The sequence below is a fragment of the Diabrotica undecimpunctata genome, chromosome 3 (assembly GCF_040954645.1).
Source record: "Diabrotica undecimpunctata isolate CICGRU chromosome 3, icDiaUnde3, whole genome shotgun sequence".
Taxonomy (NCBI): Eukaryota; Metazoa; Arthropoda; class Insecta; order Coleoptera; family Chrysomelidae; genus Diabrotica; species Diabrotica undecimpunctata.
Genome location: NC_092805.1, coordinates 37,192,109 through 37,336,287, shown reverse-complemented (window position 1 = coordinate 37,336,287; position 144,179 = coordinate 37,192,109). Strand labels below are relative to the sequence as shown.

The following is a 144,179-nucleotide window of genomic DNA, read 5'->3' as shown; positions in this document are numbered from 1 at the left end:
CAAATATCATCCGCGTACTGTATAACTTTTATAGTGTCATTCATCAAACTATGCAGCTCTGCTGTGTATACATTAAATAAAAGTGGACTCAATATTGATCCCTGCGGCAAACCGTTATATACTGTTCTTGGCCCGTGGAGTACATTTCTGTGGTCACGAATATAAATTTTTCTGTTTAGAAACAAATTTATTAAGTTATTTGATACCTGTTTGCTGATACCCATTCCACACAATTTTGTTTTTAAAATACTCAAATCAACCACATCATATGCACCTTTTAGGTCCACAAATAGGCATAACATGTATTTGTTATCAGATAAGCATATTTGTGCATCTGTAACCATATGGGTCAATGCATCTATCGTACTACGGCCTCTCCGAAATCCATACTGTGTAGTGGGTAGGAGAGAATTGCTTTCAATAAAATGTTCTAGGCGAAACTTAATCATGCGTTCAAAAGTCTTGGTCAGACAAGACATTAACGATATAGGTCGATATGATGAGGGTAATTTTGGATCTTTAAATGTTTTTTTAATTAAACATCTAACAATATTTTTTAACTCCTCAGCATAATCTTGTTTTACCCACCAGTTGTTAAAAATTTTTAAAATTATTTGTTTAGCTGAATCTGGAAGATTGTGTAAAATTTTATATGTGAAACCATCCAAACCGGGAGCCGTGCTTCTGGTTTGGTTTAATGCCAAAATTAACTCTGAATAGGTAAAAGTTTTAGACATAGTATCTGAAGTAGAACAAAAATGAAAATTTTTTTGATTGTCTACATTGACATTAGAGACCGAAGGCGGGGCCAGTTGATTTAGAACATCCTCAATTAAATCTTCGTGCAATGGAGGTTTCTTTTGTTTATGATATTTGTTTCTTATAGCTTTTACACAATTCCAAATGTTTGAAAGGGGTGTAGATCTATTGAGTTGATTAAGAAAGGTTATCCAACTATTTTTTTGTTTTAACTTGAAAATGAGTTTAGCCTTTGCTGCAATATTTTGGTAATTCAGATAATTTGTAATATTTCCTTGTCTTCTGAACAATTTAAGTGCGTGGGAGCGACTTTCAGCTATATCAGAACATTCTTTGTCCCACCAATAGGGCCTTGGGACAGAAGGAATGAAAGGTTTTTTAACGGGCATGGATGCAGATGCTGCTGAAGATATAACTTCAAATAATTTTTTTTGTTATTCGACAGTTATCTGAATCCTTTAGAGATAAATTTGAACTGATTTCATTTTCAATAAGTGCTTGGAAGGCTGACCAATTGGCACGACCGTCATTCCACTTGGTTGCCGGATTGATTTCGATAGATATGGGAGCAATTTGAAGCTGAATCTGAATAGGGTAGTGATCAGAGCCTAGAGTATCTTGATTGCCAATTTACCAAATCTGCCAAAAAAGGGAAGATAAGAGTTAAATCAACTGCAGAGTGATTACCATTGGGATTAACTCTAGTGGGCGATCCATCATTTAAAGTAATTAGTTCCAAAAAATCTAAAGCTTCTGTTAAATCCTTTCCCCCGCGATCTTCCGGAATAGGGCCCCACCTGTAATTGTGTACATTAAAATCGCCGCAAAAAATTGTACGAGAGATATCAAACTGTACCAATAAGTTTAACCAATCTTTTTTTGTGGCTGCTATGTCTGAAGGTTTGTATACTGAAACGAAAGAAATATTTATATCTGGAATAAATACTGCACATACTTCAATGCCCCTTGTAAAGTTTTGAATTATTTCACTTTCTTGATAGTTAATTGTTTGTAAGATAAATATACCAACTCCGCCATATCCGTCATCACGACACCTTTTAATGAAGTTATATCCCTTAATATTAAAATTACTATTAGACCTAAGCCAAGTTTCGGAAAGTATGATAATATCAACATGGTTTTTATTAAGGTAATTTAACAAATTATTTTTATTAGATGTTATTGATCTACTATTCCACTGCAAAATTACTAATTGGTTTTTAATTGTTTGTTTATTAGCCATTTTTAAAGTTTAATCAGTAAAATAGTTTTTCACTTGAATCTGATTCACTATATGTATCCATGGCATCATTTGGATCACTTGGAACAAACGCACTTTCTACAAAGTCCCGGATATTAGATTCCATGAGAGTATTTGGTGGTAATTGAAAATTTTTTTGAAATTTATTTATGAAGGAGGTAATTAACATTATAGTTTTCTCTTTATAGTCCATAAATTCTTCTCTGTAGGGGTTAGGTATAATGGGTTTAGGTTTTTTACTAGGTTTAAAAGATTTTTTTACAGGCATCGTATCTGGTGTAGGAGAGGTTGGGTGTGTTCGTTTAATTGATTTAAAAGTATTCACTTTAGAAGCTGGTTTTGGTTTTTTAAAAGTACTATTAGATGATGGACTGTCGCCAGAAGTATTCGGTAAAGTTGGAAAATTGTTATCGTTGTTTAAAATAGAGAAACGGTTATTCGTAGCCACCTTCGCATATGATGGATTATTGTATATATTTTCGGCTTCTTTAAAAGAAATGTTTTCAACTGACATAATTTGTTTTATCCCCTTTTGCTTTGCATATACAGGACAAATACGTGAAATTGAGGGGTGATCGTTATTATTACAATAAATACACAAATTATTTTCTTTACAATCCTCTTTTGTATGACTTGTATCTGTACACTTTTGGCATCTCTCATTTTTTGATTTACATTGTCTAGCTGAGTGGCCATATCTCAGACATTTGAAACACTGTACAACGGGTTGTATGTAAGGTTCAACATGAAAATTGCATAAATTTATTTGTATACATTTTGGAATTTCATTTCCTAAAAATTCTACTATTATCATTTGTCTGTTTACCAAAACTACGTTTCCATCAGAGTCTATAATTTTCCTTTTCATACGATTGACACTTAATACCTGTTTGTTTGATTTGATAGCCGTTAATAAATATTCTTCAGAAAAGAAAGTATCTACCATCCTGACAACTCCTTTTTTGTGAGTGTAGAATTTAGGTATAAATGCTATTAACTCATTTTTTAATATAACTTCGTGGTTAACTAAACTATTGGCTATTTCTAAGGTATTAAAAATAACCTTTACCCTATTAACTCCTACAGGTTTAATGTCTATTACATCTTTTTTTAAAATTTCATCTTTAAGTAGAAAGTGCCCTATTTTAATTGGAAAAAGTCTCCCTAAATTTTTATTTTTATGTTCCACAAACACATAAAATGGGCCATTATCTCCTGGTCTATAACTGTTATTCATATCTATTTGCTGAACATACCTGCTATTATCACTATCAGTGTTTTTTTCATCGGGCGGCTTATCGCCGCCTGTTTTTTCTGACATCACTTACGCTTTAAAAAACTCTAATATGCTCTGCGTAAATATCAATACCAAAAACTAACAACTAATTACACTTCTTATATTTTACAAGAAACAATCACCAGCTAATTCACAAAACTCGAATACGTCCACCCACCTTGACTAACGAATTCGAACTCTGGTTTTTAGAATTGTCACGTGTATTGTTCTTGACCATGTTTAAATCTTTTAAAAAATTGCCAGGCAGTTTTTTGCACAAGCAGTGTTAAAATTTAAGACTATACATCGACTTAAGTTCAATAATATCACATCTTTTACATACGGATTAAGTATGTATTTTGTACTATAAAGTTTTTTGGAAAAAATTTTAGCTATTAATTCACTATGTGATATTTTGATTTTCACTACATTTTTTTTTAAACTGGGTTGCTTTTTTACCAATGGAATGTATTACTTCACATGTAGGTTGTCTTTTACATATTTTTTATATTTTTATTTTCACTACCTTTTTTTTATAAAACTGCGTTGCTTTTTTACCAACGGAATGTATTACTTCACATGTAAGTTGTGTTTTACATAATGTTTTTCTTTTTAATTTGCTTGAAAATGACATGTTCTTATTCACATTCTCCTTTTAATTTAAAGAACTGTTTTTCCTTTTAAGAGCAGCTTGGTTCTTCACAGGTAGGGACTGATGCTGTTTTGTAAACACAAAACGAAACGTTTCCGCAATATATGGAATAGTTAACACTCTTAGTTTTTTTTATTTTTCTCCTCTTATCTGACTAGTATCTTTAATAGTTACAGTATAAAAGGGATTTTCTTTTATTGCAAATTACATGAAAAATTCAAAATAACTGCTGGTACTATCACTACTAGTTGTACAGCCTCTTATTTTAGTTTCTAGACCCATTTTACATGTTCTTTATTATATATTTTGATTTCTTTTTATTCTCGCACTTCAAGAGATGCAGAGGCGTAAGTATGGAATTAAAAAATGAAAAACTTTATTGCAATTAAAGAAGAGTTTCTACTTAATAAAGTAAAATTTGTTTTGAACAAACAATGGTAGTTATTCAAAATTTATTAACTATTGCTATATTAGTAATATATAGAAAATTTCATATGTCAACAGAATTATAGTAAATCTATTTCTGTTAACCTTGCTGATTCTGTCTTACATACAATTAAGTAAACTATCTATTTTTATTAAGGACAACTGAACTAATTTAAATGTTTTACTTGACATTAATCATAAGTTGTGTACCTATAACAAAATTATGACTATTTTTAGAAGTAAAAATCATATCAAAAAGGTTTTATTTACCTGTACATCTTGGAACAATCCGAGCATAGTAAAAACAAAGCAAAGAGTTGACGCTGTAGTATCAGTGCCCTAAAAATGTCAGAAATGCAATAAAATAAAATCAATAGTGTATTGTATATATACCAAATATGAGAACTTTGAGTAGTAAATTGAATGTCACCATCTTATGGGTATTGAAATGAAATATCTTGTTTTACTGTAGTTTCAAATGGATTTAAATTTAAACAGTTTTAAAAATATTTTACTTTAAAATGTGTGTATGTTTTTGAAATAAAAAAACCAAATAGTGTCATTTGTTACTGATGAGAAAAAAATGATAATTACAATGATAAATTTAATAACCCTCACTCGCTAATACTAGCGGCGAATCCCCAAAAAGAAGAACATGACGCAGTGCCGACCCACACATTAATAATAGATATTAGAGATTTTTTTTTATTATTGAATTTAATCAGTATTTCAATAATTAATTATCGCAGGTAATAAGTACATGTCATTTGTTTCTGTGAAATAAAAAAAAACTATCTAAGATAATACAGACTAAATTTTATTCATGCTTTTTAAAATATTTCGACCAATCCAAACGTTAAGTGATCCCTGCCAATAAAGATACTTTTCAAATTAATGATCCGAGATCCGAGCCAATCCGAAGCTTGACGATTTAGATGTAAAAATCAATGGGGCATTAGTCGATAAGCAACCAAACATACATGTCTCTCCGTACGCACTTAAATGTTAAGTACGGCAAATTTGAATCTACCGATACCTTATTTGGATTAGCCGCAAAGTTTTACGTACGTTGCGAGTGCGGGATGAACTGTTATTTCGGGATGGATAAGTACTTAATGAGTGAAGTGATAGTGAGTGGACTGACTAGCTTTTCCGGTTTTTTTTTTCAAAATTAAAGTGTAAACAATTTCAAATAAATAAACCTAAAAAATGCAAGCTATGGAAGAAACTAAAATGTCAAAGCTTGTAAATATTAGTGGGGGGGGGAGTACGGGAAGTAATAGATTATATTCGGATAAAGTACAGCTTACCGATAGTGAAATAAAAAACAAACTTTTCTGTTGGCGTTGCATCTTATTTTTGACAAATAGGGGCAAACATCAAAATCCGTGGTGTGAATTTGGTAACCATAGTTTAAAGGAATTATTTGGGGCTTTATAGAAACATGATATTTCGAAAGATCATACATATAGCCAGATTTATTTGACAAACAAAATATCTATGTTTCACTAGATCACGTTCAACGTGAAAATGCTATTAGACATAACGAAATTGTAAAAAATAATCACGCAGTTTTACGTCAATTAATTGATATTGTTGTCTTTTTAAGTTGTCAGGAATTATCACTTAGGGGAACACGATAAATAGAAGCATTCGTTAAATCAATTTAATTATAGAGAACTAATAAAAATTTTTAAGAAATACAATTTGAAATTTTCTAATTAACTTTCTGATTCGAAGACATTTAGCGGCGTATCTAAAATAATCCAAGATGAATTTTTGGAATCAATTAGTTACATTTTAAATAACGATATTAAATCTGAGATTCAGAAAACCATTTGCTTTTCGCTGAAAGTAGATGAAACTACTAATATATCATGTCATTCACAATTATCAATTGTTGTTCGATATGCGTTACGTGGTAATATTTATGAGAGGTTTTTAGGTTTAACAAACGTGAGTAAAAGCAATAAGGCAGAATATATTGTTAGTGTTGATATCAAAAATAAATTGGTAGGTCAAAAGTTAAAACTATTGCACCGCAAGCTTTATTTACTTCCTGTCGAGCGCATAGAATGAATTTAGTTTTGCAGGATACGTGTAAAAAAATCAAAGAATGTCTTTTTTTTTGCCAGTTTAAGCGAATTTGCCTCATTTTGGTTAAGCTCACCCAAATGGACTTATTTTTTAGAACAGAAAAAAATGTCACCAGTTTGTCAGACGCGATGAAATTTAAAATCTCTGTTAGTTTTTACTGAAGCAGATTTTCGTTAACAGCTTTAGAAAGTTTTTAATTTTATTATAGAAGGCGACGATTTTGAAAATGATGACATCTCGATCCGTGAAGCAATCGGTTTGAAAACTTAATTAAATGTTTCTCTTTTAATATCTTTTTAAATATTTTTACTCAAACCCATTTGATATTCAATCTTGTTTAAAATAAGTCAACTGACATTATTTATTCCAAAAATAGAATAACAAAACTGGTGCAACATCTCAAAATCAAAAACTAGTGGAATAGGTTACAATATATGTATAATTTTATATACTGCAATTCATTATAATAAACTGTTACCGAAATTATAGGTAATCTAATTTGACAAGAGCTATGACCTTGTAAAAAATTACCTTAAACAGGTAAACTTGTATATGGCATCAGCATGACTCACAGCTCTTGTAAAAATCCATTACCGCTTATAAATTATTGTCATTAATTCTCTCATTACCACCAACTTCTGCCTCAAATAAACATATTGTCGAAACACCATAAAACAAGAGAGAATGTCAAGCTTGTTCCAAATGTCAATAGGAAAAAAAATTTAAAATCTCTACAAAACTCTAATAAATTTTACGATGATGTTAGTCAAGTAGCAGCTAAACCCATTTTGCTACATACAGACATCGTAGAATTGAGTTAATTTATAAACATGTTTAGGTTCTAAATTTATAGGAAAAAAACAAAAAAAAAACAAAAAAAAAATTTCCTATGATGATTGAAGCGTTTTTATTAGACGGTATACCTATCTGAGGAGACAAAAAAGACCTTGCCGACCTTGTCTCTAAAGCCAGGAGCCTCCACTGGTATAAGTAGTTATTTTTAAAAATGGATAATGTCCGGAAGTTGACTGTATACCATATTAGTTAAAAACTCGAACATCCTTCGAAAAACTTCTGTTTTAAGTGGTAAATTTCATTAAAAAGTTAAATTAAAAAACTCAAATAAATTATAATAAAGTTTAGAACGTTTTTGGACTAATCAGTCCATTTTCAAGAACTTTTGGATTACTTGCTAAACCAACTGCTAAACCAAACAGTGGTTGGGTCCACATTGAAGAAAACATACTTGAAAGTATTAAATTAAACGGCAAAATGCCAATGTAATTGGATTACTAACCGAAAACACAAGAGCCTACTCCAAATAAAATATTTCTACCTCCGAACGTTAGCGCGGGAGTTTAATATGAATGGAGGACCATATGAATTACCCAGATCATTAAATGGTCAGGACTACTATAATTTTTTACAAAATGTTTTTCCGGTATTTCTTGAAGACGTGCCTTTGCAAATACGCCGTGAAATGTGGTTTCTTCAAGACACAGCTCCAGCACATGTTACCAGAATTGTTAAAAATCTCCTTGCTTATCCTTGTCGTTGAATTGGTATGAATTGACCCATTTTATTGCCACCACGAAGTTCATATGCAATGTACTGGATTTTTATTTTTGGTGACATCTGAAATCGTTAGTTTATGATAAACTAGATGAAATAGAAACAGAAGCTGAATTACGGGAACGAATTTTTGATAGTGCAGACATAATTTAATTAACTATGACATTACTAATAATTGGATTCGTTGTATCAATGCATGTGTTCGTGCAGGTGAAGGTCACTTTGAACATTAATTATAATAATTATTGTCAAGTAAGTAAAAGTACCTAATTAAATTTTAGTTTACAAGTAAACAAATTACTGATAGTCCGAACATAGCATAAAAAAATAAAATAGAATTGTTAAACCTTGTGTTTTGTAGTTAATTTCTACTGTAAACTACGTAATTTAGTTAAAATCCTCGGCATTCAGCACCTTAAAGCTGTATTAAAATACATAATACCAGTTCAGTTAAAAGATTAAATGTTTTTTTTTTTTTTATTGAAAATTATTGATTTTTTAAAAATTGTGCTATATTTCAGTACATTTTAGAAAAACATTACAAATAATTTTTCTCAATTAAATTAATTACTTTTTGGAAAATAAAAAAAGATAGTACTTACTTAAGTAAAAATAGGAATTTATTTAAAAATTTAAGCTTCAATACAAAATCTTTAGATAATAGCAAATGGCGCATTATTTGGATGTAGATATAGAACAGGGAACCAACTGCCAAATTTTGAAATATTAGTTTCTGTCGTTAAATAGATTTACACAATACCCCTGCACCCAGCTCCAGAATATAAATCTTAAATAATACCCCTAGCGTCATCTATTGACGAAAGGTCTATGTTCTCGTACAGATTCGCGAAATAGTAATTTTAGAACAAAAAACCACAGTTTTTAGACCACGCTTTAGTGATTTCAAAATAATCTGAAAGTTTATAAGAATATCGCATGAAAAACAAATATTAAATCTTTAAAAAGCCTCTGAAGTATTGTCAGAACCATCCAATGCACATAATAAACAGCAGGTAAGTTTACAAATTATTACATTTTTATAATGTATTTTATAACCTCAAATCTGTTACTTGGTTCCTTTTTCAATAATGAAGTTAAGTGAAATGTGGGGGTTTGGTGCTTTTTATTGTTGTTTGGTTCCATGATCTAAAACGTCTAATAGAAATAATATGGATTCTTTTCTTATTGGTTCTTCGTTCAGAAATATGATATTTATGGAATCCGAAGTGATGTGCACATAGGTAAATGACCACTCCTGACCATGGAGCTGCGCGAAGCCGGAGTCAAATTCACGTAAAGGCTAAATGGTTCTATTGTAAGTGGAATTATACAGTGCACAGTACAATGCGTTTCGGATGGAAGTGGGGACTAAACCAAAACCTAGATGTTTTCATATTTTTCTAGGATGTTTTTTGAAGTAGGATTTGCATGATAATAGTCCTAATCATCTTATTCGATGAACACAAATTAAGTGGTCAGACATAATTACTTTGGTGTTTTGTAATAAATCCAAATATATTTAGATACACTTTTTTATAGTCAGTTTGAAAAAATACTGGTTACCGTATAAATACGACTCTTACCTATTATAAATTTGTTTTAGGATAATCATAGCTTAGGTAACAACAAAGATAGTTATTCAAATGGTAAGCAAAAAGGTGCAAGTGAGGACAATAGTACAGCTAAGGCTCATAATACAACTATGGAAGGCCGGAACACCGAGTTCTCTGAGGAGAGTGACTTTGACAACAATATTGCAGATCCTGATTTTCAAAATGATGAAGCCTTATATCCAGAAAGTACCGATGATTCATCGGACAGCAGTGCAAATACGGGACACGATTCTAACAACAAACTATCCTCAACAAGTAAACCAGAAAGAGCATTGGAAAGGAAGACCAAGAAAAGGAAGAAAACGGTACATTGGACAAACAGAAGAAATTCGGAGAGACACCAATAAAGCATATATTTCTAAAAGAGGGTTACATTGAGATTCTAAACAGTTTATTGACTATCGATGTAACTGAAAAAAAAAATTGTTACACAAAAATTAATAGTGACATCCGCAGAGAAATTTTTTAGAAATACTGGAATGTTGGTAGTTATGATCGTCAAACATCACTTATTATCGTCTTGGTTCAAAAAAATGCAGTTAAAAAACGAAGAAACCATATTCAAGGTAGTCGTCTAAGATTGCATTCAAGAACATATACGATGAATAAGTTTACGGTGTGCCGCGATATGTTCGTAAAAACCCTAGGAATATCCACTAAACGCGTAAATACAGCACTTAAAAAATCAAGAGTATTAGACTTAAAAGATAACCGCGATAAGCATCAACATCATAAAAGGTTATCTGAAATGAAAAAGGAAGAGGTTATGTCACATATTAACAAAATTCCAAGGTATTAATCTCATTACCGACGAACTCAAACAGAGAGAAAATATTTACCTACTGACATGACACTTGAAAAAATGTATAACCTTTATAAATCAGAAAACAATAGTCCTGTAAGCTTCTCATATTATATACGTATTTTCTACACCGAGTTTAACATTACACGTAAAAAAGGATACATATAATAAATGTGATGCTTTTTCTGCAAAATCCGCGGCTTCAAATATCGTTAGTGGTATAAAAAATTTTAACCAACAATATTATGAACACTTAGAAGCAGCCGAATAAGCTAGAAAGCAAATTAAAAAGATTTTAATCAAAAAAAAATCTAATCAACTTGTAGAAACGATAACATTTGATCTTGAGAAAACGTTATCACTGTTTTATTTGGCCAGAAGTTGTCACCGGACGAGGATCGCAGGAGGTTGGATATTGTTTAAAAATGTTTATAGATCTCCATCTAGACCCTGAGATCAAAGAAATTCGTTTTTGGTGCGATTCATGTGGCGGCCAAAACCGCAACATTAAAATAATGTTTCTTGCTGAAGCATGCCTTACATAATCACCCTACATTAAACAAGATAATAAATTTTTTGGAATCGGGCTACAGTTTTCTGCACAAAGACGCTTATTTTAGCGATATAGAAAACGCCATAAAATTTCAGCAAAGATTGTATGAACCAGAAGATTATGCAAATATTATGAGAAGCTGCAGGAAAAAAAGGCAATAACAGTAAACACCCTGACGACTACCAGTGACTTCTGAAGTTCAAGTACTCTAGAAAAAATGATTGTCAACAGAAAAACTGATATTATAGGACAAAAAGTAAACTGGTTGTTGGTTTGAAAAATTAAAATCGAGAAGGAACGTCCATTTAGTTTATTTTTTAAATTCTCACATAATGATAATGAACAGTTTATGGAAGTTGATTTAAAACCAAAAGTTAAAGGTAAACCACAGCTGTCATTAACAACTGACTTGGAGCTTTCATGGCCGACTGGAAAACCAATTTCTGCGCCCAAGTTAAATGATATTAAACCTATAATGCATTTGATTCTTGAAAACGAGCAAAACTTTTTTACATCATTGCTTGCTAATGACTAGACTTGGGCAAATATGCAAATAAAAAAGTATGAAATATGCGCATAAATATGCAGTATTTTATGCAAAAATATGCAGTATTTTATGCAAAAATATGCAGTATTTTATGCAAAATATGCATATTTATCCAGAAAATATGCATCTGATAAAAAATATTTACAATATTTTTTTATTTACAAAAATCCTTACAATATTATAAATACATAACATATACAATTATTTTGACATATAAATATTATTTTGAATTGTGGTAACAAGAGATTATCAAATGATGTTCAAAATTTTCTAATAAAAACTTATGTCTTCTATCTGAATACATATATTTGTAAATAGAAAAACTACTTTCGACTGGGGCATTTTTCAAAATTACTATAATAGATGGTTCTAAATTAAGTGGTTCGGAAAATGTCCCAGCTAGTACTTGAACCACTTCAGAAAGAACCTGTTAACCACTATTTTTTCCATGGTTACTTTAAATTTTTGAAAAACCTTTCCAATAGTACCTATTAACGTTTTGACACAATAACTCAAATTCTTTTATTAAAACTGTACTCTCTAACAATGATAATTTGGAGGATTCTAATTGAGTTATAGTTTTCTGGACAAAACTATAATTTGATTTTATGAATAACAGTTGCTGTTCGAGGATGTTATTTTGGAAGGCTTGCTTACTTTCCAATAAAGATTGGCAACAAACATCCGTTAAAAGGTTAATTTATTTTTTAAAATCACCAAAATGATCAGCATAGAAATTAGTTGCTTCCAACCATGTTCCCCAACGTGTTAAAATTTGTTGCGGTGGCAGTGGCAGAAAGCATATCTCTGTAACATTGTATTCTTACAGGTGATTTCAGAAATACCTTTTTGAGGCTCGCTATTAAACTGTTAACTAGTGGAAATTTTTTTCTTACTTCCTCTTCAACTTTGTTTATTCCATGCGCTAAACAAGTGACATGTATTAAGGTTGGATAAAATATTTTTAGAGGGTAGAAAAGCCATATCCATGATGAACGGAATTCTGTGGGACCAAACAATATCAAAAGCGAACAAACAACTCATATACAATACCATACTTAAAAGTGTAATCACATATGGCAGCGAAGTTTGGCAAATGAAACAAAGAACAGAGAAACTGTTACTAGCAACAGAAATGGACTTCTGGAGAAGAGCAGCAGGAAAATCAAGAAGAGATCGGATACCAAATGAGAGAATACGTGAAATGATGGGAGTCAAGCATACAATAGTTGATGACATAGAAACAAAACAGTTAATATGGTACGGCCATGTACAGAGAATGCCAGATGACAGGATTCCAAAACAGATTTTGACGTGGACACCACAAGGGAGAAGGAAAAGAGGAAGGCCGAGAAAAGGCTGGAGAGAGGGAATTGAAAAAGAACTAGAGGAAAGAGAAATCCCTCCAGGCCTATGGCTGAATAGAGAAGAATGGCGGTTAGGAGTCGGAAGGCGTCGGAGAACGCTGTAAACCGATAGAAGTAGTAGTAAAATATTTTTAAATTTTGTCCTGCTTTCACCATATATGGTGCGGCATCAGATAAAATAAGCAATAATTTATCATTAGACACAGCAGCAGCAAGAAAAAAGTTTGCTAATGCTTCTTGTAGAAACCGTGATATTGTTAGAGCGTTGGTTTTTTCCACTTGCTTACAGTAAATTAAATACGATTTTGGAAAGGTTTCATCGCTAAGTACACCAATCAATAAGTGCACAATGTATCTTTCTGACGAGTCAGTGGTCTCGTCCACACATATGTAAAAGTAATTATTACCTATTTCTGCTTTTATGTTGTGGATAACTGAGGTGTACAACAAATTGACATTATTTCTCTTTAGAGTTCGTTCACTGGGAATGTTTTGTTTGCAATATTTTTTTAAAAAAGAACTAAAGTTTTCATTAGATAATTTTGAAAGCGGTGTATTAGAAGATACTAATGCACGACACAAGTCTTCGTTAAAAGTTTCTTGTTCGGTTTGTTTTTTGGAACTTGACTAAAAGCACTTGGACACTGAAGGTTGATATTTTCACCGGATGTGGTTTTCACTTTTTTATCTAAATGTTTCGTGGTTCTGACATGCTGATCTATTTGAAATTATTTTTCAGATGAAATCTAAAAAAGAATATAAATATTCTATAGTTGTACCCATTTTTAAAATCTAAGATTGTAGAGATAAACTAAAAATGAACCGTTTTTGGATAAAAATTAAAATATTTAAATTAAATCAAATAAAAATCGGTGTAGTAATCTTGAAAATGTCAAGAAATGACTGTGCAAGAAGGAAGAACCCCCAAATATTTACAAGAGGCTCTTGGTCTTTTCTGTTTACATTTACAGAAAAAATACTGTGAGCATAAATTAAAAGCACTTAATTAATTAAGTCCAATATATGATATGTTTTTGTTTTTAGCAAAATTAAAGCAAACTATGCTATTATTAGAAAAAAAAATGTTAGCGTCCTTTCAGTAGACTATTGAATGATTTTAATTTTAAATAGGTATCCTATTTTTTATCGCAAGGAGTTTAAAAAATGCTTGAAAAAAGAAAAAATACATCAATTTATTGCGAACTAGCCTTGTGTCAGCACTTTTCTTAAACATAATCTCCAATTTTAAAATCTTTGTTTGTACCACCGTGTAAATTTTTAAAATAAAATAAAAAATAATACGTATGTACTTACGGTTTTGCCACAACATGAGCAATAAACTTTATCCATATCCATAGATAGCTCTTTGTAAGGTTTTATCCAAGTTGAAACATTGCTTGTTTTCTGCATTTTCAAAGCACAATAATTATTCACAATTAGAAATACACGTTGTTTACGCCTCCAATTTAACAACAAAAGTGATACCATGTGAAACTGACCGTCAAAATAAAAAATTTTACCTAGTGACGAAACGTGACAAAACTATAAGCCGCTGTCTTTTATTAGTTACTATGCCAAGAATTTGAATACCAAGTGATTATAAAACAAAATTTAATATTGGCATTTTCATGCTATCTGTAAGTTTGAAAATAAAAATATATAGTTTACACCAAATTTTCAAATTATATGCACTTTATGATCACTTTTATAAAAATATGCAAAATTTGACAATTTTGCATTTTTTATGCATTATATGCAAAATATGCCATTTGCATATTTGCCTAAGTCTACTAATGACGTTATTATAGATGATGTAGATAGTTATGAGGGTGACGTTGATTTTGAGTTTGAAACTAAAACTGAATAATGAGGCAGATTTTGTTAACAAGTTCTATCAAAAAGAATAATTTTACCATTTTTTTATTTTCTTTTACCTTTATTGATACTTGTTTGTAACATTAAATATTGTTTTTACATTTTTGTATAAGGAACCACATTACTTTGTTAGAAAATAAACCTGTTTTATTTGGTGACTTGACATTGTCTTGTGATCCCTGAAACCCAATCGTTGCAACTTTATCAATAGAAATACTGTATGTTTCTTTAGAAAAAAAATATTCCTATTAATACATATGGAATTAAGTGACTGGGTCTTTTTAAAATTGTATAAAAAATATTGAAATTTAATTTTTTAAAAAGGAACCAAGTAGCATATTTATTTTACTCGTATAAATAATATTTTTTAAACTACTTTCAGACAACAAAAGTATAAATTACCTATACTAATATTGGACGTAACCTACAATATCTTAAAATAACCGTTGTTCAAAATAATCGATTCTAACTCATGACAAGCAATTTTGTTGATTTTCTCAGTTGTTACTTGATGATGCTTGCTTCCCTGTTCTATACCTACATCCATTTAAGCGAGAAATAGGTATCTTGCAGGTATTAGGTACATTTCCTAAGATGTCAACGACCTTGAAATAATAGTAAATAAATAAGTTAAAAGGTTGTATTATGTTAAATACCGTAAGTCACAAACGAGTTCTTTTTCTGAAGTACTTTCACTGCGTACGATTCATTATTTAATTTTCTGAAAATAAAAATTCGCATATATGGAAAACAACATTTTTTTTTAAATCTTTTGAATACCATATTTTGTATTAAACAAAGGATGATTTGAACAATATCTTAACCCAAATAATACCGATACAGAAAGCGAAGCGAAAACGATGGAGTCTATAAAGAAAACTTGGATTGGCCGATGTTCAGGGGCTGCTGTATGATCCCACAGTGTTCGTTAAGGGTTAAGGTGTGTATCACACTTATGTTACATATAAATTGTCAGTACTATAAATAAATATTACTTACTGCAGCCAAAAATGTTTTGACTTCATCTAGCAGTTCTTGCTCAGAGAATTTAGTATTTTCCAAAATAAGATCTAAAAATGCAAAAGCTTCGCCAGGTGAACCTAAAATTAAAATTTTAATTTTAATGTGGCAACATATTTTATTTGGTATAAGGAAAAATCAATGGTAAAACTATTTTTTGTGCTTATTCATGTTGCATAATATTGTACTAAGCCACAGTTTTGGATGGTTTTTACAAAGATAATATTGGTTAACATTTTCATAGATTTTTTCTGCTTGTTTTTTAAGCATAATCAGAAAGAAAAGGTTACTGTACTTCTTTATATTACAAAATTTTGTATATTTGATTAAAACCCCTGTTGTAAGTTACTGTAAGTCTGTAAGAGTTTTAGTGTCCCTGAGACCTCTCCCCAGCTATCTTATCTCCTAAAGAGCAGTAATCATGAGCTTATATCTTTTTAGTTCTTGCAGAAGTGCGGTTTGAGCTCCTGGTTTATTTAGTGTCCTCACATTCCAGTTTTCAAATATATAGTCCATGTTTTATAGCTTGAGTCGTTTCCGAAAGTTTCGTCCTGTATTTCGAGGCAAATGTTCAGGTTTGGTAACAGTGTGTGTTTTCCGAGAGTGGGTTGTCAGTCCACTGCCCAACCTTCCTCTTTTACCCGGGCCATAGGCGGAGTTCAGAGTCGTATTGGTATGGCAAAAAATGCAATGAGTCGCCTAACTAAAGTTTGGAAAGATAGATATATCTCTCAAAATATCAATATGAGACTGGTAAATGCCTGGTAAAAGCAAAAATAATGATCAACATTAGACGAGAGAGGACAGCAATAATAACAGAGAGGCATTCTAATAAATGGAAATCGATAGAAGATAGAGTAGCTTATCAGAATCTCATAACTTCAGAACTGAAAGAAGTAGAACATCTAAATGAAAATGCATTAGATATAGAGGTGACAAACATGCGAATAAATAGTGGGATTTGAAACGCTCATAGAAAATATAAGGAAAAAGGAAAAAAACAAGATGGATAAACTCACTCAAGCTACTAAAGATCTTATAAACAAAAGAAGAGAATTGAAAGACAAATACACAGATAATTCTATAACACTTAGACAGTTAAACAAAGACATCACAAAATCCATTCGAAAAGATGTCATAAATTACAACACTGAATACATAACTCAAGCCTTTGATAAAAATAAAAGTTTAAAGGTTTTGCGCCGACAAATGACTGAAGGATCGAAAAATATTTGTAAACTTGTAAATACAAATAGAGAAACTACAACAAATAAGGAAGATATTTTAAAAATTGCTTATTAAAAAAGATTTTTACTCAGAATTGTATAAGCAAGAAGAACTTCCAGACCCAGATCAAAATCAAATTACAAAAGTTCAAAATGTAGGCTCAGAATCCCAGATATCACAACAGAGGAAATAAAATCAGCTCACTCGGAGATGAAAAACAATAAATCACCTGGAGAAGATGGGATAGTCATTGAATAAATCAAAGAAGGAAAGAAAACGTTAGTAAATGTGTTGAAAAAGAGGTTCAATACTTGTTTGATAAGAGGGGTAACCCCCTCCCAGTGGCATAATACAATAATAACCATAATGCACAAAAAGGTGACATTTCAGACCTAAAGAACTACAGACCTATTAGTTTGCTCTCCCATACATACAAACTATTCATTAAGATAATAACAAAACGGCTTGTCACCAAACTGGATAGTTACCAACCTTGTAAACAGGCTGGGCTCCGCTCCAGATACGGAACAAATGATCATCTATAAGTTATAAAAACGCTAATAGAAAAGTGTACAACAAGCCTATCTTTCTTATATTCGTAGATTATGAAAAGGCTACAGATTATCATAAAATGCTTCGAGCATTGGCTGATTGCCGCATTGACTACCGATATATCGCCTTGATTAAAAGTATTTACGAATCTGATACAGCTTGTGTCCGCCTTCATGAAGATACCAAGAAGTTTCGAATAGAACGTGGAATTAGACAGGGTAATACTATCTCCCCTTAATTGTTTACAGCTGTTCTTGAATATCTGTTCTAGCAAACGGAATGAGAGGATAACATCGGAATTAATATAAATGGGGAAGATCGGAACCACCTAAGATTTGCCGATGACATCGTTTTAATATCTGATAGAGTTGATAAAGCTACAAAAATTCTACACATGCTCTATAAAGTGTCAAAAACAATTGGTCTTAAAATTAACACCTCAAAGACAAAATTTATGACCACCCTTGTAGTCAGCGGTAAGATTCTGATTGAGAGCCATAGCATCGACCAAGTAATAGCTTACAAATATCTAAGGCATGAGATCCGCTTAGGCCGAGATAAATCAGACAACTGAAATACAAAGAAGGATAGGTCTCACATGGGCTGCCTTTGGTAGATTGAATAACATTTTTAAGTCTGTTATCCCAGTTTGTTTAAAAAGGAAGGTATTTAACCAGTGCGTTTTACCGGTTCTTACATATGGTGCAGAAACACTGACTCTGACAAAAAGAACAATACATAAAATAAGAGTTATACAACGCGCTATGGAAAGAACAATATTAGGTATTACCATCAGAGATAAAGTACCAAACCTAGAAATAAGAAGAGCAGGAGTCACAGATGCAGTTGAAAAAATAGCCATGGCTAAATGGACTTGGGCCGGACATATTTTCAGATTAACGGGTAATAGATGGACCAGAAAGATTCTGAAATGGCGACCAAGGCAAGAGGCATATCGAAGCAGAGGACGACCACCGACTAGATGGACGGATGATATCAAGCGCATCACCACAAACTGGATGCAAGAAGCTCAAGATAGATATAGGTGGAAAATTTTACGGGCGGTCTACGTTCAGCAGTGAACGTAGGCTATAGTGAATATAGGATAATTGATGAAATGCCTTGTATCTTCAATATTTCTATACGGGGTAGAGACTTGGACTCTTCGCGGATGCAAGCGCCAAAAAATTAATGCTTTTGAGAAGTGGTTCCAGCACCACTTCTCAAATCCTGCGCATACCTTGGACATAGGACAAACGTTTTCATTCTATACCAACTCGAGATTAAAAAAAGGCTGTCCACAAAATGTCTGCAATGTATTCTGCAATTTTTGGGTCACGTGGTTTGCAGAGGTGACGATAGTTTGGAGAGATTAATTGTTTCTGGAAACGTTCCGGGGAGAAGATTAAGAAGACGATCACCAACTAGATGGTCCGACCAAATTAAGAATTCAGCTGGGAACTTATTCTGCGAAGCCCTCAGAGCAGCTGAAGATAGACGCGAAAGGAGAAAAATTGTTCGGAATATTGGAAAAAAATGGAGAACGACAAGAGGGAGAAGAAACGACAGTTGCATTTGTTGTTGTAATCCGTATTGTATATGTAGGTTTGGATCGTTCAAATTTTGAATCACGTTACCAGGATATATTTAAAACTGCAGGGTATACCTACTTTGAGAGTAGGGTTGATTGTGGTTTGTAGTATCATTTGGAATCATATAATTAGCTTGGTAACCGCTACCACTAGTTTTGTCTATTTTTAGCACTTGGCGTTCTGAATGTGAGTATAATAGTGTGAATAGTTCACTAAGACTTCTGTAGTTTAAGTTGACAATGTTTAAATGTATTGAGCTCTATCAAAATTTCGATGTATCATCTTTAGCCTGACAAAATCTGCAATTAGCACTTTCTATCAGTCCGATTATATTTATATGACCCTTGAGGCGATAGTGCCCTGTTGAGAGACCTACGATAAATTCAGAGCAAAACCATTATATATTTAGTAAAAAAGGTTGGATTAAAAGAACAACTAACTTAGTGATGGGCCACAACAGACCTCTTAACAACAAACAACAGACTCTTAAGGCAAATAAAAGAGTAGTAAAGCGCCCACTTATATTAAACCTAGCCTGTACAATAGTATTCTATTACCCTATTACCTTTGACAATCGGGGCGACAGCATCTTCAAAGCACGAATTTCTTCTGATAGATTTACTCGAATAGTCTCTTAGCTTATTTGATATTACCTACAAGATTATGTGTTATTATAATTAGTGCCGTTTTAGATTAAAAATACTTACAGTAGATACGAAATCGTCAAATATTTTTAAAGATTTGTCAAACTCTCTGCTTATCGGATATAATTTCCAAGTAAATTGCAATTGATGCCAGAAATGAAGAGTCCTTACACTCGTAATTTCCATTAATCTAAAATTCAAAATATATTAGTCTATTTAAACTTTTGATTCAGATACAAACATCGCCCTTAAATAAATAACTGACTGTATTACTTTAACGGCTGACAAGTATTGTCCCTTGGTGGAATTAGGCATGCGAAGAAGCTCTATCCGAAAATTTAGATCCGCTCTTAACAAAATGCGCCCCAACAATACTCCTGCCAATCTTATAATTCACAAAAAACTTAAAGACAAAGCCAGATATATTATTAAACAAAGTCAAAAACCTCTTGGCAAAATTATGTCTTATTCTTAACAATTCACACATGCGCAAGTCAGTTCTGGAACAAAATAAAACATTTACAGGGTCGCAAATCTAGTAATAAGGTTTCTAAACTTATCATAGATGACAGAGTTATCTGTGATAGCCAATGGATTTCTAACCCTTTCGCACTTCTCTTTGAACAAAAATTTAAAAATAAGTATCACTATTTTGAGTCCAACTCTTCTCTTGTTTCTTATATCATAACTAAATCTACTGATCCTCTTGACAGTACACACGTCAATAAACCTTTTACCCCCTACGAACGAAAATTAGTCTTTTCCTCCTGTAGAAGCAATGCAGCAGGCTCTTATAACATCCCGTACATTTTCTTAAAAAATGCTATCCAATGTCCCTCTTTGCAAACTACTGGATTTTTATTATCTTGTATAAAACTCACAACAATTTTTAGTAAGATGGTGTGATTCTACTATTATTCCAATAATGAAAAAGGATTAACTCTCCTCATTACCAAAGTGTTATTTATTTCTCTAGCCTCTATTTCTTTTACTAACACTACCTATAAACTTCTTATAAAATGACTAATAAAATACTTCTATGGTTTTTTGACTTTTGCAAAAGTACAATCAAATTCCAAAATTTTTATCCGGGTTTCGACGTAATCGATCCACTCGGGACAACCTTGCTCTTCTACAAACCCACATTTCAACAGCACTGAACGACTAACAAGAAATAGTCACAGCTATTTTTGACATTGAAAATGCCTATGACACAATTTCTATAAAATTCATATTTAATAAATTACGTCCTTGCAACTTAAATGGAAATATTTTTCGCTTTATAGAAAAGTTCTTGCAACCCAGAACCTTTAAAGTATCTGTAAATGAAAAGTTTTTTAGAATCTGTATTCAGACTCACGGAGTTCCTCAAAGTCTTATCTCATGGCACATTCGTAAATAAACTATTTATGTCAAAACTTACCAAAGTATTATTTGAATTAAATTGAATATTGGATAATTTATTTAAAAAATCTTGTGTCCTTTTTTTAAAAGTGTCATTTTTATTTGCAAACGGTTGTATAATATTTATTAAAAATTTTGATAGAGTACTACAAGGAGAATTCATGGTATTACAAATGGGTCTAACTGATATATTCGTTTTATGAACTTTCGGTACTCCATAAAAATGAGGTGATTTTATATATTCTGTTTTCCAAAGGCTTTGTTGGAGCCTTTGTTTATTTTGTATGTGGTCCGTTTATTATTAGATCTTTAATTTTGTTTTCATACAATTTTAGCAAACAATATTTTGGTCTAGCAGTGGGTTCTAGTTTATCTCCAATATTAGCCGATATATTTAGGGAAGATTTTGAAACAATTATTATTTCTAAACAAAATTTAAAATCCACAGTATGGTGTAGATATATAGATGATGTATTCTCAATATGGCCTCATGGATCACACATGGATTGTTGGACACATTCCTAAATGATATAAACGATAAAGAAGAGACAATAACATTTACCATGGAAAATAAATATAATAACACACTACCTTTCCTGTATGTTTTAATCTCTAAGAACGATACTGGATATGAGACTCAGGTTTATAGAAAACCAACACACACCAACAGATATTTAAATTTAAAATCAAATTACAATATAAATATTAAAAAGGGGATCATTAAATCCTTATATGATAAAGCCAAAGTTACTTGTTCCAACGAAAATTCGTTTTTGGAGGAAAAACATTTGTTAACATCTGTTTTATTAAAAAATAATTATCCTTTATCGTTTATAAATAAGAAATTTTCAACAATCGACCGAATAGAACAGAACAACTTAGAACGAGATCCTACAGCATACACAAGTAATAATACGAGGAAAATAACAATACAATACATAAAAGGATTATCAGAAAAACTTAAAAGGATAGGAAATAAATTCAACATTCCAATAACATTCAAAATAACAAACACATTGAGATCTATTTTGTCTAAAACCAAACCTAACAATGAATAAGAAAGGACAAATAATTGCAATTATAAAATACCTCGTGAATGCGATCAGTTTTATTTGGGTGAAACATTAAGGCCATTAAATATTAGAATGAGTGGACATCAATCTTATATTAAAAATAGAGAATTTATTGATAGATCTCAAATATTCAAATGGGATAATGAACATAGGACTCAATGGAATGATTCAAGTATAGTCCTAAAAGAAACGGATGGTAAAAAGAGAAAAGAAGAGCTTTTTCGAGCTTCATTTCCTGAACTAGTAATCGAATGAACTATTTTACAAGTAAAGTCGTCCTAGGAACGCAACTCGGCAATATTGGCAAATACCATTTTAAAGTCATCTACTTTAAAATGTATAATATGTGTCTGAATTGTCAATGTAAATGAGCCAGATAAAATTAAATTATTTGACAAATTTTTCACCAAGTAACAAAAAAACAAAATTGTTTAATTTACTAATGTTTGTGTTTTGAGAACGATTTCCGAAGTAGAAATTGAAACGTCAATAAACTTACTTTAACATTTAATTGTGACTTATTCCCATTTAAATAGTAAGTACTTTAACATGCCACAAGAAAATAGCTTCAGAACAATAACAATTTTTTACAATCATAACAAAGATTTTAGAACGCAACTTAAAACAGAACTTACTTATCTAAAGCTCTGGCAAATTCCGTTTCGTTTGTCGTTTGAGTATTCATATTTATTCCAAGAGCTGTTTCTAAAATATAAATAAAAAAAATATTATAATACCTAATGTGAACACAAATCAGCTATACTTACCACATATTATATCCAAAGTGCAGCAAGATAGAAAATGAAATAGCTCTATATTTTTAGTTCCAACTTCTCTTTCAAGCACATTCACAAGTATTTCGGCTTTATTCCAGAATACATCCTGATAAGCATCGAGTATTTTTTGATTAAAAGCTGGCATTATAGCTTTGCGATGTTTTTTCCATATTCTAGCTAAAAACGAATGTTTTCAAAAAGTGTATAGCCCGAGGGAACATAATAACATACCTCTACCAGACAGCAGACCTTCTCCGATAACATTACTCAGGAACTTATAGAGATGGTCTTTATTCAAAGCTGACTGATTCATTAATACTTTTTCCACGTATTCCGGTTTTGATACTAAGAAATAAAGTTTAGGTCCAAACCAAACAGCGGCTACTTTTGGGTAAGCGATTTGTACGTCTACTAAACGTTGTAACATTACTAAAAATAACATGATGTTCAGTAGTATCTATTCTAAAGGTATTTTATTGTGACATTTTTTAATTAAAATATAAAGGGTGTTGATAACAACTTAATCCGTAACCGGTAACCTGAAGTCACGCAGACGACCCATAATCTAGCGGTGACAAATGAGCGGAATCCAATTTAACCTACGTAATATTTTTTCACCCATTTTTACTAATTTATTACCATCCTAATAATTTTTCACCACCAAACCACCCTTAATGGGAGCGTTTTTGTTGGTTTAAGATTCAAGCTAGCAGAATTCAGAAAAAAAACTTTTTGCCTAAGGCATATTTTTTCACCCATTTTTCACTAATTTATTACCACCCTAATAATTTTTCACCACCAAACCACCCTTAAGGGGAGCGATTTTATTTTGCTGTCTTACGGTTAAAACTATTGAATTCCAAAAAAAATATTTGTGATATACCACAGTGCTCTGCTAGGTTTTTATGAATTTATTACCACCTTAGTAATTTTTTACCCGTTAACTACTCCTTATGAGAAGTCAATAATTCTGTTGGGTTTATACTTAAGGTGATAAAAAATCTATTTTGACAAATACTGAACTCTTCTTGTAACTTAAAGTATAAATTGCTTGCCAGGTTTTTACTGAATTTTATCCACCCTCACAATTTTTGACCCACTAAGCCACACTTAATGGGAAACATTCAACAAGATACGCATTCACGCTAGCTAAATGTGAAATCTTTTTGGAAATACAAAAGTGCTCTGCTAGATTTTTACTATATTTTTAACAGCCTAGTCATTGTTTTCTTAACTACCCTAATTAATAAAGCTCGGATTTATAGGCAACAAAAAATGAAGGAAAAGGCGCCTATATAGGCAAAGATTTTTATTAAAAAAGGCAGGAGTATTAACATTTAGGCAAAATATAGGCAATAAAGGAATTAAAGGAATATAACTTATTATTTATTGTACAAAGTGAATTAACGTAATATTAACTTAAGGCAAGTATATTTACACATCATAATCATAACATTAGTATAAATAAACTAGTAACTAAATAACTGTAAATTAATAATTAAACATTGTAACCACTTAAAATTTTATCATTAATAGAAACAACTAAATGTTTTTCGATATTTTCGGTCTTAAAACTATGTCTTCGATCACTTAAAATTTGTACATTGAAAACAAACGTTCGACATCGACAGATGTAATTGGAGCATATTTCAGAGCGGATAAGAAATCTGGCATAATTTGAAATTCCTCGGAAAATGTCCCATTCAAAACTTTAGCAACATTAGATAAAAACGAAAAACCTTTATTCTTGTCGAAAACATATTTCATTTTTTTTAAATTAATTGATCGTTACTTCCAGGTGCCGATTTAATTTTCGTCTTTAAATTATCTATTAATTTTACAGACTTACATAAATTTATCTCTTGTTTTTCTAATAATGTAATTGTGGTAACTATTAATTTATAATTGTCATTGATATAAGCGAGTTCCTGTTTTAATTTGCGATTGTTTAATATTTTTTTTGTTTCTCGAATGGCTTCGGAAATATCATCATCAAATTCTGACATAACTAATTCTATTTCATTGCAGTGTTCAAAGTAAAAAAAAACTGTTTCAAGCCAGGTTCCCTACCTTGTAATTACTGTTTTAGGTGGCAAAGGGACACCGGGAAGTTTCTTTATATATTTGCACCCTCAATGGAGCCTTTAAAAAAACTTTTTTCATAAAATTTATAAAATTATTTACCAACGGAAACAGATTTCTTATTTCTTCAGCAATTCTATTTACCCCGTGGGCTACACAAGGGCAATAAATTAGGATAAAAAATTTTTAAATTAACAGCAGCTTTTAACATATATATGCCGCAGCATCTGAAAGCATTAAAACTATTTTATTCACTAGTATAGCGTTGGGTAAAATGAGGTTTGTTAAACTATCTTGTATAAACCGACTTATTGTAAAATTGTTTGTTTTTTCCAATTCTTTAACGGCAACTAAATAAGGTTTTCTCGCAAAGTTTTCGTTCAAAATTCCAATCATTAAATTAGCTATATACCTGCCGCATACATCTGTCGTTTCATCCACGATACGATAATTTACAAAAAATTGCCCTCTAACTCCCGCTTAATTTTTGAAATACATTCCACATAACATTTTTCCACAGTATGTTTTCTCAATGTACTCTCTTCCGGTAAGGATTTATTAAGATATTTTTCGAATAAGCATTTAAAACTAAGGTTATTAACTTTATATAGAGGAATATTGGATGCAATCATCATCTGGCATAAATCAAATTTAAATGCGTCTTTCTCCTTTTTTTTTGAACTGCTTAAACTATCCCGCAGAGATATTTGGGCTAATTTAGAGCAATTTAATTTTTCCAAATTACGTTTATGAAGTGGGGTTCCACAATGCTGGTCAATAAAGTACTTTTTTCTACTTGAAATATGAGAATTTAAAAAAAAATAATTAGAATTCTAAAACCGCTTTAGAATTTAGTTATGTTGTGGGACGAGAAAAAAAGAGAAAAAATAAAAAAAATTTGCCGCATGGTTTACAAAATGCTCCATGTCCTGCTAGAGAAAGTTCCGAATAAGGTGCGATCCATAGCCTTAATTTAGATGTCATCTTTTCACACAAATGTCTAAAACGTTTTAAAACGTGTTCTTTGCTTTTCGCTATACGCAACAAAACTAAACTAGGATATAGCAATTTGTGACTAAACTCTGATACAGTAACCGACTGTACAACTGATAATAAACTAATAAAGCTTAGGGATTTCCAAATAGTTAACCCTCAAGTCTCGATCAGGTACATTTTCCTAGAAATCTATTATATAAACAAACCATTGGTATTTCATTATTGACCCAAAATTTTATTATATGTATAATGGTTTAGTAATAGAATAATATGGGTAGTACCATGAAATTTTAAAAAAGGCACGAATAATGCAAAAAGTGCAAAAAACAATTATAATAGGCAAAATAGGCAAAATATGCAAAAGAATGCATTTTGCCTATAATCCGAGCTTTACTAATTAAAAACATTCTGAAATGTTACTCTGTTCTAACTAATATTTATTTTTTAAATGTTTAAATATTGAAAATATGAAAAAACTTTATTTCAAAAATTATAAATTTTAACTGTTTTAAAAAATTGACTGTGATTATAGTTGTGAGTTCATGGCTAAGAGAAATCGAATCGTGAGTCCCTTTTATGAATATAAAATAATTGAAATCAAGTTGAGTTTTAGTAAATACAATGGAATAATTACCAGGTAAGAACTATTCAAATTGAAATAAATTTATTATGTCTATTACATTAATTACCTCATTGTAAAGGAGAGTCGGGACACCTTGCGCACCTATTGTTAAAAGATTAAAATTACATCTATAGACCTGAGCGAAGTGTACCGCCAATCAAGGAGTGGGGGCTGCAGTCATAATCGGATTTCTTATTGATGCCGCTCTCTTCACTATTATTTAACTTTGGCAATAATATATTGCAAATATAGCGCCTTTGTACTGTCCTTGAGTGTGTTTTATGCTGAGTACAATAGTTTTTGAGTGATTTTTAATAGTAAACACCACTCCAGATCTATCTACTCACGATCACGTCTATAGTTGATTTTTTACTCTTGAAATGCGAAAACGTGCATTTATTTTATATCGGACGAAAAAGTACGACTTTACGCCCCCAAAATTAGAACGTAAAGTACGTAATTATTAAAAATACCTTTTATAATTTTGTTTTGTCAGTTTATAATTCAACCTAACAGAATTATTAGCTATATAGAGGGGTAAACAATTGTGAAGGTGGTAAATGAATTGGAAAAGCTTTGTAGCACACAGTGGTATTTAAAAATTACTTTTTTTTATTTTAACCCAAGTTACCACGGGTTAGTTGAAAGGCGTAAAAATCGAGCATGATTATGTGGTAGGTATTTCAAAATTTTTATTTGAATTAGCTAGCTTAATTTTCGAGCGTCAGCTTAATAGCTTAGAATTGACGTCCCACAAGGAGTAGTTAAGAAGTGAAAAATTAATAGGGTGGTTATAAATTTGTAAAAACTATCAAAACACTTTGGTACTTGAAAAATATATATTTTTTTTAATTCTGCTGGCTCAAATATTTAGCTAGCGGGAACGTTTCCAAATAAAATTGCTTTAGTGGTGGAAAATTATCAGGGTGATGAAAGTGTAGCAAAAACTCATCAGAATACTTTTTTATTTTCATTGTAAGTAGAGTACAGTGGAATATAAAAAAAAATCGCCATAAATTGTAGCCTAACAAAATAATTGATTGATAGAGTACAGTAAAATTGTAAAAATAGATTTTTTATCACCTTAAATTTTAACCTAAGAATTGTTGACTTTCCACATGAGTTAGTTGAGGGTGAAAAATTACTAGGGTGGTAATAAATTCACTGAACACTGTTCGCAGAACACTGTGGTATTTTAAAAATAATTTTTATGTACGTTTCCAAATAAGATTGGTTTAGGGGTGCAATATTATCAGGGTGGCTAAAATTTGTTAAATATTTAAAAAACACTTTTTTATTATAGTTATAAGTAGTGGAGAGTGAATTTGAAAAAAAAAATTTTTTCCCTTAAATTTTAATCTAACAGAAATATTGAATTTCCATAAGGGGTAATTACATAGAGCAAAAAGACAAAATAGGGAATCTAATCGTTATAAAAAGGAGACCAAAAAAGTGGCCTCTGATGGCGGACATATCACGAAATGCGAATGCGCCAAATTTAAATTTCATGACCCTTCACAATAATCATACAGTGGTGTAGGAGTTCTAATTTATCTATTTATTTGTTATATTACATAATATTAATACATAATACACTTAAAATACTTTTTTTAACACTGGAACACAATAAAGATTTAATTAAATAATAACAATATAAAATATACACAATAGTCTAAACTGTGAAACAATTGTTAAAAAACTTCAATAGAAAATACAAATAATCTTTCATGTGACAGTTGGGACAAACAATAACATCAGCAATAACATAGCCCAATTAAATTTAATTTCTTAAACAAGGAAAGAGTCTCTCTTTCCTTGTTTAATGTGGCCTCTCAAGATGGCACTTCCTGTCTAACAATATTTTTGCCCCCACTAACTTTACATTTCCTCTCTTTTTGCTCGATGGGTAATTACCGGGTGAAAAATTTATATGGTGGTAATAAATTCATAAAAACCTAGCAGAGTACTGTGGCATATCATAAATATTTTTTTTTTTTGAATTCTACTAGTTTTAATAGTAAGCCAGCAAAATCGCTCCCCTTAAGGGTGGGTTGGTTGTGAAAATTGGCAAAAAATATGCCATCGGCAAAAAGGTTTTTTTTTCGACTTCTGCTTGCTTGAACCTTAAGCCAACAGAATCGCTCCCATTAAGCTTAATTTATCGTCAAAAATTATTAGGGTGGTAATAAATTAGTAAAAAATGGGTGAAAAAATATTACGTAGGTTAAATTGGATTCCGCTCATTTGTCCCCGCTAGCTTAAGGGTCCCGCAGACTTTAGTTGTTACTTTTTTCCGATAGCCTTAAATTTTGCGCGCGCTCATGTACTTCCAAGTCACTATTGGTAATTATTATTATTCAGTGGGTATTTAGCTAGAGTACTGTGAATATTCAAATTAGAAATCAGAGTCTCAGTGACTCCGTCTCACCGTTAAGGTAAGTTTTGTAATTGTTATAAAATTAAAGATTTTTGTGTAAAACCTGTTATTTTAAAAGGATTTGGTCCCTAGTACATCAAATATAGTTAATTCAATAGACAATAATTTTAAAAGTATGGTCTTAAGAAGGTATAATGAGGAAGAATCTGACTTGTCGGATATAGAAGATGGATATGAAATCGAAGAAGAACATGAATATCGACCTTCAAGTGAAAGTGATGATAATAAACAATCTTTTTTAAATGGAAAAAATGTTGATGAACAATTAGACAAAGGGAATATGGATGAAATTGGAATTAAGTACTATTATGGGAAAGATCGACAAAAGTGGTCGATAAATGAACCTGTAAAGAATGTGCGAACTTCACAATATAATAGTCATAACCCTACCAGGATTAAAATATCCTACTCGTACTCTAGGAGATGAGGCCACACTAGAAGATACATGGAATCTTCTGATCTCTGGTCGAAATTTAAAAGCGACTACGCCATGTAGTTTCTCATTCATTTCGATTGTAGTTAAAACTGGGGATATTTACTTTATCATTTTGACATTGCTGAAAATTTGGGTTGGCCCTCTTGTTTATTGGCTGCACGCTGCACAACGCTTGTTGAATGTTTGTTTTGTTTACGTTACGTGAACGTCTTTTTTTTTTTTCTTGTTTGAGTTGTTAAATCATATAGTGGCCATTCTCAATTATATTTTGAATTAAAAGAAAATGGATGGAGAGGCTGTCGGTGATCGTGGCACTAAATTGTCTGTGGAGCAAAAGGAACTCATGGTGGCTTTTTTGGAGGACCATGCTGATTTTGCTAAGGGCAAACTCCTTGGCCATGATGGCAAGGAAAAAAAAAAGGCGATGTGGGAGATCCTTAAGTTATAACCACTAAGGTTAATATAACCACTAAGATTTGACTTAGTGGTTATATTCTAATATATTTTTAAATTTGCTGCAGCTTAGTAATACTTACCCTAAACATTTTGGGTATCCTAGAGGCATAAACACCCTCCTCCAAATATGGTTCTAATACCCTTATCAAATAATTTGCAGCTTGTTTATTAAGCCGGAATTGCTGCCTAAATTGAGCATCACTTAGTGAAAAAGGATTTTGAGTATTCCGTAACATTCTTCTTATCCTCCGTTGTGAGCGTCGGATATCTATCCTCTCTAATTCCTCCAAAACCAGCAAATTTCCGTAAAACGCAGCCATATTAATACTTTTGCCTCAGTTTTCCTTGCAAGAATCAAAACATAACACCACCTAAACTGAACCTAAGTTCACTTCTCCCAGTCCAGCCACTCATGTCAGATTAATTTAGACTCTAAATAAAATTTCAACCACTTTCTTGAAGTTGAAATTAATTTAGATAAATCGAAAATTAGTGACGTCGTTTGGTTAGTTCAGCTGAAATCCACAAGGCTCGCAAAGTCGCATTTCGACGTCGCCATATTAATTTCGACATGTTTGAGTCGAAATCTCAATTAGAATCAGGGCCATGAAGCTATGATAAATACTATAGTGCAGTATACAAATTTAAATATTGCAGAAATTCGAATAAGGTTTGCTGTAGAGACACGCACAGATTTGACAGCATTTTTGAAATGTTTTTTGAAAATTGTCAAGATGTATTTACCATCGGAAAAAAATGCATACATTGATGAGATGTTAATCGAGTTTAGGGCCGGTGCATATTTCGGATGTACATACCAAATAAGCCACGAAAATATGGCATAAAACTAATGTTAATAACTAACGCTAAGACTCAATATATATATATATATATATATATATATATATATATATATATATATATATATATATATATATATATATATATATATATATCTTAGTAAGTTTTGATCAACCCCACTTTTTCTGAATTAATAAAATTGATGTTTGACACCAATTATTTAATTTTCAGTGACAAATATCATCGTCAAGTTTTTGGAACTCCTATGGGGTCCACGATTTCTCCTATTCGAGTCAACTTTGTACTAGACGATCTTATTAACGAGAGTATCAAGAAGTTAGATTTTCAGGTTCCCTTTGTACAACGGTATGTCGACGATCTGATTTTAGCAATCCCGCCAGACAAGACGGTGGACACCTTATTTGTTTAAGGAGTCCGTGGGACTCCACACCACGCTCAATTTAACTGAAATTGCACCTCACCGGTTACGGGTTGAGATTAAAACTACTGTAAGTCGGAGGCCGTTCTAAACATAAAAATTTTGAAAGTTTAAACTATTTTATTTTCCTACACTTTAAAGTCAGATTAAGATTATAAAACGGTGTTATCTTATGAGTTATACCACAATACGACAAATTTTATAATATCCTTTAAGGCAGTAAAATTATCTTGTGAAATTCCACGATACACCACCAGTAAAAACCAATAAAGCACTAATCTTACTATGCCAATATAATATATATTCAATTAAACATTAAATAACTCTTAACATCAACATCAATTTTTACGTTAATTGAAGGGGTCAGTGCAAAAAGCAGCTAAGTCCATATTTTTCTATAATTGAGTGGCAACATCTGTATAAAATTATGTGTACTAAAAGTTGTCGAAGTTGTAACGTTATAAACGTCACATCTTTATTAATTTGTTTTTAAATAATTATTTTATTTAATTTTCTTTACTAATTTATTAATTCCTTTATCTCCAGTTTAGTTTTTATCATTTTTTATTCAAAAAGTAGTTGGCGCCCTCTGTCTTTCTTTTCTCTCTCTTTCTGTCCGGTAGATTAAATATTCTGTTCTGTGTTGACCATCGAGTTGGAATCTATGGAGAAGCTATGAGCATATTAACGTGTGTATTAAAAACGGCGTAGGTAGGCGCGGCTAACGATGATACCAATATGGCGGTGGGATCATGGCCGGACTCAATAATATTAAAACTACTATACAAATATGACTAGTTATTCAGAAGATTTAATCATAATTTAAAAAAGTGCAGTACATTTTTAATAAACTATGATTTATTTATCCCGCGGTAAACACTAAAAACACGATATATTATACATAAAGATAAATGAATACAGTCAAATACTATTAATTTATTCTCTGAAGTACGGGCCATTACTTTGTTTACATATTTGTATACTAACCTGTAGAACGTTATTCCTAAAGATTTTTTATTAACATTGCTTCTGGTACTGCAACTACGTTGAGAACAAGAAACCATTATTATGCCACTATCACAATATATTATTACAGTTTCTATAAAAGTATTATAAAACTAAAAATATTCGAAAAACAACAAACGTAAACAAACATATACGATCTGTCAAAAGTGTCAAAACAATCTTAACAATATGGCCTAAGTGAGGTCGTTTTTAGTCAGGTGATGCCCTCTACATAGATTCTAACTCGATGGTGTTGACACAAGAGCTAATTCCCTCATAGGCATACGTGCTATGACATCTGTGCTAACTTCAGGCAGTCCCTTCCTACTTTATGTCAATCACCTTTAATAGTGGGATTATTTTTTGTGTATAATTGAAATTTATAAAAGAAGGTAGGAATTATAATAAGCTTCTTTTATGGTCTGCAGAATTCTCTTGGGTTTTATTGGCTGTATTTATCAACCATATTCACGGTTTATTGGCTGTATTAATTGGCCGTTTCATTTTACTGGCCGTATTATGAACATTTATCGAATCTATTGGAGGACCTAACCACTTAATTGGGAGGCCACACACACACATGGAATAGGACACACAAGCAGCCCATTGATGCCATCGTTGCCTTAAGTATCACCCTCACTATATTCATTGTTAAGCATTGGCAGGGTTAATTGTTTCCTGTTTTTAACTAATATGATTAGTTAAAAATTGTTTTATTTGCTATCAGCTAAGGGTTCAGGTTTGATTCCTAGTTTAAGACAAGACGAACTCACACTTGAGATACTGAGCTAGGCGAAGCATAGACGATAAGCTCCCATAGTTTATTGAGATATTATTTTTATAATAGTATTTCAATTCTCTTTGGTAGTCTTATCGTTACAAAGTCATATTTGCAGCAATAAGCATCCTACTGGGTAAAATCCTATGTTGAAATTTTAATCATTCATTATTTCGGTACAAGAAGTCGCTAAGTGTCAAAATATTTTGTAAAAGTCGTTATAGTATACCTGCAAAAGACGGTTCTTTATGTAGCGGCGAATACAAGCTATAGAATTACCACTTCGAGAATAGCACTATACAAGACCTGATAGCCACAGTAGAAAATAACTGGGCACTAATCTGTCAACCACTAAACTACATAAAAATTTTAAGACACATTCTAATAGTAAAGTCTCATATAAAATTTTTGCGAAAGTATTTAATAAAAACGTCTTCTTTGGATATGCTAGAAACGATATTTAAAACTTCTGTAAACCAATACAAAATTCATAGTTAGTGTATAGGGCACATTGAACTAGAATCGTCTTATAAATATAACACTTAGAAGAGATTGAAAAGAGTGACAAAACTTATCGAACTGGTTATCTCAGGCAATATTTATTTCTATAGGAGGACTTTTTTTAAATTAAAAATGTGACTAACTGCTACTGCAACTGCAACTGTTGCGCTAACCGTCATGGCACTGGGTACAGGAAGCTTAAAAGCATGAAAAGTGAGGCTGATATATTATGAGTAAAATTTGATGTGTACTTAAAATTTCTAAAAATATTTTTTTGGCGTATTTCCAGTTTTTAATTTTTTATCTGTATTTTTTGCAAAAAGTATTCAAGTCAAATTTTCAAACACCTATATCTCAGAAACATAAAATGTGACAACCACTTTTTGCGCTGACCTCTTTAATTGTAATATTTTATAGAAATAACCACAATTATTAAATATATATGTATATATATATATATATATGTTCGGAAAGATTTCCGCGGTTAGTAGAATTAAACCTAGAGCTAAGATTAATACTAATATAAAAATTAATATTAAACTCACCAGTCTTCCATGTTGAACCGCGTCGATATCCATTGCGCCGAGCTTTTGACATCCTCCCTGATGTCTTCTTCGGGGCTTCCCAGGTCTCAGTCTCCCGAGACCCCAGTCACTACTACAATTGTATGTGTGCAGTAGTGCAGTGACTAGTGAGTGTAGTAGTGTCTGGGGGCTCGAGAGACTGAGACCTCGGAAGCCCTGAAGAAGACATCAGAGAGGATGTCGAAAGGTCGACCCAATGGATATCGACGTGGTTTAACCCGGAAGACTGGTGAGTTTAATATTAATTTTAATAATAGTATTAATCTTAGCTCTAGGTTTAAATATATATATATATATATATATATATATATATATATATATATATATTTAAATATTAATGTGTCATTTTTGCGATTAATCAATCGCGCGATTACAAATCTCAGACAGCGCTAGGACGGAACAATAAAATTAAATCCTCCTACAAACAAGTTGCCCCAGAAACGTAGCTCAAAATCTTCTGCTTCAAAATGTGTGTAATATGTCCAAATATTAATTAATATTTAAATGGGAATAAGCCACAATTAATTACTTGTTCTAACGAAAATTCGTTCTTGGAGGAGAAACATTTGTTAACAACTGTTTTATTAAAAAATGATTATCCTTTATCGTTTATAAATAAGGAATTTTCAACAATCGATCGAATAGAACAAAACAACTTAGAACGAGATCCTACAGCATTTACAAGGAATAATACGAGGAAAATAACAATACCATACATAAAAGGATTATCGGAAAAGCTTAAAAGGATAGGAAATAAATTCAACATTTCAACAACATTCAAAACAACAAACACGTTGAGATCTATTTTGTCCAAAACCAAACCTAACAATGAACAAGAAAGGACAAAGAATTGCATTTATAAAATACCTTGTGAATACGATCAGTTTTATTTAGGTGAAACATCAAGGCCATTAAATGTTAGAATAAGTGAACATCAATCCTATATTAAAAATAGAGAATTTGATAGATCTCAAATATGTAAACATGCATGGGATAATGAACATAGGGTTCAATGGAATGATTCAAATATAGTCCTAAAAGAAACTGATGCTAAAAAGAGAAAAATCAAAGAAGCGGCTCTAATTATGCTAAATGAGACCAATTGCGTCGCGAATTCCTCGGCAGAATGTAGTAGGATCTGGTTACCCATATTGAAAGAGGAAGTTATTAAAAGGAAAATACCAGTATTGGTAAGTCAGTAACATATAGAGAGTACATCATTTATATTTTTTAAATAACAAACATATAAAATCGGAATTTGGTATTTATTGAAGGTAAACTAAATGCAAGATCAAATACTTACCATGTCGGGATAGTATTATGAGGTTTTTTCCTGGTTTTTCCCTCATAATTTACTATGGAATCACTAACGGGAGAATTTTACTGTCATCATGGCATGTATTTGTCTTTTTAAAGACGAATTACATGTTATGATTTTTTCTGACGGATATTCTCACGTTAAAGTTGATTTCATGTAATCGAATGAACTATCTTATAAGTAAAGTCGTCCCAGGAACGCAACTCAACAATATTGGCAATATCATTTTAAAGTCGTCTACTTTAAAATGTATAATGTATGTCTGAATTGTCAATATAGATGAGTCAGATAAAATTAAATTATTAGAAGAATTTTTCACTAAGTAACAAAAACAAAATTTGTTTAATTTACTAATGTTTGTATTTTGAGAACGATTTCCGAAGTGGAAATTGAAACGTCAATAAATGTATTTTAACCTTTAATTGTGGCTTATTCCCATTTAAATATTAATTAATTTAAAATGCCACAAGAAAATAGCTTCAGAACAATATGTCCAAATATTCATTATAAATAAGGCATATAGAATTAAATTATTAGAAAAATTTTCTTTCAAAGTTAACAACAAAATAAGTTGTTTAATTTTTTAAAACTTCTTTGAAAACTGTTTCCGACCTAAAAACTCAGGCATCGAACGTTGTTTCACTATTACAATTATTGTAAATATAAAAGTTTGTTATTAAAAAATACTATCTTACCACCTAAATCTCGTGTCAGAAATTTGTAGCCTATACCGATAAATGGAAGATTTAAGGGACCTGGTGTTTTGTAATAGTAATAGTATAAACGCCTCATTCTCCATAACATTTGTAAATAGCATGTTAAAACAATAACTCCACATAATATAAGTAAGTATCTGCTGCCGATATTTTGTGAGTTTTTTCTCGCCAATTTGGTTGAAATTTTTGGTACATTTTTAAAAGTAGCATTCAATATGATGGGAAACTCTAAAAAAAATAAAGAAAATGATTACTGTTTAAAAATTTACTTACTTAAGCAATATATTATATTACGAAAAATAACGATAACATTGAGATTTAAACCATATGGGCTCTCGATTCCTCTAAGGGGAAAATCATTCATCAGATATCTTCAGTACCAAAAGGATTTTGCTCTGGGTGAGGTGGTGTTCCCAAGCCCATAATATTTATTATTATTATATTACATATTGTGGAAGAGTCAAATGAAATAAATTCGATAATTAACAAATAGGGGAACATTTGAAAATGACGCTTGGACACGTCGATTGGTATTTTTAGTTGCAAATTTTTTGCTATAAAAACTTTTTTCTATAAAGAAAACGGAATTGTGTATACTTGGGAGAAAAAAGCAGAAGTCATAAAGGATACGCTGGAATTGGGATGCAAAAACAACTACCATCGCAACGAAGACTTAGATTCCACAAAAGAGGTAGAAAAGCAGAACCAGAAATATAAGAAGAAGAAAGGGTAAATAGATCAAACATACACCTTCCAAAAAAAAATCAAACAGCTGATAAAAATGACAAATGCAAGGATCAGACAACATCACCAACAGTGCGCTCAAGAATCTGCCGACAAAAGCAATAGTCTATATAACAAGCATAATAAACAGCATGCTGCGCTTAAGATACTTTTCAAACAGATAAAGGAGGCTCATATAATTATGATTAGAAAATCGGGGGGAAATGGGACTTTTTCACAGAACTACCAGCCGATGAGCCTATTATCATCAATAAGTAAGATCGCCGAAAGAGTCATACTAACCAGACTCAAACTTTTGGATTTAGATCAGAACATTCGTGCGAGCTACAGGTACTGCAGCTAACCGAATATATAACGAAAGGGTTTAACGAAGAAATATACATAGCCGCCGCCTTGCTCGATGTGAGTAAGGCTTTTGACAAAGTTTAGCACAAAGGCCTGCTGTACAAAATGAATAAAGATGGTAATACATGTATTCTTGCGTCATACATAGCCAACAAAATGTTCAGAGTTTGTATGGCCCAACCCTATCCAAAATCTAAACTCTGGAGGCAGGAGTTCCGCAGAAAGCAGTACGGTCGCCTTATTTGAACACCATATACACAGCGGATACATCTACTGATCCCAGATCGTTATTAAGCCTGTACGCCGACGACACTGCGATAGCAGCAAATATCAGAAACCCGGACAAAGTCACAAACCACCTACAAAATGCATTAAATCGACTGCAAAGATGGTGACGTCCATTCGGCTCGCAGAGATAAGAATACGGCCGAGGCAAGACCCTGCCTGTCGTAAGAGGCGAATAATGGGTAGGAATCGAGAGGTGCGGAGCCGTCGCTTAAGGTGTTGGATTTGTAGAAACGCACTCGAGACTTTTATTCGTTACGGTCACCGGTCTACATTCCTAGTATCCGAGACGAGACTCTCGGGGACCACTCTACTCTCATTACAAGAGGACCAGGCGAGGTTGAACGAGCTGGGCCCGTACACACCTCTTTTGGTAGAGGAGAGATCCTCGGCGGCGACCTGTCTACGTGCGAGGTGGAAATTCCTCTGCCTGCTTCACCTGTCCGCCCGTGGGAGGGGATAACATTGCGCCACCTTCATTTTGGTGTCGGACTCGTAGGGGCAGTGGAGGAGCTAAAGGTCGTATGCCGAAAGGCCAGGTAGGCCAGGTAGACCAGGGTCCTGCCAAATTTTATTTGGAGGGCACAAAGCTTAGCAATGCAAAGATGGTGAATAAAGTAGAAAATAGCATTAAACCTAGAAAAAACACAAACCGTCATATACTAACAAAGGAAAGGTATACTGGACATAAAAATAAGCCAATAGATCATAGCTAACAACCCGATTAAGTGAAGTAATCAAGCTAAATACCTTGGAATCACACTTGAAGGGAAACTAATGTTCACAGAACATGTGAACCAAACGGTCTACTAAAGCACTTAGGAGTTAATTTTCTTCGCTAATAGGCCAAAAAAGTAAACTGAGATTCCAAACCAAAATTAGAACGGCAAATAGCATTATCCTGCTAACACTGACTTATGATTTTGCAGTATAGGGACATACCTGCAAAACTAATAGGAAACTGTCCAAAACTCCAGAATTAAAGAGGCCCTGGGGATCCCTAAGTACGTACCGTTAAGGTACGTATTAATACCTAGGTAAGGTACAACAAAGAAGGATTCTGCGAATAATGGATAAGAAAGCATATGAGATATTGACCTCAGAAACCATTCCAACAGGGCACTAAGAGAGTTAACAGACTATCATGAAAATGTAAGGACTGTACACAGACGGCCAAAGCAATAAAATGCCGGATATAGGGAGGATCAGTAAGACTTATGAAGACTGGAATAGGTACAAAATAGCCAAACGAAAGCAGTAGTGGAAGTTGAAAACAAAGAGCATTTCCTTTATTCCGCTTAGTGTCAGTAAAAGACGGGAGATGGCAAGCAGAGTGGAAGTGTGGTGCCGAGTTATATGCTAGTTCGACGAATCGGATCTTATCAGACCGCAAATGGGTAGTACAGTGGATTATGGAGTCGAGTAACCATAACTAAGCGAAATACAAATAAAAGGCGAGCAGAGCGGACGTGTAGTGTTGAGTTATAGACTTATTTAAAGAAATTAGTCTTATCAGATCTCCAGTAAGTAAGACACTGGAATATAGTATCGAATACAAAAGGAACATAGCGGTTCACGTGATTCTGACTGGGAGAAAAAGTATTGCTCACCAAAAATACCGGAAAAAATACTAAATAAAACAGCTTCCACTATGACAGTCATGTTCCCAATATATAAATCGAGTGAATTCGGATCCTTTTTCACATAGTCAAATACACATAATGGGTATAAAGGCTGTCTATTCGAAAACACACACTTTTTCAAAGAATTGTAGTCCCGTAGTCATGTTATTTTTATAACACGACTAGTTAAAAGTAACTTCAGTAAAGTAACTGGGGAGAAAAGCTGTTTTTTGTACGTTCCCTATAATTAGTTGGCTTAACCACATTCAAGAAAAACAAAGGGTATTCCATTACCCAGGACGCCGAAAGTAACGATCAGTTCATTAGCCTCTCCATCGTAAGTCACACGTTGGCAAGGAATGGAGAAAAAGCTTGGGGCTCAGATCGGTACCACTTCACAATGAAGTGAGATAAAAAATTAATTAAAATCCTTTGTAAAAGGTATATATTTAAAAACCCAAACGGGCTATGTTAGACAAAACGTTTTCGGAATCCATCATTCCATCATCAGTGTCTAAGAGTACATGAATGTAGCCACTAAATATATGGGTAAAAACCCGTTGCAGTTCCTTCCATAAAGTCCTCGTAGACACACCGTCTCAGGACTAGCAACTTCAACGTGGAGTCATATGTCGCCATGTTACCTAATCCAACGGTAACTTTAAAATCTTAATTATTTTATAAGAAATACTGTCAACCAAATGTAACTTATTATTTGTTAACGGGTTTTTACCTAACATATTTTGTCTAACATAGCCCGTTTGGGTTTTTAAATATATACCTTACAAAGGATTTTAATTTATTTTTAATATATGGTATACAGCCAACTACAGGAACGTAGATTCCTTGTGAAAGTGAGATAAGTTTGATTTTCGGACATCTTCATCTTTATAGTCAGGGGCAGGTTTGAACGTATGTGTGTGTGTATGTGTGTGTGTCTCATGTAACAGTGGCCAATACCAACTTTATTACTTTAAATAGAAAACCCTGTATATTATTTAATTTTTGGATTTCTCAGAATATTCTAAACATGTCTCATGTACAATATCCTATACCTATCTTTCTCAGTTTCTTATCTAAAGTGTTTTCAGATCTATTGCAAAATTTACTACAACAGACTCAATGCTTATTACCAATCTAGGTCCTGATAATGAAAGAGTACTCGGTATTATTTTTTATTGACACGAAATAAAAAGGATATTTTTATATTTTTGTTTATTTTACTCTAAAACTCCTGACCTTAGCAAATTGTTTTCTGTCTACATGACAGTAGTTGTTAGTTTTATAAGCATTTAAATTTCATTAACTGCATATCAGGACAATGATTCGTTTAACATAAATGCAGAAAATAACAATTTTACTGACGATTGGTTATGGAGACCAAACACGAACACACATAGATGTTCCTCACTTATTTCATGAAATATTTCTACATTTGGCGCCTATATCCCAAGAGACGATAGAGACAAATAAAAGCAGCTGGCAATTCAATAAGTGAGTTTGAGGAAAACCTACATACTTCTAGTCGAACAAGAACCCCGAGGTTTAATTTTAGCCATTCATCGATTATTCAAACAATAAAACAAAATAAAATGCATTACTATAAAATGATACTAATAATGCTAACTCAGGAACTCATGGAAGACGAGTTTGATAAAACGTATTTTTGTGAACAAATGATGGCAATGTTAGATAACAATGTGATCTAATTAGAATATATTTTGCTTTCTGATGAATGAAAAAGTTACCTATGTTATGATCTCCAACAATTACTACACGTACATTAATCTTTTCAGGTTATTGTGTAAGTTCTTCTTTCATCCAATGAGGATTTTAATTAGACCAATAGCGGCAATTATAATGATTAGTATTCTTGTGAAGTGTAAAGGTACATTTACCTTTGTTTTATCTTTAATTCAAAACATTTTTTTTATACTCCATAGTCAGGCATAATCAAAGAAAACCAGATATTGTGTGATATAACGATACAAATTACTTATAGAGTAAGATCCCAGAGCGATCAGAGATAACTTATTTTCACACAGATGAAACCTTAGAGTCTCAGTAGCGTCTCGCGTGCTTTAAATACCTGCGTATTTATGAAACTTGCTGAGTGACACCTGGGCAGGTACTAGGAGAGAAAGGTAACTAAAAATAAGAGCTATTTAACTTAAATTTATATAACTGATTCTTATACATATTTTGTAGAATATTATTTTGAAAATACTGTAATAAGTGTCAGACAGTTGTCATGGACCAGAACTTTTGTCAGACGCTTTAAAGCTTCACTAAAATTAAATGAACTTTACTTACTTTTACATGTTTGATTTTTAAATATGTTATTAATGGAACTATAATAAATTTATATTTAATCAGTCAGACAAATTAGAATGACCAAATATCCCTTAAACACAAAAATTAGTTAACCAGAAGTATAAGCGCGAGAGTGCTGTGCTTGCATTTCAGAGTGAGTGAGACGTCTATAAGTCGGTTTTTCTTCTTTAACTCACAATCTCTTTTACTCTACGTTACTTTTTTGATCAATATTTTTCTCCTTCGATCAAAGGCTACGAAAGAGGCCTTTGTCATGAGTCTACTCAATTAGATTTCCACATTTCTGGTTCCGATCAAGTTAGACCGTCAGATTTTTAGCAAGAACTCAAAAATATCAATTTCAAACAGGCCCTCGTTGATTTTTTTATTCAACACTGGGCATCTGATGAAATGGTGCCATTTATTGAGAATAAACGGATATTAATTAATTCTAAACAATGTCATTTTTACAACTTTGATAATAATAAAGTTTTATCGAATGTTGATGACAATTTATCGTGTCCTGAACATGAAGAAGCTGACACTAAAATTGTTTTTCATATTTGTAATGTAGACGTTAAAGCAAATTTTGTTATTAGATGTTCTGATACTGACATTGCGATAATTATGTTACGATATATGCATAATTTAAAAAATGATGATTCGAATGTATGGTTAAATGCAGGTACCGGAAATAACCAGAGATACATTAATTTGACAAAGGTTTAGTCTCATAGATAGTCTTAAGTACTTGGGACCATCTTTATGTAGAAGTTTGCCAGGATTTTACGCTCTAACTAGATGTGACTTTAATCCTGCCTTTTACTTACTTTCATATAATATATCAGCGAGCTTTCATGCAGTTTGGAGAATCAGAGTTGTTTACCGATGAGCGCACCCAAAAAGATATTTTCAAAATAATCCAAAAATGTATCTGCGAAATTTATAGTTTTCCTGATACGTTCATCATTAATGCCGCCCGGCTTCAATTGTTTTTAAATAATTACAGCGTATCTAATATTAACGAAGGATTCGATCTCAAAAATTTAAAAAAATTTGATGCTAGCAGTTTACCACCATGCCAAAGTGAGTTATTCCAACAATTCCGCCGTGCTAATTACATTTTTAGCATATGGAATAATGCAAATGCAAAACAAACAACCATTTTAACTTCTGAACACAATGGTTAGAGATTAGAAGAAAACCAATATCACTTTCATTGGTTTGATGATGACCAATTACCAGCAAACGTTAGTGAATTCCTTCAAACTTCAGGTATTATACTTTGATTTCAGGTTTAGAATTTATTATGTTTGTGATTTTCTCCTTTTTAATTCTTTGAACTATTTTTTGCAGAAGAACCAGCCAGCAACAACATAACTGATAATGATGAAGATGGTGACTCGGATGAGCAGCATCATGATTGGTTGAATGATGAAAATTGTAATAATTGCGACAATGAATATGATGATTAAAATATAGAAAAATGTTTGTTTTAATCAATCCCAGTTGAAGATTTTTTACAAAAATTATTTTTTTTAATTATCCTAACTAGTGTCTTTTTTACAATAAAGTAAATATAATTTCTTATGAAACCAAATTGCTCCGAATTAATTAATTATCCCAAATATATTCAATACATTAATTTACTTTAATATTTATCTTAATGCTAGAGTTCATCATATTAAAATAGAGATGCAAAAATATTTAATCGGATCAAAAACAGTAAGTTTTTTTAATGTATTTGAATTTTTTACTCTGAGGCTCATGCGCACAGCACTCTCGCGCTCATACTTCTGGTTAACTAATTTTTGTGTTTGAGGGATGTTTGGTCATTCTAATTTGTCTGACTGATTAAATATAACTTTATTATAATTCCATTAATAACATATGTAAAAATCAGACATGTAAAAGTAAGTAAAGTTTATTTAATTTTAGTGGAGCTTTAAAGCGTCTGACAAAAGTTCTGGTCCATGACAAGTGTCTGACACTTATTACAGTATTTTCAAAATAATATTCTACAAAATATGTATAAGAATCAGTTATATAAATTTAAGTTAAATAGCTCTTATTTTTAGTTACCTTTCTCACCTGGTACCTGCCCAGGTGTCACTCAGCAAGTTTCATAAATATGCAGGTATTCAAAGCACGCGAGACGCTACTGAGACTCTAAGGTTTCATCTGTGTGAAAATAAGTTATGTCTGATCGCTCTGGGATCTTGGACTATTATATTACATTATTGTATTATGGAGTCGAAAAAAAGTAAAAAAAAAGAAAAAATGTCCCCAATCTTACTTACCTGACGTAATGTTCTTAACACATACATTAAAATCACTCATTTTAAAACTGCACTAGATCAAATCTATTTGATCGACCAACAAAAAGTAAATCGTAAACCTTGATTTTTGCAGTTTTATTGATTTTTTATATTTAAATCAGAAACATTGCTATGTTAAACATTGTCTGTACTATCTATTTATCGATAATTTGTGTTTGACAACATTTTTAAGGTTTGACCTTTCAAATTAAAGTATACGGGGATGCAAAAAAAGTTTTTTTTGGTGAGTTGAAAGAATTAAAGTATAAATATAGGCTGAATACGTGAAGATATAATACTCGTATACGCAATTCTCCTTACAAATACGATTTGGCTAACTTTAATACAGTGTGGTGGATGGCCAAACAAACTACAATTTTAAACTGTTGTTTTCATGCCTCCCTAAATAGTGTACATCAAAAGTCAGTAGAAAGTGCAAAATACCTAAATCTGTATCAAAGATTATTTTAAAAATTACATTTTTTTCTGCAGAGATACACTTCTCTTAATTGTTTCAATATTACAATATTACCAAATAATTGATATTTTATATTAACACTAATTATTTGGAGAAAAACTAATAAAACCTGTGCGCCTATAATGAAGTACGTATGAAGTATTACATACTTCGACCACAAGCCACAACATATAGCTTTTTAACACAAAAATAATGTGACGTCACGATTTATACAAGTTGTCGTCACATGTATTTAAACTTTTAATAACACCAACCTTAAGGCACTGGTCCACTAGCAAGTTAACTTGCGACATTTCTTGCGAGAAAGACTCTCAGATTTGTGTAGACACGTCTTGAGAGTTCATCCTCAAGCGTAAGTTACTTACGTAGTCGCTCTCATCAAGTAGCTGGCCAGTTATATGTAAACACCTGTATGATAGTATCTGGATATTTATTTTAACTTTGGGTACGCATGTTGGTTTGTTGAATGTTACGTCTGGTCGCAACTATTGTACGGGGTAGAAACATGGACACTAAAAGCGCAAATAGTTAAAAAGATTGAAGCCTTTGAACTTTGGATATACCGGAGAATGTTGAGAATCCCATGGACTGCAAGGGTCACCAATGAGGAAGTGCTGAGAAGAATGGGTCGAGACAAAAAATTGTTGAGAATGATAAAAGTACGCAAGACTGCATATCTTGGACACATACTAAGAAATAATAAATATAGTCTTCTGCAGGTCATCATGCAGGGTAGAGTCGATGACAAAAAGGGAATAGGTAGAAAGAGGAAGTCATGGCTGCAAAATATTCGAGACTGGACAAACATGACTGTAGACGAATTATTCCACGTTGCAAAAGACAGAGAAGCTTTTAAAAATGTGGTCGCCAACCTCCGTTAATGGGGACGGCATAGGAAGAAGAAGAAGAAGGTACGCATCCGAAATAATTTGCGAGGGTTTTATAAAATTAAGATGGCGGATAATAAGTGTTGGTTGAAACAGGAAACCGTAGACTTAATATCGCAATGGGAATTATTTCCGGAGCTCTGGGACATAAAAAGTAAAGATTACTGCAATAGAATACAAAACAAAATGCTTTAAAAAGTTTATCAGTGACATTCAAAAGCAATGAAAGTGAAATTTCTTGTACACAACTACACAATTTACGGACACCATTTCATGAAGAACTGCGAAAATCTGAACTGAATCCTAGTGGTTCTGGAACTAAAGATTTATATAGCAGTAATTGGGAATTTTTCCGTGCATTGATGTTTATTTTTCGAAGTAGTCACACCGAACAAAGAGCTGGTAATAACCTGGTAAGTGAAAATCAAATACATGTGTTTATAATACTTTTTATTTATTTGTTTAATTATTATTGTTAAATATGTTGATATTGCCAAGGTATTTCTCCTTTTGGGGAAACAAAATATTCTTTAAATTCATCATATCTTTGGCAGATTCAGTGTAATTATGAGCTTGTCCCCATGGTAAGTTCAATAGATTAGAATTTGGCATTCCATTATGCCTCCATTCTCCAGGTTGTTCATCAGTATCAAAAGTACCTGGTCGTGCATAAGATCCAGCGCGACGTGTCATAAGAAAATTGTGTAATACACATTGCGAATACTATGATTGTTTTTTTTTCTGGAGATAGTTGCACTGGTTTTCTTAAAATGCGAAATCTATTAGCTATAATACCGAATGCATTTTCAACAATGCGTCCAGCTCGTGACAAACGATAATTAAATATGCGATTGGGTGCTGGTTGGCCATGAAACGGATAAGGCTTAAATTAATACGTTTTTAACGCAAAGGCGTCATCAGATACAAGAACATAAGGTACATTTTTAATAAGTCCTGATAAAGGTTGAGCAGGTGGTAGATTTATAGAGTTGGTTGATAGAGCATGCGATAGTGAGCAATTATTAAATACGCATCCATCTGAAATTCTTCCATTACAATCAATATCAACCTATATAAACTTATATGATGCATCAACCAATGCCATTAACACCATGCTATTAAATCCTTTGTAATTATAATTTTATGTGTTTTTCATATAACGCACCTACGCAGTGTGGAAAGTTCCAATACTTTTCAAATAACTTTGAGTGCCTGTCCCATTATTTATGTGTTTGTGGAACCTGAAAAAATATAATGAATAATAATTTCAAATAACATATTATTATTATATTTCTTTATGTATTTCAGCAAGCAGAAACAGAAAAGTCAGAATCTGAAAATAGAGATGAATGTAGTCAATTTTCAAGAGAAACCGATAAAAAAATAGAATTGGATGACTCTAAAGGAAAAAACAATAAAAGGAAGAACACCATATCTAGACAAACACAGCATGCTTCTATGTTAGAGAAAGCAATGAAAATTATCGATAAACCACCTGACGAATTTTAAATTTTTGGTGACGTAGCATGTGAGTTAAGGAATCTGTGGTCCCCATCATACCAATAAAAACTAAAAAGAATTATTCAGAGAACAATTCTAGAAATATCAGAAATTAAATTTTGTTAATACTGCAAGCCCTGTTATTATCAGATTACAAGAAGGTAATTTATTGTATACTTTGTATGTTAAACATATGTCATGCTTACTTTAAGGTATTTATTTTTCAGAACTTCATACAGAACCTTACAACATTCTGGAATTAGGCGGCCAATCCTACACACAGGAATCCTGAACAAATACTTCAGAGAGTAGTACGAGTCCCCTGAAATTATAAAATAACAATAATTATGTACCTTATAGAAAGTAAAACTTTCTATAAGTATACGTTGGACTGATATTTTATTATTATTTTCACCTACCTGTTGCCAAAAATCTCAGGGTTACACATAAACGTTCTCTTGCTGAAACATACGCATTTTTGTATCAGTTTTTGATATAATTGGGCTAACAAGTTTGAAGATATTTTTGAAATCATTAACACTCATACGCAGAAAATTATTAAGTTCTGTAAGATCCTCGTCCCTCAATTCAGTTAATAACGTTTCACAAAAACCATGTGTAGATCTTCTTAACATCCAATCTCTCACCCAAACATTTCTTTTTTTCTTCTCTTTGTTTTTTAATAGAATTACTACACACGCCGCAGCACGTCTTACTTTTTCAGCCGACATTTCAACTTCTGATCTTGAACTACTTGCCAAAATTTTCCAAGCTTCAGTGTATACACCTCCGACATTTATTCCGCAAAACTTTACAAACCTCTCTCGACAATATAATTGCAGAGAGTAACTTGCCTCAATATTTGCGTTATGTGTACACACTTGCAGAAGTCGCTCTCGCAAGAACTGTCGCAAGTTACTTGCTAGTGGACAAATGCCTTTAGAGTTGAAATTTCCTTAACACCACTAAAAATACGGCACTTATACAAAGCTGCTCAATTTTTTATAGCCGTCCACACAATAATATAACAAGAAAAATGTAAATAATTATAAATATAATTTGAGAGTTATATTGATTATATAAGCAAAAACATTTTTTATAGTAATATAAATTTTATGAGACAATTGTATAAACTAAGCACTCCAAAAATAGTAATTTTAATTAAATAGATTAGAAAATCATACGATACTCATCCGGGTTTAATTTAAATTTAAATGATATTTGATGGATTGGCAGTTCGACTCGAGCAGTCGAACAGTACGGACGTGCTCAAGAGAGAAGCGTGCTTAGGTGGGGGCGACTGACCTATTGTCAACGGAGCTTTTCAGCTCCCGGTGGGTAAGACACCGAGTGTGGCATAGGCACTTGTCCTACATATTAGCGAAAAGCGGATGCGAGGTTGTTACTAGTTAAACCGTCGAGGAGCTGTTTTTATAGGCTCCTCGCGGAGGCTATAATAGCTTTGCATTTGCGAAGAATTCGGGATCACCTCAGTGTGTCGTCAGGGATGACACTGTAAGGCCTTGACATTTGACAAGGTCGAACAGAAACGGCCCCTGCTCCTGAGGTGTGAGAAACAGGAAGAGGATCCCTCACTGTGAATACAGGGAGTGAACTACCGCGAGGTACCTGGGACGGCATCCAGTAAGCCGTACTGACAGCGGTCAGTCGGTGGAAAAAAAACAGAGTCGTCTAAGTAGAATTTTCTTATATCTTATGAACTATTTGTTCACTGCCTTACGGCAATATGAGTGATATTCCCCCCCCCCCCAGAAAGTGTTGTCACGCAGGTGAAATAACGAAACACTAAAAATAGTGTCAGCTTACGTCAGACCACATGATCCGATTTTCAACGAAGATTTGAGCCTAATACTGAACTCAGAAGAGCCAACTATAATTATTGAAGACCTAAATGCTAGATCTCCCAATTGGTTTGACAGGACGACCAACCGAAACCGAAGATATCTCTGCAACCATCTCGAGAACAGACCGAACACATATGTCATCGGACCAACAGAACCGACATGTTTTCACGGAGAACTCCCTACGTATCTTGACATTGCAATCCTACACAACGTGGGTCAACAATACGAGAAACACTCTCTAAATGAAGGCGATTCGACACATAATCTAATCGTCCTGACCCTGGGCGCAATAGAATTGAACTATTTGCAGCCCCACAACAGAAACAAGACAAGTTAGCCAAACTTCAGAAGAATTGTGAGCGAGAACATCGGTAACATCCCAACAATTAATAATATTACAGAACTAGAAGATAGTGTAATAAAACTAGAACAAGCAATAAACAATGCTATCGATGCCAGCTCCAAAACCGAAACAATCACAAGACAAAAAGGAGGAAGATTCAGGGATATAAGTATAGAACTTCAAAACCTAATTAAAGAGAAAAACCGGAAAAGAAGAAGAGCCTACCGCACAAGAACGGTAGAAGACAAAAGGATTGCAAATGAGCTAGACAGGGAAGTGAAAAAACAACTTCAAAATCATAGAAATGAAAGCTGGGACTCCTATATCGATAAGCTAAATCCTAACAAATCCGCCTTCTGGAAGTTATCTAAAATCCTCCGAAAGGACAAGAAACCCATACCTCCCCTACACGGAGTAAACGGGATTGTCCATACGGAAATCGACAAAGCCGAAGTCATGAAGGACGAATTAGAAAGGGCGTGTAGAAACAACGAACACCCCGACGATGACATAGACTTTGAGGAAGAGGTAGAAAGAGCAGCGAGAAGATTTAGAAGGAAAAAGGGCAGAATAGGTATTACACATACATCTCCCGAAGAAATAAAGGAACTTATAAAAATGACAAATGCCAAAAAAGCCCCAGGACCCGACAACATCACAAATAGGGCGCTGAAAAATCTACCAACAAAAGCTGTTGTTTATATCACTAACATAATAAACAGCATGCTAAAACTACGATATTTTCCAGATAGGTGGAAAGAGGCACACGTAATAATCATTGCAAAACCTGGTAAAAACGGCACATTTCCGTAAAATTACAGACCTATCAGCTTATTATCATCTATAAGCAAGATAGCGGAAAGAGTCATACTAAAAAGACTCAATGAAGAATCACAAATGCTAGGAACCATACCAGAGGCTCTCAAGAGTAAAATCAATAGAGTCAGTAAAGTAAATAGGGAGAAAAGCCTAGATGTGGCTACCCCTACAGTTAGGTGGCATAACCACATTCACTAAAAACCGAGGATGTCCTATTACCCAGGGCATCTTAAGTAAATTATTTGGTTTCAACAAATTGATTATTATTCTATATTGTATTTGAAAAATCCCAAAACAACTTAATAATCGTTGCAAAATCTAGTTTCCTTTAACAGATTATTTTGATGATATTAAGAACGAAATAATGGCGTGTCTTCTAAAGAATTTAGAATATGTAATTTTATATTACAATGTTTTCTTATGTATTTTAGGGTCTTATAGCAGCCTTAAGTCTAAGTGTATCTAAAGTTAATAATATTTATCAAACTGTTAAAAATACTGAACTTTTCAAATCACCACCTAAACTACAAAAAAAAATGGTAAAAGGTCCATCACATTAGTTAATTCGGTAATTATATATTATTATTATTAGCATTGGGTTTATTCAGTATGCAAAACTTTTACTTTTTTTACAGATATATTATATTCAATGTTGGCAGTAAGGATGGATTTATTGACGGTGTATAAGCGATTTGTTCTTCAAAAGCCAAACTATCTGATTACTACGGAGAAATGAATTAAGTTAACTTTCTACACTGGTTGAAAAAGCAGTTATTAAAGTAAACCCTTCGATAATTATTATGGACAATGCTTAATAAGAGTATTGCTATATAAAACGCCAAATTCAACAAAAGCGTAAGTAGGTAGCGTTAGGAGCAACATAATAATTTATTAAATTTGTTTAAAATATAAATAATAAATAAATATTAAAATTACTTTGTTTAATTTTAAAAATAAAGAAAACATAGTCTGAATCTTCGCGCTAGTCTACTGTAACGTCTACTGTACCATCTTTTTTTTACATTTCCTTAGGAATAAGTTTAACTATAACAACAAATTGAAATTATTTAAAGCTTCATAAATTCACGGTAAAAAACTTACACCGAGTGAAGTGCAAATGTAAGTACTCCAGCAGATTTGCTGAAAACATTGATAAACGATTAGACACATTTGAAAAAATATTATGAAATGTCTATAAAATCCAGAAAAAGAATTATGACAAAAAATAGGATGCTATGACATTTGAAATAATAATTTAATTATCAAACTTGCACATAAAAACATTGCTGCTGCCTGGCAACAACTAGAACAAGTTGTTTATTTCTTATGTTTAATTCCAGCGAAATGTTTAACAAGGTTTTTGACATTTGAATGTAACGACTTGTTATTTTGGTAACTACACATTATTTTTTCCTTAATTAATTGTTGACCCAACTCCAATACAAACAGTCTTCTCCTATATAAACGATTAATTTTTCAATCTGGATTTTTCAACATCAAAAGTTTATTTATAATCGTTAATGCCACCAATGTCTAGAAGATGAAAAAATATTATGATAGGCCATCGAATATTTTTTCTTTGAGCCGTGAACCCTTTTGGCAATATACATGTTGTATCCACAATATATTTTCTTTTCCACTTATTTTGTCATCGTTATGTTCTGTCAACAAAAGAATACCGCTGTATTTTCTTTAGGGTGTAAGAAACTAAGGTTTTAACTTTCATAAAATCAAAAATACTTGAAAAGTCTTTCGTTTATCTTGTTGGAGCTAGTGCTTTTGGAATATAAGGTTTATTTTTGCACAGTGTTCCAAACTAGGTTATATTTTTATCTAAAAGCATATCCGCGAACTCAATACTTGGTAAAAAGGTTATCAGTAGTTATTACATATCCTGCAGATAAATAGTTTACCATATCCATCACGACCCTTTTCCTTGGCCTTTTTCAAGTTTATTTCCCTCTTTACCCACTAGTATAAATTTTGTAATATTGCATTATTTTCATAAAATAGCTTATCTGAATAAATTTGTATATGCCGAACTACAATCAGCCAAGTTCGAAATCTTTAAACCGTACTTGTCTGGTTTTCTCTTCATATTAATCCGAAAAGGAGCCCTGACTCGGAATGGGACTAACTGCTTATTCCTGCACAAGTGTTCAAAGATTTCTTGCAATTTGATACAAAGCCATCAAAGATATCTCTTATTGCGGCAAATTTATCAGTGCGTTTTCGTTCTTCTTTTGATTCAAAATTGTCGAATCTTAGGAAGCACATAATCAGTTGGAATATGTTGCGAGAGATGGTAGATGATACTACAGGACGACATAAAAGTAGATATTGGTTCCTTAAATTACATATTGGCTCCAGGCATTTAGCTTTCCAGGCTCCAAATATAAGCAAACCAATAAATGCTTTCAGTTATTCTTACATAAGAGGAGAAAATACCTTCTAGGTAGATTTGAATATTTATTATGATATTGCAAGGGTATTACATTCGAATGGCACAATTTATTCAGATCGTTATATTTTTGTTTGGAAATTGATAAAGGAATTGGATATAAGTTTTCCGCAATTTGGCGAATTCTTTACTTTTCATACATTTTAGTTGGTTCAAACTTCTTGAATGTAGCGCCTCTAATTTTACTTATTTTTCCTGCAAGATTTTCTTTAAAATATTTGTCTGATATGTCATCCCATGACGTAAAATCTTTGTGAAGCATGTGGTGAACTGCATAAAGTTAAAGAATGTTACGATCTAATTCAAAAACACTTGGCCATTGTGAAGGTGCTCAAATAATATGCTTAGCTATGCTTTTTCTATAACAAATGCATGCTGTCAACTGGCATGTAAGAATGACATATCAGAAGATAATTAATCTAGATCAGATTTACATTTTTGCAGGACAATAAGATATAGTGGAGAGAGGCCAAAACAGTACGGTTCTTATTTTGATCTGAGCATGAGTCACAATAAAGCAGTACCATCGTGATTGTCCCACAGTCATTAATTTTTTTCATGAACGATACTATACATGTGGCTATTTCATTAGCACCTCTCTTTCCTAGGCTTTTATTCCAATAATAGCAGAGGCCTTTGCTTATTGTACTTTTATATAAAGTAAAGTTATACAATGCCAATTTTTTGTAGTAATAAAGTAGAATACTTTTCATGTACGGTGTATTTAAAACTTTCTGTAAGTCGAACGAGACACAAGACACTTCTATTTTTCTCATAATTTTCTTAATGAAATTTAAATCTATTCTTGCCCTTAACTTTTTCTTTATTATGTTCATGCTTTTCTACTCCTGCTGTTTCCGGCCTAGGGTTATTTTCAAAACCAACACATTTGTCTTTCTTGGGAATATGAATTCCAATATTGAATTTATTCGTAAATATTTTTCTAAATAACCTCTCTGACACAACATCTATACCTCTTTCTATTTTTCTGTTCTTATATAGATTATAAAGATTTGTAATGTTCTTAAACCCATTGAGCAAATAAAGTTAGGTGGAGTGTTTTCTTGCATAGTGTGACGGCACTGCTGGCAAACGTGTAAAGAAGTTTTTTGCAGAGTTCAAGACTTCTTCCTTTGTTTTATTCAGAGGAATAGTTTTTTCTCGCATACCCTCTTTTCTGAAACCATTAGCCAACAAGCATTAGAAAGTATGTGATAAACATATCTTTGTGATATATTCAAAGTAGATAATAAAAACTTCAGACACATTTGACGTTTTTCTTCACTTGCACCCATTAGAGAACTTCTGGAAATATTTTTGGTGAATTTTCAAAATAATTTCATTTCTAGTGAGTATCTTACAGTAGATAAACAACTATTAGCATTTAGGGGACGTTGTGCGTTTAAGCAGTACATCCCAATCAGACCAGCCAAATATGGCATTCAAACATTTGCTCTGGTAGACGCAAAAACGTTTTGCACATTTAATTTAGAAACTTACGTGGGAATTCACCCAAAAAGTCCATACAAATTTGTAAATACCAGTAACGAAATAACTCTTCGGTTGGTAGAATGGAGGCGTGGACAATGACCTCAACATTGATGAAAAAAGTAGAGGCCTTCGAAATGTGGGCTTACCGACGTATATTACGTATATCCTGGACTGAGCACGTGACCAACGAAGAGGTACTACGCCGGATAGGTAAAGAGAGAGAGAGAGGTAGGAATAAGTATAAAGAAAAGAAAGTTAGAATACTTGGGCCACGTTATGAGACATAATAAATATAGAGTACTACAGCTGATCGTTCAAGGAAAAATAGACAGCAGAAGGGGTCCAGGGAGGAGAAGACACTCGTGACTCCAAAACTTGCGGCAATGGTTCGGATTGTCATCTGCTGAACTATTCAGATCTGCCGTAAACAAAGTCAGAGTGGCCATGTTGATTGCCAACGTTCGGAACGGACAAGGCACATGAAGAAGAAGAGGTGTAAGTGTGAGATCTGGATTATGAAATCTACTTAAAATATTCTATATAATTTCATATTTCATCAGTTGATTTCCTATAGTAGTGTCAGTTGGACCTTTGGTCAATGCTTAGTTACATAGAATTTTGAAATGTGCAGATCACATCTACATAATTGTGACTGCCCATCCAAGCTGTCATGTGTCACATGTCACCTTAACATTTCCGTTAATACCGGGAGAAATTCTCTCTCCTGTTGCCGACCAGTATGTAGCTTCGACTTTTTTAAATAATTTTAAACTGTTTGTCCTTGTTTAGTGCAGTGTTATGTTCAACTTTATATTTAATTTTATGTTTATGACATTTTACAATTGTTGGATAGCCCAAAATTGACGAAGTAAGTCTAAAACGTTAATCACAAAAAACTTTTATCATCCATTAACTTCGAGTTTTTATCGAGGTTCATCAATTTCTTCATTTAAAAAAACGTTTCTTGACTTATTTCAGATGCCCCTGAAGATGCTCTAGGGAGCGAAAGTACTTGGGCAAGATTTCATTAATAAATCTGTGCTCGATATCTGCCTTTATTTTATCAAAAAACTGTTTTAGGCACCACTATGCAAAATATATTCTGCCATATAAAATGACTAACCCGGCTATAAGGCGTTAATACCTGAAGGTAAAATTGACTTATTTGCTAGTAGCAAACTTGTTAGGTGTCTTATATGACAGATAACATATTTGTGTATTAAATTTAGGTGCATAAGACATAGCTGCACCTTCAAAACAATCCCAAAAATAAAATATACGCCGTTTAATACGCCAAAAAAGTAGTTCAAACAGCCTAAATCCCCTTTGTACATAAATAGAAAAATTAACTGAATATAACGGTATAAAAAGTCTATTTTGCAAAAAGTGCCGTATTATACGTTTTACCTTATAAGCGTCGATAATATTTTTGTTGTTAGCTGTATTCTTGATATGATTATTGAAAGCGTACTACCTACAGGTAGTAAATAAATCATAATGTACAATAAACCATTGAACCAAAAAGATTAATTGACAATTTTTTTTTAGCTCAATATTGGACCGATCAGGTTAAAATCCACATGATTTCACACCTTTCACGATCTGTATATTACACTCAACATACACCGTTATTAATTGTTCCGCGTAACTCGCTGCTGATTTTTTGTGAGTGTTCGATAAAAAGTCACAAACGCCCAGTCGAAATGAAAATCAGAACAAAGTGAATTATACGTTCTTCACAAAGGGTTAAAAGAATGCGCAAATAGAGTTAACAGCAATTCTGACACAACTTTTAAAGCAATTTCACATTTCTGCTCTATGCGCCACAGGTTCGGACTAACAATTGTATTTTTCAGCGTACAGTGATTTTTCTAATAAAAATTACATAGTTAAGTTATATATATATATATATATATATATATATATATATATATATATATATATATATACAAGAAATACTGGATATTATTGACTGTCGATATAAACAAACATCACAGTTTTGAGACTTCAGTCAGTAATATATATATATATATATATATATATATATATATATATATATATATATATATATATATATATATATATATATATATATATATATATATATATATATATATATTGTTATGATTGTTTATTTTGACTTTAATCTTAGTTTATTGAGCCAATAAAAAAGAATTATAACTTATTTGTTATCAAAAGTAAAATAATCCTTATATTACCTGTGTTCGATGGATTCAAAAGATTTTCTAGTTGTCTTTTATCGGGTTGAGAAGAAAGGATAAGAATACAAATATATTATAATCGTAAAGATTTACGATTCTTTGTTTTATATGAACGAATAAAACAATTATTAAATTCTGTCGTTATCTTATCAATCAGCATACAAGAAAATAAATCAAATTTTTATGATAATAAGATTATAAAGCTACATACATTTATATTACGTGAAAAACCAATTTTACTTAAAATTTTCTTCACTTGAAACAAAATACAACAAAACTTTAAACTTTTGATTAGCCTAACAAAACCTCAGTTCTTAAGTTTGAATGCTAATGACCATGATGTCGAAACGATCCTTCACAGATATAAAATTCAATTGTACAAACACTTACAGCTTATTTTCTTCTTGAGTTGTATGTTGGAAAATACCCAGAAAAGTCCAGTCTCCTCAAGGATGTGATCTCTCCTCTTTGGCACCTCGGCTCTTTCTTAACGTCTCTGCAAACCTCCTGCAGACTACACAAAAACACCTGATTCACTTCTCCAAACTTAGCTATTTATTTATGACACCAGGACCTCCTTTTGTCAACTTGATGCCGTAAGAATACTTTCACATATACTTTATAAAATGCCCACGGTAGATACAAGGACCTCTTTTAATCTACTTGTTATCTCTTTCTTCAAACTATTCACTTCTTTTCGTTACGCCGGTATCCAAACTCACGAACCACACCCTATCTTGAGACAAACGACTGTTTCCTTTCGATGACCAAAATATGACTAACTTCTCCCGTCTCATGATCGGCTCACAAAATTCCCATTTAAACACGATCGTCCAATCAAAAGCTCAAATTGTGTTTACCATGATTTTGGAAAAGCCTAATTTCGGTTTCAGAGAAAAACTAAATAGCTTACTTTAAAATTGGTTTTTTCAATACATCATTTATACATATTTCAAAAGATTAGAATATGGTCATTTAATACTCGACTATACAAACAATGAAAAGATTAACTTACAGGTAAAATGTCTTCTAATTCTAAACAAAGGTTTTTTTTGATAATTTTGTTTGAAACGGAAAAAGGTTGTTTGCCAAACAAATTTCTATTCTTATCTACACTAAATCTTATCTTAAATTACTATAAATATACATTTTTGTTTATAATGATATTTTAAAATTTTATTTCGATGGATTTTTTTATTTATTTTTCTTTGGTTGGGAAAGAAGAAACATAATAATATATATATATATATATATATATATATATATATATATATATATATATATATATATATATATATATATATATATATATATATATATTTATATTGTAAACAAGATTGTAAGTGATGTAAGTTTTAAAAAAATTATCTTATCTTTCCTAATTATTATTAGTAATTATAAGATTACTTTATCGTTACTGAGAGATTTAAAATAACTTAATTCTGCCTGTAAATTATGCAACTAACTATACATGGAATTGTATTATCAATTGGTCAAACTGCTTACCTGCCGTTTCCGCTTAGCTTGGAACTGACGGAAGCCAACGATTTTAAAAGTGTAAAGAGTCGCTTTATATCCAACCTTTGAACGGGGCAGAGGATTGATCCTTCAGCGACCAACGCCACGTGGTTGCAAGTTAGAAGGAAAAATTTTAAGTTTATTCAGAGGCCAATTTTAATTTATAGAAGGCGTGTTTTTTATGAGTATTAGAAGTTTTTGGGAAAAGAAGATTTTAGTTTAATTAGTAGAATAATTTTGCGTTGGGTGAGTTTCATTTTAATTAAAGTAATTAATTTTTTTTAATACCATTGTTAGTTTCATATTAATATCATTTATTCAATAATTTTACCCTAATTATATCAATCAAATCACGTTCAGAATTCTTTCTATTAGAAATTCTCCTAAGTACACTTTCTCATTTCAATATCCAATCAATTCGGTAATGTAAGGAGATTCTTCATTACTATTTGCATATAATATATTCGTCAAGATAAGTTAAATTTTATTTCTTCATTGGAATATTCATAGTACAATCCCAATATTCTTTTTATAAATACATAATTTTCGATTAATTTTCCAAGGTCACAAAAAGTGTACAACACCTTTCGCTAATTATCATCATTTGGGCTAGTTTTTCTTGTCCTAACCGCCTTTTTGTTTATCAAATCAGAATAAAGCTAATGAGAGCTTTCTTTGATTTTATTTTTAGTCGCTGGAGGAAAAAGGAATATAAAAGTCAATACAATAAAGATTATTTTTGATTTGGGGTAATGGATTTCAGTTTAGTTTAGTTGGAGTTTTTTTTTGTTTTTCCCGGATATTGGAGTAGCTGTTCAGTTCGGTGCTAGAAAAGTGGGCTTACAGCTTTCACTCGGACGAGTCCCAGCGGCGTAAGGCGTCCGGAAGAAGAACCTTCTCGGTTTGAGCGTAGTCAGGTTCTTTTTTATTGTTTTCGTACTATTTTAAAAATAAGTTACCTTATAAAATGAGGATATCGGTCAAGGAGAATTAAAATAAATCTTTTAATCTTTTTAATAGAAAACGTTTCGTGCAATATTTCTGTTTTTCAGTTTTTTCTAAATTTATACAAACATTAAAAAGTCACAAAAATGTCATAGTATGTTAACAAGAAAACAATATAATATGATGTAATATATTCTATTGATATGATATAATATATGTATTCTATAATATGATATAATATTTTTATTCTATCGCTGAGGTAAAAAATATAACGAAACGTGAAGCCAGGAGAAAAAGTAACTTATTTTAATTAGAGCTTAAGTACACAATTTAAAAAAATTTTATTAAAAAAAGCATGGAAAGTTAACTTTATTATTAGAGACACAAAAGAAATTAAAAAAGGCAACTGATGACAGATAGGGCTCGACTATTGCGAAAAGCTTCATATGGAGATCAGACTTTGTATGAAAAATCAACTGGATAAAAAAGTTACTCGTTAAACCAGGACAGAATAGAAAAGTCAAAATTTTTATAAATCTAGATTAAAAAGGAAGGTTGACAATATGTACAGAATGTACAGAAATCAATGCACAAATTAAAACTCGCTTGAAAACTGAAAAGCGTCTACACTTACCGAAGGCCGAAATATTTTATACCAAATTAAGAGAATATGCCAATATTGCTCACAAAGATGAATCAGTTGATGCCTTCTGCTTTGATTACCAACAAAACCTGCCACTGCCACGTATTCCTTTAGGCGACGTATTCTATAAAAGGCAGTTATGTCAATAAAAATTGTGTGTACATTCTGTTAAGAAAAGAGAGACTACTTTTTATATGTACGATGAGCTCACTGCCAAACAAGGTTGTAACGAAGTGGTAAGTTTTTTACATCACTATTTAACAAAGTTTGTCCCGGCAACTGTTTCGACCCTCTATTCATTTTCGGACATCTCTTGTGCCCAAAACAAAAATCACACTATAGTGCAGTTCTTTCATATTCATGAATGCTTTCAATAGGAATGTTCAGCAAATTATACATTACTTTCCGGAATCTGGTCACAGCTTTCTACCGTGCGACCGTTGCTTTGGTCTGATTAAAAAAGAAAAACAAAAAAAAAGAAATAATATACTTACCTTCTGAATAGAAAAAATTAGTCAAGACAACGTCAAAACCGTTTCGCGTAATAGACGCTAACCAGGATATGATCAGGACTACCACTGAACTGTTCCGCGCTGCAATAAATAAAGTAAAGATAGCCGTGATGATCGCCAACATCCGGAACGGATAGGCACTTTAAGAAGAAGAAGAGGATATGATCATCGATTTTTCAAATACTTTTAAACCCATTTTTAAAAAAGTCATAAGTAACCAACAAAAAAAAATTACCATCTCCAAGTATCGTCTGTTTAAATATGAAAGAAAAAACATAATACAGTGTAGTGTTACAGCAAGTATCACGCTATGTTTATCATTTGTCATCAAAAAACCTAATGCAGTTTTAGTTTGGCCAAGTACTAAACTCTACAATGCATTTCCACTTAAAAAAAAAACCCAAAAAATAGCAAATGTGATGTCTTTGGCAGATAAATACGTACCTCCAATATATAACTGGTACTACGAACAAATACGAGTCAAAAATCAAAATGAACCAAAAGAAGAAGAGAAACTGGACAGTGACAGTGGCGAAGTTGAAACTGAAGATTTCTTGTTTTATATACATATATTATGTTGATCCATTTACTTTGCTGAAAAGTTGTTTTTTTTTTTTAATTTTTATCATATTATTTGTTATTTTTCCTGTGGTTTCTATTATTTTTCTTGTTTTTTAGACTTGATTTAAATAAAGTTATGTTTCTATTTTATGATAAATAAATGCTGAACGCAATAATGTTACTTTATTTGTGTACTTTTTGGAGGTTCTGTGCAAAAACAGTCAACTTCAAGACTTTAATTTTTTTTGCCGAGCTCTCAAAACAATATTTTACAAAAAAATCCTACAAATAACAGTATTGGAACCAAATCGAATTTTCGCCTGAGCCCTTTAATTTACCATGTGAGAAACATGGATTCTCTACATATATGTGGTTGTGAATTCGGGTGAGTCTCTTTATATTACCGGCTTTTAACAGTTTAACTGAAATTTGATCAGGCCCGGTACTTTTCCTTGTTTTACATTCTGTAGGACATTCTTTACTTCTGAGGGTAAAATTTGTAGGTATTGTTCTTCTTCACCTATATCTTGTTCATTTTCCCTCTCGTCATGGAACAGATGGATTATATATTGTTCCCATACTTACTTTATTTTACACTCTTTAGTAAGTATTCCTCCATTATTATCTCTTGTTATGAGTGTTCTTCTTTGTCTGGTGTTGCCTGTAAGTTCTTTAATTTTTTTATGTAAGTTTGAGGTGTCATATTTGTTGCTGAGTTCTTCCAGTTCCTGACATTCCTTGTTAATTCATTCCTAATTAGCCTTTCTGATTTCATATTTGATTTTATTCTTGATGGTTTTATATTTATATTCATCTTTATTTTTGTATTTTCTTTTTTCAGTTATTAGCTCAACTATTTTCGGTGTCATCCAGTCTTTTTAGTGGTTTCCTCTTCTTCGCCTAGGACCTCTGATCCCGCATTTAGTATGGCTTTTTTCATATCTGCCCATTCCACGCTTCCTTCAGTTAATTTATCTATTTCTGCGTTTAGTTGCTGTTGGCAGTTGTCGTCTTTTAGGTTTTTGATGTTTATTTTGGTGGTTTTAACTTTTTTCTTCGATTTTCTGAGTTTAATGTTGACGTTTGCTAGTAATAGATTATGGTCCGTATCTGTATTTATTATTGACCGTTGTCAGCACCAGAAGATGGTCACCGCACTACAAAGAGTAGGATTGGATGAGAAGGACATTCGGATCATCATGAATTTATACTGGAACCAGCGTGCTCAAGTCAAGGTCGAAGACCAGCTGACCGACCAAGTGAAGATCATGCGAGGTGTAAGGCAAGAATGTGTGCTATCGCCGACTCTTTTCAATATATCCTCTGAGGAGATTTTTAATGAAGCCCTCACAAACCTAGACATGGGAATCCGAGTGAACGGTGAATACATCAATAATATCCGCTACGCCGATGACACTGTGTTACTAGCAACCAGCCTAAACGATCTGCAGGCCTTACTTGAGCGAGTGCGAACTGTGAGCGTAACATACGGACTGAACCTTAATATTAAGAAAACTAAATTTATGGTTGTCAGCCGTACAAATTTAGATCCCGGGGCACTAATGGCAGGTAGCGAAGAGATCCAGAGAGTCGACAGATTCACTTACCTCGGAACTACCCTCAACGTACAATGGGACTACGCTCAAGAGATTAGATCCAGAATTGAAATGGCACGGTCTACATTTATTAAGTTGAGATCCTTGCTGTGCTGCAGTGATCTCAGTTTGGGAACCAAGATGCGGATAGTGAGGTGCTACGGTCTTCCAGTGTTACTGTATGGAGTTGAAGCCTGGACACTGACGCAAGCCACTGAAAAAGGAATCGAAGCCTTCGAGATGTGGATATACAGAAGGATACTAAAAATATCTTATGTGGACCATGTCACCAACGTTGAGGTCCTACAGCGCATGACAAAAGAAAAAGAATTGCTTAATTTAATTAAACAACGTAAGCTTGAGTACCTCGGCCACGTGATGCGGAACGAAGAAAAATATCGAATTCTTCAACTCGTTATGCAGGGTAAAGTATTTGGCAGAAGAGGACCGGGACGCCGTCGTATCTCGTGGTTGAAAAATCTCCGACAATGGTTTGGGATGACCTCAGCGCAGCTGTTTCGCAGAGCAGTCAACAAAACCATGATAGGATCGCCAACATCCGGACCGGATAAGGCACTGAAGAAGAAGAATCTGTATCTGCGCTTGGATAGGCTTTTGAACTTTGTACTCCAATTACGAAACCTTTTGTTAATCTTTATAAAATCTATTTGGTTTCTGATTATATTGTTGGTGTTATCTTTTAGAGAAGTCCACGTGTATAATCTTTGGTTTATAATGTGTATACATTACGTGTATAATCTCTGACATTGGTTTGTTTTTTTAATTTTTTATTATACTTATTTTAGTAACTTTTATTTTTTTTGGTATTTCTGTTGTTTTATTTATTTTCTCTGTTGTCTATTTCATCAAAACATTAATCTTCGTTTTCATTTAGGTACGCTTCGAAAAAAATTTACAAATTAAAGTTATATAAGTGTAATGGTAATGACTGTTAAGACATATTTATTTACATTTTGTACCTATTTATAAGTAACACTATAGTTTTTATACAATTTACATTTATTTTTTATTTAACAGTTAAATCCAGTGGGGTGAAAATTACAATAATCTTTAGCGCCTCCAGAAATGTTAATGTTAGACCACTGCCAGTTTGCGCATTTGTTGTCATTACACACGATGTGAACACCTCTAGCACCTTTTCCATGTATGGAACCTTCGACGTTAGAGACTTTGAGGTTGGTAATTTGAAAATCGCGGTGGGTATTTCCTTCATCTCCATAATCCTGGTTTATGTAAATTCCGTCTTTCTGCATTCCTACAATAATTATTTATATAGTTGTTTATAGCAAAAAATTAAAACATTACTCAAGAATAGCAGTTACCGCAGCGTTTCTCAACCTCTTACCATTTGCGACCCAATTTTCCATAATTATTTTCACCGCGCCCCGTCTCATCAATAACAATATGGTAATAATAATGAACCTAATGATAATAATATTATGACGCTAAACTTACAGTAAATCCTTAATTTACTAAATTACTGAGAATAAGTAAATTTATTGATATGTGACAACACCGATATGGAACCGATGTCTCCCTTCGCGAGAAGTGCCGAGTTATTTCGAACGTTCTCGACCGTCTGCATCCCCTCAGTTCTGACCAGAGTATACCACAAATACATAGTATAAGTCGGTTCGCTATATTTACGCGGGTTTCGGATTAACAAAATTATGCTAATTGATAACCAGTTGCAGTAAACGACTTTCCAGAAAATTAGGTAAAAACTGCATTAATGGTCATATTTTAAAATACATTAAAATAACATTAGGGTAGGTATAAATTTGTTACAATATTGCAGTTGAATCGATTCTTTGCCAGTGTTGACATTGTATGTTTGGTGGAAATATTTAAAAATGCCTAGACGTGTGTTAGATGTAGATAGTCTAATTTGTAGTGTACATAAGTATTTTAGAGATGAAAAAGAAAATGGCGGTCCTTTAAAATCGGTAATGTCTGTTCAACAACGCGTATGTGATGCTCTAGGAATTAGTGAAACCAAACTAAGAGGAGTATTACAAAATCGCAATAATGAACGGCCGAAAGAAGATCACCGAAAAACTCGCCTATCATTGAAAACGAAAGATATTCCAGATGGAAAAAAATTTGAAATTCGTGATACCATTTATCGAATGCGAGCCAACAAGGAACATGTGACCTTAAATACAATTCTCTCGGAATTAAAAGATAGAAAATTTGACGAAATTGGCAGAACAAGTCTATGGCAAGTGATACATAATTTGGGTTTCAAATTTCAAAAGGAGGATAACAGAAAAGCCCTTTGTGAAAGAAGTTCTGTTGTGCATAAAAGAATTAACTTTCTAAGAAAATATTCTAAATTAAAAGAAGAAAGGGCAAATTTTATATATTTAGACGAAACATGGATATTTTCTAGGGGTGCAACCGCAAGGCCAGATGATAACGTAAAGTCTATCAAACAAACTGATGGAAATGGGAAGCGACACATAATTTTACATGCAGGAGGGAAATCGGGTTTTATAGAAGGTGCTGATTTAATATTTTCATCAAAATCAAGTGACTATCACGATAATATGAACACAGAAATGTTTGTAAAATGGTTACATGAAAAACTTCTCCCAGGTTTAAGTGAGCCCAGCGTAATTATTTTAGACAATGCACCTTACCATTCTGAAGTATTAAACAAAAGTCCAACGAATTCTTGGACTGTTAATAAAATTAAAGAATGGTTGACAAAGGAACATATACCATTTACATAACATATTTTAAAATCAGAATTATTACGCTTGGCAAATATCCACGCAAAACCAAAAACCTTTGTTGTGGATCAGATTATTGAAAGTTACGGTCATCAAGTTTTACGTCTGCCACTGTATTATTGCCAGTTTAATCCCATCGAATATATATGGGGAATAGCAAAACAATATTATGACAACCATATTGGGCCTAACGGTTATAGCGACGACGCAGTTTGGGAAACTTGGCGAAAGGCACTTTTAATTGTAACTCCAGAAGTGTGGTGCAACTGTATATTCAAGTGCGAGAAACTAATAGAAGATTGGTGGACTCGTGAAAATAAAATAAACGAAATAAGTCCAATCATAATAACAATTAATGGTGATGACAGTGATGATGATGACGATTATGATATTTTTGATAATAATGACTGATTTTCATTTTTGTTGGCAAGTTAAATTTTTTTATTTTTTATTAGAAATTCTCTCCATGGAACAAATATACATAGACCATATTTTCTGTGTGAAGTGTAATATAAAATTATTATTAGGTTTATATTAGCCACATTAGACTCCATTAATGAAGTAATTCTCCTTATTATAATGTCAATTATATAAAAGATTTTCCATTATTATTTAATTAAAAAAAGTTATGGATTATTTTTCATTTCATTTGACCAGTTGATATTTCCCCAAAGAGCAGGTAATTAAAACTGGGTACTTACAATAAAATTTTTAATCCGAAACCCGCGTAAATATAGCGAACCGACTTTAGTGTAGGTGGAATAGGACGGGTGGGGAGAGTGGGAGGTATGGCATAGCAAGAGACGTATGACGTTGATGTAAGTGCTGTTGCGATGGTTTCACTAGTGTTGCATATTTACCCAAATAATGAGTATACTATACAATGGTTTCCAAAAAAGTAAAGATTGTAGCAAATTCTACTAAAATCACTACTTAAATTTACAATAACTTATTTCTAAAGAATTATGAGAATCCACCAAAAATATATTGTGTTAGTGAGTGGCAACATTATAATCCACGCTCTTGCCATGCAATTTGCAAATGGAGTTATAAAGACATTGTATCCCAAATTTAGAAATAGGCGATAAAAACAGTATACATAAATTTTTATATATCTAATAAACATTGCTAAATATTGTTCTAAAGCTATTTTCTTGGGGCATTTTATAGTAATTACTATTTAAATGGGAATAAGCCACAATTAAAGGTTACAGTACGTTTATTGACGTTTAAATTTCCACTTCGGAAATCGTTCTCAAAATACAAACATTAGTAAATTAAACAAATTTTGTTTTTTTTTACTTAGTGAAAAATTCTTCTAATAATTTAATTTTATCTGACTCATCTATATTGACAATTCAGACACACATTATACATTTTAAAGTAGACGACTTTAAAATTTCATTACAGTAAGACCCCTCATTTTTATGAAGTACCGAAAGTTCATAAAACGAATATACCACTTAGACTCATTTGTAGTACCATGAATTCTCCTTGTAGTGAACTATCAAAAGTTTTATTAAATATTTTAAAAGCAATTGCAAATAAAAATGACACATTTATAAAAAATACACAACATTTTTTAAATAGATTATCAAATATTGAATTTAATTCAAATAATACTTTGGTAAGTTTTGACATAAATAGTTTATTGACGAATGTGCCATTAGATAAGACTTTAAATATAGTCAAGACAAAATTAGAGAGTGGTGATACATTGGCAACTAGAACAAGACAAAACATATCAGCTATAATGGAGTTAATAACATTATGTACTGATAATACAAACTAAATAATGAATTCTATAAACAAAATTTTGGTCTAGAAATGGGCTCTAGTTTATCTCCATTATTAGCCGATATATTTATGGAAGATTTTGAAACAAATATTATTTCTAAAGAAAATTTAAAACCCACAGTGTGGTGAAGATATGTAGATGATGTATTCTCAATATGGCCTCATGGATCAGAGTAGTTGGACACATTCCTAAATGATATAAACGATAAAGAAGAGACAATAACATTTACCATGGAAAAGGAATATAATAACACACTACCTTTCCTGGATGTTTTAATCTCTAAGAACGGTACTAGATATGAAACTCAGGTGTATAGAAAACAAACACACACCAGCAGATATTTAAATTTCAAATCAAATCACAATATTAATATTAAAAAGGCAATCAATAAATTCTTATACGATAGAGCCAAAATTACTTGTTCTAACGAAAATTCGTTCTTGAAGGAAAAACATTTAACATTTGTTAACATCTGTTTTATTAAAAAATGATTATCCTTTATCGTTTATAAATAAGGAATTTTTAACAATCGATCGAATAGAACAGAACAACTTAGAACGAGATCCTACAGCATACACAAGTAATAATACGAGGAAAATAACAATACCATACATAAAAGGATTATCAGAAAAACTTAAAAGGATAGGAAATAAATTCAACATTTCAGCAACATTCAAAACAACAAACACGTTGAGATATATTTTGTCCAAAACCAAACCTAACAATGAACAAGAAAGGACAAAGCATTGCATTTATAAAATACCTTGTGAATGCGATCGGTTTTATTAAGAGAATTTGATAGATTACAAATATGTAAACACGCATAGGATAATGAACATAGGGTTCAATGGAATGATTCAAATATAGTCAGTCCTAAAAGAAACGGATGGTAAAAAGAGAAAAATCAAAGAAGCGGCTCTAATTATGCTAAATGAGACCAATTGTGTCGCAAATTCCTCGGCAGAATGTAGTAGGATCTGGTTACCCATATTGAAAGAGGAAGTTATTAAAAGTAAAATACCAGTATTGGTAAGTCAGTAACATAAAGAGGATACATCATTTATGTTTTTTAAATAACAAACATATAAAATCAGAATTTGGTGTTTATTGAAGGTAAACTGAATGCACGATCAAATACTTACTATGTCGGGATAGTATTATGAGGTTTTTTCATGGTTTTTCCCTTATAATTTACTATGAAATCACTAACAGGAGAATTTTACTGTCATTATGGCATGTATTTGTCTTTTTAAGGACGAATTACATGCTATGATCTTTTCTGACGGATATTCTCAAGTTAAAGTTGATTTCATGTAATCGAATGAACTATCTTATAAGCAGTCGTCCCAGGCAGGAGCGCAACAATATTGGCAATATCATTTTAAAGTCGTCTATTTTAAAATGTATAATGTATGTCTGAATTGTCAATATAGATGAGTCAGATAAAATTAAATTATTAGAAGAATTTTTCACTAAGTAACAAAAAAAAACAAAATTTGTTTAATTTACTAATGTTTGTATTTTAGGAACGATTTTCGAAGTGGAAATTGAAACGTCAATAAACGTACTGTAACCTTTAATTGTGGCTTATTCCCATTTAAATAGTAAACATTGCTCAAAGAGAAGAAGATACAATACCAAAATGGTAGAGTATTCCAAATCAAAAGAAAATTTTTTGTTGATGGATGAAAGTTAAAGTTGGACAAAGGACTATTAAACATTCTGAAGATTAGAGGTTTATTTTTACAAGCACCGGGTAAGAACAGCACCTAATTATAACAAACTTTTGTTAGTAAATACAAACTGGATAATACTTTGTACATTTTGCTTTTGTAGTTAAATTGCTTTTAAATCTTAAGCAATATGAATCTTATATTTATATACTATACATAATTTTTAAAATCATTAAAACTCTTAATTCTTACTATTGCATTCCTAAAAGTTGCCTTATTTTATAAAAAAAAGCTCTTAACTCTCATAACTGCATTCCTAAAAGTTGCCTTATTTAAAAAAAAGTCATAAGTTGCCTTACATTCTTAATTTGCATAATATTTCATTATTATAGATTTTGATGGACCTTCTACTCCTGACCAACATACTAATTTGTGATAATCCTGAAGAGCAAGATCGCAGAAATGCTAGAGTTTACACTTTATTATCTACAGATGGTCCTTTAAAGAAGAGTATTTAAGAAGGTATGGTACTTATAACAAACCAATACTAATGAATATAGAGGCATCTATATTTGTTTATCAATAGGAAGATCTCTAATCTAATTAACTATCTAACTATCTAACGATGGGAAGAATAAATGAAATTGGTGGAAAAAACAACCTTACATGAAGTTGTCCATCTGGTACAGGATCACAGCCAACGGAGACAGCAAGCTAACAATATTTAGGTTGTCCCACCCACTTGTGGGAGGATACTTGTTGTCAATACTTAACCAAAGAAAATTATACAAATAAACGTGTCAGGATATCTGGGAGTTACATTACTACCACCTTACTAGGGGGGTATATACTCTGGTTCTGACAAGTCTTAGTCGAGTCAGTCCTTCTGTATCTGTTAAATTTATTGTGAATATGTATGTTGTAGTTTGTATGTTAATTGGATTTTACTGTAATAAAATATCCAAAGCAGTAAATATAAATTTATACAAAATCATGGACAAATTTTTAACTGGGGTAAGGGAGCATTCGATACTAGTGAAGCATCAAAAAGTGCACAGGCAGGAGTGGTTCCAAAAATAAAATCAAGAAAATATTCTTAAGAATACTTAAATTTTGGGTTTACCTTTAATGAAGTAAACGAATAAGAAAGACCTCTGTGTAGTATTTGCTCAAAAATTTTAGCAGCCAACAGCATAAAACCGAAAGTTTCATATCAAATAGCCAGATGTAAAAAGTCCCACACTATTGGTAAAGAGCTTATTTTGCCAGCTACAATTGAAATTGTAGAAACTATGTTTGGAGATAATTTTGCCAAAGAATTGAAATCTATACTTTTATTAAATGATACTGTTGCCAAATGGGAAGTTGCGCGACAAGCTGTTTTCGATTTAGCTTAAATGAGCAACAAATTGCAATAAAGATGCTCATTTTATTGTCTACGTTCGATTTTGTGATGGCACATCAGTAGTAGAAAAACTACTTTTCTGCAAACCAATAGAATTGAAACCAACATCGCTCGCATTATTTGCTATCTTAAATGATAATATAAACAAAGCAAAAATAGAGTATAAAAATTTCTTCAGAATATGCACCAATGGTGCTCATGCAATTTCCGGAAAATTTTAAAGTCTACAAGCGCTTGTGAAACAAAAGTATCCAATGTGAATATTAACACACTGTATGATCCACAGAGAAGGTCTGGCTTTCAAAAAAATGTCTCCTGGTCTGAATATTGGGCTAATTACGGTGTTAACAGTAGTTAATTACATAAAAATGAGACTTTTGAAAACTAGAATCTTTTCTGCACTTTGTAAAGACATGGGTGCAGTACATTCAGCATTATTATTTTATTGTGAAGCAGGATGGTTATCACGTGGGAACTTTTTACATCGTTTTTTGAATTAAAACATGAAATCGCCATTTTTCTACAAATAGAAAATAGACCGAAAGCCGAGATGTTTCGAGATGGTTTGTACGCCAATACAAATATATTGGATACGAGTGATAAAGTTTATTGCTTTTTGTAGAAAATTGGAATTGTGGAGCAGAAATTAATAGCAAAACAATTTAGAAATGTTGCAAATGTGGATGAATATGTAGTAAGACTTACAACGTTGAAGAACACCACTTGAAAATTGTTTTTAAAATTATTGAATATCATTTAGCGATGCTGACAAAAAATTTTTGAAAGATATTTTTTTGCCGACGACAAATTACACCCGAAAGGCGCTCTACTTGCGAAAAAAAAAAACCGTTTTAGACTTCACGGGAAATTCCAATATTAACAAACAGTTTAATAATAAATCCCTTTTTGAATGTTTGGCAGAGTTAAATGATGAGTTTTCTGGACTGAAAACCGGAGCGTTCCGTTTACTTTTACCGTTTTTAACATCCTACATTTGTGAGATGTAGATAAAACTAAATATAGAAAAAGAACTGAGAGCATCTATTTCTAATATTACACCCTGTTTTATTAAACTTTGCTCTGAAAAACAGGCCCAAGTAAGTCATTAATATATATTAAACTTGTTCATAATTTAGTATTTAGAAGTTCGTGTGTAGTACTAATACAGTGCTCTTTATAAGTGTACCTAATATATCATTGTTTATGTGTATTTTATTTTTTATTTTGTTACAATTTTGATTTGCTTTGATTGCAGTAAATTAGTCAATGTTGTTGGTGTTTTCTTCCCGCCATTCCTTATTAGTAATAGTGTTCCCTATAGAGTGGCTCGCTCCACAGGTTGAGAATCACTGAGTTGCCGCATTCCAACGAGTAAAACGCGGTAATTACTCTTAAGCAACAATGTTATTTTACGCTTATAATAAATACAACAATTTTTCTCAAAAAATAACCTTATGAGTATTTGTTAGATAAATATTTTAGTACCTGTCATTGTTATATGATCATATATAACATTAGTTATGAGTCCAGTTCCTCTTTTTGTCTTAATGTGAATACCAATGGCGCCATCTTTCAATTCACAGTTCGAAAAAGTGATATTGTTTATGGTTGCATACTTTGCTTGATCATTAGTATTACTACCTGCTGAAAAGCTTAGCCCATGGCTTCCTGCGCATTTAATACCGTTGAAAACCATGTTCGTACCACCATTTACAACAATGCAATCATCTTGGTTATCTACTGAAGAGTTTTCTATGTGAATATTGTTACCAGCTGCTATACCAAAACCGTCTGTATTTCGACCTTTCTGCGAAACATAATATTGTATTAATATACTATTTTTTTTCACTAAAATGCAATCAAAATACTAACAAATCAATATCAAGCATTAAGCAGTAATTATGTAAAATTTCAAATTTTTGCTTAACCCTGGTATTAAGAATAAAAATAAAAAGAAAAATATTTCTACTTTTAATTGCTAAATTGCACTCCCTTTAAAAAGCTATCAAAATTTTATTCCAAAAATATATTACACTAATTTTTACTTATTAGGTAAGTAACTGATTAAATGGTAAAACATTTTCAACTGTTATATTAATAAATTTCAATAAAACAAAACTTAAAATTTTAGATTGTTCAAAATGTTCCCCATTTACCTGTTGACAGTACTATAACGTTTTTTTCGTTTTTTTTTGTTTTTTGCCCAACTTATGTTGTTACATTTTTATATAACTCTCTCACGTATTTCAGCAAAATTTTGTGAATTTGTCTGGTTTACCTTGAACTTTAGGTTATACCAAAAGAAATATTTAGTAAAATGAGATCCTGTTATCTCGTTGGACATTATATATATATATATATATATATATATATATATATATATATATATATATATATATATATATATATAATATATATATATATATATATATATATATATATATATATTAAATTTGAAATTTCCGCGGGAGCTATATGTGGTTTCAGTTGTTTTCCGGGTTGACTCCGCGTTAAATATTTTTGGTTTTTATAAAAACCATTGTTTTGACGACGTTTCGGCAAGGTCACACTTGCCATTGTCAAGTCAGATTCGTTCTGCTTCGTCTTGATGTTCCAGGCGAACTGATTTCTCGGTCGCTGCACGCTAAGTTTAAATATCTTGTTGCGCTTCTTGTGGTTGGTCCTGGGAAAGAAGATTGAAGCATAGGATATACAGTATACCGAAAACCAACCCATACTGACAGGTACTTACACGCAGACTCACACCATCATCCTGCACAATTAAATTCGGTAATAAAAAACAGAAATCCCGAAACAACAGCAAAGATCCAGAAAAAGAAGAAAAACCAGTCGGTAAAACTATCCTGCCCTATATAAAGGGTATGACAGAAAAAATCAGCAGAGTTCTAAGAAAAAACAAAATAGAAACTATTTTTAACACCGACAGAAAAATAGCAACCATATTACCATCAGCAAAAACAAAAGTTGCATTGGAAAATCAAGGCGTATACAGGATCCCGTGTGAAGACTGCGATAAATCGTACATCGGACAAACAAATCGAAGGATACAGGTTAGACGCGAAGAACACCGAAACGCCATCGAAAGAAAAAGAGAAAACGTTATCCCTAGCACAACATGTCATAAACACAGGACACAAAATAGACTTAAATGGAACAACAATGCTAGCCAACATCGAAAATAAGGCCAAACGTGTAATCAGGGAAGCCATAGAGATCGAAAAACATCCGAAAAATTTAAACACCAGAGATGATGCGCAAGACTCTCAAATACGTGGAAAACAATTCTGCAGAAAAACCAAGAATATATATATATATATAGAACCGCCACTGATTTTTATCAGTCTACATATTATCAGTTAACCCAATCCTTTACATTTCTTTGTCTACCCCTTCTCTTTAATTTTTCCTGGGCATTCTTCCCATTGGTAATCGTCCTCTATTTCTTCTTTTTCCCATTGGTAAGCGTTTTAAAAGCTGTTTTGCTTGTCTTGCCCGGTAAATTCGTTGTACGTGGTCGTACAACGTCTTTTTTATCTGTAGGCCTAGGTATCTAGATTAAGAACAACATTTAAGTTTTAATATATCTTTCAATAATATTATGTTTTTGCCGTTGCCTCCTTAAAACATTTTTTTTGGTCTTATTACCCAGCGATTAAAAATAGTACTAAAACAATTGTATTTCCAACCAAATCTGAAAAGAAACCATTTACTCTATTTAAAAACGAAGCTATGGAAATTTGTCTTAAGGTCAACAAGTATAAGACCAAAGACATTGTGGTTCCGAAGAACAAAAGAGAAGAGTTGGACAAAATGTATCAATAAACACATAATTCAATTACCTGGGATTAGGTAATGTCAAGAAACAGGCTTATTATTTCTTAGCTTAAATCAACAATACTCTCAAAAATAGAAAAATAAAAGTATATAAAACAATAATTTGAACCAAAATAACGTATGGAAGCAAGACATGGACACTGAACCAACGCAATGAAACGAAAGACACTAGGACAATATTTGGGCCTTGGAAAAACAAGAAAACAAAAGAATACGACATAATTACGAAATTTAGACACTTTATAAATATGAAAACATAGTACGGTACATCAAAGCAAACCCATTAAGATATGAGGGACAAATAATAAGATGAAAACTATGGATACAACATTTTGGGCCAAATGGCAGAAGGTCAGTTTGGTAGCCCAAGAAAAATAGTGGAGTGCTTGACAACAGTGGAGGAGGATAGTGGCAATGACTCACATAGAGTTGTATAGCCGGTGATGATGATGATGAGTTTATATTCTATGTAATTGACTAAGTCTATAACATAAAAAAGAAAACTCATCAGGAATAAAAAGAGTATACCTTAAATACTGTTGAATATAACGTCAAAATTATTAATCGAAAAATTTAAAAACCAATACAATTTCAAACTTAATACTTTCACTGACACAAGACGCAATGTTTAAAGTTACTTATGAAGCAAAAAATAATTCCGAAAAGAAGTAGCTGCAGGAAGACCTTAACAACAGAAAAAAAAGCACCCTATTATGGAAATATAAAGAGTTGGAAGCTAGTGGACAAAATTATTGTGATAAAGAAACTTCAAAGTTTTTAAATTAAATTATTTTTGTTTTAATATGCGAATTGGCATTGAAAGGGGAGAAATCTAAAGTTTAACTTCCCATTTTAACGAAGATATTGATAACGCGGGAGATAAAGTAGGTTTATTATAAAGCAGTATACTATGATAATTAATAAAACAGCTGCATTAACAATTATTTTAATTGATTAAAATAAATTTGGTCATATAAGGCAACTCCATCGAAGCGGATGTATTTATAGAGGGTCTTTTCTGCCATGCCGCAAAGTTGTTCTTTAGATTCATTAGTAATTAGTACTAATTAAATATAATGTACGCATGATTTTCTCCGTGGGAATGTTTCACCTTCTACTATATTTTAAAAAGAGAAGTAATCTACAAACTAATTTAGCAAGTTATTTCATTGATTTATTTGAAATTTATTTGATGTTTATATTCAGTTACATAATTTAACGAATCCTAATTTTCAGAAAAATCCAAGTAAAGTTTGTTTATCGAATAGACAAAAGACATTTGTTGTTTAAAGAGCCGTCTATCTTTGATGTCACATCTTTAACGAAATACGAAAATAAACTCATGTAGTTTTTAGACAACATTGTAAAAAAATTTATAAAATTATCTTACTTTTCTTCCTTCATGACTATCGATAGTCCAGCCACTAATTGTTAAATCGTTGGCTCGTATTCCAACACAAAAGAGGGCACAATTTTTTAAGTGAATGTTTTTAAAGACAGACCCTCCAGTGGTCGATATTTGCACAAATCTTGGTTTTGTAACACCGCCCGAACCGCCATGTCCATCCCAATATTTTTCACCTTGTGCGTTTAGAATGCTACCTGGAACAAATATCTTTAATAATAAAAATAAAATACTGAAATGTTTTCACCAAATTGGACAATTCTTGTTTTTTGTAGTTTTTGTTATTATCAGGAGAAGGTTTGTGTAAAAGATAATTTTCAAAAAAATAAACGGAAAGACCTTAAAAGCAGTTTTTATCTCATTTTAATTCGTAATATGACTAATAGATGGCGCCATACTATGACCAACAAAGCAAGCTATCACCGAAGTCTGGCAGTGTCTGCTGCGGTTAGAACTTGGATGGGTGACCGCTTTGGCACACCGCATGTTGTTGCCATGTGAAACCTTGGAATATAATAAATAAATTATATAATATATATATATATATATATATATATATATATAGTGTATATAACGACGCTAAGAAAAGACACGCTTTCCCGAAAGTTACCTACCAAAGAATTATATATATATATATATATATATATATATATATATATATATATATATATATATATATATATATATATGTATATATATATATTTTAATGATTTAACGTTGGTTCGGTATGGTATCGGAGGGGTTGTTCTTTTGCTGATAAGATTAAAATCTCCGGTAAATGCCTAACTGATAGTGACGAATGGGTTGTAGCTGATCTAACAGGTCAGCCAGCTCTGCCAATGAATCCTACCTCCTACGTCCACGAAGACATTAGTCGCGTAATCTCCGGCAATATATTGCGTATTGTGGGAGTACGTAATATAGCAGAAGGAGGAAGGTAAAAGGCGAGTTTCGACACATAATAATCGGAACACACCAGCGAGCCCTTGCCAACCCGCACTGAGGCAGCGTGGTAAGGTACGCCTCACAACGGACATGAACGAGACATTCAAATCATGACCTTTATTCTCCGTAGGCCCAAATGGCCCTGAAATGGGTAGCTTTCGGGATCATGCCAGGAAGGCAAAGGCTGCTAAGAATCTGCGGAGTCTAAACCGCTACACAACAACGTTATATATAGCGACATATAATTGTCGCTTGCTATCAAATCACTCCAGACTTGTAGAACTGAAAAAATAAACAGAAAACATAAAATGGGACGTCATAGGAATTAGCGAAGTAAGACGCAAAAATAAAGAGCTATTGCAATTAGCGTCAGGAAACACATTCTACTACCGAGACATATCAACAGCTAGAACAGACGGTATTGGATTCCTAATCAACAAGAAATGGAATCGAAGAATAGTAGAAATAACTAGTATCTCAGAGAGAGTAGCTAGTTTAACCTTACAAGTATCAATATTCTATAAATAAATAAAGAATTTCTACAGTAACATAAATGAAGCATTAAATAACAATAAAAGTCATTTCAAGTATTTAATTGGTAACTTTAATGTCAAAGTGGGAAACAGAAACGACAAGGAACAAGTTGTGGGAAAGTATAGGGTCGCTGAAAAAAATGAGAGGGGAGGAAGACTGGTTCAGTTTGCACACTACCAAAACATACCAAAACATACCAATTGAAAATATATTGTTTAAGAAAAAATCAAACAGAAAATGGACTTGGGTAGCACCAAATGGAATCACTAAGAACGAAATTGACTTTATTCTAACCAACAAGATTGCTACAATAAAAGATGTTAGTGTAATAAAAAAATTTCAAACAGGCAGCGGCCATAGACTAATCATAGCAAAAATTGTTCTGGATCTGAATCTAGAAAGAATAAAATTAATCACAAAACCGAGAGTAACCGGTATAAATATAAGCAATCTAAAAGAAAACTCAGATCACTACCAAAGAAAGAATAAATACATGACTGTATTCTGTATTCACTGACCAACTTAAAGAATACATGACCAAATTAACAGCTCTTAATCAATGGAAATCATCCTTGATAGTGCCAAAGAAATCAAAGGCTCGCAACAACAAAATCAACATAGTAAACTCTCTGATAAAACTAAAATATTGCTAAAACAAAGACGGGAAATGAAAGTAAGCAGCAATATACAGAGAATACAATATACAAAACTTTGTAAGACAATAAGGAAAAGTATTAAGGAAGACATAAAAAAATACAATAAAAGAGTGCAATCGTAAAAACTGCAATCGAAAACGGGAAAAACTATAAGAAAACAAGAAAAGCAAGAAGTTGTACCAGAAGTCCCTCCGAAAGTAGAATCGACAATTGCAAAAATGGAATACGGTAAAGCAGCTGGAATAGATGGTGTAACAGTGGAACTGCTTAAATACACTGGCAATAAAATCTGGAAACTCTTAGCAGGCATATTTACGAACTGCCTAAGATGCTACACAGCCGAGAGGACCAGCTGGCTTCACAAGTGGATTCAGTACAATAGATCATATTCATACACTTCGAGAACTAATGAGTAAAGCTAAAGAATATGAAATACGGCTAGTATTAACCTTCATAGATTTCGCGATCGCTTTCGATTCTATATATCCTAAGGCAGTAATAAAAGCTTTGACCAACCAAGGCATTGACAAACCCTACATAGAAACCTTAGCAAATATATACGGACAAGCAAAAGCTAAGATAAAAATTTATGAAAACACTACAGAATTTCCCACTCCCAGAGGCGTCCGACAAGGAGACGCAATATCACTAAAGCTCTTCACTGCAACTCTAGAAAATATATTCAGCAAAATGAACTGGCAGAACAAAGGAATATCCATTGATGGAGAATACCTCAGCCATCTAATATTTGCAGACAACATCGTTCTGATTGCTAATAAACCTGCAGAACTACAAAAATCTGTAACCGACCTAAATGCAACTAGTGATGAAGTTGACCTAAAAATGAACTTGACAAAAATAAAAACCATGTACAACGAGATAGTGGATGTCCAAGATGTAATAATAAACAATACTGCACTTGAGACAGTATACAAGTATATATCCTGGGACAATTAGTACATAAATCTGGCTCGTTACTTCCAGAAATCAACAGAAGAATGAAACTAGCTTGGACATCTTTTGGTAGACATGCAGTCATACTCAAATTAAAGATGTCAATCCACCTGAAGCAACAAGCATTTGATCAGTGTATACTACCAATCATGACATACGGCTGCGAAACTTGGACACTATAGAAAGAGATAATATTGAAACTCAATGTCACTCAAGGTCAATGGACCGATGCATGCTAGGTATAACAAAAAGAGATCGAAAAAAAATAGAATGGATAAAAAAAAACCAAGGTTATTGATGTAATCCGTAGAATTAAATCTTTAAAATGGCAGTGGGCGGGACATATAGCGAGAAGAACTGACAATAGGTGGTCCACTGTAATTACACTGTCGTATCCAAGAGGCGTCAAGAGACCAAGAAGACGTCCAAATTTAAGATGGGACTATGATATGGTAAAACTCATTATGGATAAACCCACTGCTTAAAAGTAACTTATAACATATATTTACAAATCGATGTACAGGGCGTTGAAAATTTATGTGCCCGCATTCTATAACAAAATAAGATTTTTTTTCTATCTTTGATTGATAAAATGAAACAGAACAATATGTTAGATAAATAGTATTTAAAATCCGCAATTCGAAATAAATTGACGTTTATGCATTTTATGCAATTTTTGTATAAATATTAAAAATCCCCAGATATTTATATAAAATATATGCAAAATATTAAATATATTCATTTTACATATTTGCCTAGGTCTAGTTATCAACTATCAGTTTAATCTATCCATTCTTCTATTTGCGGCATACAGTGCCGCTACGCGCTCACTCTTTTGATTTTTAAAAGCGCACCTGCCCTAGAGTTTCTCAAAACCTGAAATTTGCACAATTCATGGTTTTTGCATTGTACCGACGATACATTTTAAAGTAGATAACTTAAAAATGATATTATTTTGGAGGTGCGTTCCTAGGACCACATTCTTGGAAGATAGTTTATTCGACTAAATGAAAACTTTAACTCGAAATTATCCGTTAAAAACATCATAGGATGTGATTTATGTTTAGAAAAATGTATTTTTAAGTTAAAGTTGTAATTGATCTTCTCTCTGAGAACCAAGTTTCTGGAATAAGTTAGATAATGCTTATGTAGTGTTATATAAAATCATTAATTCAAACACATATACGCGTATAGTTCAGATTTATAAGTCTTAAAATATCTTCAATAAATCTTACCTGATGCACCCTGCACTAATACCTTTTCCCCAGTAAACTCGATAAGAGGACCTTCCCAATGGGCTACTTCAAAGACGGTAGTTCCTTCGAAAGTCACAGTGGCTCCATGTCTTAAATGTAACTCAAGAGTTTGGCCTCCAGGTACTACTAAATTAGAAATAATTATGTTGTTACAGTCATTTACTGCTTGAGCTACTTGAGAGAACTGTGTAACTGTGCATGGATCACTTTTCGATAGTAATGGAGAACAAAGAAGTAACAGAAGCGAAAACTTGTTAAAATAGATCATTGTCTTTGAAAAAATCGGTGTTTCTAGATTCAATTGCAATATTGCAATATAAAACATTGTATTTATAATGTAACTGTAATCTATTTCCAGAAATAGGTTGTTTTTTAGTGATAACTATTATCTTAATTTATTTCAAGTGGTTTGTACTAAAAGTGTGCCTACAGTATATCAATATCAATATTCAACTGCTTTAAACTAAGACGTAGAATGCAAACAAAAAAATTAAGGACCTCTACACTTTTCTTATGTAAAAGTAGTTTCAGTTAAATTATACTTAAACTTGATCATGCTGAACAAAAGTACTCATTGTCCCAAGACTCGCGAATCAATTGAAGAGCGTTATTCCAAAACTTAACAAGTCCAAATTTGTGATTTTTCAGTACGATCGAATTTCTGCCGTTATTGATTCACATTTGGTAGAGAAAAGATTTTTTGCAGATTTATTAATCATAACCTTCTAATTAACCACTTTTAATCAAATTTAGCTTTTATTTGTTTTTTTAAAACAACAAAAAAAAAAACGAATACACTATGAATTATACTAAAGAAATACCTCCTCATTGTCCACGACTTCTTCCGCAACGTCTTCATTGACATTGGCAACATTCTGCAGTGCACGATCGTAATCTTAACATCTTTTCCTAATCGGTTAACTTGACAAATTTTAAAAGATGTCTGACATTTGCGTTTTTGGCAGCACTAATTTTGTTAACACCTGGTAACAATGTAGCTGTTTCTAAAGTACGTGAAATATTAACACTGTTACTTTTCAATATACTGTGTATACTGTGTACATGCATTGCTGGTGTAAGTATTTTGCACAGAAACTGTTTTCTTTTCTTTGTAATAAGTAAAGATTCGTTGCTCAGTTAACTTAAACGCAAACTTGTTTTTAACATTTTGCAGGCCAAAGCTGTGTAGTCTTTAATAACCCATTGTTGACCATTTTTCAGCACTTTGCAATTTTTATCAAAAATATTGTAATAACCTTGAGGACTCGAAATTTGCTCTTGTTTCCTTATTATTTATTCAGATCGTTCAAAGACGGGATCAGCCGGCATAAAACTATGGCCTCTTATTGGAAATATGTGCTGAATTTCTTTAAACATGCTATTTTGTACATAAAATAATAGCATAAATATAACTGCAGAATTTTTATTTTGACCAGGACAAGAATCAGAATATAGTTTTAAGAATTAAGGTCTTTCATCTGGTTTTAAAGAAAGGTACTTTGCCTCCAAATACATGAAGAAAATGCATTAGTGCGGAACTTACTTCATTTGACCCTTTACCACTTCCGTTTTCAGTCAAAGTGTAAGCAAAACAATTTGCCTTGTTCTAATTTGTTTCTAATATTACAAAAGTAAGATTATATAACCACAACTGCCGCATATAATAAACATCAGAAATGCTTAGTTTTGGTAAAGGTTGGTTTTGTTACATATCAAAACAATCTTCAACGACTTCGCTGGTGTCTTTTTTATAGGAGTTGATAAAACTTTTTCGCTCGTAGCTTATGCAATTTCAGTTCGGTTGAGATTTTGTTACTAATATCAATGCTTGTCGCACCTGTTAGTTCTTGCAATTGCGCGCAGTTGCAATCATAGCGCATGCCCAGAGAACTTAGTAAATTTTGAAATAAATTTATTTTGGACTTAAGTTCAGTTTGGAAACAAACTTAGAAGTATGCATTAATTTTGACTAGGACTTGACCATATTTTGTAAAACATGAATGATTATATCGTTAAAGGCGATTCTTGGTTATACGATGCAGTTAAAATCACAATTTTCGATTTTTTTGACTTAGTAAGTTTTGGAATAACGCTCTTCAATTGTTTTTTATTGACATTTTTGTTATAAACATCCAATTTGATTTGCAATCTATAAAATTTTATAATAGGCAAATGATTATAACAGTATTAAAACATTTCAGAAAACTATCCAGTGACAGTTTCCTTTAACTTGTATAAGATTGGGTTTGGGAGAGGCGGGATATTTCTTCTTTGACACATTTCATTTCAAGATCACAAGCAATAACACTATTAGTTACGTATCATGGAGCATTTACGATAATCCTAAGTACTTTGGACTGAAATCTTTGTAGAATGCCGATATTTGAGTGAGATGCTGCCCCCAACAATTTAGTTCCGTAGCTCCATATTGGTTTTAGGACGACTTTGTAAATTAAGAATTTGTTGGTGACTGTTAATTGTGATTTACGACCTTACATTCAGTATATTTGTTAAATTTTATGTCCAGTTGCTTTCTCTTAGTAAATATATGTGTTCTCCAAGTTATTCGTTAGTGCACATGGATTTCCAGATATTTTGCATCTTCTTTGTGTTGCAAAAACTGACCGTTTAACGCCACAGTTAAACACGCACCTTTTCGTAGGATGTAGGTAACATAGACAGATTTAAATTAATTTACTTTACAGAATGACGGTATTAGATTTTTGTTTTGATACAGTGCAGCAACAACCGCTGATACGTATTTCGACCTTCTTAGGTCTCTTCAGAACGGTATAGTCACTGCTCTGAACCAAAACAAAAATCTCTCCCGTCCTAGACAATAGTTATTAAAATAACTATATACGGACGTAACTACGCCATCTAAAAACAAAAAGAGAAATCAAACGATTTCTACTGAGCCAAATCGAATTCAAATCTTAACCACTGTGTTTCCTAAAATTTGCGAAACAAACAGCTGGATAAATTACTAGGCAAGGGAATCTAAAATTGCATTCCACAAGCCGTTCATCCTAGTCAAAATTCGTAGTGAATTCAGTTTCTCGTACTTCCAACGAAGTAAATAACAAAACAGAATGACGGTATTAGATTTTTGTTTTGATACGGTGCAGCAACAACCGCTGATACGTATTTCGACCTTCTTAGGTCTCTTCAGAACGGTATAGTCACTGCTCTGAACCAAAACAAAAATCTCTCCCGTCCTAGACAATAGTTATTAAAATAACTATATACGGACGTAATAATGTCCCTTCCCTTGCCGAGTAATTTATCCAGCTGTTTGTTTCGCAAATTTTAGGAAACACAGTGGTTAAGATTTGAATTCGGTTTCGCTAAGTAGAAATCGTTTGATTTCTCTTTTTGTTTTTAGATGGCGTAGTTACGTCCGTATATAGTTATTTTAATAACTATTGTCTAGGACGGGAGAGATTTTTGTTTTGGTTCAGAGCAGTGACTATACCGTTCTGAAGAGACCTAAGAAGGCCGAAATACGTATCAGCGGTTGTTGCTGCACTGTATCAAAACAAAAATCTAATACCGTCATTCTGTTTTGTTATTTACTTCGTTGGAAGTACGAGAAACTGAATTCACTACGAATTTTGACTAGGATGAACGGCTTGTGGAATGCCATTTTAGATTCCCTTGCCGAGTAATTTATCCAGCTGTTTGTTTCGCAAATTTTAGGAAACACAGTGGTTAAGATTTGAATTCGGTTTCGCTAAGTAGAAATCGTTTGATTTCTCTTTTTGTTTTTAGATGGCGTAGTTACGTCCGTATATAGTTATTTTAATAACCATTGTCTAGGACGGGAGATATTTTTGTTTTGGTTCAGAGCAGTGACTATACCGTTCTGAAGAGACCTAAGAAGGTCGAAATACGTATCAGCGGTTGTTGCTGCACTGTATCAAAACAAAAATCTAATACCGTCATTCTGTTTTGTTATTTACTTCGTTGGAAGTACGAGAAACTGAATTCACTACGAATTTTGACTAGGATGAACGGCTTGTGGAATGCAATTTTAGATTCCCTTTCCGAGTAATTTATCCAGCTGTTTGTTTCGCAAATTTTAGGAAACACAGTAGTTAAGATTTGAATTCGGTTTCGCTAAGTAGAAATCGTTTGATTTCTCTTTTTGTTTTTAGATGGCGTAGTTACGTCCGTATATAGTTATTTTAATAACTATTGTCTAGGACGGGAGAGATTTTTGTTTTGGTTCAGAGCAGTGACTATACCGTTCTGAAGAGACCTAAGAAGGTCGAAATACGTATCAGCGGTTGTTGCTGCACTGTATCAAAACAAAAATCTAATACCGTCATTCTGTTTTGTTATTTACTTCGTTGGAAGTACTTGCCGAGTAATTTATCCAGCTGTTTGTTTCGCAAATTTTAGGAAACACAGTGGTTAATATTTGAATTCGGTTTCGCTAAGTAGAAATCGTTTGATTTCTCTTTTTGTTTAATTTACTTTAATTTACCAGATTTTAACCAAGAGGAAATAACATATAATTTAGTCTGCAAGATTTGAGACGCAATGACAGGATCTTTGTAAGATGCCATAAGAGCGGGATCATCTGCATCTGTTGGTTGGTGTAATGGTTATATTTTTACTAATGGGTAGATCAGCTGTGTAGATAATATAGAGGATCGGACCAAGTATACTCTCCTAAGATACGCTAAACCTTATTGGGTATAGAGTTGTGATTTTATCCTGATACCTTACTTGAAAATATCTAGTTTGAAGATAGGATTTTAGGATATAGAAAAGGTTGTTCACTAAGCTTTTTCTGATTTTGTATAACATTCCATGGTGTCAAATTTTAAAAGTAGCAAAGCAGTATTGTTGATCTTCAAACTGATTCATATAATTTTTTTATAACACGACGGGGGTATATTTCGCTCTAAACCCAAATTTATGGATAGGAATTAATTGACTTACCTTTAGAATGGATTATATTTTCTTAACAAGTATTTTTTTAATAATTTTGCCATACCAGAGTGTAGGCTAATAGGTCTATGGGAGTTTGTTTGCTCAGCAGATTTACCTGGCTTAGTGATAAGTATAATTTGGACTACCTTGCACCTAAAGCGGAAAGTATCCCGTTCTTAAAACAGCATTGTATGTTTGTCTCAAATATTTCAGTCCTTTGTACGCAAGTTCTTTTAGAATTTTAGCACTAATTAGGTCGTATCTTGCATATGTTTTGAATTCAACTATGCATGGATCTTGTGACTTGGTTAACGGTAAAATGTTTAATAAGTAATTTCAGTTGATATGGGGTTTGCAGAAATGCTTTCACTTTATCGTCAATGTCAAAGTTATGTTCACCGAGATACAGTTGGAACACTTTTTCTAAGTACTCGGCATAAATATTGACTTTTTCCTCATTAGTCTTTGCCCATTGACCATCTGGAGTACGTATAGGAGGGTTGCTAAATTGGGGACTTTTTAATTTGTTTACGGCTTTACATAATTCATAGTCAGTAGCTTTTGCAGCTGTTGAGTTCCTAAGATAGTTTTAAATTTCATTGTTTTTATTAGTATTTAGTAAGATCTGATTAATGTAAATATATGTCCGCAAATGCTTCGTTTTATTATATATAGGTGCGGGGTGTTTTGAAAGGGGAGGATATGATCATCCTCTTTTATTTGCTATGTCGCATTTTACGATTCGATCAGTTGTTTACTTTGTGCTCACTAAAAGGCCTTCTTTAAGTACATAAATTAAAATTTGTCTTATAGTAAATCTATTTATAACTATAGTGCCCTATAATATCTCGCATGTCGGTATACGTTCATTAATAATGAAGATACTGTGAAGTTGTCTGTTTTTTTATCTAAATATATTTGTTGTGTCCTTTCAATTATCACATCAAATGCTCCAATCGGGCCAATAACAACGTATATATGATGTAATGCCCTTTTGGCAATGCATTCATGTGCGTTTTTTTGTCTCAGCATATTAGCTATCCCCTCTCTAATGTATTATACTTAATGAGCAGAAGAAATATTTTTCTTCCACCACATAACACTCAATTGAATAGCATAATTCCAAATCGGTGTTATATTAGTTTTGTATATTAGTTGTATGTTTTCGAGGGTGAGTTGTGATTTTCTTCTTCTTCTTCTTCTTCGGCTTTTCCCATTATGAGTTCGCCGTTTTTGTCCTTCACAGCACTCTATTCTCCCAGTCACCTTCTCTGAGATCTCAATCTATCATAGCATTTCCGACGTATGTTTTTCATCTTGTAGCAGGTCTTCCTCTTCGTCTTCTTCCCGGCGGATCCCAGTTTAATATTCTTTTCGGCCACCTATGCTCTGGCATTCTTTGTACATGCCCGTACCACTGCAGGGCTCTGTTTTCCAACTTTTTTGTAATTGAGCATTTTACTTCCATTCTTTTCCATATTTCCTCCGTTCTTATTCTATCCGCTCTTGTGATTTGTAGACATCTTCATATAAAGTCCAGTTCAACTGTTCTTATTTTATTTCGTATTGTTGTTGTCATTGGCCATACTTCCGCTCCATATAGGGTAATATTCATCACTATGCTTTGAAAGATCCTCTTTTTGTTTTCTTTGGTTAGAGTGTTGTTCCATATCACTCCATGAAGTGCTCTTGTGGCTTGTTTTCCCGGTGCTATTTTCATTTCTATATCTTTCATACAAGTACCATCTCAGCTAATCATTGACCCTAAATACTTAAAAGCCTTACAACTCTTAATAGTCTCTTCTTCTAAACTTAAGTTCAAATCTGCAACCTCGGGTCCAATACATAAGTATTCGGTTTTGCACATATTTATCTTGAGTCCCCAAAGTTCATATTCTTCCTTTAATTTCCTTATCCTATATTCCATATCCACCCTGTCTTGTGCAAAAATGACTTGATCATCTGCGAAAAGTAGTGAATGTAATATATTCTCTTGTACTGGTATGCCCATTGTTCCGCATTTTCTATACCATCTTTTCAAAGCCTGATCTATATATATATATATATATATATATATATATATATATATATATATATATATATATATATATATATATATATATATATATATAAAAAAGTGTAGGTGAGAGACCACATCCCTGTTTGAGGCCTTTTGAGGTTGTGATTTTCTTCACAACTAATTTCTATTTCTATAAGCCAATAATACTGTTGTAGTTTCACACCTAACTGTTTTCTTTAAGATGCGCTTTTGTCATGTGTCATGTTAATCTGAGGTCCAAGTACATCCCTAGATATTAACAGTGGTCCCAAGTTGAAGTCTATAAAGTGCGATTCGTGAACAGTTATCTCGTTTTATAATAAATAACAGCGTCATCAGCATAGGTTGCAGCTATCGTAAATATGGTTGCTGTTAGATCGACAGTAAATAACAAGTACTGAGTTGGCTCTAGTAGGCTTTCTTGCGGTACTTTTGCAGAGATAAGAAAAATTTCAGAGAGGGTTGCGTATATTTTGACTTGTTTCGCATATCCAGATAGAATTTGAACATTTCATAGAAGGGGTTATTATTGTTTCATTTTGTAAAAAAAGGCGTGCCATAATTTATCAAATGCCTTATTTACCTTTAGAAAGACTACACTAGAATCTCTTTTGCCTTCTAGGTCGTTGCTGATTTTATCCATCACACGATGAATCTCTTCTACAGTGCCATGTTCGTTTGAGAAACCAAATTATGATCAGTTATAAGTTTTCTTTTATTGATTTTCTCCATCAGTTGCTTAAGTATAACTTTCTTTAGTAATTTTGACAGGATTGGCAACATATTTATTGGCATATACGAGTTTAATTCTTCTGGCTATTCCAGGTGTTAGTATCATTATTATTTGACCAACTTTCTAGAGATAGGGGAAGTACAAATTAAAAAAATTAAAAATATGTTTTGTATCATTGTACAGATAATCCTTAAAACAAATAATTGTCGAGTTTTGCAGGCTCAGCGACGATGAAAACAAGGCAATTGTTTTACTATACTTAAAATATTGACACAGTTTACAAAGACACAGACTAGCGGAAAATAAAACGAAATTATTTTATATATAATATATTATACATCTAACAAGTGAACTCCGTTGGTTGAAAATTGCAATAATTCTTTCCACCCCCTAAAATATTTATATTTGACCACGTCCAATTGTGACATTTATCATTATTGCAAACGACATGGACAGGGCGTGTTAGAACTCCTTGTACAGACCCGTAAATATTCGACATTTTTAAATTTCTTATCTGAATTTCTCTAGAATAGTTTCCTATGTCGCCGTAATCTTGGTTTATATAAATTCCATCTTCAGTGATCCCTACAAATATACAAAATATATAAAGTATGTATTAATAGCATCGATATAATATACAGGGATGGGACATGTTGATATTTTTAAATGTAGCTGATACAGCTGATAAACGACGGAACTGATCTCAAATTACTAGCTACAATGTCCGACGTGAATTCGACAAATAATTGATATGAATATAGTTATCCCCGATATTTCAATCATAAAAAGATAACATTATGTGTTAAGTCAATAATTTTATGTATTCTTTTTGGTGGTAGTGGCCTGCTATGCACAACTGCGTACCTGTAATATACAGTACTAGTCAAAAGTCCATTCCCCTCCCTCGTACTACTTATACATACTTATACTAGTAAAATTTGGAGGGAGGTAATAAACAGACCTATGCTTCTTAGCTAGTCATAACACGTGACGTAATAGTGACAGATGACGTTACAGCGCCACTGTGACAGATAATTTTAAATTGGACCTTATGACAAGTGATACCTTGTTTGAAAGGTATTAAAAATATCTATTCAACCATACTAATTTTATTTGAGTTTAAGCTAATTATAATAAATAAATGAAATAAATTCTAAAATTGTAGTTTGGCATTTAATTAATAAAAATTCTAACATCCGCTTTTGGTTATTTGTTAAAAAAGTTAAAGTTTGTCAATTCTCTAGTTGTTTTTAGTTTGCAAAAGCATTTATAGCTCAATATTTAGTTTCTGTTTCTGCTTAGTTTAGTCAACTTCTTCTACAGCCCAAGTTGCGTCTATCTATGGAATCAGTCAAAGGACATTTGAAAATAACCGTTCAAAAGATACGAGGCGTACAACAGACTTCTCCCTAGCAAAATATATATATATATATATATATATATATATATATATATATATATATATATACATATATATATATATACATATATATATATATATATACATATATATATATATATATATATATATACATATATATATATATATATACATATATATATATATATATATATATATATATATATATTGTTATGATGTGTTTTTTGTTTGAATGATGAGCAATGAGTATTTTTAATAATATAATATATAGGGTTTTTATCGCGGTTCTCAAAGAATTAGCTTGTAAGTACTTTTTTAAATTATCTTTATTATAACTATTATGAAACACACATATATATCTAAAACAGCCAATGTAAACTTAAAATAAACTATCTTTAAATTGATATTCTTATAAAACTAATTAAATTCTATAGACAATGTAAAATTTAAACAAACTATCTTCAAAATTGAAATTGTTATGACACTAACTAAATTATATTAACAAAATTTTGTACCTTTCTTTTACTGAATGCCTAAATGAACTGTTTTCTACTATATAGATTCTAATCACCACTGAATGTCTTCGTACTTCAGTTATCCTTGTTTTTTGTGAAATTACTTTTTCCAATTATCAGCTTCTACCAATTTAAGATATATTTTTCTTCACCAGCATTTATATACCACCAAGCAAACCAGCAAACACCATTTATATTTATTCTTCTTTTCAATATACCAATATCCAATTATTATAAGTTGATTTATACTAATCTCCAATCATAATATAATTTTAATTCCTTCCAATGTCCATCCAATATTCTTCTAATATACTTTTATAATCTTCAATAATTATTTGTGTATAATTATAAATGTGCATTAAATTATGCATAATTTTTAATCTTCATTTAACTCACTATATTAAACAATTGGACTATCTCCAACTAACTTTCATATTTCTTATTAAACTGCTTGACTGACTTACTAAAACTGTGAACAATTGACTTCACTAACTAATCTACTAACTTTCATAATAAACTGCTTGACTTCTGACTAAAAACTTCCATCTTGAATCCAAATCACGGGTATTTATATCCTTTTGGATATTCCAGAACCATCTGGTAAGAGATCATGTTCCATTCGTTCTATTAACTTCTATATAGATGTTCTCGAAAAAAATATCTGTTCGATCCACCGCCATAATCATTATTTCGAGAATGTTCGACCGTAAACAATGGTCAAATTCTGCACTCTGGAGAATTCGTTAATGTTCCATTGATAATTTTGTTGACATTTAGGCTTTTCAGATCAGAATAAACATTCAAATTAGTAACTAACACTCTAATTTAATAAAATACACAATTCAAACAATATATTATTATAACCCCACTTTATATTCGTATTATGATTAATTTCTATCTGTCAATTCGAGAGTATTTTTGGTTGCCTAGGCACATGGCTCACTTACATATATTTACAACATTAAAATACAACTTTTTACACTTATTATATGCTAATTTATTAAAAATACCCTCACATAAATATATTTTTATTAAATTCTCTAGTATATAACTTATTTAAAACAACCAAATATCTAATATTATGTAGTATATAACTTATAAATTATTTTCTATAAACCCTAATCGTATCAATATATACATATATATATATATATATATATATATATATATATATATATATATATATATATATATATATATATATATATATATGAAGAAGGACCATACATGATATGACGATGACTACTACTCTCCGTCCAGGGGGCAAAGACTCTTAAGAGATAAAGAGAGAGAGCTCTAATTCATGCTTAAGAAACATTAAATATAACAATAAAACAATATAACAACTTAAAAGGAATATATTAAGCGAGATATACTGACATAATAATGTGATCTAAAAATTAAACATGAAAAAAACAAAATGCATGATAAACTAAGTCCCTTAAAGGAAATGCAAAGGAGATGAGTTGGTTCGATAGAGCATACAAAGGTTGACAATAAAAAACGTACAAAAAGTATTGAACACGAATTTATAGATGCAAACTTGTGAAAAACTTGTGAAATTAAATGCAAAGATTCAAGTGGTTATATGTGGTTGGTGGCAAAACCGTTAAAAAATAAAGCCTAGAAGCCCTGAGGGGAGACCATGGTTATTTATGACCATGACATAAAAAATACATACTGATCTCATTTTAAAGTCAATAATATTTTTTTAAAGAAACTCTGATAAGGTATAAGAATGGAAAATGCTTAAATTTTGATCAAGCTATTAAAATGGACAATTAGTCTAGATAGACCATTCAGTGCATCATAAAGAATTCAATCAACTGCAATTGATAATTGAATAAAACAACTAAAAACGAGATATTTATTGGAAATAACCCTAGTTTAATGATATTAAGAGATTATAATGCAAATATTAGAGAATAATTTATGTTTTTAACCAAAAAATGACATAAAAAAACAAAAAAAATAAATCAGAATGCTACAAGTGATATTTGTATTTATATAACTTTTAAAATTACCTGATAACCTAATATTCTCATAAGTTACATCTGTTAATATTCCTGTTCCTTTCTTCGTTTTAACGTGAATTCCATAAAGACCATTTGCTACGAGGCAATCCGTAAAAGTTATATTTCTTATAGTACCCGATGCGGCATTATCATTATTGCTGTTTCCAACGGAAAAGCTTAATCCATGGCTGCCGTAACATTCCAAGTTTCTAAACACCATATCAGATCCTGAGTTGACAACGACACAATCGTCCTGGTTCATCACTACTGAGTTTTCTATAAGAATGTTTTGACCATTTCCTATGCCAAAGCCATCCGTATTCAAGCCCCCCCTCTAAAAATTCAAAAATTATAAGTTATCACTGAAAAGTCTACTAAAAATGACGACAAATCTAAAAATTTTAATCCATCAATACATATCAGTCAAAAAATCGTATTAATTAAACCATTTATAACTTAAAAACGGCTGTACTGATTTTAATAATAATTTGGTTTTGTGTTTTTATCCAGCATAGAATATCAGAATAACTATTGCAATATGCTAGTTATAAAAAGCTAAGTTTATAAAAAAAGAATCTTGATATTATAAAAAACTACTTACTACATGATTTGTCTTGTTTTTATTGACTGAGCCTATTTGTTGGCTGAGCTGTGTAACAATATTTACAACATTATAATCTTAACTTAAATCAAGTAAATTCAGTTTTATTTATATTGTTTGTGATTTGTTGGAAAAAATTATTTGGTTTACTCGTTTATTTATTTCTTTTACATTACGCCCCGACGCAGCAAATCTAATCTTTTCCAACAAATCCGTAATGCAATTAGGCTTCTGAACATTTACGCGTCCAACTGTTGAAGATTTTAACGTTATAAATGTCAAATCTTTATATCTATTAATTTAAATTTTTTTAAATAATTATTTTATTTTAATTTCTTTATTAGTTTATTAATTTCTTTGCCTTCAGCTTCGTTTTTACTATTTTTTCTTAAAAAAAGTAGTTAGCGCCCTCTGTCTTTCTTTTCTTTCTCTTTCTGTGCCGTAAAGTAAATATTCGCCCTCTCTCTTTCTGTCCGGTAGACTAAATATTCTGTTCCATGTTGACAGAAAAGCCAATTCCATCATATGCATACGTCCTATGTCATCTGTGCAAATTTCATTTTAGTTCCTCTACTTTCTGTCAATTAAATTTTCTAACATAGTGGGAATATAATTTTTGGCCTGTTTTTGAAATTTAAAAAAGGCAAAAACTATTATAAGCTTTATTTTATGTTCTGCCAAATTCTCTTGGGTTTATTGGCTGTATTATGAAGTTTTATTGGCTGCATTACCAGATTATTAACTTTATTGGGTCCTAACTATCTAATTGGGAGGCCACAAATATTTAACAGCAAGCAGCTCATCGATGCCATGATGCCATCATAAGTTTAAAGCATTGGCAGGGTTGTTTTTGCCTACTTAAATATAACTTCTTATTTTTAATAAATACGATTAGTTAAATAATTGTTATATTTGCTATCAGCTTAGAGTTCATGGTTTAAGTCATAGTTAAAACAAGACGAATTCACACTTGAAAAACTGAGCTAGGCGAAGCATACACGATAAGCTCCCATGGTTGATTGAGGTATTATTTTTATAATAGTATTTCAATTCTCTTTGGTAGTCTTATCGTTACACATTGGCACCCAACCTGGGGCCCGAACCCACGACCTTGAGATTAAGAGTCTCATACTCTACCGACTGAGCTAGCCAAGCATAGACGATAAGCTCCCATGGTTAATTGAGGTATTATTTTTATAATAGTATTTCAATTCTCTTTGGTAGTCTTATAGTTAGAAGATCTCAGGCAGACGAGAAATAAAAAACAAGCTAATATGTTATCTATTCCATATATTAGCGGAAACGTTTCGTTTTGTATTTACAAAACAGTATTCGTTTATGTATTTAAGAACAAAGCTACTCTTGGAAGGAAAAAGGAGAATTTAGCAATAAAAGCAACTAACTTTTACAAAAAATTGGTGATGAAAACCAAAAATTCACATAATGTATTCATACTTGAAAGATTTATAGTAAAAATTACTTAATCCATGTATAAACAGATTTCATCAGATGTAATTGTAATACAAGTATAGCTTTAACTGTTACAATGAAGCGTGAACAAAGCCGCCTGGCAATTATTTAATTTAAGAGAGATAATTCAATAATTATGTTTCCCTTCACCGTTCACTATTTCCCCCCTAACTCGGAAAATGTCGACCGCAGAAAAACATTTTCAAAAAAGAAATTGTAGGAAATCGCAATTACATCAATTTAAGTTCATACTATTTTGTTTAAAAGTATATCAAATGGCCGAGATATTAAACAAAACTAATTCCTGTATAACCAATATCCACAAACATTACTCAAATATTACTTTCAGGAAAAAAATGAGACCAATCAAAATTGTCAAAGTTAATATTAAACAGGATAATTCGATAATTATGATTTCTCCCCTTCCAATATGTTCCCCCTTAACAGGGAAAATATTGATCGCAAAAAAAATTTGTAACAAAGAAATTGTAGAAACTCTAATTTGCAATAATTTTAATACCTACAATAATTTTTGTCGAAAATTTGAAAATGTTACAGATATTGAGCAAAAATTGTTCTTCTTTTCATTTTCAAATTCAAGAGAGCGGCTAATGCAATGGTTGGATTTAGTCGCGATTTTAAGTTTCAACTATTGTATACGTCTTTCAACGAAAATAATTGACACAAGTGCAACCCATTCAGCAAATGGTTACATTGTTGGCACATGAGTTAGCTTATTGTGAAAACTATCAAGTGAAACAATCTTTCAAGTGGCATGAAGAAGAACATCATGTATTTTGATCTATTACCATTACATGTTTGGGTCATAATAAACATTCTTGGGGCACCAGTAGCCCTCATGCCAAATCTATCCTATCGATTCGTAAAATGGCATAAGGGAGAAATATTTATTCGGAAATTTTCTTTACAAAATAAAATTTAATCTTTACGCACATTTTTCCAGGAACCTCTCAGTTTTCACTTATTTTATTCTTCTTAATTTCATCTTTAAGTACTCTCAAAGGCATAATGGATAAAATCGTGGTTAAACTCGAAGCCTAGTACTAATCGCTACAACCGGCGTATTTTCCAGCAAAGAATCATTTTTGTTTTTTTGTTCTTTACTTTAAAAAAATAATTTTATACAAAACTAGAGACAAATAAAACATAAAACGGTCAATGTTCATCGTAAGTTCAGTGTTACATGCAGATAAGAAAGTGTTTGTAATAATGAATGTTTTCTTTTTCGGATTGTGCATAGTCATTGTTAACATGTTAACATTAAGGTATATAAAATTTTCTTATTAAATACTTAAACCGTTAATAATTTAACACAAACAAAATACATTTTTAATCAGAAACATGAATTACGAACATTGTCAAAACATTTGTTTTGAAGGATAGTGCTAAATTAGATTTAATAAAATTGTTTATTCATTATGACGTAGTTGCTTAAAATGTATTGTAAAAACTATTTAGCTTTAATTTATTATTATCTTTGGGTTTATTTATATAAAGATACTCTCTATACATATGCATATAAATATTTACTTGTACATAGCTATTACAGAACATCACAAACATTTCACTGTTGAAATACTTGAAAAAAGTAAATTTATATTTAATAGATAGCTTGTTCTATAAGAAGATACACATTGTAACGAAAAAGCTTACGAAAGTTACAAAAGTAGATAATAAAATTGTTCTGAAGCTATTTTATTGTGGCATGTTAAAGTAATTACTATTTAAATGGGAATAAGCCACAATTAAAGGTTAAAGTACGTTTATTAACGTTTCAATTTCCACTTCGGAAGTGGAAATTGAAACGCCAATAAACGTACTTTAACTTTTAAGTGTGGCTTATTCCCATTTAAATAATAATCAGATAATAAAAAGCTAATCGTTTACCAAGACTTAACGAATATCACGTTGCTCATGTCAGGTGAGAATTGAGATTTAGTACCGACCAAGCTTCCAAATAGGCGGGTAGTCCCAATGTTCTTCCACCTATTCTGGGTTGGCGGCTTTGAGCCGTTAGAACCTACAACTTTCTTCTTCGTTTGCTTGTCGAATTATGGTAGTGTAGATAATCCTTTTTTTTGTTTTTTGATTGCTAAGTGACCTGCCATGATTTAAATATTATTTGGAGAAGCAGTGCTTATTTCATTTGAAGATCCAGCAAGCAAGTCTACAGTAAGTTCCACTGTAGACTTGCTCTGTAAAAAATTAAGCTATGCTGAATATTTTTAAGATAGTAATTTACACAAGAGTTAAAATTCTTGTTATAATTGATATTTTTCTTTAATACAGTTTATTGCAGTGTAAAATTTTTCATGTTTTAAAGGAGTTCATCCCGTAATCTTTTTATAATTTTTGTTGATTGTTTTATTTGTTTTTGTTCGCAACATTAAATTCTCTATGTAGATTAAGAACTAAAAAAAACTACTCTGGCAAATTTTTGAATTTTTTTTAAATGACATTCAATAATTTTAAGATCATTTTTAATAAATGTTTATCAGGCTATTAAGAAAAATTTAAATTAAACTTTCTATAAAGATGTATAAAGCTACTAATTTGTAATAGACATTGCTGTTTGTAAGTCCTTAATTAATATTTCAAGCTTTTTTATGTTTTTGATTGATAATAAATAAGGCTTGTTCGTTACAATATTTATCTATTTTTTAAATTTTTCTAACAATCTTCTTTTCTCTTGAAACATGAATAAATGTTTGCTCACATGTTTGCTAAGCGAACACACAAGGTCATTGTGATAAATATCTTTTATTTGGCTATATATACATATATATATATATATATATATATATATATATATATATATATATATATATATATATATATATATATATATATATATATATATATATAATATATTGTTTATTTTATTTGTTTATATAAGTATTTTGGTTTTGAGGTATCTTTGTTCCTCACAACAAGAGAGGTCTCTCCTTCATTTGAGGTGCCCTCCATTTTGGCAATTTCTTTACAATTTATTTGCTGCCCTCTTTTAATTGATAATTAAATGTATAAATAATTTAAAGAACCACGCCCACATCTCTTTCGATTGGCCTTGTTCATTTTGTGTGCCTCAAACATCTCCAACGTTTGTGTTGCTATAACTGAAGATGATAAAAAGAAATTTGGATACGCTCAGAGAATAAACTTGACTTTGGAAAATATATTAGTAGTAATTTACTTAGAAACACAACAAAAAGAGATATAAACAACCTATATGAAGAGATAGTAGATACAACAGCGCAATTCCAAAAAAAGTTCGGCCCCAAACATGAAAAAAATAAAATACAAAAACCAAAAAAATATAAAAACTGTAAAAATAAACAAAAGCATCAAAGCACTTGTGGAAAAATCGAAAATGGTGAAAATGACAAATGGTCTCTGATAGTTCAGGCATATTACACATCGTGGAAAATTTCTACAAAACATTATATAAAAGTCAAGTTATTACCGAGCTCATCGATCAGTCATGAAGTACGAGTTATTTAAACGATTAGAGTGTGGCTTAAAGGATATCAACATCGGCGAGCAGAAACTAAATCATCTCCGATATCTCGGTGATATTGTTCTCATAATAGACGATTTAGGAGATGCCAAAGTTATGCTATTATAACATCTATAGCAAGTAACACAGGAAGTCGATTTAGAAATAAAATATGGAAAAACAAAAATGTTAGCAAATTTCATCCCCAATGAGCTTATAGAAATCAAAAAATCGCACATACAATTTGTGGAAAAATATGTGTATTTGAGCTACAAAATAAAATCAACGCGAGACAACCAAACATGTTAGCTACTTAGAAAAACAAGTTTAGGCTAGGCTTCATTTAAACATGTTTAAAATAAATGTCCCACTCCATTTAAAAAGGAAACCTTTTAACCAGTGCGTTCTACCAGTCCTTACATATGGAGCTTACCTCTACAAAAACATCAACGAAAAAAATGAGAAGAACATACCGTAAAATGGAGAGATCGACGCTTAAAATAAGCTTGAGAAATATACTAAGAATAGACTAAGGCAAAAATGGAGATGGGCGGAACATGTTACAAGAATAATCGACGACAGAAAGACAAAAAAATTTCTTAAGTGAAGACCACGGTTAGACAAGAGAATCAGGGAAAGACCCCCAAAGCGATCAATTGACGATGTTAAAAGAATTGTCACCAATTGAATAGCAGCGGCGCAGAACAGAAATAGATGAAAATATCTTGAAAATATGAAATATGAAAAAACTATAATAAACAATAAACAGATCAGGGCTTATTGATAATGATATAAATATACTTGTTGGTTTTTCCTTATCACATTCTTTAGAAATTTATATCTAGGATAATATAAATAGTAATCCCCTTCATGGAAGTATAACCATGTTTCATTAGGTAACCTTGAGCATTCCACTGCTAATCCATTCAGAGACTTGAAACTCAGCATTTTTTGATATTGTAGTATCACGATTGCATCGTTAGTTGTAAATATGCCCTATCCCAATGGCTCTTTTTATCTTGGTATCTGTTGTTATCGTATTAAGACTTCCATTGACAAAAATATTCTCAATAAAATAATTTTTTGTCACATCATATATTTATCGAAGTAAGATCATTTCTGCAATACACTCCTTTGTTTATCTTTATTCTTAATAACTGCCCAACTGCAGTGATATAGAAAATGGCTGGTATCATAAGTCTAACAGAATTGTCTTTAAAAGCATCATAAGAATTTTCCTTTCACAAAACACCCCACTTGACTGATTCTGTTTTATCATCTATTAATATTTTATTTAAAATAATTACTTCCCCATGAAATAAACATACTAGATATTTTGTTTTTGTACTACTCAGCATTAAACCTATATAAATAACATCCGTTATGCTGACGATACAGTCATTATCGCTGAAAGCAAGACTGATCTGCAGACGTTACTTAACACAATTTGTGATACTGGGAAACGGTTTGGTTTAACAATAAACATAAAGAAAACAAAAATCATGGTTATCAGTAAGAGGGGCAAAGTCATTACAAGTATCCAGATAAAAAATAAAGATATTAAGCAAATGGACAAAATAAAATACTTAGGAGTCTGGATTACGGAAGATCTAAATCCGAGATCAGAAATTCGCTCAAGAATAGAGCAATCAAGAGCAGCAATTTTGAAAATAAGGAAATTTCTGAGTAACCAAAGACTCAATCTGAAAATCCGATATCGGATGGTAAAATGTTATATCCACACTATTCTTCTTTATGGTGTTGAAGCCTGGACTGTTAATGTTGACTTAATGAGAAAACTGGAAGCTTTTGAGATGTCGCTTTTTAGGAGATTTTGAAGATACCATGAACCGATCATATTACGAACGAAATGGTGTTGCACAGAATGGAAAGAGACAGAGAACTTTTGACCACCATTAAAAGACGAAAGACAGCATATTTGTGGCACATACTTAGAAATGATAAGTACTTGTTGTTGCAGCTGAATATGAAGGGTAAAATTGAAGGAAAAAGGGGTCCTAGTAGAGTACAAATATCCTGGCTGAAAAACATTCGTAACTGGACCGGATTAAACACACAGACGCTCTTAAGAACAGCAGAAGATAAAATCGAATTTGCAATGGTTATACCCAAGCCTCATTAGTGGAGATGGCACTTGAAGAAGAAGAATAAGATCCTGACTTTGCGGTTTTATTGATTGTTCTAGATCTTTTTGGTATTTTCTACTAATACCAAATCATCAGCATTTAAGTACCAAGAAAATACTTTGGAAAATTCCTATTATCTAATTTAGCACTTATAAAAATGAGCAATGGCTAAAGAATAAGATCCTGACTTTGCGGTTTTATTGATTGTTCTAGCTCTTTTTTGGTATTTTCTACTAATACCAAATCATCAGCATTTAAGTACCAAGAAAACACTTTGGAAATTTTCTATTATCTAATTTAACACTTATAAAAATGAGCAGTGGCTAAACACTGGGCTCAGGTTCAATCCTACCTTTTTATAAAATGTATCAATCTTTCATATATCTGCGCTTAACTAGTTGTTACTCCTCATGCGTACCTATATCTTACAAGTTTCGCATACTCACCGGAAATTCCTTTGTTATTTGGTGATTATCACAGTTGTTCTTCAGATGCTTTATTATTTATTTAAAACAAATCAATACCATATAATAGTTTGTTTCTGTCCTTCTATATCTTTCCACCAGTTGTTTACAGTAAAAATAAAAAACCACCTATTGTTGATCTGTCTTACACAAATCAAAACTGATTTTAAAATATTTCGGTTTCTTAGCATATCGGTTTATAAATTACTTTCTCCCATAAGTTAATGGTGACTATTAGTAGTTTTGACTCTATAGTTGGTACATTGTTGAACAACTCCTTTGCTTCGTATACACATAAATACTACTATAAAACTTCTATACTCATCTTATTCCTGTATCTTATAACGCTATCCAATTATCACTATGATATCGCTAACACAGTGATACAAAATGGTCCAACTTATTTTACCTTTGTGTGTATACCTGTGCCATAAAAATATTCTTTTTACTCGCAAGGTATACCATGAGGTACCCCAAACCTGGAAATCCTAAAGTAAACTGATTTTGTTTTCACATCATTTTATCTCGGTTGAAGATGACACGGTTTAGTTATACATATTTACTTTTTTGGAATATTTTAATGCCTGAGTTTGTTTTACTAGAACTACATTGCCAATTCAACAAATATACAATATTAGTGCAAACTAACTTCAATCGCTTACATTGTTGTGTACAGTACAGGAATTTAACCGTAAGCACTGTCTTGTTATATCCAGCACATCATTCATACCAGTGCATATTCTGCATTTAAGAGTCACGTACTGTGGGATACCATACCTTGGTATACTATTTGAGATACTTCACGTCGGCGACAAGCTGTGTCTATTTAAATTATCATGTATAACACTGTCATTTACGATGGGAGTATCAGAAATGTTCAAAACTAATGTGTAAGGTTATTTTATGAGTGAAGAGTATATAAAGAGTGAAAAAAAGTTTATACCCTGATATTAATACCTTTTTTTGAGAAAAATTTGCTTGAAAGTAAATATAAAATCAAAAGCTGAGAAATACTATTAAAAAAATTGTACCAACCGTATTTCCAGCCACCACATCAATGGTCCACCCAGAAAGTGTGAGATCTGTAGCCTTAATTCCTACACAAAAGTATACGCAGTTCAGGAGATAAATATCCTTAAAAACAGATCCTCCTGTGGTAGATATTACTACAAATCTTGGTTTGGTCACACCACCAGAACCTCCTTGCCCATCCCAATATTTCTCTCCTTGGGCATTTATTACATGTCCTAAAATCGTGTTGATGAAAATAAGAATAGACAAATGTTTCGTCGTCAGCGTTGTATGGAGAGAATAAATTAATCAAGAGTGTATTAAGTTTTTATTTATTACTTAGTACGAATTCTAGGTAGATGCTGTCAAATCCTTAGTACCACAGGGTGTTTGAAAAAGGTAACACCGTCTCTAGGATAGATAAAAAACTGAAAAATAGTTGTAATTTACTTAGTAAAAAATTTTTGTAACGTCATCCGTTTTCAAGATAATGGGCGTAGAAGAAAAAAAATTCGATTCGATTTTGACGAGGCTACTGGCAACATTGTAACAAAATTTTATACAACTGTTTTGGAAACTGATACATCCCGTGAATTAGTTTTTATATCTGACTCTCATAGAGGGCGCTAGTTACAAGGTTCGTACCAAGTATTATTGAACATAACTTCGTTAAGGGTAGAATTATTAGTCAAAATTCCAAATGAACTTAAACATCATACAATTTCACATCAAAAAGGTGCTACCGTTTACTCAATATTTTGATTTAAAAATTATAAAGTAAGAACCGATTCTGGTATAAAATAATAATAAGGTGAAAAAAATCATATAAAAAAATTAGAATAAAGACTAAGAACATAAAATAAAATTCAATTAGAGTAAGTGTTTAAGATGTCCTCCGTTTTCACAAATACAGAAGTCTATCATTTTGTCTAAATAATATTTTATTCTTCTAAACGGTTGTGGATCAGCTATGATGTCATTAAAGTGCTGTTGAATTCTATTTTCCAATTCTTGACCTAAATTTACCTCTGCAACATAGACTTTTTTCTTAACATACGACTAAACTGTGTAGTCCAAAGAATTAAAATCGCATGACCTAGGAGGCCAATTATACCATATCAGTCCATCGATTCGGAAAGTGGTTATTCAAACCAATTACAACACCTTCTATCAAAGTGCGGTGGAGCTCCATCGTACATAAAAAATAAAGATGTTCGCTTGTTTAGCAATAAATTTTTTAATTATTTAATCTAATTCTATTAATCTGTTACCTAAAGTTGCTGCCCAAACATTAACTTTAACTGTCTTACTAATAAAACACTCGTATTCTAAGGTTATTCCGTATTTATATCTAGAATAGTTATCCTAAGTATAACGTCAATATAATTCTAAAATAATTTGTTACAAATAAACTCGGTATATGTTAGTTATAAGCTTATAAGTATTCCCACTTTATTCCGAAATAATAGTTTGGCAATGTCGCAATATTTTGCACAAATACATAGAACAACGACATATTGAGTGAAATATGTCAATTTTGATTTTTCTTTGAAACTGACAACTGACACCAAATATATCTTTTTCTTTATTTGTTATCTTATATGCTGAGTTTGAGTATTTTAAAATTGCAAAAAGTTGCAAAAAGTTGCAAAAATTGCCAGTGTATTTTGAAAATGGATTTATTCTTTCTTTGAAAGTTTTTCTTTTTCGTGTATTTTCCATCATGTTAATTAAATTATCAACTTCCCCGACAGCCGCAACACCTCTTAAACACATTTTTTAATTATATAGCTACTCACAAAATAATACAAAAAATAATATATTCTTGTCACTGATGACTTTGACATTCATAAAATAGGTTATACCACGGTTATACTAGACTTAAAAAAGGGTGTGGGTCGGTATAATCTTGGAATAAATTCTTATACCAAGTATAACTTAAATCTAAGTTATTCCATATTTATTGTTAGTGATTTTGCCTATACCTGATTTATTCTGAGTATAAGTTTTATACTTGGTTTATTAGTTATGCTGTAAGTAAATAAGTGTTCGTAATGTGATAACCTTTGATTCGTGGATTCTCATCACACCAGTAGTGTAAATTATGGGAGTTAAACATACCTTGTTGCGGAAAGGTGGCCCCGTCAGTAAGAAGAATGCATTTAAAAAAATGGATTGAGGGCTATCCATGCTTGCAATGTTTTACAAAAATCCACTCTAACCGGTAGATCGTCTGGCAAGAGCTCTTGGACTTGTCAGTAATAATAAAGATGTCGCTGCTGCTCTTTAAGTACCCGCCAAGTACTTGAAGAAGACATATTTGTTTGTCTGTCTTGCCATATTCCTTACGATAACTGATAGATATTGATCAAGTAAATTTGAAAAAATATTTTCTATATTAATTGTTCTTGTTGTTCTTGGTCTACCAGAATTTATTTTATTTAGTCTCACATTCCCAGTTACTCGACAACGTCCTTTAACGGCTCTTAATATTTTTTTAATTGATAAGTTTGCTCTAGGAAACTTCCCTGCATAACGCGTAAAAGCTGCACTTCTTCTCTTCTTCTTGTGCCGCTCATATCGGAGATTGGAAATCATCAAGGCTGTCCTGACCTTGTTTACAGCTGACCTAAAGAGTTCATTAGTGGTACAGCCAAACCACTCTCTCAAATTACGCAACCATGACATTCTTCTACGGTCTGGATTCCGTTTTCCTTCTATTTTTCCTTGCATTATATTTTGAAGTAATGCGTATTTACGTCCTCTCATCAAGTGACCGAAATATTCGAGTTTTCTTCGTTTGATCGTTGACAAAATTTCTGGATCTTTTCCTATCCTTCGCATTACTTTAAAATTTGTGACTCTTTGGTGTGTGCAAAGCTGCACTAGAGTTTCGTAAACACTCGCCTAAGGTTAATAACATGTCGGTGTGTTCAACATTTGGGTACATTTTGATTAACAATATCTAATTTTACAAATAACAAGGTTTCAAAAAATTAATTATTGATGACTTATTGTCATAACAATCAATAAATGTCAGTTTCCCATGACAAACTTAAAGAAAATCGAGATATACCTATTAGAACGTTATCATTACTTAATACCAGCATGAGTTATTACTTCATAATTTTCAAATCAAAATATTTCGAAAACGGTACACTGTATTGAGTTTTACCAAGAGTACCTTTTTGGTATAAAATTGTATACTGTTTAAGTTCACTAGGAATGTTAATTATTAATTGTACCCTTAAAAAATAATGTTGAATAATACTTGATACCAACCTTGTAACTTGGGCCATCTATGGGAGTCAGATATAAAATCAAATTCATGGGATGTATCAGCTTAATACATTCGTATAAAATTTTATTACAATCTTGCTTTCTTTAAAATCGTAAAAAATGTGTAATATTGTTTTTCTTTGACGCCATTCATATTTCAAACGGATGGCGTTACAAAAAATTTTTACTAAACAAACCACAATGATTTTTTAGTTCTTTATCTAATTGGTACCTTTTTGCAACACCCTGTATAATAAAGTTACCTATTTTAACATAAAACTATTTTTTTTTAGAATTACATTCATTTAAATAGTACTGATAAAAAAATCAAAATAATTTACAACAACAAAATTCTCACCTGCGGTACCCTGAACCTTTACTCCATCTCCAGAGATTTCTAAAAGAGGCCCTTCCCAATATCCTACCTCAAATACTACGTTTCCCGTGAAAGTTACCATTGATCTATTTTGCAAATTTAATAATAAAGTTGAGTATGCTGGAACAACCAGATCTTCAATAACTATATTAGAGCATTCTTTGACGATTTCTGTTACTTGGGAAAATTCTCTAATTGTGCAATTGTTATTTGCAGAAACCATAGAGATAAATGCCAGTATTAGAATATTTATGTAATTCATGGTGCACACAATACAAGTATCTTAATGATCGAATAATATATTTATTATAACTAAACAGAAATTTTTATCAATAATTGATAAATACTAAAGTATGTGTTCTAGAGATTATATTAAAAGATGTATTATCTATTAAAATTCCTATTTATTTTATTAATTTTACCACAATAGTTTACTAAAACTGATATTATGGTGTAGACAATTAAAAGAATATAATTTTTAAATCCAGTTTTCTGTGTAGAAATATCATTCAGCATCATACTTGGTGTCACTTGAGCAGCGGTTGAAAGGTCTGCCTTGGCTTCATTTATCGCTCCTTGACCTTCATTCCAGAATTTTCCTTGTCATCTCTCATCCTGAGATCCTGCTACATGCCCCACCATCTTCATTTAAGTCTTGTAATTCATTCGAAAATGTCATCCACCTTTGACTTTCTGCGTATCTCTTCGTTTCTTACTTTGTTTCTCAGTCTTGTATTGCCAGGCATTGGGCTTCTTCTTCTTCTTCCTACTTTATAAATAGGCTTAATGCCTGTTTTACTTCGGTTTTTAGCCTCAATTGACGTTGTCTGGTCATCTTTTCCTCGGTCGTCCCAATGATCTTCTTCCATTTGGCGATTTGTCTCTTACTATTCGTACTATTCTATTTTCTGTCATTTTTTCGATGTGTTGATTCCATTCCACTTTTCTTCTTTTGGTCCACGCGTTTATTTCCTCTATACTACATCTCGGTCGTATTTCCTCACTTCTTACTCTGTCTCTTAGAGTTTGGTTTATTATTTTTCGTAAGACTTTCATTTCTGTTGTTTCCAGTAGTCTTTGTGTTTTCGCCGTATCTGCTCTTGTTTCCGCTGTGTACGTCATTATCGGTCTTATTGTTTATTTATATATCCTGGTTTTCGTTTCCGTTGTGAGGTATTTGTTTTTCCAGATTGTGTTGTTGAGACATCCTGCTGCTCTGTTTGCCATGTTCACTTGTTTTTGTACTTCTTCTTCCATTTTTACGTAGCTTGACAGTTTTATTCCCAAGTATTCAGTTTCCATCACTTGTTCTATTATTTTGTTATTTACGACTATTTTACATCGTCTCGGTTCCGCTGATATCACTGTCGTTTTAGTTTTCTCTGTTGAGATCTCCATGTTGTATATGTGCGCCGTATCTTCGAATTCTTTAATTAATCTTTGTAGGTCATCTTCATTTTCGGCTGTTATTATGGCGTCGTCGGCGTAGCATATTATCCTTATTTCCTTTTCTCCCATTCTATATCCTCTTCTTTTTTTAACTTTCTTTATGATTTCATCCATTATCAGATTAAATATTAATGGGCTCAGCGAATCACCTTGTCTAATGCCAGTTTCATATTTGATAGGTTGCGATAGTTTTCCTTTACATCTTACCATAGCTATGTTATCTTTATATATATATATATATATATATATATATATATTCAATGGTTTTTACAAAATGCAGTGATATTCCCTTTTCATATAATAAATGTATCGCGTCCCGAATTCTCACTCTATCAAACGCTTTCTTCAAATCTATCAGACACATATATGCTGGTTTGTTGTATTCCAGCGACTTTTCTTTTATTTGTCTTATTACAAAAACTGCATCCGTGCATGATTTTCCTGTCCGAAATCCTTGCTGTTTCTCTTGCAGAGATATTCGTTCGTTTATTTTTGTCGCTATTATTCTTGTTGTCAATTTGAGTATTGTATTTAATAGATTTATTGCTCGATAATTATTGGGGTCTTTCTTATCTCCTTTTTTGAAGAACATCACCATGATCGTTCTCTTCCATTCATCTAGGCATTGGGCGATCTATTTTTATCTGGGTTATTTCCAACTCTATGTCTGTTTTTTTGGTAAGGTGTGGTAAGCATTTTGGCTCCGTACATAAGGTCAGGCAAGACACACTGGTTGAACGTCCTTTTGTGATTCTGATGAACATTTACAATTTAAAAATGTATCTTTTGTCAGGGATGTAAGGGATAGTGACGCGCAACGTATAGCCACTCCTATCCAAAAGTCAACCTCACCTGCTCGTGTGACGATCTAGATCATGGTCATCTGGTACATCCTGCTAGATAACTAACGAGGCTCTGACGTCCGAGTGATTGCCGGTATAAGCAATCCCCCCACTTACTGACCAACGGCTTCGGGCGGATGAGTTGGTAAGTGGCAGGGCACTCTTTTGTCCTGGGGTTGATAAATCGGCCCCGAAGGCGAATGAACCAAAATTTGGTTAACGGCATAAGGATTTAGAAGGTAAGGGGAAGCCACTAAATTAAAGATCCACATGGATATCCCTGGAATAATTATCTTATATGTCGGACAAAAGTGAACCAAAGGCCCTTAGTTCCGGGCAGACCTTAGATGGTCCGAGGGTGCTAAGAATCCCCCGGGTTCGACTTAAAGATGTTATTTGTAAAGTAGCGACATGGAACATCAATAGTTTGTGCATCCCAGGAAAGATAGATAACTTGCTCAAAGAAATGCGGCGCCTAGAAGTGAAGATAATGGGTGTAAGTGAATCGAGGTGGTCTGGCTCAGGTATTTCCCATAAAGACAACTTTACAATGTACTATTCCGGTAGCGACACCAGAGATAACTACCACAGACACGGAGTTGCAATAGTACTTGATAGTGGAATTGCGATGTCTGTTATAGATTACATACCCATTTCAAACAGAGTAATAATAGTGAAGTTAGCAGGCCAACCTATTAATATCAACCTAATCCAGGTTTACGCGCCCACAGCTGATAAACCTGAAACTGAAATTTTAGCTTTCTATAAAGACATACATGAAGCATTAAAGGTCACAAAGAAAAACGACATTAATATCATAATGGGCGATTTCAACGCCAAAGTTGGTAAGGGTAGATGTGGCGATGCGGTAGGTAATTTCGGTCTGGGTAATAAAAATGAGCGGTGAGACTTATTAATTGAATTTTGCGAAGAACATGATTTTGTCATATCCAATACATGGTATCAGCTCCCACCAAGAAGATTGTATACATGGCGAGCACCTGGAGACAGGCCAGGTCATATTATACGAAATCAAATTGATTACATCTTGATAAACAAAAGATTCCGCAACTATATAAATAGAGTGGCTGCTTACCCTGGTGCAGACATTTCATCTGACCACAGCCCCCTAATCGCAAATGTAAGGCTTCGACTGGCGAAGGTTAAAAAACCATCAAATAAAAAATATATTAACATGAGAGAACTAATGAGAGATGAAGAGCTTAGAACTACATACGGCAACCACATCAACGAGAACCTGAGAAATATACAAGTAAATTGCATAGAGGAAACCTGCGAGAAAATAAAAGTGGCTGTAGCCAATGCGGATGAATCAATCGCAAGTAAAATAAAAAGAAATCACAAAAACGAGTGGATGACGGAAGAGATACTTGAGCTAATGGAGCAGCGCCGACAGTACAAAATACATCAGAACCAACGTAAATACAATGAAACTCAACGTACGATAAGAGCAAAAATTAAAACCGGAAAGGAAATCTGGATGAAAGAGCGTTGTGAAGAATTAGAATCACTACAAGAAAAGGGGGACAGCTTTGGACTACACAAAAAGGTTAAAGAAATTTCGAATATATACAAGAAACACCACGAGACAAACCTGAAAATGATCAAGGCGACTACGTACATACCCAGGAAGAACTAGCTAAAATCTGGACAGATTATGCTTCGTCCCTCTTTGCAGACAACAGACCGAATCTGCCAACTACTAACCTATCTACAGAAACTTTGTCCGGTCCTCCGATTATTCGCGCCGAGGTGGAGTACGCTATAAAAATAGCAAAACTGGGCAAGGCCCCTGGACCGGATGGCATTACTACGGAAGCCCTAAAACTGTTGGATGATGACAACATCGACACTCTGGTAACAATTTTCAATGCCATATATGACACCGGCCACATTCCAACGGATTGGCTTTGTTCAACCTTCATAATGATCCCTAAATTACAAAGAGCGACAAGGTGCAAGGATCACAGACTGATTAGCTTGATGAGTCATTTACTTAAAATATTTCTTCGCATACTCCACACAAGAATGTTCAGAAAAATAGAAGAGCTGAGCAGCGAGACACAATTTGGTTTCAAGAAGGGACTCGGGACGCGCGAAGCATCATTCTGCTTGAATACCCTGGTACAAAACTGTATGGATCAACGAAAAGATATAGTCATCACATTTCTTGACTACGAAAAAGCTTTTGACACCGTAAAACACGATGAAATAATAAAAATGCTACACAATGCTGATATTGATGAGAAAGATATAAGAGTTATCCAGAATCTCTATTGGAATCAAAAGGCACGTGTGAGGCTGAACAAATCAACAAACACAGAGGAATTCGAAATTTTACGAGGGGTGCGACAGGGGTGTATTTTGTCTCCTATGCTGTTCAACCTCTATGTGGAGAATGTTTTTGCAGAGGCACTTGAAGGCACTGATTGTGGTATAAAGGTCAACGGGTACCCGATAAATAACATTCGTTACGCTGACGACACCGCAATAATCACAGATAACGAACATGATATGCAGTTGATACTAAATAAAATAAACACCACAGGAAAAACATATGGCCTGAAGATAAATGCTGGAAAAACAAAATGCATGACAACAAGAAAGGGCGCATTTTTCAGAGTACAACTGCACGTAGATAATGCTCCAATCGAGCAAGTGAAAACATTCAAATACTTGGGAATGATGGTGAATGACCAATGGGATCCTCAACAAGAAATAAAATGCCGTACCGAACAAGCAAGACAAGCTTTTCTTAAATTTAAACCGCTACTTTGTAACCTCAATCTTTCCTTCGATCTCCATTACAGAATGGTTAAGTGCTATGTATGGTCCATATTGTTATACTGCATGGAGATATGGACGTTGAAAATATCTTCCATTAACAAGTTGGAAGCCTTCGAAATGTGGACCTTGCGAAGAATGTTCCGCATACCATGGACAGATAGGGTGAGAAACGAGGAAGTCCTAAGAAGAGCAAATACTGAGAGAGAATTGCTCAGCTTGATCAAGGCACGAAAGATTGGATACCTGGGCCACATCCTGAGAGGGGAAAAATACGCAATCCCTCAACTAATTATCCAAGGAAAGATTGGGGGCAAGAGAGGAGTAGGTCGCAAACAAATGTCGTGGCTGCGAAATATAAAGAACTGGACAGGCGTAACTAACACTGGCGAACTTTTGCATGCCGCAAAAGACAGACGTCTGACCTTAAGATAATTCGCCAACGCACTATAGGTGCACGGCACCATAAGAAGATCTTTTGTCATAGCCAGTTAATCTCAAGGATATTCTTCTTTGTAACGTACATATCTGATTATTTTATGAGTGATAAAAATTAATGAGTTAAAAAGTTAGTGAGTTAATACAATTTCTTTTTGACTGTTCTTGACGGTACTGGTTACTAAGTTGAGTTTTGGGTTATCATTCTGGTTTTGTTAAATCACAGGTGTTTATTCCAATATTTGTTAATATCTCCATCAGCTTATCGTGTTTTACTGTGTCGAACGATCAATAAAGCATGCATACATATTGCAATTCATATATCTACATCGTTAAAATAGCACTTGCATGCTAAAGAGAGCCTCTCTTGTACTCACTGCGTTCCTAAAACCAAACTGTGTACGACTGATTTTTTCTTCGCGTAGTCTATATATTCTTTGATGAATGATTTTTAGAAATAACTTTAAAATGTGGCTCACTAAGCTGATGGTCTGGAAATGATTGCAGGATACGGATTTTGTTTTCGTTGGTAGAACAACAAACGTTGACTTCAGCCAGGACCTTGGTATTACTCCGTTTATATATACACTTCTCCAAGAAATTAACGCACCACTTTGAAATATTATAATATTTTATTAGCGTTAATAAAAATTTCCATTGTAATGTTATATTTTGCAAGCCCCTTGTATATGCTCTTCGTACACTCTATATTTATTGACTGTGTTTTATCGCTATAGTTTTTTCTGCAACAAAATAAAAAGAAGCAAAAAATGTACTTATTCTATAAATATACAAATTTCCAAGTGTTCACGAATTTTATTCGGCTACTGTTTAATTGTTGATTATTGTTAATTGTGTTTATTAGGAAGCGTCAATCACGTAATTTAACCCGAGATGAATGTGCCCAGGCAGTGATACTGTCGGAAGAAGGTTGGAATTACCGGAGAATTGGTTGTCGGTTTAATGTGTCCCACACATCCGTCTCACGGGTGTTAGAAAGATTCCTCGAAACAGGGGATCATACACGCAGACCAGGGCAAGGACGAAACCGGGTAACTACCCCTATTCAAGATCGATTTTTAAGAATTTCTGCTCTTCGACAACGTTTTGTAACACATCGAAGTCTACAAATTCAGCTTCGAGACGTGCATGCTATACAAATTAGTACGGAAACTGTTCGCCAGCGACTTAGGGAATACAACTTAACACCTAGGATTGCCGTCCGGGGTCCTCTATTAACTGCAGAGCATCGAAGGGAGAGACTACATTTTGCCAGAGAACACGTTAATTGGTTAGAGGCTGACTGGGAACGAGTGCTATTTACTGATGAATCCCGATTTTGTTTGGTACAATAACGACAGACGTGTTCGTGTGTTGCGACGACCCATCGAACGATATGCTCAGTGTAACTTCTCACACACCACATTTTTTGGTGGAGGATCCGTTATGGTGTGGGGTGGTATTTTTTTGACCGCACGTACGGACCTAGTGGTCATAGAAAATTAAACTGTTGCAGCTGAAACGTACATATTGGAGATCCTGGAGCAACATGTATTACCATTTGCTCCTTATATCGGTGAAAATTTCTTACTAATGCAAGATAATGCCAGACCTCACGCTGCACAGATCGTCAGAAATTATCTAGAAGAGGTAGAAATTAACACTATGGAATGACCAGCACATAGTCCGGATTTAAATCCGATTGAAAATCTCTGGGATAATTTTGGTAGGCGATTAAGAGCGACACCGATCCAACCAAACAACTTACAGCAAGTGGGAGAGAGGCTAATCCAGATTTGGAGAGAACTAGACCAAAATGAAATACGGCAATTAATTTTAAGTATGGGCCAACGATGTGAGGCTGTTATACGTAGTAGAGGTGGAAACACTCGTTATTAAGACTTTTTTCATATTTTAGTTTACTTTTCTTTTCATTATATTTTTAGAATTTTCCTTTTTATTTTTTTTTTTTCTCCTGTACTTCAACATGTTCAGATGATTACACAAATTGTTATAATTACTAATAAAATGTAGAGTAAATCTGGTGAAGTTTTATTTTTTATTCTTTGCCTGTTTACAAATAAAATTGAATTATTGAAGTGGTGCGTTAATTTCCTGGAGAAGTGTATATATATATATATATATATATATATATATATATATATATATATATATATATATAAACTAAGGTACACTCGAAGAGTGGTGGGTTTTTCGGTCAAAGTGGAGAAATAAAAGACAAAGACGATGGCTACTTCATCTATTTATTGAAGACGTTTCGCTTTCTGCTCAGAAAGCATCATCAGTTCATCTAAAAAGAACAATATGAAACCAAACATCCATAGAGAAGTTATAACCAAAGTGTGTTACCTTACAAAGACATGTAGCAGTCAGTGATGTTAAAAATATGAACAAGCTTACAAAGCTTCACACTGATATTAAATTTATTATTTCTCAAATCAATAATGTCACTTCTTTTTTGGATAATCACCTTCCTGACAATTTGTTGGACACTTTTGAGTCATCTTTACATAAGAAATTTAATTTTGTATATCATAAATCCATGGCACACCTTCGTAAGAAGCTTAATAACTTAGACACTCCCCAGTTTAAAAAAATTCCATTTAATCCTAAGTGGATTAAAAATCTATCTAGTACTGAGGTTCCTCAGGACATTCTCAAATTGTTATCCTTGGGCCCCAAATTTGGCTTACAGCCAACCTTCAAAGATTATTCTGTTAGTAGAATTTTAGCAGATGTGGAAAATATTTTGTCACATGCTGACAATTCTGACCTTTTATCTCTTAGGTCTTCTTCCAATAATATTCTGTTGAACTTTTCTAATCGCCCTAGACAACTCATATCGGAGTTAGATAAGATTTACAGGGAGACGGTATCGTTTTTAAAAACTCACCCTAATCTTCTCGTCCTTACTAGTGATAAAGGGAATGCTACTGTCCTCATGGATAGAGATCAATATCTTAATCTTAGCCAATCGTTGTTAGATGATGATAGATACTATCAACCTCTCTCTACCAACCCTTGCTCTAAATTTACAAATAAAATAAATAAATTCATTACACACTTAAAAAATATTAAGATCATAGATCAACCACTTGCAAAATTTTTACATAATTATGATGGATATGCTCCCAGATTTTATTGTCTACCTAAAATACATAAGCCCACATTGAGCATGAGGCCAATTGTTTCCTCCATTAATTCACCAAATACTAATATTGCAAAATTTTTAACTGACATCTTATCTAAATCTTATAATTATAATAACAACTTTATTATTGTTGATTCTTTTCACTTTAGTGAATTTATTAATAATTTTGAACTTCCACAAGGCTACATTTTAGTGAGTTTTGATGTGGTATCTCTTTTCACTAATTTACCTCTTTCGAGCGTTATTACCTCCCTAAGAAATCACTGGAACTCCATCCAACCAAACTGTCCTGTATCCTGGGATGTTTTTGCAGAACTTTTACAATTAACATTTGACACTAATTTTTTGGTCTTCAACGACAAATATTACCTTCAAATTTTTGGGACACCTATGGGTTCCTCAATCTCTCCCATCCTAGTTAATTATGTACTGGATGATTTAGTATCTGACCGTCTGGGTCTTTTAGATTTCCAAATCCCTTTTATTAAACGGTATGTTGATGACTTATTACTAGCCTTACCTCTAGACAAGATTCAGGCCACCTTGTCTTTATTCAATGAGTTTGATCCTCATTTACAGTTCACTGTTGAACTTGAGGACTCCAACACAAATAGTATTCCCTTCTTAGACATGCGTGTCATTAGAATGGGAGATAACACCCTTACTACAAGTTGGTACAGGAAACCAATGGCCTCTAATAGGTTTCTCAACTACCATTCTTGTCATCCCTTTAAATATAAATTAAACCTTATTAAAGCTTTAAGCTGCAGGCTAAATAGACTGATACATCCGATTAATCGAAGGGAATCCTTTCAATTACTTAAAAATATTCTGATTGAGAATTCCTATCCATCCTCCCTTATTAATAAATACCTTTTCGCTCAAAGCTATGGTTCTTCTTTAAATGATATACCCAATGGTGACCAACTTAGAATGATATCAAATAATTCAATTAATAACACTGTTCTGCCTAATACTGTACTTGGGAATCCAACTACCCATTACTCCTCTTTACCTTATTTTCCTCAAGTTACTGAGAAACTCGTTAAACTGTACAAACATAATAACGTACCTGTTAAAATTGCTATTAAGAATGCTAAGACTGTCAGGAATTTGTTCTCTAAAACTAAAACACCTCTGTCCCTTCTGGAACAAGTGAATGTAATATATCATATACCTTGTGCTGAGTGTGACTCATGTTACATCGGTCAGACTGGGAGATCACTGAGAGGGCGTCTTACGACACACCGCAGTGATATCAATTTATCTAAGCATACTTGTGCTCTTGCCCAACATGCCATTAACACTAAGCATGAAGTAAACTTTAATGAAGTTAAAATTCTTGGCACTGAACGCAATCTCGTTAAAAGACAGTTTTTAGAAATGTGTGCAATATTAAAACATCCTAATACTCTTAATAAGAGAACGGACATTAGTAATTTGAGCCAAATTTATCATGCATTAATTTTACAGAATTAGGCTTGATATGTTGTTTACTTAAATTTTGTCCCATTTTGGGGTTTTCTTTATCACATTTTCTTATAATAAATTTAAATAAAAATAAAAATAAAATATAAATAAATTATTCCTTCTTTAATTAAGATTTATCAACTTACTTTTTATTAATATTTGTCAATATCACTTTTACATAATCAAGTAATTGTTCTTTTTGATGAACTTGTTTGATAAAACTTTAAATTGAATCTGATTCATAGAATCCTTTTCATTACGGTCCTTAATGTTTGAACCTTTGGACTGTGGAAATTTTTATTAATCTTCACCTGTTAGCTGGCTAACTAGTGACGTCATAATATTATAATATATGATATATTGGATTGACTTCTCTTGCTTTGTTCTTTGTTGACAGATCAATCACTGTAGGGTTAAATGGTGATCTTAACCACCTTTTCCTTTCACTGCTTGGTTTTTTAACGACAAGTTGTCAACCAAATTTATCACATTCTTTGAATATACCGCCTTAATACATAGAGGTTGGTAGCTTGCCTTGCTGTTTATGTCATTGTGACTTCAAGGCCACTTCTACTCACGTTGTTTTGCGTCAAACCTTTAAATTCATTTACCAACGAGCCTCAGTAAGCTAAAGACTGGTAACTTCATTTTTTTCTTTATTACTATTAATCTTTAATAACTTATAATGTTACCTAAAGTTAAAATTAAAATATAATTTTTAAATAAATTTGTTGGAAGTGCAATCTAATGATCTTTCTAGTTCTTTACACTTTAAAATAAACCTTAATGTTTTTTACTAAGTTTTTATAAAATTTTTTTTATATATACATGTATTTTTATCACATGTTCTTTTGCTGTGCTAAATTTGTCAAATTGCAAACTTTACCTAGTTTCAATTTAATTGTTATATACAACGTTAACTCTGAATGTCCTTGCTTTGTAAGCTTGTTCATATTTTTAACATCACTGACTGCTACATGTCTTTGTAAGGTAACACACTTTGGTTATAACTTCTCTATGGATGTTTGGTTTCATATTGTTCTTTTTAGATGAACTGATGATGCTTTCTGAGCAGAAAGCGAAACGTCTTCAATAAATAGATGAAGTAGCCATCGTCTTTGTCTTTTATTTCTCCACTTTGACCGAAAAACCCACCACTCTTCGAGTGTACCTTAGTTTATATTGGATTGACGGTCGTACTCCTTTTCTCGATATATATATATATATATATATATATATATATATATATATATATATATATATATATGTCATTGAATATTTTTGTTAGTCGTTGAGTACGAGTTCAGCATATGCATTGTCAGGTCTAGGAGCTTTGCCATCTTTTAGTTGTGATATTGCTTTTTCCACTTCATCTGATGTGATTCTTCTCTTCTTCATGTGCCATCTCCGCGACAGAGGTTGGCAATGATCATGGCTATTCTGATCTTAGATGCTGCTGCTCTGAATATTTCGATTGATGTGCATCCGTACCATTCCGTACCATTCCCTCAAGTTACGCAACCATGAGATTCTGATGTGATTGGCCAGTGGTTATTACATATATAGGACGGAGGCTGTTTGGACCTATTATCATCAAAGAGTTCTTGTATTTATTTAGTCCATATGCATCTGTAAAGACACTGAAATTACATGAACAGCTGACGCTGAGAATTGATGGGGTAAAAAGATATTCTTCATCCAACATAGTGGTACCGTCTATGAAATAGTGTATTAGTACTTCAGGGTTAAGCATTCCCCGCCAGTGATCCTTATTGAAGGTATGAATGTACAAATACGATAATTTGATACTTACTGTAAAGAGAATCAATAGCCTCGAAACATAATAGTAAATGAAATTTTTATTTAATATTTAAATCATAATCAAAAGATACCTGAAAGAGAATTTGTTGATAATGTCTATGTTATTATTGCTAGCATTTAAATCCTTCTGGTATATAGTTGCAGTAGCTCTTTCCAGTTCCCAAAATATTAATATTTGACCAACTCCAGTTTGAACACTTATTTTCATTACAAACAACATGAATAGGTCTCGTCAGTAATCCTTGAACAGAGCCATATACGTTCGAAATTTTGAGATTTTGTATTTGAAATTCTCGAGAATAATTTCCTGTGTCTTCATAATCTTGATTAATGTAAATACCATCTTCTGTGATTCCTGTATAAAAAGAATAGTGATTAGTTGGTAAATAAATACCTATTTCACTATTTTAAAATTAAGAGTTTTATGAGTTTTTTTGGAATTCCTAACTCATTCATAGCGTTGTAAAGACTTGGTCTTAAGACACTGTCATATGCCGCTTTAAAATCGACAAAAATATGATACATATATATATATATATATATATATATATATATATATATGTTAAACTCTTGCGCTTTTTCGAGGATCTGTCGTAGTGTAAAGATCTGGTTAATGGTTAAACGTCCACGCCTGAATCATGCCTGATATTCTCCTAGAAACGAGCCCGAATCCGTATTCTCCGAGTCCTAAACTCAAGAGAGATGAAATAATTCTAAAGTGTAATAACAATTCTGGTGTTCTTATGGAAAAGTGGCGTGATAAAAGGGATGTTTTATTTATTATTACAGAGTATTCTGGTGATTTCGTGACGGTTTCGAACAGAAGAGGTATTGCAAAAGAAAAGCCTGAGGCCATTGCACAATATAATAAAAATATATCGGGTGTAGATCATAAAGATTAAATGTTGGCTTACAACCTATGTGAGCGTAAAAGCTTACGGTGGTACAAAAAAAATATTTAGCCACTTTTTTCAAGTAATCATAAATTCTCATTTTTTATTCAATGCGTATTCTGGCCAAAGAAAAAATTTATATGATTTTCGTTTGACCATTATTGAGTACCTTTTGGAGGGAGCCCAAACTAAAAATTGTCCCAAAAAAACTATAAAAGCAAATGAATCACATTATATGCCGTCAAAATTTGAACGAACGGATGACCATAAACTGGCTCGAAGAAAATACTGTAGAGTGTGTAAAACTCAAAACAAGAGATAGATGACTCCTTACTTTTGTAATCTATGCGTTGGTCAACCAGAATTATGTTTAAACCTTTGTTTTAGAATGTTTAGTTTTTATTTTCAAATTTTGTTTTGTTTAACTGTTTTATTTTTAATTAAACATTTCTGTCTGACTTAAATTATTCTTCCCTAAAATACACCACTTAAGTCACTCAAACACCACTGTGGCGTAGTCGGCACCTAACATGCAATTCTATGTTCAGTGCCGACCACGCCACATATAAGCGATGACGTTGTTTTATAGTAATACTTAAATTATCAACTAGATACTATTCAATTAAAAAAGTATTACACAAAAAAAACTAAAATACTAAAAATATGCTAACGGCACCCGAGGGTCCATTCAAATTTTACACCGGCAGTGAACGTGTTATTCGATAATACAAAAGGCTAAAATATCTAAATGCAAGTACAAAAGCCGTGAATGGAAATGATATGTACAATATAATTATCTTGGACTAAAGCAAGCGCGAAAAATTGACTATAAACAAATAAAAATCGAACTAAGTTCCAAATTCGTATAAAGAGTTAAATGAGAAAACCGTGTATGCCACTAAATGGGTGAAATTTAGGTAAATATGTCGTCTTGTAGATTTTAACAAATAGTGTAGCACCATTTCTTCAAATCGGTAGAAAACGATGAGTGTTCAGAGATTTTAAGCCTTTTACATTGGTCATATCGGAAGAAAACGATATTTGTCCACGCGTAATATGGATATTTTGTTACCTAATACTTGAATATTTTCATAGATAACGTCTCTGATCATCCCAGATCCCTTCTTCGTTTTTATATGTATTCCATACAATCCATTTGCAACAAGAGAGTCCAAAAATGTAATATTTTGAACGATGCCGGCCTCTGCATTTTCTTCGGTTGTACTACCAACGGAAAAACTCAGACCATGAGTACCATAACATTGCAAATTTCTAAATATCATATTAGTACCAGAATTGACAACTACGCAATCGTCTTGATTCATTACAACAGAATCTTGTATGATTATATTTCTTCCTGAATGTATTCCAAAACCATCGGTATTAAGGCCTCCGTTCTGGAAAATAATTTATAATTAATAATTGTAATATATTTTATGTGGAATTTAGTTCTAGTAGATGTTCTATAAATAAGTTATTGAATCGAATCTGTAACGATTATTTTGCCTACCACAAAGGGTCCTACTATAAGGGGTTGAAAATTGGGGACAGAAATGATTGGGGTGGAGATAGGGTAAGCAAAACAAACCGAAACGTTTGCGAACGGCTACTCAGGGTTTTTTTGGAGAGCGGAGCCGCAGATAAGTGAATGACAAATGGACGGAAACTGGGATAACTACAAAAATGAAGCAAAAGGAGTACTTACATGAATCTCCTGGACATACAAAATACAAGAATGTTCTTAAGCTATTTGAAATGGACGCCGCTTAGAAGAATCTTCCTGATGGATGAAAGAAAGGCTCTTTCTTTCTAAAAATATAAAAAAGGGGTTAGAAACTTTTTTAAAAGAAATAAATAAATTGGTTTAGGGAAAAAAATTAATATTTATTGTTATTTCACCACAAACAGTTACATACAATATAAATAGTAATAATAAAGTACAAAATAGTAAAAAACAAACTTACTATGTTACTATGGGTTTACAAACTCTAGAAGTTGGAGATACTACCAGAACTTACAATCGTTAATGGGCGACATTTTGTAGCAGAAATAAATTATTACAAATGAAAAATATCTTTTCAAATGAAACATGCATAGAAGTTAACACTTTTTTAAAAAACACAAACAAAGCCAGATCTCAATTATGATTAGGTATGTATCAACTGTTAAAAAAATTAAGCTAGCTGTCAGATGTCAATATTAAATTTTAAAACCGAGAATAACTAATATGACAGCTAGGCCACACCCTTTCATTTATAATCTTACTTATTACAAATTTCTCAACTTGTCAAGAAAGCAATTATTTATGTCAAATGTCTATTTTTTCATTAAAAATTCAACAAAAAGGTTACCTGAATTTCACTAAATGTTTTTTTTCTTTAAAAATTCTGGGGTTGGAACTGGAGATTCACTGCCCCGCAAAAAACTGCATCTCACACTGCGAAATAGCCTGGAATGGCTTTGGAGAAACAAAATGAGGCTGGAAGCTGGGCACTGGACGCAAACTTTGAAAACTCGGCTTCTTAAAAACTGGAACACAACTTGAACGCAACTGGACACAATTGAACTATGTGGTTATCCTTCAAATTTGCTGAAAACGCCGTTTTACAAATTGCTCAGATGAGAGACGGGTCGAAACAAAAGAGTGACTACTCTTGCCAAAAATGACACAGTTCCTTCAAACTAAGCACACCGCGTCTGCTCTCAATAATATTTCTTCCAAACCTCACTTAAACTCTAACTATTAACTGCTCATCAAACTACATATTTTCCATAACATAAAACGAAAAACGAAAACCCATTACAAATTTGACGAAAAATTTGAACCAACACCAAAACCATCTGCCTTTGACAATGGCTCCAGCAAGAGTAACTTCATAATCCTTAAAAATCATTCGCCTCTCCGTATAACGTTCCCATCAATCCAAGTAGATATTTATTTAACGCGCAATATTAAACAGAAACGATCAAAAGAAATACCGAAAAAATACGCATATGTATATAATAACCCATTAAACAAACTTTAAAATATGTTTATTATCAATTCCAGCGTTGAAAAAGGATTAAAAATACTTTTTCGGTGTTTTAACCTATACAAGGTGATTTAAAATGCTACAAATCTACCAGTCTTTCTGTTTAACTTATTACTTACTGTAGAATATTTAAATGTTTTAATTTTTATTTTAGTTCAAGGCTTACTTTTGACCGAGAATGTCGTGTAGCGAGCCTCCTGAGATGGTAAAAATCCGACAATCCGATAAAAGAGTCTGTCCAACAATATCAGAAGAACCAGACAGCAAACCAATGATAATATATGTAAAGGTACTATATGCACTCAAACAAAATGAAAAACGAAAGACTCCCGGTCTCGAAGACCTGTTGGAGTATTAAAGTTGTTAAATAAAGACAATTATATACATGTGCTTACTAAACTAACCCATTAATGCCTAAATTATCTTTTTCTCTAATTTTAAAATTTTAATTATACATAATTATCAGTAATATTATTCTTTATATGGAAATATTTATGAAATGGTTTTATATATTTGCATTTCTAACCTTTGGCCCGTCTTATAAATAGATCACTGGGTGTTAGTATTACCATAATTCCAAGTATGTTTAAATGAGTTAAAAACAGTTATGAGAAATAACATTTTTATTTGCGTCTAATAAAGATGAGTTTATGTTTTGCAGGGAAAGATTTTAGGAAACCGTAGCACTGTAAGACGCATGTTAGGACTGCGCAATTTTAGAGAGTAGTTTATTTGCTATTCTAATCAGCTTTTAAAAGCAGCAGTGAATAGAGTTCAGGTAATCATGATGAACACCAAACTTCAAAAGAAGACGGCATCTTAAGAAGAAGAAAAGGAGAAGGAACTCTGACGGAAATTTTTGAAGCCAAAAAAGAGTTAATGCTTAGACAAGGAAAGAGAGAGGGCAGGTAACGCTCATTTAATAAACTTTCGAAAAGTGAAGCCAGTTTCGATGTGACTGCCATGTTTTGATGCCTGTACGTTGCCCATTACTACCTCTCGCATAGTTACCAGTCAGTAGATCCCCGGATTTTAACTTCAATTTACTGATTTACTGAAACACTATATCGATCTAATAAAAAATATGTAATGATAAAATCATGTTCAAAAAATGATCATTATGTCTGTGTTCAATTATAAATTTTGCAAAAAATTTATTCCATTATATCCACTATACTCAATCTACCGAAGAAATAAAATATGACCTGGCAACCTTTCTGGTGCCGCTTTAGGCTTCAGTCAATTCCATACGATTACGCGTCCCCTCTCTTTTCTTGTCTAAGGTTGACACAAGGAGACCCGTCAATTTTTAATTTCGTGGCTGTCATTTTAATTTTAATTTTCAAATCTTCTTCTTTGCGTCGAGCCATGTGTCAAGTCTTCTTTTTTTCGATTTGTCAGTTCTTCTTCTTATCAGCAACCGTTAGCTGTCATTTTAATTATCAAATATTCCGCTTTGCGTCGACTGTAAATTCTTCTTTTTATCAGTAACTGTTAGCTGTCGTTTCAACTGTCAAATCTTCTGTCAAATCCACTTTGAGACAGAATTACTGTGAATATTCAAATTATTTGAAGAAAGTGCAAAACAATATAGTCTACAAATTAACGAGCAGAAAACAAAGTATATGGACATAGGCTAAATGCTAACGTGAACAAGCAACTAATGAGTGTTACAAGTAATAATGAGGGTGAGCAAAAAACATTTTAAGGGCGGCGAAGTTGACTTTTTAACGAACAGTGATCCATCACACAGTCCTTATTGGTAGCGAAATCTGGGTTATTAACAAAATTCAGGAAAATATGCTCAATATCTGGAGAGGAAAGTTTTAAGGAAAATTGTCGACGGAATTAGAGATGGACAAAACATTTGGAAGAAGCGAACAAACACAGCAATCTGTGAGCTCTAGAACCCAGAAATTAGTTGAATCCTTAAATTAAAAAGGCTTAGATAGTTACACTACATGACAATAATGCAAGATGGAAGATTGACGAAGAATTTTCTGCTATGAGGTGAAGGAAAAAGAAGAGAGAACGACCACGAAAGAACTGGATCAAACCGTGTTAGAAAGATCTACAAAAAAATGGAGATAAAAAACTGTAGAACTGTCGGCATGAAGGGAGTTAAATAAGAAAAAGCAGTTACAAAGAAAAATTTGTCTATCAGTCAGGCAAATCCTTCATAGATGTCTTGCATTTCCTTTTTAAAAACTTTGAATAGGCTATCTTGTCAAAAGAAGTGGCGTTGGCAAAGGTATGCAACCTTCACTTATCATAAATTAAATCTATGTTAATAACTAATACTGTAATTACCTTACTAGGATATCAATCATTATAAGAGCCATACAAATTTTGTTTGTTTGTTTTCCAAATTCTAAGAACAATACAAAAATATTTTTTAAGGAAATGTCTCATTACCTCTACTATACTTCCTAGGGGCTAAATATCTCTTTTAACCTGAAAGACAATGATTTCATCCCCTAATCTCTGTAAATAATCTAGTTATAGTGGTTGTAAAAGGTTGCAAATCTAATGACTAAATGGTGTCCGAAAGAAAAAATTTTCACTAAATTCTAATAAAGCAATAAAATACTGAAACTTTTGTTTTCAATACTTCCACAAATTTTATTATTACTACAGCTGTTTCGGCAGAGTACCTTTGTCAAGTAAGCTATTTTTGTTATACCAGATGTATACAAAAGACTACAATAACTAAATAAGTTAGAATTATATCTGTATTTTTAATGTAATAATTTTCATAGATTCCAATAATTATAACTTAAGGCCTTTATTTTGAATGTCGAGAATTTGAAATTGGTTTTTAAAAAAATTATTATGATCTAGAAGGTGAAGTGCGTAAGTACAATCTGTTTTTTAATTATTGAAAGCCTTTTTGCGTTCTGCTATCCGTTTGTTAAAGGTTCTACCAGTTTGACCGATGTAAGTTTTTGGGCAGTTGCCACAGGTAAGTTTGTATACCCTACTGTGGAAGTGCTTATTTTTTGGCTCTTTTTGTTCTTAATATACTTGCTTAAGTTGTTGTTTGTTCTGACAGCTCTCCATTCGGCTCGCGGAGATAAGAATACGGCCGAGGTGCCTGCGTCACCTGTCCGCCTGTGGGAGGGGATAACGGATAGGTGAGGTAATCGCAACACAGGTACTACGGGGGAGGTGGAGCCCCACGACACGTGCCTTGTGTACGTGGCGTGCCACCTTCATTTGGTGTCGGACTCGTAGGGGTAGTGGAGGCGCTAACGATCGTATGCCGAAACGCCAGGTAGACCGGGGTCCTGCCAAAATTTATTTTGGAGAGCACAAAGCTTAGCAATATTCTGACAGCTGGCATTATTCCTTTTTTTGTGTGTGTGTTTGGCTACTTTTGATGATATTTTGCATGTATATGTAATAGAGCAGAAAGTACTGAGGTTTTTCTCTGTTGGTGGAAAGACTAATTTCAGAGCTTTCTTATACAGTTTTTGGTTTGAAATTTTGTTTATTTCTAGTTCGTTGTAGCCATTGTTTACTGCCATATTGTTGTAACCATATTCAAAATACAAAAAGTTTGGAACCATAGTTTTTTCAATAGATTTATAAGTTTATCAGATACTAAATTTAGTAATAGCGAGATACAACTTTTAGACAAAGGATTTAAACACAACTCGCCTCATCATGATAATTAAAAAAATTTGGAATACTTAGGAGTAGAATGTGTAGTAGCGGTAAACAAAACTGCCAACAATATAGAAAAAAGTATCATTGCCAAGTATATATATTACCGATATATGTAGTGAAACTAAAAAGTCATCTTACAACGAGAAGCAACTAGCCATTTCAATTAAAAATAACTCAATAGAAGACCATAATGTTTACAAAAGCAGACAAAAGTAACACTACTATTGCTATAGATAAAATAGAATATAATAACAAAAAATAGAATTATTAGAAAATCAAAATATTGTAACAATAAACAAATATCCGACAGAAAAATATTAAAAACAAATTAAACTGGCGTTAGAAAGTTCATAATCAATATTAAATTCAACAGAACAGAAATACCTCAATATTATAAACCCACAACCCCCTAAAATATACTCTTTTAATAATCTACACAAACCTAACCACCCAATAAGACCTGTAGGTTCTTTTAACACATCTCCGTCTTATAAAATTTCAAAAAAACCTAGAGATTATTTTAGAACCCACTAAATTTTTACCTAAATTTAGCGTAAAAAACACAATAGAAACATTTTCAATTACCCAACAATTCTAGATTCATTTCATTTAACGTAAAAAATCTTTTTCGTAGTATTCCTCCTACAGAGACTTTTGTTCTAGTAAAAAACGTTTTAGACCATAATATATAAGGAATCCAATCATTACATCTGAAATTTTAGATCTTCTTGATTTTTGCATAAATCAAGACTACTTTGAGTTTACTAATCAAATATATACAAATAACAGTGCTTACCATGAGTAATCCTCTAAACCCATTACTAACAGATATTTTTATGGATTGTCTAGAAAAAAAGATTTAAAAACATCCCGTATTCAAACAGTTTTTATATTGGTGGAGATCGTTGTACGATATAATGGTATGTTTTACAGGAACTAACAGACAACTTGACCAATTCTTACCTTATAATAATTCACTCCATAGTCATTTTAAATTTACAATAGAAACAAAACAGAATCAATCCATAAGTTTTCTAAATTTAAACATTTTCAGACTTAAAAACAAACATGAGTAAAAACAAACATGAGTTTCCCGTATTTCATAAACCTACCCATACTGACACGACCATGCACAATTCATCATCCCATCCTATATAACATAAATTGGCAGCCTATCATAGCATGTTACATAGAATAATAGAAATTCCCATGTCAAAAAACAACTTCGAGATAGAATTTAATATCATTAGACAAATAGCAGTAAACAATGGCTACAACGAACAGACAATAAACAAAATTTTAAACCAAAAACTTTATAATATTGCCCTGAAATTAGTCTTTCCAATAACAGAAAAAAAGACTTACACAGTGGGGTATACAAACTTACATGTGGTGAGTCAAACTTACATCGGTCAAACTGATAGAACCTTTAACAAACGGACATCAGAACACAAAAGAGCTTTCAATAATAGAAAAACATATTCTTCTCACGAACTTCACCTTCTAAATCATTATTGTTCTTTTAATAACCAATTTCAAATTCTTCACATTGAAAATAAAGGCTTTGCGCTCTCATTATTAGAGTCTACGGAAATTAACAAATAAAAAAATACATATATAATTGTGAATGAGCAACTTGAGACAAACAGTTGTCTCCTCCTCAACTTACTCAGTTAAAGACTATAAAATGTTAGGCTCACTTGAGAAAGGCACTCTGAAAACAGCTGTAGTTATAATAAATTATAATAAAATTTGTGGAAGTGTTGAACAAAAAAGTTTTCAGTGTTTTATGGCTTGATAAAATGAACTTCTTTCAAGTAACGGTTGAATCCATCACAAATTCTCATAAAATGACATTTACTTGTTGTAATCATTAAGAAGGAAATAAACAATTCTCCCTCCTACTATAAATATAATAACAGTCTTGATCTTAGAAAAAATTAAGTTTGGAGATTACACTAAATAGAAAAATTACGTGAAATACACATCTTGCTGATAACTTTTAAAGCAAAAAGGGCTCCCTAGACATCCACAGGCTTTGTGGCGAAATATAAAGTCAGAGACCGAAAATGATCTATTATTTACATATATTATCATCTGTTGACAAGAAAAAGACAAATAAAAAATTGCAAAAAATGCAACTACAACCTCAAGGGTAATATTAGACTGTATCCCATTACACGAAACTGTAAGGAAAATCCCTATAACATAGATGTGGGATATAGACAGAAGAACTTCAAGAGGCGTGTGGAAAGATCTACGAGGAAAAACGACATCATAGAATAGAATACAGTATTCTATATTCAATATTCTACAGTATAGAATATTTCTGAGTTGTTTAGTATAGTACAAACTAACAAAAGAGTTAGCCCTTATTCTTTAAATAACCATTTTTACAGAAAACTAAAAGTAAAACATACCGTATTTCCTGCTAAAACATCAATAGTCCATCCTGTAAGAGTAACATCTGTGGCATAAACCCCCACACAAAAATGTGGACAATTCAATAAATAGATGTTTCTGAATATAGAGCCACCAGTAGTAGCTACCCTAAAGAATTTTGGTTTGACTACTCCGTTATCACCAAAACCATCCCAATATTTTTCGCCTTGACCATTTAAAATGCTACCTTAAAATATGTGAAAATTAGGTATAAACAATTATAATAAACCAGAATATTAAAAATTGTCAAAAATATTGTAAAATTAAGTATTGAGTGTGGTGAATGTCAGTATAAGGTAAAGATTTTAATACTTCCTCCTCCTAAGTGCCTTCTTTGTTGAGGTTGGCGATCAATATGGCAAATTTCTCTCTATTCTGGGCTTGATGAAATAATTCATTTCCTTTTGTGTGGGTACAATCTCTGATGTTTCGTAGCCCAGATTTTTTCTTTCGTCCTATGCCCCTTTTACCTTCAATCTTGCCTTCTAATATTACTTGGAGCTGCTCAAATTCCCTATGGCGCATTATGTGTCCTAGATATGACGTCTTTCTAATTTTGATAGTATTGACCAGATGAGGGCGTGTGTTCATTGCTCTCAGTACTTGTTCATTCGTAGATCTGCTGGTCCAGCTTATTTTTAGCATTCGGCGGTACATCCACATTTCAAATGAATTTAATTTGTTGACGTCATACTATTTTAATGTCCAGGTCTTACAGCCATATAGTAATAGAGACCACACATAACACTTTAGTGTTCTCAATCTTATTGAGACTGATAGCTTGGGGTTACAGAGCATTTTACGCATATTCATGAAACCAGATCTTGCTATTTCAATGCGTCTTCTAATTTCTTTTGAGAGGTCTAGTTGACTATTTAGTTCTCTGCCCAGGTATATGAAGCTTTGGAAACTCTGAAGGGTGATACCATTTATTTGTATGTTAGGTGTAACTTGTTCATGGGTGTTTTTGTGGAATACCAGAATTTTGGTTTTGGAAAAGTTAATGTCCAAGCCCAGCCTGTGACTTTCTTCTGATAATATGTTCATCAATATTTTTAATTGGTCTTCTGTTTCTGCTAATACTACGGTGTCATCGGCATATCTTATATTGTTAATGATGATTCCATTGGCTCTGGCACCTTCAGGGTGATCTTCAAGAGAAGCTCTAATTATATGTTCGGCATATACATTAAATAATAGGGGGGACAAAATGCACCCTTGACGCACTCCTCGTTCTATGTTGATGTACTTAATGTTTTCGTTCTCTGTTCGAACGCATCCTGTGTGGTTCCAGTATGTATTTCTTATGATAGCTTTGTCGTGTCCGTCCAACCCTACTTCTTTTAGCACCTCGATCAATTTTCCGTGTTTGATGCGGTCAAAAGCCTTTCTATAATCGACAAAGCACACATACAGCCGTTTTTGAACTTCAAGATACCTTTCTGCCATCAGTGTCTATCCCATAATTGCTTCTCTAGTGCCTGTACCCTTTCTAAAGCCATATTGAGGTATTCAATATTCAGGTATTCTTCACACTTATTTTAAGTTCGGTTATAAATTATTCGCATAAAAATCTTAGCGGCATGACTCATTAGGGATACAGTTCGATGGTCTTCACATTTCCTTGCTTTTTGTTTCTTAGGAAGAGCCATATATGTGGATGTGTATTATGCCATGTTCATATAAAATATAATGTTGTAGAGGTATGTTAATTTCCTGACAGCATTTTCACTTAAGTGTTTAAAATGTTCGGCTGTTATTAGGTCTTCGCCGGGTGCCTTGTTGTTCTTTGCGTCTTTTATTGCCTGCAAAACTTCTTCGGTGAGAATGTTTAATTTTTCATCTGTATCTATTTGTGGGGGCTCTTCTGTTCTCTGATCACCAAACAAATCTTTAAGATATTGCCCCCATATTTCTTTCTGTTTTTCAGAGTCCATTTCTATTTGGTTTTTCTTGTTTGTTACAATCGATAAGTGTTTGAGTTTCCATATTCCAGCTACTTCTTTTACCTTTCTGTGTAGTTCTCTATCTTTATGCTTCATATGCAGATCTACCTCTTTACATTTTTCTTTCATCCACTCTTCCTTAGCTACATTTATTTTTTTCTCAATTTCTCTGTTGACTTCTTTGTATCTTGTTAGGTTTTAGTCTTTTACCATCCGTCTCCTCTCCATAATTTGTAATGTTTTGTTTGTCATCCATGGTTTTCTATGTTTACGGTTTTCTTTCTGTATACCTTGGTCGGCTGCCTCCAAGACTGGTAGGAAACTTTTCGTGTGTTGTTTTATGGATGTTATTACCAACACTCCTACACCTGACTGGGCATCATCATCTTTGCCTGCATAATAGAAACGGTTACCAAATGTTGGGAATTTAATGCGATGGTTTCCCACTTGCCTTTCGCATCCTATGCCATTGACGACGGGATGTCGTTCATCCGCCTTCGGGAACGATTTCTCCTCCCCAGGACTAGAGGGTGCCCTTGCGTAATTCCTAAGAATAACGTGAATGCCTATACCGGCAAACACTCGGTCCCCATCTGCGTCAGCCACCTAAGCTATCTACTTAAGTGTTGCCCGTCTTCTACCGCGTGGAGGTGCAGATTGGGGGTTTCCCTTCATTGAGATAAAGACCATAAAGGCATTTCTTGATACTCTCCAGTACTTTTAAAACTTACTAAAGAAAATTATATTAATAACATTAAGAAAAACAAGTGAGCTTTATTCTTATATACTAAAATACGACCTTATAATATTCTCCTATCTTTACCTTTAACCCTTCCTCTTTCTCTTTCTATTTTTCTTCCTCTTCACTTTTTTTTCATCACTACCACTTATTTACACATTTCTTACTCTTTCTTTCCTCTTGCTCTTCCTTTTTTCTCTTCTCGTCCTCTTTTTCTTCCTCTTCCTCTTTCTCTTCTTTTCCTCCCCCTCTTTCTTTTCCTCTTCCTCGTCCTCTTAAATCCTAAATCTTAAATCCTCCTCAAATATACCACTCTGTATATTGTATTATTATTGGAATTCCCATTTCAATACGTGTTCAATCATATGTAACACTTGGACCTTAAATAAGTCATGAAGGTCTTAAATAAATAAAACTTGTTCAACGATACGTTCCTAACCCATCCTTCCTAACCGACACGTTTTTATATTATCGAGGCGATGGTATAAAAACAATTGTAAAGTGCTTCAAGTAAACTGTAGAGCAAAAGATGGCATTCGAACAGGTAGACAAAAAACTGTTATAAATTGTAATAAAATTTTGGATTTAATGCAGAGTTTTGTTGAAAATCATCATTTATCCTCACGCAGAGCTGCACAAATACATGATGTATGTCATTCTTCAGTCTTGCTTGTACTAGATAGGAATTCATTTATACCCTACAAAATCCAGTTGGTGTAAGAATTAAATGAAGATTATTACGACAGTATCTGTATCTGTAGAGTAGGGAGGACGAGTTAGGTTCCACAGCATTAAGACCACAATTGTCCATCCTGCCATTTCTAGGAAGGTGGACTGGTCACCAGGGGACATCTCCCTTATGTGGGCAGGTGTGAGCAAGGACTAGCCGAACGCGTACTCTAGTATTAACGGGCCACATTCCATTGTTACCGTGGAAAATCTACATCCTTGCCTTTCTTCCCATCTTTTCACGGTTTGCGTATGGAAGTGATATTTGACAATTTTCGCGATTGTTGTAATTGACCAACTTAAAAGATCCCTAGGTCCTCAGAGTTTTATGCCTGCCGCCTTCGGAAGGAAAATTCGGAAAATACTTGAATATCTAAAGAACAGAAAAGCCGCAGATAAAGACACCAGAAGAATGGAGAACAAGCGAATTAATTCTACTATTTAAAAAATTTAAATACTACGCTAAAACTTACAATTAAATTTTGTAAGTGCTAATAAATCAGAGGATAGGTTTAGCAGATGAACAACAGGGTTTTCGTAGTGGAAGATCGTGTACAGATGCAATATTCGGTATAAAGCAAATTACTGAAAAATCACTCGAGTATAATAGACCAGCATTTCTGTGTCTGATTGACCTAAAGAAAGCGTTTGACATATTGAGACGCAAAGATGTAATCATCTTCTGTATAGTAGAAAAGTTCTCCTTAATATTATAAAAACTATTGAAAGCATCTACCAAAACAACAAAATGGAAGTCAGAATACGTGGACAAATTACAGAACCTATAGAAATAGGCAGCGGAATAAGACAAGGGGATTCGTTGAGCCCCATGCTCTTCAATTTGATCATGGATAAAATCATCAAAAGCGTTAACAAAGCAAGAGGATACAGAATGGGAAACAAAGAAATAAAAATACCCTGTTACGTAAACGACGTAATATTGATGGCCCAAGAAGAATATAGTCTGCAAAGACTAGTCCACAGATTTAACATAAAAGCAAAAGATTTTAATATGACAATCTCATCTCAGAAATAAACAATAGTAGTGAGCAAAGAACCAACCAGATATAAAATAGAAATTGATGACATCAGTATTAAACAAGTAATGGAAATAAAATACCTGGGAATTAGACTGTCTAGTTATGGAGATCTGGACAAAGAAGTGAGATATCAAGCATAAAAACCAAATAGACTCGCAGGATGCCTAAATAATACTATATAGAGAAACAGATACATTAATACTAAGATAAAGTCAAGAATTTATAAAGCCAGTGCAAGACCAATAATGAGATATGCCTTAGAAACAAGACCCGACACAGCCACAACGCAAAGGCTACTGGAAACGGCAGATATGAGAGTACTGAGAAGAATTACAGGAAATACACTGAGAGATCGAAAGAAAAGTCAAGACATGAAGAAAATGTAAAGTACAGTGTATAAATGAATTCTTCTTGTTTAGTGCCTTATCCGGTTGGTGATCATCAAGGCTATCATGGTTTTGTTGACTGCTCTGCGAAACAGCTCCTCGGAGGTCATCCCAAACCATTGTCGGAGGTTTTTTAACCACGAGATACGACGACGTCCCGGTCCTCTCCTGCCAAATAACTTTACCCTGTATAACGAGTTAAAGAATTCGATATTTTTCTTCGTTCCGCATCACGTGCCCGAGGTACTTAAGCTTACGTTGTTTCACTAAATTAAGCACTTCTTTTTCTTTTGTCATGCGCTGTGGGATATCAACGTTGGTGACATGATCCACATACGATATTTTTATTATCCTCCTGTAGATCCACATCTCTAAGGCTTCAATCCGCTTTTCTGTGGCTTGCGTCAGTGTCCAGGCTTCAACTTCATATAGTTACACTGGAAGAATGTAGCACCTCACTATCCGCATCTTGGTTCCCAAACTGAGATCACTGCAGCACAGTAAGGATCTCAGCTTGATAAATGTAGACCGTGCCATTTCAATTCTGGATCTAATCTCTTGAGAGTAGTCCCATTGTGAGTTGAGGGTAGTTCCGAGGTAAGTGAATCTGTTAACTCTCTGGATCTCTTTGCTACCTGCCATTAGTGCCCCGGGATCTAAATTTGCACGGCTCACAACCATGAATTTAGTTTTCTTAATTTTAAGGTCTAGTCCGTATGTTACACTCACAGTTCTCACTCGGTCTAGTAAGGCTTGTAGATCATTTCAAGGCTTCAATAGCATTTATACATCAGGAAAAATACCACAAGAATGGCTTTTATCCACCTTTGTTACTATACCAAAAAAGATAAATGCCAAACAATGCAGTGATTACCGTACAATCAGTCTGATGAGCCATGTACTGAAAATATTTCTGAAAATTATACACTCTAGAGTACACAGAAAACTGGAAATGGACATCAATAATACCCAGTTTGGATTCCGAAATGGACTTGGAACAAGAGAGGCGTTGTTTGCACTGAACGTTATGTCTCAAAGATGTCTTGACATAAATCAAGATGTATTCATGTGTTTCATAGATTACAACAAGGCCTTTGATAAAGTGCGGCATGATCACCTAATCAGACTCCTGACAGAAAAGAATTTAGATAAACGAGACATCCGACTAATAGCAAATATGTACTACAATCAGAAAGCAGTAGTGAGAGTAGAGAATAATACCACTGAAGAAATCGAAATAAAGCGAGGTGTGAGACAAGGGTGTATACTGTCGCCAACCCTGTTTAATCTCTATTCCGAAGACGTAATGAATAGAACACTCTCTGAGCAATCCGTAGGTATTAAAATAAATGGTGTTAGATTAAACAATCTGAGATTTGCCGACGACACCGTTCTGATCGCAGAAACACTTGAAGAGCTACAGACATTGGTGAATAAGATAGCAGACTGCAGCGAAGAATATGGACTATCTTTGAACATAAAGAAAACTAAATTTATGGTAATATCGAAATCAACACAAAATGTCCAAAATTTATATTTACACAATGAAATTATCGATCGAGTTAGCAAATACAAATATTTAGGCACTTTTATAAATGAAGACAACGATAGCTCAGCAGAAATCAAAATAAGAATAGAAAAAGCCAGATCCATATTCACTAAAATGAAGAGAGTGTTCTGCGGAAGAGATTTGAGCCTTGAAATGAAACTTCGCCTGATGAGATGTTACATACTTTCTGTGCTGTTCTACGGAATGGAGTCATGGACGTTGAAAAAGATTGATACCAAAAAATTAGAGGCATTTGAACTGCGGATGTATCGCAGAATCCTGAGAATATCATGGACCGAGAGAGTCACAAATGTCGAGGTCTTGAGAAGAATGAATAAAGAAAAGGAAGTCATATTTACGATCAAAAAACGAAAACTGCAATACTTGGGACACATTACAAGAGGCGAAAGATATGACCTGCTTCGAATAATTATGCAAGGGAAAATAGCAGGAAAAAGGTCCATAGGAAGAAGACGAAACTCCTGGCTAAAGAATCTACGGGAATGGTATAGCTGTAGCAGCAACGAATTGTTTCGATCAGCAGTTTCGAAAATACGTATAGCCCTGATGATCGCCAACCTTCGGAACGAAGATGGCACTTGAAGAAGAAGATCATTTAGGCTGGTTGCTAGTAACACAGTGTCATCGGCGTAGTGGATATTATTAATGTATTCACCTTCCACTCGAATTTACATCTCTAGATTTGTGAGGGCTTCAGTAAAAATTTCCTCAGAGTATGTATTGAAAATAGTCGGTGTGAGGGCTTCAGTAAACATTTCCACAGAGTATGTATTGAAAAGAGTCGTCGATATCACACAGCGTTGCCTTACTCCTAGCATGATCTTCACTTGGTCGGTCAGCTGGTCTTCGACCTTGACTTAAGCACGGTTAATCCAGTATAAATTCATGATAATCCAAATGTCCCTCTCATTTAATCCTACTCTTTGTCGTATAAATGAATGGACCCAAAATATTAAAAAAAAAATAACCACATTATGCAGAATGGAGGAGATTCGTGTCGTCAAAATTGCAAGAGATAAGTCACCAAATCAGCAAAAGAAGTATCGGACAACCGCGCAAAAGATGGAGTAACAACCTTCCATAGAAGTATTAATTAATGAACAAGCAGAATTGCTTATAAAGAGAAAGAAGAAGAAGGAGAAGAAGAATTATTAATCAGAAGACGCCATGCTCCCAAAAAGAGGACTATATAAGAAAAAAGAGTAAAAGAGTCAAATAAGAGAGAATCGTGGTGAAATGCATATAGTTCCTCAACAGATTTATTTATCTATTAGGAAAATTGATTAGAAAGATAAATAGAATGCAGATAGAAGATCCTAGAAATGCCTAGCTCCTTTCCTCCACAGGAATGATATAAAAAGCTACAGACAGACTTTAGAAGATAAACAAGAAATATATTGATATATAAATAAAAGAAAATGCTTTAAGTGTTATTAAATTATATTGTATATACCTGGAGCTCCTTGGACCAAAACGTTTTCTCCCGTAATAGACACTAGAAAGCCCGTTCTGAACGAAACTTCAAAAGTAATGACACCATCAAACGTAACTGTGGAACGTTCCTTTAAATTTAAGTTTAACGTTTTTCCACTTGGTACTGTTAGATTTGAAATAACTATATCTTCACAACTGCTAACGGCTTCGTCTACTTGTTCATAGGTTGAAATGGTACATATATCACTAGCTGTTGTGGATACTACTATTAAAAGAGCTAAGATGTTGTAAACGAAAAACATAGTTGTAGTTGTTGGTTTTAAAACTTACTATATCACTATGTATTCAAATTGAGAATATTCGAAATTTTATGGATTTTTCACTTATCAGCAATCTTTTATAGATATTTTATAATCAGTATCTATGTACGCAAAACACTTGTACCCCCTTAAAACTCAGAATTATTCAATAAATAGATTTATTGTTTTTAGAAGACTATTTGTGACCATAGATACTTATAAAATATGTTTACTGCGATAAAATATTTTATTAATGATTAATAAATAATTGGATATCGAATAAACAATTTTTGATTAAAATATTCAATAGTGTTAATCTTAACTCTCTAATAAAAAGTTCTGAAAAATAAAAAGAACAGTATTTATATAATTTCACCAACTAAAATCGATCGACTATTAGCAAATACCTTTAAAATCATGTTTTAAGAGCATTGCGCATACTAATATTTTACAACGTAATAAAGAGAATAGTTAACATTAAAAATATAAGATCTAAAAGACATTTGAGGTTTGTTAAACTTCCGATAAACTATCGATATAGGGAGCACACCTCTAATAGGAACTATCGTAATGAGAGCTAAAGTCTAGCCTTTTCACTCCTGATTTGTTTATTTTAAAATTTGATATATTTGTCTGTAGTTTGTTGTTCTAGATCTAGAGCATGTAAAAGAACTAAGAATGTATTTAAAAAAAATTTTTATTTTAATTATTTTTATTATATATTTATTTTACTTTTTATTTTTTTTTGGTAAAAAATGCATGGGATTAATATATCCCAACAATATTTTTGTATGGGTTATATAATCCCAATAGTATACATGAACCATAAATGTTTATACAACAAAATGTTTATAAAACAATTGCTACATAACGGAACATCACACATTATAGAAATAAATTTGGTATTTTATGTTGTGTACACCTTATACACCTCAAGCGACTGGATTTTCCTAATATGTATAGGTAAATGGTCGCCAACATTACTCATCACTAGACTTCGGCAAATATGCGGGTAACGGTGGCTGTTATCCATCATTATTTCGCAAAATTGTATTCTTTTGTCTGGATCATCTCGTTTAATTTCTGTACAACTGTGCATTTTACTTACTTTACTTACTTTTACGTACTTTGTGTATCGTTGTTTTGCAAACATCGAGATCACTACTAACCTTACGAACAGAACTGTGCGCATTTTCTTCAAAAGCAAGTAGATCATCTAATGTTGTAACTAGACTTCGGCAAATATGCATATTGCATATTTTGCATATTGTGCATATTTTATGCAAATATTTCATATTTTGACATATTTGTATAAAAGTTTGCATAAAGTGCATAAAAGTTCAGATTTTTATACTGTATTTGAAAATTTTTAAACATACCAATTTATTTCAATTCTTGTATAAAATTTTGTAGTCATTTTAATCAAGAAATGATCTAAGTACGTAATCTCTACAGATACAAAACATTTACAATTTCAAAGAAGATCAATTTAAGTAGCCCTCAACATTCTTAGAAAGTCTCGGTCACTGAGGCATTCAGTTATTGGATAATCGCTAAGGGTTCGCTCATTTGCATTTTATGATCTAATCCCCAAATCTATCTACAGTTTATTGTATCTTAACAGCAGGTAAACGGCTAATAGTTTTGTTCCTAATTTAGGGATTTTCCAAAATCTCCCAGTTTATTGAATTAGGTACCTAAACATTTCTAATTTGATGCTCAGATTTGTAAATCATTTTTGTTTTGATATTCAAAGCGTAAACACTCATTGTGCGTAACAAAAAGGAAGATTATGATTTTATAATGCCTAAAACAACCAGTGCTTCAACTTGGATTAAACCTTATAAAGAGCTGTCTATGGATATGGGAAAAATCTACTGTTCAGTCTGTGGCAAAATTGTAAGTATCTAATATTTTCTATTAAATATCTAATATTTCATACATACAGGGTGTTTCCAAATGACACTTACAACGTTTGACTGTAGATACTTCTCGAAAAATTGAACAAAACGATATAGTTAATGAGGGGTCAAACTTATTTACTTTTCGAGATACAGGGTGTTAAAATTAAAAAAAATTAAATTCTTTTAGTTAATAACAACAATAACTTTAAAACCAATAAACGTATTTACTTGAAATTTAGTACTCGTAGGTTGTTTTTAAATGAAAAATAGCTTCCTTTAGTGAGAAAAAATTGTCCATGGTACAATACAATGGTGTGTATTTAGAAAAATTTTTCACCTTTACTTTTTTTTATGAAGTCAGCTATTCTAAAACACAATTATTTTTATTGTAATTGAATTAACAAAAAAAAAACTTTTGTTGAATTTTAAAATAAGTTATATGATGTACTAATGGTTAGTAACAAAAACTAATTTGTGGATTAATACTGCATTTAAAACACTTAGCGAGTGTTTTTTTTCCAAACCAGTTATTTGATTAACCAAAAACACCTTGTATATTTTTATATTTTAAAGGTTGGGTTAAAATAAAGGTTTTTATTTTTATTTATAGATAGCATGTGAGAAGAAATTTCAGATAGACCAACATGTGAGAACTGCTTCACCCATTGCAAAAAAAGGAAAAATAGGAGGAAAACATCAAACTTCAATGGCTAAATGTTTCCAATCTACTTCAAAAAAATTAGATGAGCAAGAAACTTTTAATGAAGACTTGTGTCGCGCGTTAGTGTCTGCAAACATACCGCTTTCAAAATTAGCAAATGTAAATTTTAGTTCGTTTCTAAAAAAATATTGCAAACTTAATGTTCCAAGTGATCGGTCTCTAAGAAGAAATAATGTGAACGGGCTATACTCGTCGGTGTTAATTAATATTAAGGAAGAAATTGCAGATAATTATTTTTACATATCTGTAGACGAAACCACTGATTCCTCAGGAAAGTATATTGCTCATTTATTGATTGGTGTTCTTAAAGAAGATACCTTACCAAAATCTCATCTTATTTCATGCCAGCAACTTGAGAAAACAAATGCTTTAACAATTTCGCGTTTTATACAAGAAACATTAGCAACTTTTTTTCTGCCGACAACTATTCCTTCTAATAAATTACTGCTTATTTTATCGGATGCTGCTCCTTATATGGTGAAAGCAGGACAAAATTTAAAAATATTTTTCCCAGATTTAATACATGTTACTTGTGTAGCGCATGGATTAAACAGAGTTGCAGAGGAAATACGAAAAAAGTTTCCTCTTGTAAATACCATGATATCCAGTGTCAAAAAAGTATTTCTTAAATCTCCTATAAGAATTCAACTTTATAAAGAAATGCTACCTAACATTCCTCTTCCACCACAACCTATTTTAACGCGATGGGGAACATGGTTAGAAGCAGCTAATTTTTATGCAGATCATTTTGTTAAAATAAAGAACATAATTGATACGTTAACAGATGAAAGTTCCCAATCTCTTTTGGATTCTAAACAAACTTTTCAGAGTAACTTGCTTCAACAAGAACTTTCATTTATAAAATCAAATTTTAGTTTTGTTCAAAAAACAATTACTCAGTTAGAATCACCAAAACTGTCATTGTTCGAAAGTACACCATTAATAAAAGAATTTGCGTCATGTTGTCGGAACGTTAGAGGTAATATTGGAAAAGATATTTTAAAAAAATTTGAAGCTACTAGCATATTCTTAGCATATTCTTTTTGAAGTAGTCAGTGTTCTAGCTGGAAATATTTCGGAAACAATTAATTTAGAACCAAATGTTTTGGTTAGTTTGAAAAATGCTCCCGTTACATCAGTTGATGTTGAACGAAGTTTTTCCATATATAAATATATGTACTGAGACAGAAGCCACAAGTTTTTGTTAGAAAATTTTGAACACCACTTGGTCATTTATTGTTACCATAATTCTAAATAAGTTTATTTATACTTAAAAATGATGTAGTTACTTAAAATAAATGTAAATCTTAATGAATAGTAGGAAATATTTAGTTATGTACACTTTTTTTTAATAAAATTGTTACTATTTTACGATTTTTTTATTTATTTGTATGCATATTTTGTAAAATATTTGCATATTTTCGGGTAAACGCGTGCATATTTATGCGCATATTTTCTACATTTTTATTTGCATATTTGCCGAAGTCTACCATCACTGTGGCTGACATGCTTCGGCGGCCAACATGTTTGGTTTTTTTTTCTTCTTTGGAGTCCTTACCGGCCAGTACTAATAAGAATCTCAGCTAAATCTATCAGATAATTTAGAAAGAGTATTTACTTATTTCTGGTATGTAACTCAGTATATAGAATATATGAATTGTATACTGCCATCATTAGAACTTTGTAGTAAACCTTCTTCCACCGTTTTTGGGATTTTCCGTTGAGATCGTACATGTTCAGATGTCATTTGATCACATCTATCTACACCTCCCATGTAATGGTTATAGAATTCAATCGATACAGGACAACAAATTAATGTTGGCTTTTGTACCATCTTTCAGTTTTCTATACAGTAAGTTGTTTCTTCTGGCTTATGGTAGTTAGTTCATCATCATCATCAACTAGCCTCTAACGTCCACCGCTGAACATAGGCCTCTCGCATACATAGGCCTCTCGCATGCTTTTCCACTTAGTCCGATTTTGCGTCATCTGAATCCAATTTGTAGTCACTCTTTTTATGTCATCTGTCCATCTCGTTGGGAGTCGACCTCTATTTCTGTTAGCTTGTATTCGGGGTCTCCATTCCAAAATTTTTTTTGTCCACCGGTCATCAACTGATCTTGCTACATGACCTGCCCAGTTCCACTTTAGTGTTGTTATACTTTCAATAACGTTATTGGGAACGTTGGGAACCGCTGTCCTAGATAGATATTTCATTTTTAAGATTATTTTCGTATATTACATTGGTGAGTCATAATCAAATTCTTAATGTTATGTATATCGTTATCATAAATTCCTATCTTTTTGGTATTTTTTTTTGTTTAATTTGCATGTTGGACTTTGTAAATTTCGTTTTCAAAATTCACAGAGTACGTGAAAAGTATTTCCTTTGATCATAGCACTTTTGAAGCAGGACGTTCGACGCGAAAGGTGCTTCCCTAATATCGAGCGCAACTCTAAAACAAAATTGAGTTTTTTCAAGGTTTTCTTTCCATTTGTGACGAATCGTCAGTTCGCAATACTATAAATATTTCAATTAGAAATGTATTGTCAGAGAACATTATTTTGTGGAGTTACATAATTATCATCCGAATTGTAAGTAATTTCATAGTGAGGCCTTGTTACGTTTGAACAAATTGGCTTCAAATATAATTTATTTTTAAACATTGAAAATAACTTCATGCTGAAATATCGCCCAACTGTTACTAATTGCACAGCGTCACAAATAGCAATTTTATATAATTTGTGTATTTAGACATTCCACATTATAGTAATTTAAATAAATTTTAATCGTACAAACAATATTGCACAGATATATGGAAGTAAATAAAATGAAATTGAAAAGTAGAAAATTATGGTGAGTTTCACAAAAGTATCAGCTATATTTTTTTATATTAAGAAAAAAGTGGCAGCTATATTTTCTTGAAGCTATTTTTCCAGCTATCCAAGAAATGTGATAAAATCGTACTTGAAGAAAACGAAATTTTACATTAAAATCATATAATTTTGTAGCCTTTAGAAAAACAAATCCTACATAATATACACCTTACATTTTCTACCTGTTTATCCATCCATCGATTCTTTCATGTAAAGTTTGAAGTCATAATATGTCAGAAATGGTACGTCCAGTAATAATATAGTATACATGTGACTCAAAAGTACGTGAAAATAACCGCAAACCTACCCAAAACGGACGCCTATGACCCGTACTAGAAATTCGCAATTGATGAAATTGATTTAACTCTGGATAATAATTAATTGTCCAGTTTCCGTTTTTTTAACTATGTAGAAGCGTTCTAGAGGTATTAAAAATAGAAATTACAAGGCGCCTTCTTCAAAGAGCTCTAGCTTCCTAGGGAGCATTTTCGGATTAGAAGAATTAGGTTAAATTGTCTTAAAATTATCTGAGGAACCTGCAGTCTTCGTTTGTCAGGAGAGTTTCTGGACACCCTGTATACATTTGGCAGACAATACTAAACTTAACAAAATTGATAAAATGTCTAAACTGCGACCGCTTATGGATTTACTGAATATTTAGTTTCAACAATGGGGCATTTCATGAAAATTTATCGGTCAACGAGGCAATAGTCAAATACGTCGCCACCATTCGGCAAAGCAATCCATTAAATCAAAGCCTGTACATTTTGGCTACAAGGATTGGACGTTGAGCACTTCTTCTGGTTACTATTATGCTTTTGATACGTACTGCGAAGGTAAGTCTTTAGCTAGCAAAGAACAGATGAACCAGAAAAAGTCTAAACTGGTAATAAGATCACAAGTTGTTTTCGACCTTCTGAGTATTATCAGATCCAACTGATCACATTATATTTTTCAATAATTATTTTGCGGGTTATGAACTTTTAGTAACATTGAAACAAAAATTATCAGAGCTACTGGCACAGTTCGTGATAATCGTAACAAAAAATGTCCTCATATATAAAGCAAAGAGATGAAGAGAAGATGTCAGGATATTATAATCATTGCTACAATCAATAAAGTGCTATATTATTTGAAAGATGAAACGACAACAGTGCTGTAACCATGGGTACCAATTACGATACCATAGAGCCTTTTGCACAAGTGAAGCGTTGGTGTGCAAAACAGAAAGAAAAAGTAGCAGTGTCACAACCTAAGTTATTCAAATCCTATAATTTACCCATGGGGGGTATAGACGTACTTGATCAAGGGGTAAATAATTACAGAATCGGCATCCATGGAAAAAAATGGTGGTAAAACCCATATGATAAATGTGACAGCTGTCAATACGTGAAAGCTATATAGGATTAAAAATGAAAATGATAAAATAGATTTGCTACTTTTTCAAAAAAATACTGTCCGTCATTACTGCAGAGCCTTTAACAAAGCCATACAAAGACGATCCACATCTATCAAATCATCTGGTTTGCTGCCAAAGAGTATACTGGATACTTCTGATCGTCATGTTCAGAAGAAGAAGAACCACGAACCCTTGAAGATGTTGCCAATGCCACATGAAAGTTAGATGGATGTGTGAAAAATACAATGTAACTCTTTGCACTGAGCAGGGAGTGTTTCAAAATATTTCACTCATAATTAATTGTGTTTTTTATGTATATGTATGTATTTTTATTAAATGTTTCCTTGGTCTGTATACATTTTTATGTCCAATATTGCTATTGGTTATGTACAGATTTTGTTTTATAAAATTTTATACTGATTTTCTCAGTGTAGCTAGGTGTAGCTAGTTGGGTTCTCAGTGTAGCTCACATTTTTTTTTTTTTCAAAAACCAAATTTAAAAAATGTACAAAATATTTTTTTATACAGTGCTAGTCAAAAGTCCGTTCCCCCCTAGTATCTTTTGAACGGTTATACTAATAGTGGCATTTGGAGGCAGGTAACAAACATACGTAGGCTTCTTAACTAGTCATAACAAGTGGCGTAATAGTGACAGATGACGTTACAGCGCCACTGTGACAGATAATTTTAAATAGGACCTTATTGCAAGTGATATCTCGTTTAAAAGATAGTGAAAATACCTATTCAACCATAATAATTTTATTTGAGACTTGTCAAAAAGTTGACGTTTTCCAATTCTCTAATTGGTTTTACATCAACGTCAACTTTTTGGACAATTAACCAGAGGCAAACGTTACAATATTTATTAATTAAATGCGAAACTACAAATATTTTAATATATCTATTCAATCATACTAATTTTGTTTGATTTTAAGATGATTTTGACGATGATTTTATTTTAAGATGATTTTATTTTTTAATAAATTAAATAAGCTGGCGTTTGTCAATTCTCTAGTTGTTTTTAGTTTGCAAAAGCGTTTATAGCTCAATATTTAGTTTCTGTTTCTGCTTAGTTTAGTCAATTTTAAGTTTTTTTTTATTTACAAATTCGCATCAACCCGAAAGTTATTAGCGAGAATCAGATTTACAATATTAAATATATTTATATTAACAAAATTAATAGCTTTTAAGTAGTTTAACATATTTGTGAATAAACAATTTGCACCAAGTGCTTTCTCTAAGTTTATTGAGATACCATAATTGATTCTTGCTGTGGAGAAAACTGGACAGTCTACAACAACATGTTTCACCGAGAGTTTAACGTTACACTGCTCACATTTTGGTTCGGATTCTTTAGTAATTAAGAACTTGTGCGTGGCACTAGTATGACCTAATCTAAGACGAGTTATTGTCACTTGATCCCTTCTTTTAGTGGGGAAACATCTTCATGGTTTAATGTCTGGCTTAATATTCCGAAGATTGGACACTGAAAATTCCCACGGTTTTGCCACTCACTTAGGATCCGCGATTTGATAACACTTGAAACATCACTAGCTATCACGTATTTCACAATAATAGAGTCAGCTGAATTGACGGCTTCACGCGGGTACACTTCACTAATACCATTATGTGATGGGATCCAAAAAAAGATTACCTCCTTATTACAATTTTCTATCTCTATCAGATTTTGTTTTATTTTTTCAAGAATATGATTCTCTGGGTATATTCTTCCTATAGATTGTAGTGAGTTTAGTGAATCAGTCACAATTATATATTTCTGATTTGGTGAGGATATAATATAACACAAATAGTTTCTTAAGTTTATATTTTGATTTTGTTTAAAATTAGTCTCTTGTAAATCTGAATTTTGTTCTGAAAGAATGATCTGTAGCATAGGTAAATTATTGTAATAGCCGTTAATATTCCACTGTATTAATTTATTAAACTCTATTTTATTAAATAAATTTATTTACTGATTGGTTTGTGATCAGTCACTGTCTGTATCGGATACTAGGTCGTGTGGGATTTGCATCTGTAAGTGTTTTAGAAGAATTTTTCTTAATTTGGTATTTCGTGTCTTTGTAGATCTGTCTTGAGTATAGGGATATATTTCGCTTAACATATCGATGAGAGCTGTAAAGTTGTTTGTGTAATTTTCAACGGTAGTAAGTGGATCGGGTGAATTCTTTATGCTGCTGGACTGGTAAACTTTGGTTTATTAGTGGTATCATTGGAAGGCAGAGAAGGACTTGAGGTATCGTCAATAGTTCTTTTTGAACTGTTCTGTGAAGATTCAACTTTCATATCTAAGGTAGTTATTTCGTTCTCAGTTTGTTTTATATTTAGTTGATTTTCTGTAGTTGGGGTGTCTGTTTGACTTGAAGTAGATGTCGGTGTGATGGTTAATATTTCTGGAGGGCGACATGTTGAAATTTCTTCTGCTGTGGTTGGAGAAGTAGGATTTGGGTTTGGATGGATAGGGTTTTTGCAGTTAGTTGCCGTATGACCATTTAGTTTACAGTTGTAACACGTTAGGTTGCCGCTTGATAAAGATTCTATATGAAGTATTATCGTAATTAATTCAAAACGATTCTGGAATTGTGAGATCTGTTGGGCTGATAAAGATTTGTCTCCTAAAGCTCATTATATGATTAAATTCGGGTAACGGTGCACCAATTTTTAAAAAGGACATTGTAGATAGAATAACAAGCCCCATGGATTCAAGTTCTTTAATTAATACATCATGAGGAATGGATGGGCAAACATTAGAGAGAATGATTCTTTCGGAGGGAGTTATATACCGTCGAGCTTGTATAATCTGGTTATTAACTTTAATGTTGCCGTTATTTTCATTCATGAATTTTTCTACGATATTTTCAGATGATAAATATAAACATATTCTACTGTTTGATAATCTAGAGCAGAATAGTATATTTTTTGGATGGATGATTTCTCCCAGGGGGAGGAGGTAATCTTGTATTTTCGCATCTTCAATGGAATTAAAAATGATAGCTTGCCGTTTTGACGGAAATTTTTGTTGTGTTAATGCGGTAGAGTAACTTCTTTGTGTAGAATTTGAGAATTGCCTAGTAAATTTATTTCATTGATTTGGGACATATTCGTTGATGTTTAAACATTCCTAAAGACGGACCTGTCCGCCGCCAGAAAAAAACCGGCCGGAGATACAGGTCAATAGTAATTAAATGTTTTTGTTTATCGTCAAGCAAATATGGATATGAAAATTTTCAATGATGTTAAATACGTACTAATTATATATTTTCGGTGAAGTTTACAGTAAAACTGTACTGACAGACTAGCAAAAGTGAGTTCAGTTAATCACTAATAACTTCACAAAGCGTAGTTAAATTTTGAAAACTTGTTCTTACTTAGCTTAAACTATTTTGGAGAGCCAAAAATAAACACACCGTTCCGATATACTATCGGGATTCTAATTCAATTTTAAGTTTAGTCAAATTGTTTTTAGTTAGTTATTCTTACTTAATATTTAGTTTAATTATTGCTTAGCGAGATATTTAAATTTTTACAAAGGCAGAATGGTACGTACTGTAGCTGACAAAGTAGCAACTGTGTTAATAATTGGTGAATGTGGAAATAATTTCCATGCAGTG

General features: G+C 32.5%; 4 protein-coding genes and 1 non-coding gene across 5 annotated transcripts in view; all 5 read right to left on the bottom strand.

Moving 5' to 3' along the window:
- The window catches only part of LOC140436698 (cytochrome P450 4C1-like), a 62,424-nt gene extending 18,446 nt beyond the window's left edge, over window positions 1-43,978 (bottom strand). The window contains exons 1-9 of the mRNA XM_072525739.1: window positions 43,869-43,978; window positions 36,239-36,487; window positions 23,320-23,517; window positions 23,080-23,265; window positions 22,948-23,017; window positions 19,899-20,025; window positions 19,757-19,844; window positions 15,800-15,900; window positions 4,645-4,713 (exon numbers count right to left, since the gene is read on the bottom strand). Of these exons, the coding sequence (XP_072381840.1) occupies window positions 4,645-4,713; window positions 15,800-15,900; window positions 19,757-19,844; window positions 19,899-20,025; window positions 22,948-23,017; window positions 23,080-23,265; window positions 23,320-23,517; window positions 36,239-36,487; window positions 43,869-43,908 (1,128 nt within the window). The 5' untranslated portion in view covers window positions 43,909-43,978. The remainder of the gene's footprint in view (window positions 1-4,644; window positions 4,714-15,799; window positions 15,901-19,756; window positions 19,845-19,898; window positions 20,026-22,947; window positions 23,018-23,079; window positions 23,266-23,319; window positions 23,518-36,238; window positions 36,488-43,868) is intronic.
- Window positions 43,979-62,652: 18,674 nt separating this feature from the next.
- On the bottom strand, window positions 62,653-79,287 carry LOC140435562 (polygalacturonase-like). Its single transcript, XM_072524308.1, has 4 exons — window positions 78,944-79,287; window positions 74,604-74,815; window positions 70,844-71,165; window positions 62,653-63,002 (listed from the first exon to the last, which is right to left on the bottom strand). The coding sequence occupies exons 1-4, from the start codon at window positions 79,230-79,232 to the stop codon at window positions 62,758-62,760; spliced, it is 1,068 nt and encodes a 355-aa protein (XP_072380409.1). The 5' UTR covers window positions 79,233-79,287; the 3' UTR covers window positions 62,653-62,757.
- A 7,716-nt stretch (window positions 79,288-87,003) lies between these two features.
- LOC140435561 (polygalacturonase-like) lies at window positions 87,004-103,775 on the bottom strand. Its single transcript, XM_072524307.1, has 4 exons — window positions 103,456-103,775; window positions 99,843-100,054; window positions 90,618-90,942; window positions 87,004-87,282 (listed from the first exon to the last, which is right to left on the bottom strand). Exons 1-4 carry the CDS (start codon window positions 103,733-103,735, stop codon window positions 87,038-87,040), a joined length of 1,062 nt encoding a protein of 353 aa, XP_072380408.1. The 5' UTR covers window positions 103,736-103,775; the 3' UTR covers window positions 87,004-87,037.
- On the bottom strand, window positions 92,292-92,364 carry TRNAK-CUU (transfer RNA lysine (anticodon CUU)). The gene has a single exon. It is a non-coding gene; the product is annotated as a tRNA-Lys (tRNA).
- An 11,738-nt stretch (window positions 103,776-115,513) lies between the features above and the next one.
- On the bottom strand, window positions 115,514-133,733 carry LOC140435560 (polygalacturonase-like). The gene is made up of 4 exons (XM_072524306.1): window positions 133,370-133,733; window positions 125,485-125,693; window positions 117,436-117,760; window positions 115,514-115,825 (listed from the first exon to the last, which is right to left on the bottom strand). Exons 1-4 carry the CDS (start codon window positions 133,650-133,652, stop codon window positions 115,581-115,583), a joined length of 1,062 nt encoding a protein of 353 aa, XP_072380407.1. The 5' UTR covers window positions 133,653-133,733; the 3' UTR covers window positions 115,514-115,580.
- Window positions 133,734-144,179: the final 10,446 nt, after the last annotated feature.

What these genes read in the sequence shown, in the direction of transcription:
- LOC140435562 (XM_072524308.1), bottom strand. Translation starts at nt 79,232, where the DNA reads ATGATCTATTTTAACAAGTTTTCGCTTCTGTTACTTCTTTGTTCTCCA. An exon ending in ATTAGTGCAGGGTGCATCAG is followed by an intron (nt 74,816 to 78,943) that starts GTAAGATTTATT and finishes TATTTGTTCCAG; the next exon opens with GTAGCATTCTAAACGCACAA. An exon ending in ATAGTCATGAAGGAAGAAAA is followed by an intron (nt 71,166 to 74,603) that starts GTAAGATAATTT and finishes TATGTTTCGCAG; the next exon opens with AAAGGTCGAAATACAGACGG.
- LOC140435561 (XM_072524307.1), bottom strand. Translation starts at nt 103,735, where the DNA reads ATGAATTACATAAATATTCTAATACTGGCATTTATCTCTATGGTTTCT. An exon ending in AAAGGTTCAGGGTACCGCAG is followed by an intron (nt 100,055 to 103,455) that starts GTGAGAATTTTG and finishes ACACGATTTTAG; the next exon opens with GACATGTAATAAATGCCCAA. An exon ending in ATGTGGTGGCTGGAAATACG is followed by an intron (nt 90,943 to 99,842) that starts GTTGGTACAATT and finishes TTGAATTTTTAG; the next exon opens with AGGGGGGGCTTGAATACGGA.
- LOC140435560 (XM_072524306.1), bottom strand. Translation starts at nt 133,652, where the DNA reads ATGTTTTTCGTTTACAACATCTTAGCTCTTTTAATAGTAGTATCCACA. An exon ending in TTTGGTCCAAGGAGCTCCAG is followed by an intron (nt 125,694 to 133,369) that starts GTATATACAATA and finishes ACATATTTTAAG; the next exon opens with GTAGCATTTTAAATGGTCAA. An exon ending in ATGTTTTAGCAGGAAATACG is followed by an intron (nt 117,761 to 125,484) that starts GTATGTTTTACT and finishes ATTATTTTCCAG; the next exon opens with AACGGAGGCCTTAATACCGA.